Source organism: Apodemus sylvaticus, chromosome 19, assembly GCF_947179515.1.
Source record: "Apodemus sylvaticus chromosome 19, mApoSyl1.1, whole genome shotgun sequence".
NCBI classification, from domain to species: domain Eukaryota; kingdom Metazoa; phylum Chordata; class Mammalia; order Rodentia; family Muridae; genus Apodemus; species Apodemus sylvaticus.
The window spans coordinates 29,561,337-29,700,651 of record NC_067490.1 but is presented as its reverse complement, the minus strand read 5'-3'; the positions used below and the strand labels follow the sequence as shown (position 1 = coordinate 29,700,651).

General features: G+C 39.6%; 3 protein-coding genes and 1 non-coding gene across 4 annotated transcripts; 3 read left to right on the top strand and 1 right to left on the bottom strand.

Moving 5' to 3' along the window:
• Positions 1–23,113: 23,113 nt before the first annotated feature.
• LOC127669714 (60S ribosomal protein L27-like) lies at positions 23,114–23,518 on the top strand. The gene has a single exon (XM_052163901.1). The coding sequence runs from the start codon at positions 23,134–23,136 to the stop codon at positions 23,467–23,469; it is 336 nt and encodes a 111-aa protein (XP_052019861.1). The 5' UTR covers positions 23,114–23,133; the 3' UTR covers positions 23,470–23,518.
• Positions 23,519–42,493: 18,975 nt separating this feature from the next.
• Positions 42,494–46,165, top strand: Fabp7 (fatty acid binding protein 7). The gene is made up of 4 exons (XM_052163678.1): positions 42,494–42,698; positions 43,138–43,310; positions 43,887–43,988; positions 45,874–46,165. Exons 1-4 carry the CDS (start codon positions 42,626–42,628, stop codon positions 45,922–45,924), a joined length of 399 nt encoding a protein of 132 aa, XP_052019638.1. The 5' UTR covers positions 42,494–42,625; the 3' UTR covers positions 45,925–46,165.
• Positions 46,166–52,535: 6,370 nt separating this feature from the next.
• On the top strand, positions 52,536–83,819 carry Smpdl3a (sphingomyelin phosphodiesterase acid like 3A). The gene is made up of 8 exons (XM_052163659.1): positions 52,536–52,737; positions 62,227–62,440; positions 64,095–64,239; positions 67,101–67,197; positions 76,496–76,665; positions 77,031–77,211; positions 80,813–80,937; positions 83,201–83,819. Exons 1-8 carry the CDS (start codon positions 52,635–52,637, stop codon positions 83,501–83,503), a joined length of 1,338 nt encoding a protein of 445 aa, XP_052019619.1. The 5' UTR covers positions 52,536–52,634; the 3' UTR covers positions 83,504–83,819.
• On the bottom strand, positions 61,345–61,446 carry LOC127670319 (U6 spliceosomal RNA). Its single transcript, XR_007974532.1, has one exon. It is a non-coding gene; the product is annotated as a U6 spliceosomal RNA (small nuclear RNA).
• Positions 83,820–139,315: the final 55,496 nt, after the last annotated feature.

Below are 139,315 nucleotides of genomic sequence, written 5' to 3'. Positions count from 1 at the left end.
AGCACCTCCGGGTGAAAGTATGGGAAAAGATATTCCAAACAAATGAACAAAAGAATCAACCTGGTGTACCCATTTTAATCTCTGAAAAAAAAATCATACCAAAATCAAGGGTATGAATAGTATGAAATAATAATGAAAGAGATAAAGAACATTACATACTCCTCAAAGGAAAAAATCCTCCAAGATGATTTTACAATTCTAAACATTTATGCACCAAAAACAAGAACACAATTTTTTCAATTAATCTATTTATTCACTTTACATCCCCATATCAGCCCCCTTCTTCCCAGTTGCTCCTTCACACAGTTCCCCCGATTCTACCCTCTCCTTCTCCTCTGAGGCCCCACCCCCTGGCTATCACTCCACTCTGGCACCTCAAGTTACTGCAAGACTAAACATATCCTCTTCCGCTGAGGCCAGACATGGCAACTCAGTTATGGGAACAGGATCTGCAGGCAGGCAGGCAGGCAGGCAGGCAGGCAGGCAGGCAGACAACAGATTCAGGAACATTCTCCATACAGTTGCTGGGGGACCCTCATGAAGACCAAGCTGTACATCTGCTACATATATGCACAAGACCACGGTCAAGCTATGCTCCCTCTTTAGTTGGCGGTTCAGTCTCTGGGAGCCACCAAGCATACAGGTTAGTTGACACTGTTGCTCTTCCTGTGGAGTCCCTATCCTCTTCAGGTCTCTTAATCATTGACTCAACTCTTCCACAAGACTCCCTGAGCTCCTTCATCAATCTCAATTTGAGCTAGTTATTAATGGGTCATTCCCTCCATCTTTGCTCCATCTTTGTCCCTGCGCATCTTCTGGGCAAGACACATTTTGAACAGAGGTTTTGTGGGTGGGTTGTTGTCCCTATCCTTCCACTGGGAGTCCAGTCCTATAGGAGGTGGCTACTTTATGCCCCTCATCTTCCATCATTAGAAGAGTCAGCTAGAGTTACCTCCATAGACTTCCTGGGACCTCCCTCCATCCCAGGACTCTGCCATGTCCTAGAGATACACCTTACTCCCCCACCCAGCCCCAGATTTCTGTTCTTTTCCCCCTGGTATCCCTATACCTGATCCCCCTTCTACCCAGATCCCTCCCTCTACCCACCTCTGATAACTACTTTTTCCTGCCTCTGAGAAGGATGTAGCGCAAGGGGAACACTCCTCCATTGCAAGTAAAAGTTCAAACTTGTACTACTTTGGAAATCAATTTGGTAGTTTCTCCAAAAAGTGGAAATAGTTCTACCTCAAGACCCAGCTATACCACTCCTGGGCATATAAACCAAAGATGCTCCACCATCCCACAAGGACACTTGCTTAATTATATTCATAGTAGCTTTATTCATAATAGCTAGAAACTAGAAACAACCCAGATTTCCCTCAACTGAAGAATGTAAAAAGAAAATGCGGTACATTTATTTAATGGAATACTACTCAGCTATTAAAAACAAGGATATCATGAATTTGCAGGCAAATTTATGGAAATGTAAAATATTATCCTGAGTGAGGTAATCCAGTTCCCAAAGGACATGAATGGTACATGGACATGAAGTGTACTCACTTATAAGTGTATATTAGCCATAAAGTGCAAAATAACCACCCTTCAATCCACAGACCCAGAAGAGCCAATTAACAAGGAGGGCCCAAGGGAGGATGCTTGACTCTTTCTTAGAAGAGCACACAAGTTTTTAAAAGAAACACTACTATTGCTAAAGTCACATACTAACACACAGTAAGAGTGGTGGCATCAATGTCCCATTCTTGCCAATTAACAGGTCACCCAGACAAAAACTAAACAGATATGCTTGAGCTAAATGGCATCATAAAGTAGTTGGTCAAAGGAGTCCCATGCCTGACCCTGCCACATAGGGCATCAGATAAGAGGGGACATAGACAGAAGAAAGCACTATCCCTAACCCAGAAGCTATGTCCAGTTGATAACCATTCACAAAGGAAAAGTTAGTTTTCTCCAATGAAGCCTCAATAGATATTCTAACTACATTAAAAGACAGCTCCCATGCCCAGCAGTAGATGACCAATACAATGTGAACTCAATGAGATTTTTCAAATGATTTCATCTCACAGTGCTTTGTCTGGGCATTAATTTTTTAACCTTAAGATTTTTTCCTTATATATTCTGGTTTTCAGCTCTGTTTTTATGTTTTTTCCGTATGTTTAATGTGTATAATCTCTGTGTCTGTATGTATTTCTTGTACCTTTTCATTAACCATTTGCTTTTTATTTCTTCAGTTTGACTTGCTCTATTTTGATTTGTTTTATTTTGTCTTTTTTCATTTTATTACTGTTATTTAGATGCCTGTCTGTATTCTAAATGAGAGAGAAAGGGTAGCGAAGAGGAAACTGTAACCAGAATATGCTATTAAAAAATACTGAGTTGAACAATGATGATATAATACTGAAAATAATTTTAGAAATCCTAATAAAATTGGAAGATAAAATCTATGGTGTGTTTTATGTGATGCCCCCTCCCTCAGCTTGTACTCAAAGACCAGAATTTAGGGGAGTTTGTGACCTTCCCTTTTTGCAACTATTACCTGAGGGAATTGGTCTAGATCATCTATTAAAATGTTCTGACAAAATTATTTCCCGATTTAAGGGTTTTTTTTTTTCTATTTAAGCATCCTTTACCTAAAAAACAAAGAGATTTCTTTTTTGAATGGGGAAAATATTTTAATTACATAAACAATAGTAAAACAAAATTATAAAAATTCAAACATTCAAATCCTAAAAGAAGTGACTAACAAGGATATACAAATGTTTGAAAAATAATAAACTTTAAAAGAACTGGCAAGAAAGCTCAGGAGCTAAAAGCACTTGCCACTCACAGCTGAATTATGTCAGTAATTCATAATTATGTTCCTGACATAATTCAGCTGACTTGTGTTACTGCTCTGGAATTTATCCCTGTGAAAACCTGGTGTGCATCTGTAATCCCAACAATCTGAGGGAAAGACAGGAGGGAGAGATGGCAGTAGGTGCTGGCGCTCATAGGCCAGCAAGACCATGCAGTGCAGAACCAAAAGAGTCTGCCTCAGAACAAGGTAGAGAGAAACAACTGAGTCATGACCTATACAAAACATCATGGCACATGCAGAGACAACTACACTTACATCCTACACACACATACATAAACAAAGTTAAAAAGTTAAAGCAGAATACAATCCTCTCCTTTTAAAAAAAAATTTCTGCTTACCAAGATGAAGGATATGGTTTAGTGGTGGTACAAGCCACAAGTTAAAGAGGAAGACAAACCTGATTGAAATGGTCATGTAACACACACACACACACACACACACACACACACACTGTGAGGCAAATTTATATTCCTTACCACAAACTGGAAATATAAATAGCTCCCAACTCAAAGAGTGATTAATAGTGACTTGGCTGGAGTATTAATGTGCTTAGCATAGTAACTGATAATATTTTATTCAAATAAATCATTGTTATTCAAGTACATAGAAATGTAAAATAATACAGATATTTTAATTAAAAAATAAGTAACACTAATGCCATACTTAATAGCCTTTGACAGACATTGAGTAGGTTTTGTTTGTTGGCTCAATACAGGAGTGAACTTAGAAATTTCAGTTTGTGGCTAAAATATATTGTATACTCCTAGATATTTCTTCAACAAAGGCTAATCAGTTCTAAGCTGTTTTGACTCAGTATGCCATTCCATGAGATAAACTGTGCATGTACACACACACACACACACACACACACGAACAAAAGTCTAAAATAATAAAAAAAAAACCTCATAAATAGTAAAGGAGACATTTCATCTGTTTTTTAATAAAATCTAGATTTAGTTTGAAATAACTAACATGGAATTCTATTCATCAAAATTAAATTCACTTCAGATGCATTTTCTGCTGGTATGTTGATTATTTAAAACAATTTGTAGTAAACATTTGTACAATTCTCAAGTGCCTGCCTCAGAAACAACAAAAAGTTAATACATGGTTTTAACTCAATCAACAATTTGATTTGTAAATGCACTGGTAATACTACTTATATAAAATAAGTGAATAATTTAACCACATTTTTTAACTGCTTTATGTAATGTAATGTTTTCATTAACACAGTCCTGTTAAAATGAAAATAACTCTTTTGGTTAAAATAATAGAATTTCTGGCCTGGGTGGGGGCACATTCCAATTGACCTAAGTTTATTACTTTGGCTCAGGGGCCACTCCTAGATAGGAAGTCTTACTTTAAGTCATGCTAAAAAGACAGGTGGAATATCTACCCATTTAATGATACATTTTCTCCACAGAATTCTTGCTCCTCGTACGGTAGCATTCATGGTAACATCTACACGGCTTGTAAGTCAGGCTGACAAATAAAAAAAACCTTTGATTTTCAATTTGTCCAGTTTGCAAGATGTGCTGGGATAAAGGTGGCACAGAAATGGTGGCAGTGGCTAACAAATGACTGGTCCCCCCTTGAGACCCAGGTCATGAGAGTAAGCCCATGGGTGACACAGCCTGGAGGGCCAGGAACCAGACACTGGATAGCCTAGCAGCCTAGGATAAAACCAAAGATGACTGGCAACAAGGAAACAACAACAAATCGATGAAATGATCCCTAATGATACTCTGCTATGCTTGTAGACTGAGCCTAGCATAATCTTCATCAGACAGGTCTCATCCAGCAACTGATGGAAACACAGCAGGGACCCACAGCCGACACTTAGGTGGAGTTTGGGAATCCTGCTGAAGCTCTTCAGCCTGCTTTTCTGCATTATTTAGAAACATGCAGCTTTGTTTTGTTCTATTTTCTAAGTAATTTTCTTCTCTTTCCTTAATCTTCTCCCCGTCTTCATCTCTTCATCTTGACTCCAGTCTCTCCTCTCCTCCTAGTCTCTCCCCTCTTTCTCTCCTCTTTCCCAGATCTACTCCTCTTTTTTCTTCAGAAATGGGCAGGCCTCCCAGGGATATCAACCCAACACGGCACATCAAGTTGTAATAAGTCTAGGCATGGGCTGGAGAGATGGCTCAATCATTAGGAACACTGGCTGCTCTTCCAGAGGTCCTGAGTTCAAATCCCAGCAACTGCATGGTGGCTCACAACTATCTATAAAAGGGATCTGATGCCCTCTTCTGGTGTGTCTGAAGACAGCCACAGTGTACTCACATGCATGAAATAAATACAAATCTTAAAAAAAAAAAAAAAAAAGTCTAGGCACCTCCTCTCCTTTCTCTTTCCTCTTATATTAAGGCTGGAAGACGCACCTCAGCAGGAGGACAGGATCTTAAAAGCACAAAAAATAAAACAAACAAAAAACTCAGAGATGGCATCTCCATACTGTTAGGAGCACAAGATCAAGCAACACAACTGTAACACATATGCAGAGAGGGCCTAGGCCAAACTCATGCAGGTTCTGTGAGCTCCTCTGAGCCCTGGTCAGTTGATTCTGTGGGTTTTCACATAGTATTCTAGACCCCTCTGGCTTCTACAATCCTTTGTCCCACTCTTCAGTAGGATTCCCAAACTCCACCTAAGTGTCGGCTGTGGGTCCCTGCTGTGTTTCCATCAGTTGCTGGATGAGACCTGTCTGATGAAGATTATGCTGGGCTCCAGTCTACAAGTATAGCAGAGTATCATTAGGAATCATTTCATTGACTTTGTGTTGTTTCGTTGTTGCCAGTCATCTTTGGTTTTATCCTAGGCTGCTAGGCTATCCGGCATCTGGTTCCTGGTCCTTCAGGCTGTGTCACCCATGGGCTTACTCTCATGACATGGGTCTTAAGGGGGGACCAGTCATTTGTTAGCCACTCCACACAATTTCTGTGCCACCTTTATCCCAGCACATCTTGCAAACTGGACAAATGGAAAATCAAAGGTTTTGTGATTGGGTTGGTGTTCTAGTCCCTCCAGGAAGTCTTGCCTGGTTACAGAAGATGGTCTGTTTAGGCTCCTTATGCCCCATTCTTAAGAGTCTTAGTACGGTCACCCTTGTAGATTCCTGGAAGTTTCCATTACACTAGGTTTCTATCTTGCCCCTGAAATGTCCTCTCCCACCCTCAATTCCAGTAGTTTCTCTACATACTCTCCCCCACAACTCCCCTACCTGTTCCCATCCCAACAGCCCACAGTCCATCTTCTAATTCTATTCTCATTCCCCTTTCCAGAAATATCCACGTGTCCCCTTTAAAAGCCATCCTTGTTACTTAGCCTCTCTGGGTCTGTGGATTGTAGCATGATTATCTTTTACAGATAATACCTACTTATAAGTGTGTACAGAAACACACATTTGCATTTTTGGGTCTCGGTTACCTCACTCAGGATGATTTTTTTTTATAGTCTCATCCATTTGCGTGTAATATTTCACCAACTCCACATTTGACAGAGGGATACTATTCAAAACTTATAAGAAACTCAAGAAACTTAACATCAACAAACTGAACAATCCATTTAAACATGGAGTAGAGAGATAAACAGAATTATCAACAGAGCAATCTCAAACACCCAAGAAACACATATAGAGAAGTTCAATATGTAAATCAAAATGATTCTGAAATTCCATCTTACACCTGTCAGAATGACTAAGATCAAAACCACAAGTTACAGCTCATGTTGGTGAGGATGTGCAACAAGGGAATGTTCCTCCATTGCTGGTAGGAGTGCAAACTTGCGCAACAACTTTGGAAATCAACCAATTCTCATAAAATTGGGAACCAATCTATGTTATACCACTCCTGGGCATATAACCAAAGGATGCTCCAGTCTACCACAGTGTTCAACTATGTTCATAGCAGCTTTCCATAATAGCCAGAACTGAAAATAACTTATATGCCCCTGAGCAGAAGAATGGATAAAGAAACCATGGTACGTTTACACAATGGAGTATTACTCAGATGACAAGTCTGCTTTCTGAACACTCTGATCCTTTCCCTTGGGGTTCCTTACTCTTTAAAACATCTCTTCCTGCCATGTGGCTGCTTGTCTGCCGGTTGTCTGAACTTGAAGCCAGCTCAAATGGTATGCTTCCCCTCCACCCCACTTCCCCATACTCCTCTGTAAGGTAACTGTTAGGATTTACATCTTGCTTGCCCTGGAATTTTTCTACTCAGCTTTAGTAGTAGATATATCTATAAAATAGACTGTGGTAATGATGTCATTGTTGGGATCCAGAAATTGCCTCACAAACACCTGAACACCAATCTCAGTGTTCAGACAGATATGCCCCAGAATTGATCAGATTGGGGAACTGAACTGTGACCTTGAATTAAGTAGGGTTTTTAAGGCTAAAATCCACAAACACCTGTGCCCAGTTATTCTGCCAATCAGGATTTAGGGGTAGGGCACTTCCTTAGAAACATGTCTTTGTTATACATTTATTCTGTTGCCATTGGTTGAGGTATTCAACTGTGGTAGGGAACTTGCCCTACCTAATATTTATATCTTGATGGGACTTGTTTAACATTTATGTCTTAACTTGACAACCAGGATGTCAGTTACCCATATACATGTTTCTTTTTGACAAATAGGATGTCAGTTCCCAGGAATGTCTTGGGAACTTAAAATTTCCTGGACCTCTATTCAAAATAGAAGTCTTATTTTAAATAAATGGAGGTGTCTCTTTTATGTTGGAGTCCATACCAGAGGCAGCTTATAAAATCAAAGACTAAAAACTTATAATTAGGTGCAGGAAGATCTGCTGGGTGGTTGGTCCAGGCTTATTGTGGGTAAGTAGACAAAGTAGCTCTGCTGACTTCTATTGGGACTAGTTTCCAAGGCACTGAACATGACAGAAGATGTAATCAACCTGGGCATGGTACAATTTCCTAGTAACAGAAGAAATAACATATGTGAAACATTTCTGTACAGTATTAGTAATGAACAAAATGTCAGACTAGTCAGTTACATAGGCCTCAACATTTTATCTAGGCCTTAACATTTCATCTAGACCTTAATATTTTATGTATGCCTTAACAGTCATTGTGTATTTTTACCTCCCAACTTATTGGGTAATTTATGTTGAATATGTACAGCTTTCTTTACGTCAGTCATGCTTCAATAAAGTGGTGGTTAAGACCAAGTGAATTTTCTCAAATACCCCATTTTCTATTAATTTTTTGTGAAGGTTGTTGCCTTCTTATTTTTTGTCATAAAAAAAAAGTATTTCAGAGCTGGTTCTTTGAAAAAACCAGCAAGATAGATAAACCCTTAGCCAAACTAACCAGAGGTCACAGAGACAGTATCCAAATCAACAAAATCAGAAATGAAAAGGGAGACATAACAACAGATAACTGAGGAAATCCAAAAACTCATCAGATACTACTACAAAAGTCTATACTCAACAAAACTGGAAAATCTGGATGAAATGGACATCCTAGACAGATACTAGGTACCAAAGTTAAATCCAGATCAGATAAATGATCTAAACAGTCCCATAATCCCTAAAGAAATAGAAGCAGTCATTAATAGTTTCCCAACCAAAAAAGTCCAGGACCAAATGGGTTTAATGCAGAGTTCTATCAGACCTTCAAAGAAGACCTAACCCCAATACTCTCCAAACTATTTTACAAAAAAGAAACAGAAGGAGCACTACTCAACTCGTTCTATGAAGCCACAATTACCCTGATACTTAAACCACCCAAAGACACAACAAAGAAAGAGAACTTTAGACTAATTTCACTTATGAATATTGACATTAAAATACTCAATAAAATTCTTGCCAACAGAATCCAAGAACATATCAAAACAATCATCCACCACGATCAAATAGGCTTCTTCCCGGGGTACAGGAATGGTTCATATACGGAAATCCATCAATGTAATCCACTACATAAACAAACTCAAAGAAAAAAAAACACATGATTATTTCATTAGATGCTGAGAAAGCATTTGACAAAAATAAAAATCTAAGACCCCTTCATGATAAAAGTCTTGGAAAGATCAAGAATTCAAGGCTGTAAAAGCAATATACAGCAAACCAGTAGCCAACATCAAACTAAATGGAGAAAAACTTGAAGTAATCCCACTAAAATCAGGGACAAACTCAACTCACACTGCATTCAAGTAAAGGGAGAGAGGAAAGTATTGATGTGTTGTCTGACTGTAATTTCGAAGGTGACGCCATTGTCTGATGATGAGGATGACATCCGTAATGCTGTTCAGCTCTGGCTATATGTAGTCTCTATATCTGCCTTGGTTGTGTTCAAGTCAGTGTTCAGTTTAGCATTGTCAACAGGACTCACACTCTTTTGCTTTGCTTGTCTCAGCTGGGTTTGACCTTTCAAATTAGGACAAGCCTTGTGAGAGGGAGATGACTATCAACAAGGTTGACTATGTAACACCCTGTTTAAATTCTATGAGAGGTTATTTCCATCCCTAGCCACAAGAGTTCCAGAAAATCATGTCTGGGATGATTTGATATTTTTGCTTGAGATCTGTTCTTGTAGTGAATCATTTTGGATCATCGGAAGGTTAATTGGTGACTGACCTAGACTGGCTCTCCTTACTGCTCTAAGAACAAAGAGAAGGCTCATCTGAAACTAGAGTTTCCATAGGGAGAAAGTATAGGAGCTTCTTGACTTATGGGTCTTCTTCTAAAACTCACCAAAGTTAGAGTCAATTAAGAAGAGCAAGAAACCTGTTCTAGATTTAGTCATGAGATCTGAGATGCTCATGTAGCACCATCAGAAGTCTTTACTCTAGAGCAAAGGCTGCGCTGAAAGAAAAAGGAAACCAGGAGTTAGCTGATGAGTGCAAAATTGTGGAACTATTAGGTGAGAAGCAAAGTTTTTGACTGTATGTCTGGGCTGTTATGTTATTCTGACTCTTCCTGTCCTTTTTATTTTTATTTATTTGTTTATATTTTTTTTTTTGCTAAACATCTTGCTAATCTGATCATTACCTGATGGGTATGCATACCACCCACCTAAAAGTTCACCACAAGCAAACTTTTGCACGAGCTCAAGTTTCTCTGTGGATATTCAGACATAATAAACTCACAAATACTTTGAATTCTATTTCTGGAGCTCTTTCCCTGCTCCACATGATTTCAGCGATTTCTGCTGTCTCCTTTCTGCTTCGCCATCTGCAAAGTGATGGTTCTGTGGCCTGTGTCACAAAGAATGTGACTTAAATGCATAAGCATGTGTAAACGGAATAGAGTCTGGACCGTGGAATACGCTTTAGTAGATTGGATCCTCCCACTCTCCTTGGCTCTCACTTACATGTGTATTCCAGCAGTGAAGAGGCACTATGGGGTGTATCTGGCCCCTGGCTTGCAAGGCCTGCGTATGAGGGCATTTACTCTGAGAGGCAGCCTCCCTTTAAAGGTTGCAGAGGAGTTAAGACCACATCCTGCAAGAGTTTTCTGGTTTCACTTTACCCTGAGCCATTTCTGCAGAGCCACAGTACCACAGGAGAGTACCATAGGAGAGAAAAATGCTTAATTAGCATTTTTCTGATTGCTAAGTATGGTGAACACTTTTAGTCATTTAGCCACATAGCCATTTTTTTCTCTCTTGAGAATTCTGTTCAGATCCCTAGCCTATTATTTTTGGTTACCTTCTTTCTTTCCTCCCTCCCTCTCTCCTTCACTTCCTCCCTCCCTCCCTCCCTTCCTTTCTTCCTTCCATCATTTCTTCCTTCCTTCCATCCTTCCTTCTTTCCTGCTGTCTTTCCTTCCTTCCTCTCTCTTTCTTTCGTATGTATGTATGTATGTATGTATGTATGTATGTATGTATGTATGTATATATGTATCTTCTATTGGATGCACATGCAAAGATTCTTTCCAACATTGTGGGCTTCCTCTTCACTCAGTAGATTGTGTTCTTTGTTGTGTAGAAGCTCCCTTCCATCCTAGGGACTCATAGACTATCAAAAACCTTAGTGATAGACAAGGGAAACCTCCCTGTGAGTTGTTGACCAGGAGACGAGAGACTCTCAAAACAATATAAGTTATTGAGACTACCTTTGGCCACTTCCCACAAATTATAGGTTGCTGAAAACACCACACACTTCAGACACAGGGTTTGGAGGAATTGAGCTAGAATTGACACAGAAGTCTCCTTTCTGAGGTTAACCCTTATAGTATGAGAAGGTTCTAGATACAAGCTGCCAAAGGAGAAACAGAACCAGTAGTCCTACCCAGCTGTAAAGACTCTAAATCCAAACCATTGGTGCAATGAGGCATCCTCAATTTGTAATTAGTAGACTTATATCTTATGGGCAAAAAAAGCTATCTAATTTGACCTAGATCTCCTCATCAGAAGGGAATTATATTTGCAGGGGTTGCAGTGCAGATGTGTCATTTAGGGTCGGGCACTCCATGGCCACTTATTCTCAGCATTTTGACCAATTGTGGATCTCTGTAGAAGCCACCATCTGTTGCAAAAAGCAGCTTTGTTGATGAGATATGCTATGTTTGTCAGTGCATATGAAGAAGAATATATAGAATACCCTTAGAAGCTAAGATGATTTGGGAAAATGTCAGGAATGGGTTCTCCTCTAAGATCTATCATCATATTTTTGAGTTTCATGAAAGAAAATTTCAGAGTCTATTATTTGGGTTGTATTGTACCTATCCTGCTAAAACCACCAACACATCACGTGTGACATGCACAAGCTGTCCCCGATGAGTGTGGTGATAACCTTCCTGTGTTGGATCCAACCTCCATTGATATTGCTGCAGTGTTTCTACTCCCTATGCCTGGATGGGTGGCAGGGATGTAGAAGGAGTTAGGGAAAACAGCATGTGCCTTCAGCAGATAAAACATTACCACTGTCATACTGGTAGAGAGAAATCAGGAACTGGGTGAAATGAGAGGGGTAGTCCTCGATAAAATAGAGTGGCAATTGATTATTTGCTGCTAAATAGACCACATTGGCTGCAAACAATTTCTGGGCATGGGCTGCTTAATTCGGACTTCTGATATAAGGTACAAGATCTGTTAGGTCCAGAAGGAATATTCTTGGCTCTTTCCACATGAACAAAGATGATAAGGTGTAAGACCTCTTTGTACATGTATTTGTTTGAGCTAATTATGAACATCACCTCGTGTTTTGCTTGCTTTAATAATAAAACTGAGACGTGCTTTGTTTGTACTACTCTTGAGTTCAAGTGCCTGGAGTCCTCTGGTACCTGAGTTGGGTCTTTGGGATATCCTTCAATCAGTGGAGATGATCTTTGATGGCCACAGGGCAGAAGGCAGGGGGAAGGAAACTGAAAGTGTTTTACTCTTTTTAAATGTGCTGGTCTTTTCAAGAGCACATTGTGCTTTTTCTACTTTAGTGCACTTGGTATGACTGGTTAATGTATTAACTCTGTGGTAATGTTTGACAAAATTATGTCAAACGTGACTTCTTCCAGACTATTCACTGCTGAACAACTATTCACTTTGCAGTCCCGATTCTGTTGCAGTCTTACCAGATGCTACTGTACTTGAATCCAACTGCAAAGTGCTATTTATGAAAAACAGACAGGCCACTAAATGGACTCAAGATATTGCCTGTGAATATGGGTGTGTAACAAATAAGTTTAGAAGAACAGGTTCTGAACTCAAGAGGGAGGAAGAGACATGACCTCAGTCCTAGGAGGAGAGGAAAGAGTAGAAATGACATAAATATGGTATTACATGTATAAAACTCTCAAAACATAAAAAGTTTAAATAAAAATATGACAGGGTCATAAGCTCAGGAAATTGTACTTCAGACATAACTACATATAATGAAAATGGCTACCTCTGTTGCAACACTCTAAAGAGTTGCTGCCTCAGCAGGAAGCTATGGAAAGTTTACTCCCACCTCTCAATCCACTTGGTGTCTAACCTCCTGCATGTTTCAGAGATCACCAGCTCAAAAGCTCTCTGTAGTCTCCATTCAGCTCCCTTCCTTCTCGCCCCATTCTGCGCCAGTCTGATGGCTTTGATTTCCCATGGATAAGAAATATAAAATATCCTTGCATCATCATTGCTTACAACCCTGGCCTTCCTAATAGAAGTTGGTGGAGTACAGGTGTTCAAAGTATGTCTTCTGGTTCTCTGTATGTCTATTGATATGTCCTCCCTTTTCATTTTTAGTTTTATCCATTTGGATCCTCTCTATATATCTTTTAGTGAATTTTATTAAGAGTTTGCCAATCTTATTGATTTCCTCAAAGTATCAAAATTTTTGTTGCATTGATTCTTTGTATTACTTTTTGTTTGTGTATATTTTGTAAATTCCAGCAATGAGTTTGATTATTTCTCGCCATCTACTCCCTTTGGGTGGAAGTTCTTTTTCTTCTAGAAGTTTCAGAGGTGCTATTGAGTTACTAGTATGAGATCTTTCCTAATTTTTCTTTTTCTTTTAAATGTAGGCACTTATTGCTGTGAGCTTAGGACTACCATCATTAGGTTGCATAAGTTTGAGCGTGTTGTCTATTCATTTTCATTCATAGAAAGTTTATAATTTCTTTCTTATTTTCTGTGTTAATCATTATTCATTCAGTAGTGAGTTTTTCAGTTTCTATGAGTATACTCTTCTGTTGTTGTTGCTACCCACCTTTAACCTGTGGTCAGATAGGATGAAGAGGATTTTTATACCTATTGAGACTTGCTTTGTTTCTAAGTATATGGTTAATTTTGGAGAAAGTCCCATGAACTGCTGAGAAGATGGTACATTCTTTTGCGTTTGGGTGAAATATTATATAAACAAATATCTGCTAGGTCTATTTGACTTATGATGTCATTTAGTTCCAACATCTCTGGGTTAAATTTTTGTCTGAGTCACCTGTCTATTGGTGAGAGTTGGGGATTAAAGTCACCCATTATCAGTATGTGAGACTCAATATGTGATTTTTAGCTGTAGTAGTGTTCCTTTTTACAAACTCAGGTGCCCTTGTATTTGGTGCGTAAATATTTAGAACTGCAATATCATCCTGGTGGATTTTTCCTTTGATGAGTATGTAATGTCTTTTTATATGTCTGCTGATTAGTTTTGATTTGAAGGATAGTTTGTCAGAAATTAACATGGCTTCCTGCTTTTATCCATTTGCTTTGAATATCTTTTTTCCATGTTTTTACCTTGAGGTGATATCTATCCTTGATGTTAAGGTGTGTTTCCTGGATGCAGCTGAAGGATGGATGCCTTTTTTTTTTTCATTCATTCTGCCACTGTCTTCTTTTTTTTTTTTCCTTCTGCATGTATTCTTTTTTTTTTATTCGATATAATTTATTTACATTTCAAATGATTTCCCCTTTTCTAGCGCCCCCCCACTCCCCGAAAGTCCTGTAAGCCCCCTTCTCTTCCCCTGTCCTCCCACCCACCCCTTCCCAGTTCCCCGTTCTGGTTTTGCCAAATACTGTTTCACTGAGTCTTTCCAGAACCAGGGACCACTCCTGCTTTCTTCTTGTATCTCATTTGATGTGTGGATTATGTTTTGGGTATTCCAGTTTTCTAGGTTAATAACCACTTATTAGTGAGTGCATACCATGATTCACCTTTTGAGTCTGGGTTACCTCACTTAGTATGATGTTCTCTAGCTCCATCCATTTGCCTAAGAATTTCATGAATTCATTGTTTCTAATGGCTGAATAGTACTCCATTGTGTAGATATACCACATTTTTTGCATCCACTCTTCTGTTGAGGGATACCTGGGTTCTCTCCAGCATCTGGCAATTATAAATAGGGCTGCTATGAACATAGTAGAGCATGTATCCTTATTACATGGTGGGGAATCCTCTGGGTATATGCCCAGGTGCCACTGTCTTCTTATTGAGGGATTGAGACCACTGATTCTGAGAGTTATCCACGAGTAGTATTTGTTAATTCCTGTTATTTTGTTGTTGTGTTGGTGTGTGAAATGTGTGCATCTGTGAGTCTGTGTGTGTGTTTGTGTGTGTGTGTGTGTTTCCTACTCTCTGATTTTCTGGTCTTTTACAGAAACTTTATGAATACACAACTAATTACAAGATTAGTTGTGTATTCATAGTTTTCCTTCCATCATCCTCTGAAAAGATCAATATGTAGATACTCGTTAAATTTAATCTCCACCTCTCGCCAATAGACAGGTAACTCAGACAAAAATTTAACACAGAAATATTGGAACTAAATGACGTCATAAGTCAAATAGACCTAGCAGATATTTGTTTATATAATAAATTCAGCATAGAATATCTTTATTCATATATTGTGATTGAAAGTTTTGGTGGGTGTAAGAGTGTGGGCTGGCATCTATGGTCTCTTAGATTTTGTAATTTTTTTAAAAAAAATTTTTAGACTCTTTTAGTTTTTAAAGTCTCCATTGAGAAGTCAGGTGTTATTCTAATAAGTATGTCTTTATATGTTACTTACTCCTTTCTCTTTCAGCCTTTAGTATTGTTTCTTCATTCTGTATATGTAGTATTTTAATAATTGCATGTCTTAATTAGGGTTTTATTGCTTCGAAGAGACACCATGACCATGGCAACTTTTATAAACGAAAATACTTAATTGAGACTGGCTTACAATTTTAGAGGTTTAGTTCATTATCATCAAGGTGGGAATATGGCAGTCAATAGACAAAAATGGTGCTGGAGAAGAAAGTGAGAGTTCTACATCTTGATCCAAAGGCAGCCAGGGTGAGACTGTCTTTTGCAGGCAGCCAGAAGCAGGCCCTCTTCTTCACTGGGTAGAGCCTGAGTCTAGGAGGCCTCAAAGCTCACCTACACAGTGACACACTTCCTCCAACAAGGCCACACCTCCTAAGAGTGCTGCTCCTCAGGGTCAAACATTCAAACACATGGATTTATGGGGGCCAAACCTATTCAAACCACTACACATAGTAAGTAAGGAGAATTTCTTTTCTGGTACAGGTTATTTGGTATTCTATAAGCTTCTTGAACCTTGATAGGCACCTCCTTTAGGTTAAGAAAATTTTCTTCTGTAATTTTGCTAAAAATATGTTTGTGCCTTGAACTTGGGTTTCTTCCATTTTGTCTATTCCTACTATTCCCTTGGCTTTTCAGAATGTTTCAGATTTCTTTAATATTTTGTGACTTGATATATATGTGCATGTATATATGTATTTACTATTTTCTTTGATTGAGGTATCCATTTTTTCTCATTTGTTTTGAATGCCTGAGATTCTTTCTTTTATCCTTGTATTCTGTTGATGAAGATTGCCTCTGAGATTCCCATTGGAGTTCCTAACTTTTTCATTTCCATATTGCCTTCAGTTTGTGTTTTCTTTATTTATTCTATTTGATTTTGTTGCTTTTATTGATTCATGTCTTGGATTGTTTTATTAATTTCTTTCCACAACATGTTTGTGGTTTTATATATTTCTTTAAGGGAGTTATTTGTTTCATCTTCAAGGACCTCTATCATATTCACAAAGGGGTATTTTAAGGTCCTTCAGCTTCAGCTAGATTGTATTTTTAAGGGCTCACTGTAGTAGGATTGCTGGGTTCCAGTGGAGACATATTGTCTTGGCTGTTATTGTTTGTGTCTTGGAATAATTGTAATTCAAATAATGATACCTGGTCTTTAATATTTGTCATATATATATATATATATATATATATATATATATATGTACTCATATGGAAGGCTCAAAGGGGTAAGTAGGGCTCCCTTCTGCTATGGTTCTTATAGTCACCCCCAACCTTTAAAAAATATACCCAGAGCTTTTTAAAAAATGGGCCTGGGTAGACAGCTGTCACTAAAGTGCTTTCATCCCAAGCACAAGAATCTTAGTTTGATCCTTGACATTCTTGTAAAAAAGCTGGGTCCTATAACATGTTCATGTCATTCCTCTGCCTAAATGGAGACAGACAGGCCCTTGGGACTTACAAAAAGCTTATGGGAACTATTTCAGATGAATCAGGAAGCCCCAGGTTTAAACATAACCACTGTTTCAAAAAATAAGGTAAAGAGTGCTTGAGTAAGATAGAAAAATATTGACTTTGATCCTTGGCTTCCAGTCACCACATACCTTCATGTGCAGTTGCTCACAGATAGACATGAAGACACGTGCAACAAAAAATAGATGCTAAATATATATTATTGGCATTTCCCTAAGTGTTACCGTTGCCTTGTTAAGGCAATTCACAAGACTGCTAGTAATAACATCCCCAAACTATGTAATCTTTAACAAATTGTACTTTCACATCTCATAGTTCAGGAGCTTTGTTGGCCAATTTCTTGCCTTATGTAGATTCCTGTGTATCTTCACAGTAAACTTGAAACATTCAGGGACTGACTAAGATCTGGTCTGTGTGTTTGTTGTTGTGTGTTTAGTGTGTTTGTTGTTGTTGTTTATCCTGTTGTATATCCTGTTTTAACCGAAGCTGCTGTTGATTATAGAGTTAGATATCAACCCACATGCCTGTTTTCTCTCATCTGTTATTACAAGATGGTGTACTTCTCTGACGGACGAGTTTGCCATAGACATATGTAACAGGGAAAGACAATGCAAAGCTTCCTCCATCTTGTATTCTTGTCAAGGCCACATCAAGTTTAACCAGAATTTGATCTCTTTGATGGAAAATTCCATGGTAACTACTCAACTCTATTCTGGGACTCAAAGGTCCTAGCTTATGTTAGCTTGTTTGTCCAGAACCCCCTACACCTAGTTGCTCTTCACTTCTGTTCAACTGCTGATTTTTGTGGAACTCCCTCAAGATTCCAGATCATAGTTTGTCTTCAAAAAACCCTGTGCACTAGACACTAGGAGTCATACCTAGGTACCCTAATACCTGGTCCTAGTTGACTGAAATAAAGATTGGCTATGAACTGTGTCTGAGCGGGCATCTCTAATGAACTACTCATAACACGAACTCCTGCCCCTGTGGACTATGACTGTCATCCTCAACCCCCAGTTACATAAGAACATGACTTGAGGAGTCAGCAAGATGGCAGAGCATGTCACGAAACCTGACAATCTGAGTTTAATCCTTGAACTCTATATGGTAGAGGAAGAAAACTGGTTCCCATGAGTTGTTCTCTATCCCCCACACATGACGCGGCATATGTCACATGATGCGGCATGCATGCCACCATCTCCAAATAACAAATCAGTGCAATTGTTCAAAAAAAAAAATCTTTTGTTTTCTTCAAACTTGCTCTCAAATAGGGAATACCTCAAATACTTTCTCCTTTAATGCTAGATACTCTGTCCAATGATGGTTGATAAAAAAATGTCATATTTCATTTGAAAATCAGATAAGTCTCTATCATTCTTCCTTCCACGGAATCTGCTAACTTCTCGGCTTTGGTGCTCACACACTCAGAGAATGTATCCCCTCCACCACTCTTCATGTGCCTTAAAATCTCACAGGTCTAGACTTTTGTAGTTCAAAAGTTCAGTCATTTTCACCTCAAAAGCTTCACTTCCTCAAGCTCTCCACCCTAAGCTGTGGAAATCATCAAGGCCCCCGGGGTGACTCTAACACAAGTAGTGGAGCTGTCTCTACGGAAGCAGTAATGGGGACCAGTCACTGACTTCCCCTAGAATATAATCATCAGCGCATGACTCTTTCTCAACTGGTGGTCCTGATGCAGCATTTCTGGCTTTCAGTTGTGCTGTTAGTAACAAAATACCCAAGATGTTGCAATTTTCAAAGGGCAGAATCTATTTTCTTGTCATCTAGAAGGCTTAAGAGTTCAAGGTCAAGATGTCAGCAAACTCCATGTTTGGTGTGTGTCTATTTTTAAGGCAGTGCCATCTGATTTATAACACTTCCACCCTTCTGACTTAACTCCCTCCAAAATACTTCATTTCTCTTCCTTTTTTAGCCTCTTTTTTCTTTTTCCTTTTTCATGTCTTATACAATACATTCCATCTGCAATCTCCCCTCCTTCCTTTCTTCCCATTTACCTTTCCCCCTAGATCTCCCTCAGATCCACCGTTCCCTTCAGAAAAGAGCAGGCCTCCCAGGGATATCAATCAAACACTGCATAAAAAGACACAAAAAGACTAAGCACATCCCTTACTTATATCAAGACTGAATGAGACAACACAGTAGGAGAAAAAGTGTCCCGAGAGTGAAGGAGTCAGAGACATCCCTTCTTCTACTCTTAAGGTCCAAAACCAAGCTAATAACTATAACATGTATACAGAGGACCTCGCACAGACGCAAGCAGGCTCTGGGATTGACACATCCATCTTTATGAGCCCCTATGAGCCCTGCTTAGTGGATTCTACGTGTTGTGTTCTCCCAGGAGTGCAGACTGCATTTCTTATTACCAGGCTTCATTTAAATTTGGAGGGTGATAGACCCCCACAAATCTCAGTAAGTTAGCCTGTAGAACATGCTAGCCTCACAGGCCCTCACAAGCAACACTCTTTTTTTTTTTTTTTAATGTCTCCAATTTATTATCTTTTCCACAGTACAAATTTCTCACAAACCATAAATTCTTTGCATTTATACAAAGTCTGTGAACAAGTGCCTGAATCCCACACCCCCGACTGCAGCTGAAGCATGAGAATGTTTTAAGTCCTCTGATCAAGTCCTACTCTTCCACTTGGGTAAGGAATCAAGAGCCTTCTGTCTTTACATTAGTTATATTTTATCATACAGCCCGCAGTGCAGTAAATCACAGTGAAAGCCCTGGGGAAAACAAAACAACATGGTCTTTACAGCAGGACTTGAAACTTTATAATAATAAATGTAGTTGAGGAAGCGTCCCATAATAAAAGTGTGGGTTTTCATTTCCAGAAATCAAGTCAATTAGAAACCCTAGTTTCTACTTAAAAACCCATTTTATCTAAAAGTGAAAACAGACCCCTATCCACAACTCTATACAGTTTTACTTGCAGAGATTTTTTTTCCAGTCTGGAAAACAATAGTGTAATCAGTTTTACTTCTTTAAAGTTATTTAGTCCGTGATGGAAACAGCTCTGTGGAAAGATAAGAAGATATTCTGGTAAACAGGAAAATTTTGCAAGCCCATGCTGGCTTACAGTCCATTAAAGCTTTTAAGTCTATAGCGGCTTCCAACAGAATGCTGTGTATACATCACTAACATCAACGCAGAAATAAATAGACAGAAGTACCTGTCAACTGCCTCGTCTCGCTGATGTCTCGGGCGGATCTGACCTGATGAGGCAACTGCAACTCTTATATAGTCAATCCTCTTATCTAGATGTTTGTCTTCACATTCTAATTAAATTCTCCCTTTCCTGAACAATGGTCTCCATTTTAGTCACCCACTTCATGAACTTCTGAGTAGGATGTAGTGGTATATTCCCTTATTATTCTTTCTCTCTTTTTCTCTCAGTGGTGGTGGTGGTGGTGGTGGTGGTGGTGATGGTGGTGGTAGTGGTGGTGGTAATGGTGGTGGTGGTGGTGGTGGTGGTGATGGTGGTGGTAGTGGTGATGGTGGTGGTGGTGGTGGTGGTGGTGATGGTGGTGGTAGTGGTGATGGTAGTGGTGGTGGTGGTGGTGGTGGTGATGGTGGCAGTGGCAGTGATGATGGTGGTGGTGATGGTGGTGGTGGTGGTGATGGTGGTGGTGGTGGTGATGGTGGTGGTGGTGGTGGTGGTGGTGGTAGTGGTGGTGGTAATGGTGATGGTGGTGGTGGTGGTGGTGGTGGTGGTGGTGGTGGCAGTGGCAGTGATGATGGTGGTGGTGATGGTGGTGGTGGCGGTGGCGGTGGCGGTGGCGGTGGCTGCGGTGGTGGCGGTGGTGGTGGTGGTGGTATGTTGCTCTTCTGTCCCTTACTGTCAGCCTAACAGTTTCCCATCATGGCTAGTCCTTAACAAGTTAAGATTCTACTCATTGGAAAGAGGAACACTCCTCCACTGCTGGTGGGGCTGTAAGATGGTACAACCACTTTGGAAATCAGTCTGGTGGGTTTCTCAGAAAACTGGACATGACACTTCCGGAGGACCCTGCTATACCTCTCCTGGGCATATACCCAAAGGATTCCCTGGCATGCAATAAAGACACATGCTCCATTATGTTCATAGCAGCCTTATTTATAATAGCCAGAAGCTGGAAAGAACCCAAGTGTCCCTCAATGGAGGAATGGATACAGAAAATGTGGTATATTTACACAATGGAATACTACTCAGCAGTTAAAAACAATGAATTCACGAAATTTTTAGGCTAACAGTTGGATCTGGAAAATATCATCCTAAGTGAGGTAATCCAATCACAAAAGAATACACATGGAATTCAATCTCTGATAAGTGGATATTAATTAGCCCAGAAACTCTGAATACCCAAGGTACAATTAGCATAACAAGGGACTCCCATGAAGACTTAAGGAGAGGGTCCTGCTCCTGGAAAGGCTTGATCCAGCATTGGAAGGGAATATCAGGACAGAGAAAAAGGAGAGAGGTGATTGGAGAATGGGTGGAGAGAAGAAGGTTTATGGGACATATGGGGAGGAGGGAACTGGGAAAGGGGAAATCATTTACAATGTAAACAAAGAATATAGAAAATAAAATATATATTTTTATTAAATATATATAAATATAATATAATAATTATATAATATATAATATATAATAAAATATATACATTTTATTAAATATTTATAAAATAAAATATATATATAAAGAACTTAATTTAGTATCATTTCAATGGGCAAAATAAGTCACATAACTCCATTTAGCATGAATGAAGTATGTAAGTATAAATACTTTATGTTTATGAGGAAAAATAAAATGTTGCTTACCACCATTCAAAACAAAAAGATTGTGCTCATTGCCCGGCTCCTGTGTTCCTTGTCTCCTAACCTCACCCTGCACCCAGAACATCTGTCCAACTGAGGACTTTCAGCTCCTTTAACCTTACAGTGACGTTAGTGTCTTTCTTTACTCAACAAACCGTATGCTATGATACCACACATTTAAAATATGGTTCCATGACTCCAAAATCCCCTATGTGGCTGCAGTTCCTTGGGCCTTCTTTATGATGAAACTCCTTGAAGGGCCTGTCAGGACATACAGTGTCCTATTTATTTCTCTTATACCTAGTCCTTCAGACTTTGCAAATCACTGTTATCAATGACATGCCTGACTTTTTTTAAATATTCAATCTGAATATTGATTTCATCTTCTGTTTCCAAATTTCCCATCAGCATCCAGGAGGTAGCCACCCTTGAATCCCTACTTCCAGGCTTCCGGCGTGTGGTACTATCCTTACTTTTGTTTCCCCCCTCTCCTTTTACGTTTGAGTTTTTGAGACACAGTCTCACTATGTAGTCTAGGCTGATGTCTAGCTCATTATCTTCCTGCTTCAGCCACCAAAGTGCCAGAACTACAGGCTTATGCAAACATCCAGATGCTTCAGATTTTTTGCTTCGATTGCTTTATATTCTGATTCCTTAGGATCAGCCTTTTCATTGTGTCTCTCTGAGTCCAGACTCACTCTCTGGATAGATGACAGAATATCAGTGGCTTTTAACATGAATTCTAGATTCTGCTTACTCTCGCTGCATATGTTAATCACACAGTTAGGATGTTCTCTCACATTTCTCTTATGAATTCCACACTTCTGTGCTCACAAGTCTACCCCATAAAGGCCTTAAATGTATAATAAATATCTCAAACTTATTTCCAACTTAAAAGTATTGATTACTACTTTCCCCCACCCTGTATTCGCTTAGGTTTTTATAAAATAATAATTGTGGAGCATTCTTTACTTCAACCAAAAGTCTCATACTCTTTCCTAAATCACCTTCCTCTCACAGGAGACAGGATCGGCATCCAGTAACCTGGAGAGAAGCAATGACTTCCAGCAGACAGGGGACTTGGGACTAGAGACTTTGATGCTAACAGTATGTTTGGTCTCCCTGTGCCCCAGCATCTGGCCTTTTTAAACAAAGCGTGTGTCTTTAGATGTTAAATGAAATGTCATGGGGAAGTGAACAAGGAGAAAGAAGTTCCTCATTTACTGGTCTCAAATCACTTAATAATCATAAACTCTACGTCATTTGTAGAAAAATGACAGGAACTTTTCTGCTGTTAGGTAGAAGTGGAAATAGTTAGCAATTGAGTTCAGCTACAGAAGTCATACTTTGTTTTGGTATGGACTGAGAAGTCACATCTATTATCTTTAAAATCTCTTCCCTTTGTGTGGTTTTTCAGTTTTGCGAGAAGTGCTTTATATGAATTCCATTGAGTCAGAAAATGACTTAAGCCTTCCTTCTTTCGGCTGGTTATCTGCCCCTTGCTGTCGAAATGGGCAAATTCATGAAATCCAGGAAAATGGTGCTGGTCTTGGCCAGATGCTATTCCGGATACAAAGCTGTCATTGTGAAGAACATTGACAATGGCACCTCAGACCGCCTTTACAGCCATGCCCTTGTGGCTGGAATTGACCGATATTCCAGAAAAGTGACAGCTGTCATGGGCAAGAAGAAGATCGCCAAGCGATCCAAGATCAAGTCCTTTGTGAAAGTTGACAACTACAACCACCTCATGCCCACAAGGCACTCTGTGAACATCCTCTTGGACAAGACTGTTGTCAACATGGATGTGTTCAGGGACCCAGCTTTCGGCCAAGGTCAAGTTTGAGGAGTGATACAAGACAGGGAAGAACAAATGGTTTTTCCAGAAGCTTCATTTTTAGATATATTTTTGCTTTCATCATCAAAAATTTAAAAAATATATACTAAAAAAAGAAAATGAAAATGACTTAATAGGCCTCAGATAATAGTATTTGTACAGTCATTAATATCTAATTTTATGTAGAACGGGCTAGAAATTGTCCTGTTACTACGCCCAGTGTATGAATTGATGTTAGCCCTGTGTTCATTGTGACATTCATCACTGAGTGTCCCCAAGACAGAATAGTCTATAGAAAGTGACACTTCCCCTCTTCTTCTATTTCAATTTACTGGACTTACTAGCTTGTGCCTCCATAAACAAAGGATCTAATTTTATATAAAATAAACATAATTAAGTCTGTTTTTGAAAACTCTATAGAGCTGAGCATGTAATCACAGCTATGTCATTATGGGAAACTTATTTTGAATGAGAATTGGAACTGTTAATTCATCTATCTAAGGTGAATTTCAATTAAAAACTAAAAGGAAGCTGAATATACCTCCTAAAATAAACCAATGGTAATAGTTTGTACAACTGAAAAACTAAAAATGAGTGCTCATGAGAGCTATTCTCTTAGTATTTGATTTTGTTGGCCATATTTTGAGTTACAAATTCAAACCACATAAGTGATTGTAACAACAGAAAAATGCTCAAGAAAGTTTATAATAGGGTTGGAGAGATGGCTCAACTTTAAGAACACTTATTGCTCTTACAAAGGACCCAAGTTCAGTTTGTAGCACCCACATGTCAGTTCAAAACCACCAGTAACTCTAGTTCAAGGAGACTCTATGCTGTATTCTGACCTTGGTGGGTACCAGGCATGCATGTGGTGCCTATACATACATATAGGTAAACATTTGTATCCACAAAATAAAAATAAATACTTTTAAAAGAAAGCTCATAAGACAGAATGTTTTGAAATGTGAACTTATGTTCATTGTTAATGAAAATAACCCTTCTACATTATAATGGGCCTTGAAACAGTGCCCTATTTATGAAGCCATCTACAATCAAGGCAATATATAAAAATTTATGGTTTGTGTTTGTCTATCTTTATATCATTCTGGGGATTTTTTTTGTTTTATAATGTCCATATTTACTTCACATTTCCTATTGTTCACACTACATTATATTAGCATGTGCATATGAGTTACAAGTGAATGAACATATCCATATTGTGTGGATAAAGATTTTAATACTGTGAAATATAAAATGTTATTGAGAGATCGCTGCTCAGCAAGACAGTAATTAGAAACACTACACTTAGTCCTTTCTTTTCAGCACTGAAGGTCAACCCTAGAACCCTAGGTTCATGCTTTAAAGCCAGCTTCATCTCCAGTCCTTTTAACTCTTTCCCACTGAGAAGCATTCTCAGGATCAGACTCCTTGCTGGGTTCTCTCCTAAAGCTTTTCCTTTGTTGCCATGCAAGGCTGTAGTTTACAGACTCAGACATGTCCCACACCCTCCCAGTCATCAATCTTCTCAGCCCTTGGGAAATACGTTGGTTATGTAGCACTTAATAGCACAGAGCCCAGGAGTTTTCTCCTGGCAGTTTTCCAAAACTGGTGACAGAACCATGAAAATGTTCCTGGTATTTGTCTGACACTTGCCCTCCCAAGATGTGTGCTAACTATGCAAATCAGTTTATTGGAAGAGCTCTGTCATTGCTCAAACTAGAAGTCTAGACATGCAAATCAATTCTAGGTAATTGCACTTTAAAGGTGACTTATAATAAAATCCTATGCATTCCCTTTATTTCTTCTATTTTTCGATGAGTTAACGTACTATATCAGGGATTTGTTGTGGCACTAATTTAAGCAACACTTAAAACTTACAAGAGCTGTTTATGTCAATAACACCCATTTTACAAAACAACTAAGGTATAGACAAGCAAGTTTATTAACTCAGTTTATTTTCATACATTAGCAAGTATACAAAGTTCATTTTTAAATGTTAAAAAGTACATGAGATAAAAGGGCATTCAATGGTTTGCAATCTTGTGAATCATGAAACTCTACTTTAGTCTACTCCTTCATGTGGAAATCTCAAATTTTATGGTATTTTAACCCTAACTCTAATAAAATATTTTATATCGTTTACTTATTGTATGGAGTTCATTTGATACAACTGCAGCCAGTTTGGTTTATAGCCTCTGAAAATGTCCGTGAGTTACTAGGTTGTAGTTAGCTTCAGTTGCTAACATACCATAGCTGGAAAAAAGGAACTTGAAACATGGAATTACCTCGATCAGATTGGCAGGTGGAAGCATTTTGATTGCTAACTGTTGCAGGAGGGCCCAGCCCACTGTGGGTGGTACCATTCCTAGGCAACCAGGCTGGGCTGTATAGCAAAGACAGCTGAACATAAGCTTGGAACAAGCCTTCAATCCATGTTCTTCTGTGGTGGTTTCTGGTTCAGTTCCTTCTTCAAGCTCAGTCGCTCGCTAATTTCTCTTTGTGATTAATTATTACCTGAGAGTAGGAGATGAAATAAACCTTTCCTCTCCAAGTTTCTTTAGGTTATTGTGTTTATCACAGCAACAGAAACCTAAATAGAACATTCTAGACTGGCTTCACCAGAAAACCAAATGAAAATAAAAATCATAAAAGTTATCTGTGATGCTTGATTGCAGGAGTGTGCTTGCTGGCCCTTTGATATTACCTTACAACAGATGAAGTCACTGTTGTTGCAGGCCATTAAATTCACCCCTTTTTCTCACCCAGATTGCATGAATCTAACTGTTCTTCTTGCTGCTTGGGTACGTACTTCACTTCACAAGTGCCCCCAAAACTGTACTGTGTGCAATCCTAGACCTATCTGTCTTTTATGTTGGTTTCAGGGCACCCAGGATAGGTGGGGGCAGAGGCATACTCATACAGTGAGACTGAGCAGTTCTGTAACACATAAAAAAATGTAGCTATTTAGAGAATACTATTAATAGTAGAATGTTTTGACAAAGGAGACGGACCAGAGAGTCCCCAAAGTGATCAAGATGAAGAATATTCTCTTCACTTCAAAACTTTCCCTCACAACGTTACAAAAAGAACACAGAATGAGACTTTAACTTTTCCAAGACAGCGACAGGGTGCTCACGTACATGCAATAAATAAATAAATCTTTAAAAACAAACAAACAATAAAAGACTTTAGCTCTTTTGTGTCCAGTAAAGGATCATTGTCCCAAAGTCAGTTGTGACTCCTAATAATCTAACCACTTGATCTTCCTTATACTTCTCATTTGCATGATATTATTTTTACTCTTTACTTGTAAGATGTGTGACATTATATTTAAAAAATTTTCTTATGGGCATTGTGGGCGGGGTGGCTAGGAACTTAAGGCTTTGTACATTCTATGCAAATTCTCTACCACTGAGTAATATCTTAGTCTTCATTGATTTGAGACTGGATTTCACTACGGAGTTCAAGTTGACCTCAAAGTCCTGGTGCATGGCTCCTAAGAGCTGAGATTATAGGCATGTGTCATGTCTAGCTAGCAATACATTTCGTTATGCTGACCTGTTATTCTTTGCTTATTATTTGTTCCATCCATCTGTTCTTTGCTCCCTTTGTTCCTGATTTTTATTGTTGTTGTTGTTGCTGCTGCTGCTGTTTTGGTTTTTTGTTTGTTTGTTTGTTTGTTGATTGGTTGGTTTTCAAGAAAGAGTTTCTCTGTGTAGTCCTGGCTATTCTGGAACTAGCTGTGTAGACCAGTTTGCCTTCAAACTCACAGAGATCTGCCTAGTGCTGCCTCTGCCTCTGGAGTGCTGGTATTGACAGCATGAACCACAACCACTCCGGCTCCTGCAACTTCTTTTGTTTAATTAGTAGTTCATTTTCTTGGCTTTTTTGTTTTCTAGTTACTCTTGACAACTTTAGCTGTATTTCCTTTCATTTTTGACTTTGAAAAATAAGATTGGAAACTATTTTATATTCATTATCCAATTAACTACTTGCATGCCGTTTGTTTTTTAAATAAGTTGTGCTTTTAGCAAAGAGCAAATGTCATACTTTTCTAACAGAATATAGATTTTTTCCATTTATAGGGTTTCCAGGGTAAAGTCAGGTTCATTTACCAGAAAAACTCAAACAGCAGTGCCAGCTATGCTTCCCTCTCCAAATTCTGTCCTTGAAAACATGAAAGGAATTTGTATCTCCGAGTGTTATTTCAGTAGAACTGTTTTTTATTTGCCTTGAATTAGAATCATGAAAACATCTAGCGATTGCTTCATGCGGGTTAGGTAATGTTTTCCTAAAAGCAAACAGTTAACATACACAAAGGTGAAAGATCTCTCATCTTGTCAATCAGGGTTTCCACGAAGTTAAATTGGAAAGCTGGCAAAGTAATGTAGACATACCAAAAAATGATAGGACATTCAAGAAGAACCAAAAAGATGGTCTGGGGGATATTGTCATTTCCAAACAATGGTGACAAGTGAGCCTGGTTAAATAATGTGTCTACAGATGCATTCTGTACTTTTAACCTGCTCAGTAAACTTTCAAAGTCAAAAAGAAAATCTTTTCATAAGAGGATTCTAATATAGGACATTCAGAGATTAGTATATTAATCTAAGTCCTGGATTGAACAGATCTAAGATTAACAACACAAGCCTCTGGGGTGTGAAGCTTTGTTTCATGTTGTGTTTACTGTGCTCATTTTTCCAGTCCTTGAAGAGAGTAATGGAGCTGAGAACAGAAACCTACGGGAAAATGCATAGGCTACTGAACAAAATCTCAACCTTTTGAGCAAGTTGGCTAAAATGTCCTTGTGGCAAACTAGAAGACTACATACAATAATGTGATAGTTTTAGAAAGTGTACAAATTTTAATTTAGTTGTGATCTATTAAACTTTTTTTTTTTGACCAAAAACTACTCAAAGGAAATCCTGAAGTGAGACGTTGCCCAGTTGTTTAAGATCTGTCCCTTTGAAAACACATGCATGTTTAGCTTCGATGTTGTTGGAAGTCCCAAGAGTGCAAAACAACACCAAACATAGTCTCTTTCCTGCTGAACTGAGTCTTCCCTGGACCCAGGATCCTTCATTTGAGAAGGTGTTCCTAAAGTTGTATTTTTCTTTTGAGGTAAAAATCATTACCTTAATATATTAGACATTGTTCAAAGTCTAGAGTTATACCTGAGAAGTTTGCAACATGATTTAATGACAACCTTGGGCTTATTTCAGGGAGCAACTGACTATCTCACAACAAAACTTTACTAAACCTTCAAGAGATATGATTTCACAGGAAAATGAGCAGCTGTCAAGTCCGATGCCCAGTGAAGTCCATTTCTGCAATAACTCACGCATGTTAAATATTACAAGGAAAAATGTCAATTAAATGAGTTTTCAAAGAAAAGCTCTACTTTGTAGTCTAAAAAAGAAATGTCAAAATATCTGTTGACTGGCTGTCTCTAACTTACTAGAAAAGAATAAGAATAACACTACTAGTTATACTAAAATTTAAGCATCATTTTCTCTGGTTAAATACTTTCCTTATTTTTATATTATTTAATTTGAATTTTATTTGATTCCAAACATTGCTAGGGCTGGAAAATTTGGTGTCTCTTTTTTTATCTGATATCTCAGATGATGTGGCATAGTGACCTATATTAGTAATACTTCTCATCAGCTACAGAAAAGGTCCTTGGAATTTACTTTATATCTTTATTCTAATTGATTTGACATATTTGTTGGTAACTTCAGTATCTAGGTTGCATGTGCCTTGTCTTGTTTGTTTGTGTGTTTATGTGTTTTCCTGAGGACTTTCTATACTCCTCGCTGTAATGGAACTCACTCTGTGAACGAGGCTGGCCTTGAACTCAGAGATCTGCCTTTCAAGTACTGGGATTAAAGATGTGCACCACTCCTGCCCATTGTACTTCTCTTATTTTTAATGTTTCTCGCTTCTGTTATACATAATGCTTCTGCATTTTAGGAAGTCTTCACAGGTAGAATTCTGGTCATTATTGTCTCTCTATTGGTCTAATTTCTTCCACTTAATTATTATTTCTAAATCCTTTGATCAGCTTACTTTTAAACTTAATCCTTTTCCGGCTGTTCATCTGACTCCTCTTATCACAGTCTGTTCTCTCCTGGAAGAGTCTCGCTTCTGTTTTACGGGAATCTTGTACATGTATAATATACTAATGACATTTGGTTTTTGTTCGTTTGTTTCAGGGAGTTTTTGTTTGTTTGTTTTTGCTTTAAGGAGGCATTTACTAGACTGTATGTTTTATTCTCTGACTTCAAGGTAATATAGTGTTTTATCATCAACACTGGTGGTGATATTGGTAATGGTTTATATTGTGGACTTGATTATTTGATTATTTATACATATAAACAGAACTAAGTACCTAGAGAAGGTCTGGATATAAATGTAGGAGGATTTTCCCTGTGTTACATGCTGCCCATATCGTAATTGACAGCTCCTTGTTCAAATGGTTAGAAAGTAGGCTTATAGACCCATAAAGAAATAATTGTGAAATTTTCTGCTATGCACTTTTGCCCCAGCCCCATGCCTAAGCCTCTGAAATATTTTTTTTAACCTATTAGGTATAGCTGTTACTTGTGCTTAAAGTTATTATAAAGCATTTGTTGAAGGTGATGAAACTTCCATGTTGACACCATCTTCCAGACACTGGCTTCTTTTATGTCTGGTGTGATGAAAGTGCAAGTTGGGACAGAACTCAATTTGAGATATCTAAGCAAGGGTGCTATGGGGTTCCTGGTTTATGCAATCTTATCCTATAACCAGGATGGAAGTAGTGAAATAGAACAAAGAGCTCCTGTATTATCTTAAGTCTGTAAAGTTCACACCATTTTAGATGATAACAACAACAAAGCCCATGGGATTTGTAACCATATCATTATAAAAATGACTAAAAAAAGTTGGAATTTAACATCAATACTTTATATAAAAAATATTACCCATGAGGCAGCTGAGAGCAACATAATAAATAAATAGGTAAACATCAGGATTCTTTTAAAAATAAAAAATGAGACAATAAGTCAAGATTTAGTAAATATAATTTGACTTTGAATTGAAACTTTTAGACAGTGCAATGACATAAGAAAATTAAAGTTGGAAAGAAAAAACTTAAAGTACGATTAGGTATGTATGTTACGTCTGTTTGTGAGATGGCTCCGTAGAAAAGTGTACCTGCCACCATCCCTGCTGATCTGAGTTGTATTTGCCAACGGGTTCCCAGCTTGGTGAGCTGCCACCACTGTGGAGTGAGCTTAGGTGATACAGCTGCCTTTGAGTAATTTTGATTCTGTAAGTAGCCTCTCTCTCATTTCGGTAAGTACCGCCAATAAAATCAATTGGCTCACCAAGTTAGACTTTGGTGGTATCTGTACTTTGATCTGTCTTGGATCCCCCCCATATGTTGAATCTCCATATATGTTGCACCCCTCCAGGAAAAATTTTGTCACCGACATTTGGCCTCTTCTTAAAATGAAGGAAATAAGTGCAATTCTACATCTGTCTGACATGATATAAAACAACACAAGGCAAGCCGTAACTTGAGTCTTACTCCAGGTAACAGAAGCATGAATCTGTAAGCTATACTTGAAAACTTACCTTGTAATTTAATGACATCATAGCCACAAACAGTATAAAGTATCTTGGGGTGACTCTTACCAAACATGTGAAAGATCTGTATGACAAGAACTTCAAGACTCTGAAGAAGGAAATGGAAGAAGACCTCAAAAAATGGGAAAACCTCCCATGCTCATGGATCGGTAGAATCAGTATAGTTAAAATGGCCATTTTGCCTAAAGCACTATACAGATTCAATGCAATACCCATCAAAATCCCAACTCAATTCTTCACAGAGTTAGAAAGAGCAATTATCAAATTCATCTGGAACAACAAAAAACCCAGGATAGCTAAAACTATTCTCAGCAACAAAAGAAAATCTGGGGGAATCAGTATCCCTGACCTCAAGCAATACTACAGAGCAATAGTGTTAAAAACTGCATGGTATTGGTACAGTGACAGGCAGGAGGATCAATGGAACAGGATTGAAGATCCAGAAATGAACCCACACACCTATGGCCACTTGATCCTCGACAAAGAGGCTGAAAACATCCAATGGAAAAAAGATAGCCTTTTCAACAAATGGTGCTGGTTCAACTGGAGGTCAGCATGCAGAAGAATGCGAATTGATCCACCCTTGTCTCCTTGTACTAAGCTCAAATCCAAATGGATCAAGGACCTCCACATAAAGCCAGACACTCTGAAGCTAATTGAAAAGAAATTGGGGAAGACCCTTGAGGACATCGGTACAGGGAGAAAGTTTCTGAACAGAACACCAATAGCGTATGCTCTAAGAGCAAGAATTGACAAATGGGACCTCATAAAATTACAAAGTTTCTGTAAGGCAAAGGACACCATCAAGAGGACAAATCGGCAACCAACAAATTGGGAAAAGATCTTCACCAATCCTACATCAGATAGAGGGCTAATATCCAATATATATAAAGAACTCAAGAAGTTAGACTCCAGAAAACCAAACAACCCTATTAAAAAATGGGGTACAGAGTTAAACAAAGAATTCTCACCTGAAGAACTTCGGATGGCGGAGAAACATCTTAAAAAATGCTCAACTTCATTAGTCATTAGGGAAATGCAAATCAAAACAACCCTAAGATTTCATCTTACACCAGTCAGAATGGCTAAGATTAAAAATTCAGGAGACAGCAGGTGTTGGAGAGGGTGTGGAGAAAGAGGAACACTCCTCCACTGCTGGTGGGGTTGCAAATTGGTACAACCACTCTGGAAATCAGTCTGGCGGTTCCTCCGAAAACTGGGTACCTTACTTCCAGAAGATCCTGCTATACCACTCCTGGGCATATACCCAGAGGATTCCCCACCATGTAATAAGGATACATGTTCTACTATGTTCATAGCAGCCCTATTTGTAATCGCCAGATGCTGGAAAGAACCCAGGTATCCCTCAACAGAAGAGTGGATGCAAAAAATGTGGTATATCTACACAATGGAGTACTATTCAGCCATTAGAAACAATGAATTCATGAAATTCTTAGGCAAATGGATGGAGCTAGAGAATATCATACTAAGTGAGATAACCCAGACTCAAAAGGTGAATCATGGTATGCACTCACTAATAAGTGGATATTAACCTAGAAAACTGGAATACCCAAAACATAATCCACACATCAAATGAGGTACAAGAAGAAAGGAGGAGTGGCCCCTGGTTCTGGAAAGACTCAGTGAAACAGTATTCAGCAAAACCAGAACGGGGAAGTGGGAAGGGGTGGGTGGGAGGACAGGGGAAGAGAAGGGGGTTTGCGGGACTTTCGGGGAGTGGGGGGGGCTAGAAAAGGGGAAATCATTTGAAATGTATATAAATTATATCGAATAAAAAAAAATTAAAAAAAAAAAAAAGATGTTGGCAAGGGCTCCCATCACAGGTGGAAAGGTTTTGCAAACAATGCCAACTAGTCACCTCCAATTTCCTCTTCTGTGTTATGCATTATACTGTCATAAAACCAATATACACTCACTAAGAAACTATCAGACTAAAATTGTCTGATAACGTATATCCAGTAGATTACATATATTGATTAATTATAGTTTAAGGAGTCTTCCTTCACTGTAGGTTCATTTCTAGGAACATATACAAAATTCATTCTCATATATTTTGCTTAGATGGTAGTGAACAGCTTTGATCCTAGCCCTCAGGGGAGAGGTGGGGTAGAGTTGGGGTGGTGTGAGGGGACAGGCTACCCTGTTCTACAAAGCAATTCTAGGGAAACCACGACTTTTACACAGAGAAACCTTGTCTCGAACAAACAAAACAAACAACAAAACAGAAAACTTAGGAACTTTGCAATTACCTAAATTATACAGTTTAATTATTTACAAATTACTTCCTGTATGATTACAATCACTACCAAAACCAACGTTTCTATTTATCTTGTGTAGCAGTGAATTAGATAACCTGCTTTAGGCTCCAGGTGGGGCGTGCACATTTGTTTCCTCTGCATCTGCAGGAAGACAGACAGACAGACACACACACACACACAAACACATACATACACACCAGCTAATTTTGCTAAGCCCTGACTAGCTCAAATGACTGAGCACTTCCAAACCTCCCCATGGCAAGCACACAGTCTTCTCCAGTATTCCTGAATTAACACCTTTTAAAATCTATATTTCATCTCTGCTATCCCAGATATAATCCGGGGAGTGGCCCCTAAGGCCACTTTCCTGGATTATTACATTCACGTGTGCCTTTAAGTCTGTTTTTTTTTCTCCTTCAGTATGGTAATTCTGTTCTTCTCCCACCCGGACCCTCGGCATATTTGGGGAGCCAAATTAAGACAAAGCAGTAGAACCAATTCCCAACAATCTTGTAGTTTTAAAAGGTTATTTTGTTGTTTGTCTTTTTGTACATTTTGAGGCCCTCTGCACAACTAGGGAGGCCTCCTGGGCTTTGAAGCTGTCCTTCTGTCCCCCGCTGAATGCTGTCATCAAAAGCATGTTCTACCGTGCCTAGTTTTATGTGGTTTTGAAGATCTAACTCAAAGCTTCTTATAGGGTAGATGCACAAGTTAGTGATGGCAGTGCTCCACGGTATGGTTACGGGAAGGTTTTATTGTAGATATTAGGGAGGGAACCTCCAGATGCATCTCGAAGAGTCCAGAGCAGAGAGAGAAATTAGTAGATGGAGCATGGCCAGAAGACTAGAACTGGAACAGGGCAGAGAGGCAAGGGAAGGAGGAGAATGAAACATAAAGCCAAGAGTGGGCAAAAGAGAGGACCAACACAGCACACAGGCAGAAGAGAGGACCAACACAACACACAGGCAAAATAGCAGGGGGTTGCAAGCTGGGGGGAGGGGAACTTCTAAGCAGAAGGAAGCTTGGGGGTGGGGTTGGCAGTGGGAGGATCTGGGAAGAGCCAGATGTGGTAGCATGGATCTCAATGTATAAGAGGTATTTGTGATGCTAAGAGAGCCTGGAGTCCAGCCTGGGCTTTGATATGGTAATAAACAGGCCAGACAGAGAGCTATTTGTTCCTTCTGCCAGTGAAACAGAAAATAGCTACTTTTGGTAGAGGGGAATGGGCTTCACAATTTTCTGAGGAATGCTGGCTTCTAACTGCCAAAATTTGGGGAAAGAGAATTTCCTTTGGACCTGACACCAAGAAGACACTCTACAAAACGAGAAATATCCCCAGTCTCTAAAAAGTTGTTTGCAAATGAAGAAAATATAAATTAATGACACAGTTTCAAAAGTATGGTGCTATGCTTTTTAATCAACTAACAGAAAAAATAATTAGACGTTTCAATAAGCTGTTTACAGTTTATAATGATGTTACTGCTCAAATTCTATTGATTCCTGCTCCAATAAATTATTTAGACAATAATATGTTGAAAAGGCTTAAAGTTTATCTGGAAAGTATTCATATACAGTTCTCATACAAGATTCTGGTGGTTTTTTTTTTTTTTTTTCTGTAAAATGAATATGGGAATATCTTATTTATCTGAAGGCCCAACTGGACCAGATCCTTTCTTGGAGTTGGATTTCTCAATGTCTTCAGAAATGTTCTCTTAAACTTAATAGAGATAATTAGATGTTGTGAAATGATGGAAATTTGTTTTAAGGTTAAGGCAAACTTACATTCAAATACAGTTTTGCACAATAACCTTACATAATCTTTATCTTTGGGATACTTATAGACTATGTGATTTCTTCCTTGCTAAATATTATAAGATGCTTTTTCCCAATAAAGGGTCATCTGCGGTATAAGTAATACAGCATTTCAGCAATCCTTGGTAGGCAAGAATACCATAATTTCATCTGTGTTGTAGGATTACTTGTACTTATGGAAACCAGAAATCAGATTTACTGAGATGATTCTTACAATGTGCAATGGAATGTGGCATCAAGCATTACATGAATTATGTATATGAATTATTGATTAGAGTGAAGCGTTCTCATTCCTGCATTTCCTGCATAGCAGTTAAAGCAGAATAATTACAGAAGAATTACACTTGTAGACAGAGCTTCCTGAATCTGCATACACATGATAATACTATAGAACACTTTTCCTGAAAGAAGATGATTTCTTTGGTAGTAAACTGAGTGTGTTCCCACAGCTTAGCTCAGCCTGAAATCTCTTCCCTCATCTCTTCAGAGTGTTCTGTTAGCATCTAATTCCCTATATTCATCTTGATCTATTAAAAACAGATCCAGTGTCTTCTTTAGTCTTCATTGTATCCTAAGTTAATACTTTCCTTTAACAAGCTAGCTATCTCCTAGTCATTGCTTAATGCTTACTTTGATATTTTATGTAGAAAGAAAACAAAAATCTTCAAAGCCTATAAGAACAACAATAACAAACAAAAGCCCCACTGATATACAAATGAAAATAACCCATAATAAGTAGACCTGAGACTACATTGAAAGAACATTCTCTATGTGTATCTGTTAGCATCAATCTTTCTGATTAGACAAGAAACAAGATGGTTCCACACTTGCATTAAAGTGCACATCATGCATTTGAACATTCTCCTACATCATTGTATAAGGGTTTTCTTCAAATGTTAAACAGGAACCTAAAACTTTAGTCTTAATGTCCACTTTCTTAGAACATAGAGACTGAATGAAGCTTTGCGAGGAATGCTCTGGGAGCTTGTGAGAAAGCACCAAGAAAGCAAGATCTTGCAATCTCTGATTCTCCATAGCATGGCTTGTTCTTGGAATGCGCTTTCAGCCCTTCCCAGGTGTAGTAAACAGGAGTGGGTTTACTTTAGATCACCCATCATCTATTATTATTAAAATGATATTTCCAAGCACAGGTTGTCCTTGCTTGGATAGACACCTCGGTAGGATGGACAGCCTTGCTAGGAATACAGCCTAAACTCATATGACCTTTGCTCATTTGGCCTTGCCAAATGCCTAGGAATATATATACTATATAAATGCCTAGGAATATATATATATATATATCTGTCTGTGTGTGTGTGTATATATATATATATATATGTATATATATATATATTTGTCTTATGCTCTGAATGAAACTATTGCACAAGACCTTAGTCTGCTGCGTTTTTAGGCCCCACTCACCCACGTTCACACTGTCAAGTGGTAACACATCTAAATGTTAATGTGATAGGAATAAAGAAGAAGATTTGGTATGTTACCTTGGAGACCATAGAGTTTGCAAAGAGAAAAAGGGTTGGATAAAGACTGATAAAGACTACATAGACAGCAATGTATCATCCTTTTAGAGTTCTTAGTTTCTTTGCGCTCATCCTTTTAGTGCCTGCGCACACACTGTGGATTTCATATTGGGGCAGACAATGAGCATGAACTATGTCCCAGAGTAAAACAGATGCATCAAGAACTTGTGTTCCTATGAGAAAGAGAGATACTAAACAATGAATTATAAATATATTTAACTGAATTATGACATGTAGAAAAGACATAAAATGATAAGATGGCCTAACTGCAAAGTTCTGGATTGGTCTCCTTTGAGGAAATAATATTTGAGCTAGAAGCTAACTGACAGCAGAAATCAATGAGGAATTGAGAAGAGAGCTGCTAGGTTTTGTTTTGTGTTGTGTTTCTTTTTCTGGCAGAGCTGTTGCACGAAGATAATCCAAGGATAGAAGGTCCTAAACCTGAAAGTTTTGATAAAAGAGAAACTATCTTTTGAGTCACTTTGTCTCTCTGGAAGGAATGTAAAGACTTACTTTGTAGTCAATGTTTAAGAAAATATGGTCCGTGAGTTGAATCTTGGGTATTCCCAACGTTTGGGCTAATATCCACTTGAGTGAATACATTCTGTGTTTGTCCCTTTGTGACTGAGTCGCCTCACTCAGGATGATATTCTCAAGTCCCATCCATTTGCCTGGAATTTCACGAATTCATTCATTTTAATGGCTGAGTAGTAACCCACTGGGTAAATGTACCACATTTTCTGTATCCATTCCTCTGTTGAGGGACATCTGGGTTGCTTCCAGCTTCTGGCTGTTATAAATAGGGCTGCTATTACATGTTGGAGCATCTTCTGGGTATAAGCCCAGGAGTGGTATACCTGAGGAGGTAGAACTATGCCTAGTTTTCTGAGGCAGCACCAGACTGATTTCCAGAGTGGTTGTACCAGCTTCCAATCCCACCAACAGTGGAGGAGTGTTCCTCTTTCCCACATCCTCGCCAGCAGCTGCTCTCCTCTGAGTTTTGGATTTTAGCCATTCTGACTGGTGTGAGGTGGAATCTCAGGATCATTTTGATTTTCATTTCCCTGATGACTAAGGATGTTGAACATTTCTTTAGATGTTTCTGAGCCCTTCAAGTTTCCTCAGTTGAGAATTCTCAGTTTAGCTCTGTTCCCCCATTTCTAATAGGATTATTTGGTTCTCTGGAGTCTACCTTCTTGAGTTCTTTGTATATACTGGATGTTAGCCTTCTACCGGATGTAGGATTGGTAAAGATCTTTTCCCAATTTGTTAGTTGCCATTTGGTCCTATTGACAGTGTGAAGACAAAGTGTGGATCAGAGACTGAAGGCAAGGCCATCCAGAAACTACCCCACCTCAGGTTCTATCCCATATGCAGCCACCAAACCCGGGCATTACTGTGGATGCCGGGAAGTGCTTGCTGATGGAAACCTGATATGGCTGTCTCCTGAAAGTCTCTGCCAGAGCCTGACAAATACAGAGGTTGGCTTGCAGCCAACCATGGAACTGAGCTCAAGAGTTCCTGATGGAGAAGGTACTGAAGGAGCTGAAGGGTTTGCAACCCCATGGAGAGAGCAACAGTGTCAACAGGCGAGATGCCCTCCCCCCTTCCCCCTCCCCTGATGCTCCCCGGGACTGGACCACCAACCAAAGAATATACATGGAGTGACCCATGTGGAGCTGGCCACATATATGGCAGAGCATGGCCTTGCTGGACATCAGTGGGAGGAGAGGCCCTCAGATCCTCAGGTATTCAATGCTCCAGTGTGTAGGGGAATGCCAGGGCAGTAAGATGGCAGTGGGTGGGTCGGGGAGCACCCTCATAGAGGTAGGGGAATGGGGAATTGGATATGGGGTTTCGGAAGGGGAGACCTGGAAAGGGAAAACTTTTGAAATGTAAATAAAGAAAACATCTAAGGGGATGGGGGGGGGGGAAATGCAGATTTTAAGCCTGTGTGTTCCCAATGAAGAAAAGGGTCAATGTCTTGTTTTGTTTGGCCTTGATATGTGTGTATAGAGGACAAAGAAGTCTCCCTGGATATAAAAGAGATTGGGTATATATAATAAAAGTAGAGTAAATAGAAAAAAAAAGAAGAAAATATGGGGAAGAGGCCACTTAAATCAAGTGAGGTAGAAAGCACAAAACAGCAGGAAGTAGAAAAGAGAAGAAAAGAGATGAACTGTTACCCTGGCCTCTTTAAACTGTGCCACATGGAGTTATATTTGCTTTCGGGTCCAAGCTAGGTATTTTCTTCATGTACCAAACCACAAACTTCTCATCACTAAGGGACAGTTGTCCCCGCCCCCCTACTGTCTTGGTACCTTCTCCATCAAATTTAACTATCAGACTCACATTAACCCTGGGCTTGTAGGTTCTGATCTTCCTTACTCTAAGCAACTCAGGCACTGAGCAGTGTTAGCTTCCTGGTTGTGGAGATGGTGCAGCAAAGTATAGGTAAGATAGACAGATAAGCTCATTTCAGGAAAGGGGTTGACGGAGAGGGTGTCTAGTCTTTTCTCTTTTGCCAGTTACAGGGGCACTGTGGGTGAACAGTACAATCAGCACAAGTCACATTTCATTTCAACTATGAAGAAGTCCCCTTAGGGTTTTGTATAATTTGGTGATGAAAAGAAATTCGAGCAAAGATCTTGAATGTTGATTGTCTCTCTTAGCATCTACTCCTGGGAATCCTGCAGGACATAACAGCCAGGATCTTGATTGATCTATTTTTATTCTTTTTTTAAAGTGGTGAAAATGTCTGGCCACTCTCTGATTTCTTAAAAGAGAACACCGTTAGAAAGCACCATACCGGAGATCCAGCCTTGTGTGGAGATGCACCAAGGTCTCTCAAAGCCCCTGCTACTTAAAATAAGTAGGTCTTTCTAATGGATTTCCTTATTTCCCCTTGGCTTGCTGACAATGGAGCCTTGTACACACTCTGCCACTGAGCGGTATCTCCCTAACGGCCATGGAAATGTTTAGAGGTCTCATTATCACTAGTTAACATGTACAGAAATTAGTTCTAGGAGAAGGGTCAATCAGTCAGTCTATCACCTTTCCTTCTTTATATTATGATGTTTGTAAATTATTATATCCTCAGCAGAGTCATCCATGACTCCAAGGTTTAGGGAATCCGGGGAAAAATATTAGTTGAATTTGCCTTAGCACAGCAAATAGAGTTTCTGCTCTAGAACTGTCTCAATAGAGAATCAGATATGCTCTTGTTTAAATCAATAAGTATTCTGTGTTTATTTTGTTCAGTATATATATCATATAGTGAGTAATTTGAATTTGCTCAGATGTGTTGGTTTAGGTAGTCACAAAATAGATTGGTTCTTCCAAAAATTCTTCTGTACATATCTACATAACAATATTTTCCTCTGTAAATCAATATGAAATTTATAAAATGCTTCCTATGAATGGAATTGTAAAATATATAGAATTATAATTCTATATAAAAGAACAATATGCATATATACTTTTAGTTAGAATAAACCCTTCCTGTCATATTTTTCATCCGAAAAACAGAGAGGATAAATGCATAAAGACAAATATTTCAGCACTCTAAGCTGACATGTTTAACATATGCCCTGCTTCCTTCAGATGTCAGGGGCAGGTCTGGCTTAGACGATGCTTTATGTTTCTGTCTTTAACTCGAGAACAAGGAGGGCTCAAACAAAGGTTTAAATAAGAAGTCAAGATCAGATTTAGAAATTTAAAACAGCTATACTGTGGTACCATTAACTAAACTCAATTTATACATTCTTAAGCTGTATAAGAGATAAAGTTTGACGTATTAGTGAAAATTTTTTAACCAAGAAAACAAAGAAAAATAAAAAGGAATTTTTTTATTTTTTTATTTTTCTTTTTGTTTTGTTTTTTGTTTTGTTTTGTTTTCGAGACAGGGTTTCTCTGTGTAGCCCTGGCTGTCCTGGAACTCACTCTGTAGACCAGACTGGCCTCGAACTCAGAAATCCCGCCTGCCTCTGCCTCCCAGAGTGCTGGGATTGCAGGCATGAGCCACCACAGCCCTGCTAGGATTTGTTTTTCTTTTTTCTTTTTTTTCTCAAAAGCACATATCCATCAAATAGCTTATTTTATACAAAGAATAGTTGTAGCACAGCAAAAAGGGAAAAAATACCCAACTTAAAAGTAGGAAAATATTTAAATAGTCACTGCATGAATGAGATACAAAATACAAAAAAAGCACATAAGAGCGTTCGTTCAGTGTCCTTAGTAGTGAGGGGAATGCAAATTTGTGTTTGAAAGATTGCTTGTTTCCAGGAGGTATTTTGAGAACAGTGTGGTAGCTGTGGTTAAAGAATCAGGCAAAGCCAGAAGTTACTTGCATTTAGGTGGATTCTGTGTTGGGGGTAGGGGTTGGGGGGATGACTGCTAAACACTGGGGAAGCAAAGGAACTGAGTCTTCACACCAAGTGAAGAGACTTGTGAGAGTCAGCCATTAGAAACAATTGGTAGGTTTGTGGTAGGTTTCACACGTTGTGGAACTCCTTACATATGTCGTGCAGACTTGAAGGGAAACATACATGGAGACAGTTCAGGTGTTTATGATAAGCAGGTTGTCCTGCCACCCAGCTAGCACAGCAATGAGCTAAAGTGTTCTGAGCCCCTGTCTTCCGCATGTGCCCTGAGCAGAGGCTCAAGCTGGCCTGGCAGAAGAGCAGGGGATGCCTTGTCAGACTCCTGGATCTCTTTCTCTCGATGAGCCCGGGAAAATGCCTTTTTATTGGATACATACATCTATAAAGCAGGGAGAATCTCACGGTGAAGAGGAAATTCACTGACCCCTCTAACTCCTCTAGTAGAACCTTCCAGCTATTCTGGCACACTTGTACACTGAGCTAGCACAAAACTATAGGCAAGCTCTGTAGGGATGTTTATAGGGACAGTCCCACCACCCTTCCAGTTCCTGCCCCCCTGCTTGTGCAAGCCTCATATTCAGGTAGATGTGACCTTAGGAAACAAAAATGTTCTTTAAGATCCTACTAACCGGTCCTGCTTTTCCACATCGATTCTGTGGCCCCCTCGAGGAAGAGAAGGAAAAGACTCTCCTCTCTGTTTCTCTAACTCATTAATGAATCTTAACTACACTTTTTAGGGTTCCTTTCCCATTCTGCCCTAGTGCTTACATTCTCAGAAAGAATGACAGGCAAACCCACCGTGTTTGCGATGAAGCTCCTCTGTCTTACTGATACTCTTGAGTAGGTGTCAAACAGAGTTCATCTAGGAAATACATTTTCACCGAGGCTCTATATCTTTTCCCAGTTTGGCATATTCTAGTCTGCATTTTGCTCGCCGTTTAAATGTAAGAGAAAACTAAAATACGCCCCTCAGACTCCTTTGTCTGAAAAATTCTGGCATTTCAGTGGGTTTTTCTTTAAGGAGGCCTTCATTTGTAACCAGCAGCATGCTCTACTTAAGGAAATCAATCTGAATACCCCATTATCCTTCTCTTTTCTTTCCTCCCAGTTTGAGACTGCAGTTACCATTTTCCCCCCTGCTGAACCTAAAGACCCCTATCTCTTCTCCTGGTTTCTGTTCCCAGGCCCCGCTGACTTCCTCTGGAGCGGTTTTTTTTTTCAGGCATCAGGATTGTGGTGTGTGAACTGGGAGGATCTTGACCTACTCCGCTAACCCAGTGGCCTGAGCAAATCACAAAGAGGATTGGAGTCATCTGCCCAGCCCCTCCCCCTCGCCCCGCAGCAGCCTACTGGAAAGAGACAAGTTAGCCATTCAAATGGTTGGCTTTTTGCCCGCTTCTTTCCCTAATAAGAAGGCAGGGGGCTTCTGCTGAGGTGCAAAGGGCTTTTGTGAATTACAGTGGTGGGTAAGACCCGAGTTCCTCCAGCTCCTACCTATTTTCAGCTGACTAGAAGGGCAAGGATGGTAGATGCTTTCTGTGCAACCTGGAAGCTGACAGACAGTCAGAATTTTGACGAGTACATGAAGGCTCTGGGTAGGTAAAAATGAGATGTACTGTTTTCTTTTTAACTCTGTATTTTGATCCTTAGAATCCCCCCCACCCCGTTTTTACTTACCAGGTTTCTGAGAGATAGGCTGAGTACATTGCGTTAATTATACTAGACTGTGCATAGCCCACTTACATAAATTCTTACTGTGGCGTTTTCCTGCCTTCTTGCCCAGGACCAAATAACGGGACCATTTGATAGTCTGAGGAAAATGTGAAGCTTCTGTAACTTTTGGAGAGGGAGCGAGGGGGGGTCCCTAATTGGGCTCACCTGGTCCATGGCTAGTGGATTAACCATTAATCAGGTCTGAATGGAATCTACACTTTAGAATCCAATTCTGGATTCTCAGAGTGGCGAGCAGAATTCTGTTTTATGAACTATTTTGGAAGTTGCTGTTAACTGCATCCGTTCCTGTTGCTGTTTCAGGAGTGGGCTTTGCCACTAGGCAGGTGGGAAACGTGACCAAACCAACGGTGATTATCAGTCAGGAAGGTGGCAAAGTGGTGATCCGGACTCAGTGCACCTTCAAGAACACAGAGATCAGTTTCCAGCTGGGCGAAGAGTTTGATGAAACCAGCATAGATGACAGGAACTGTAAGGTAAGAGGCAGCTCTCTCCGGTGGGGATGGGGAAGACCGGGAGAAGGGGAAGGAGCTTTCAGAATCCTGCTTCAGGGAGAAGGAGTCAGAGTTAACACTCTAGGGTTCACTAGCTGTATCTTAAACACTGAGTAATTTCCATAGCCAAACCTGCAGGATATTCTTCTTTTGTCGGACACTTTTCACAGTTTATAGCAACTTTTACCCAGAGAGTATCAGTGTTTATTTGAAAGAAAGATCACACCTGTCTTGTTCCTTCTCTCTGATCATCTCAGCTTGACCAACTAGTCTGTCTCACAACAAAGCTTTGCTTAAACAAGAAAAGTGACTAGTTCTGTGTTTTTTAATTTCCGATCTGTGCCATTTTGGCAACCGGCTGTATGCATGGGCAGCTGGATCATAAATGGCTGCATTTTAGAAAGCAGGGAGTCTTCAAAGTCACAGAGGATGAAGCGCTGCTAGAATATGAGCGATGTTCTCAGTCCTGGCCCTCTCAGGAGGGCTGGGCTGACGCTTGACTTCTGTGAGAAGGAGACTTCTGCCTGCTAACCTGTGTTCCTTGGTCATTGCTCCCAGTCTGTGGTTCGGTTGGATGGGAAGAAGCTCATTCACGTGCAGAAGTGGGATGGCAAAGAAACGAATTGTGTCAGAGAAATTAAGGAAGGCAAGATGGTGGTGGTAAGTCCGACGGAGGAGTCTGCACTGTCTGTCCCCTCTTCCCTCTGACTGCCTTTCTTTCTCACTCCCCTCTCGACTCCTCTTCCTTAGCTCCCCACTTGTGCTCTCCCCCACCCCCTTATTTCCATCTTAGCTACACTACACAAGCCTTTCCACGTCCCTTAACAAGATGTAAAACAGGAGCAATGAAAAACTCAGGACTAGTTGTTGCTTCAGATTGGCACCTGTAGAGTTTTAAACTTATACATCAATTTGCTCTAAAAGTATGTGTTAAGCACTGTGGTCATGTGATTGCTATGAATCTCCAGCCTTCAACTGGAACGTATATGTAAGCTATTCATTAGGAAAATATTTGAAGGTAACTGATAGGAAAACATTAAGCAACTGAATATCAGAGAAGTTGCTTATCAGAGACTGTACTTAAAGCATTTTAAACATCTTATATTTTAGATTATAAGAGCTCAGTGTGAATAATTTTAATGAGAGATGAAACTTTAATTTTTACTAGATCTGTTTGATGTTACTCCCTTACAACTGTTTTTACTTTTAGTGAGTCAGCTAAGTTTACAACAGATGTCCAGGGACAGTAGGCATGTAAATATCATAAGATAGAAAAATAATTTTATAAATAATTTTCCTCATGATAGTAGAAGTTACAACTTGATCCAGGCCTGTAGAGAGCATTTTAAAAAATAGAGATATTATTTAGATGATAGTGATATGAGCAAGTTTGTTTATTGCTCTTGGGGATGTCTGGGGTTCCTTTACAAACTCCTGCTAAGATTTTCTAGCTGCCTTTCTAGTGCCTTTCTCGCTGCTTGTATAGAACAGATTGCCCACTTTTTTAATATGACAGTCAAAACTATTATGAACTAAAATACACTTCACATGTAGAGTGTTGGAGAGCACAGATTTTTTTTTCTTGAATCATCCACAAAGAAAAGGGTTCATTTATAACAATAATCCTGAAGTTATTTTATATGAGTAGCCTTGATTCCTTTCTTGTTTATACGAAGCTAGAACAAGCTCATCTTCAGAAATCCTGACTGTGACCAGGAAAACACTGAGTTCTGAAATGAAGATTACAGCAAAGGCATACTGAGTTCTGAGGAGCATACCAATGCTTGAACTTCTTGGGTACACACCTTAATACTTTCAGGTGATTTTGGAGTAATTCTTCACCTTCAGAGTAAGAGAACCAAAATTCAATGCCGCTGCCGCCTGATCACCTAGGTTATGTTCATATGAGCTAAACACGGCAGCCAAAGTAGAGAGGACACTGTATTGGCATGTCCTTGCTGATCCTAGAATAAGTCATTCCTGATACCATGAGCTCAAAGATGTGTATTTTCTAACGAATTCCATCAAGATTATGGATGGAACACTGTCATGAAAACCTATGAAAAAAGATCTAAGTCCGATTTTTTTTTCTTTTGTTTTTTTTTTTTGGATTTGGTTTTTTCAAGACAGGGTTTCTCTGTGTAGCCCTGGCTGTCCTGGAATTCACTCTGTAGACCAGGCTGGCCTCGAACTCAGAAATCTGCCTGCCTCTGCCTCCTAGAGTGCTGGGATTACAGGTGTGCGCCACCACCACCTGGCCCACCACCACCTGGCCAGAAAAGGAATTTTTAAAACATAGTTTCCAACTCAGTTTCTACTTCCTTTTCATTTTCATTAATTTGAATAATCTGAGCACGTTTTTCACTCATTGACCATGAGCATCCTTTTGTTTGGTTAGGAAACAAAGAATATAATGCAACACTTAATGCGCCTAAATGTCCTCATTCTTCGGCCTAATATTTAAGTTGTATAAGTGACAGTGTTTGAAAATTCAGTTGTGACTGGCCCTAGGTAAAAAGATTTAATCGTCTGTGGACTATTTCAGACTCTGACCTTTGGGGATGTCGTTGCTGTTCGCTGTTATGAAAAGGCATAGAGGAGATGATGGCACTTTGGACACCTTGGTTTCCTGGAGTCCTGGAGACAGCTACTGAAGCACTGGTCACTAATTATAAGTTTGTCTTTGGTGTGGAGGCAGAAAATTATAATTTAAGACGCGTTAGTCCAAGCGACTCATGGGATTTTGATATGCAAATTTACTGTTTTACAATTTTTTTATATACAATTTTACAATACTTTTTATAGAGATGGGAATATACCTTATGATTTCCTTTGGAATGCAAACCAAATTAGAATAAAAAAAAATACACACTTAAAAAAGCTGGTTGTCATTTTTTAATGCCATCAATCTATCTTGAAACTGTCTACTAGAGAGTTTTCCATACAGCAGCTTTTCTTATAGCATAAAGTAAGGCTGGAAAAAGTCTTGTATCTTGTATAAAATACTCACTCATAAGCTAACTGGGAGACCCAGAATAATATGGAGATGCCACAGTTTTGAGACTACGATGAAGAACCTGGAATTAATAAGTTCATCTGGTCAGGACCTAAGGAAGTTGGTTATAGTGAATAAGACTACAAAAATGATCTTGCACTATTAAAAACAATATAAAGAGGGGAAAAAAGGCTTCAACATGTGACAAAAGATAAATATATTTCAGTGCCATGGAACCACTGTGCCAGTTATCAAAGTTTTATAGCAAAGACAATTAGCACAAAGAAGTAGATTTTATCCTCCACTCTTAGCACAAATCTACAAACACTTCACTACACTGAACCTTACTAAGTCAAGAGTGGTAAAATGAAGTATAGACAGAGAATCCTTGAAAGTGTTCCAATTCCACTTTTTTTCTGGGGGGTGGGTAGAACAGGTAATTAGAACAGAGCTGACAAAACTATATTTTATGACTGGTTTGCATTTGCTATGTACACACCACACACAGAGACATGACTGAAATTTATTGCTTGTAAAATGCTCTTGAGTCATTTTCTCAGCCTATGACTTAAAGCGAGGCAGGGAATGGTATTTTTTATCTACTGGTGGAGTAAGCCAAGGATCAAAGTTGTATGTCTAAGTTCTTGTGACTGGGAAATAATGCTGAGAGCGGCAAACTTCAGCATTTCTTTTAACGTCCTCTTGGAAATCAGCATTTCAGCTCAGTTTTATTCCAAAAGAAAACTGCAACCATGTGATTTCGTTGAGTTTTTATAAGTCAATTCAAGGTCAAAATATAAAATGGGAGGAAATGTCCTTTCATTTATGTAGTTCACCACAACCGTACCATTACCTGGTTGCTATTGGGCAGGCTCAATATTCCTTACCCATAATACTTGGGAAGAAAAGTATATTAGATTTTAGGATACACATAATAAGATATCTTAGAAACATGATCCAAACCCAAAATTGCCTTATGTTTCACAAGTACCTTTCTCACATACTTTTGTAAATTAATTTTGTAAAATAATTCAATGCACTTGCATTTGGATGTGCTAAAATAATTCAATGCACTTGCACTAGAATCTGCCATGTTAACATCGGGAGTGGAATTTCCCCTTGGTGTCATGACAATTTAGGATTTTGGAGCATTTTGAATTTCTGATTTCTATACTAGAGATAGATATTCAATGTGCACTTTAAAAGGTTTTATAATTGTGTGTGTGTGTGTGTGTGTGTGTGTGTGTGTGTGTGTGCGCGCGTGTGAATGTCTGGAGATGTCAGAAGAAGGTGTTAGGTTATCTGCAGCTGGAGTTATAGGTAATTGTGAGGAACCAGAGTTGGTGGTGTGCGGAACCAAACTTTGGTCCTCTGGAGGAAAATAAGTGTTCCTAGGCATTGAACTGCCTCTTTAGCCACTCACTATGCACTTTAACATATAACAAAGAAATAGAAAACTAGGCATTTGGATGTACAATTATTAGTGTCTAAGTAAGATTATCTAGTGAAGGTTTCTGGGCCTGGAGGATCTACTCTCTTTAAAATTACAAAGCAGAACTTTGATAATGTGTTCATTCCATGTCTCTAACAGCCACTATCTTTCCTGCTGGCAAGAAAGAGTTCCTGACTCTTGCTTTGAAAGCATTGACTCTGACCTGTGAATAGGTGAAAACACAGCCTGTTCGTATGAATTTCCAAACATTAAAGAATGGAAATGTGTGTGGGTGGGAGTAGGAAATAACATCTCAGTGGTATAAGAGATCACGGGCTGCACTGGCAGGTCTCGTGTGTATTTATAGACACATTAATAGATACTTCTACTTCTTAAAATTTTAAAGGTAGTTAGGTCTCATTTTTCTTCAAACCTGTCTTAGTTAGGGTTTTACTGCTGTGAACAGACACCATGACCAAGGCAACTCTTAGAAGGACAACATTTAATTGGGGCTGGCTTACAGGTTCAGAGATTCAGTCCATTATCATCAAGGTGGGAACGTGGCAGCATCCAGGCAGGCATGGTGCAGGAGGAGCTAAAAGTTCTACTTCTTCATCTGAAGGCTGCTAGAAGAATAGGGAACATGCCCTCATTCAGGCAGCTAGGATGAGGGTCTTAAGCCCACACCCACAGTAATATACTTACTCCAACAAGGCCATACCTCCTAATAGTGCCACTCCCTGGACTAAGCATATACAAATCATCACAAAACCAAATTCTATTTCACTTTTTTGTTGTTGTTGTTTTGGTTTTTTGGGTTTGGTTTTTTCAAGACAGGGTTTCTCTGTATAGCCCTGGATGTCTATTTCACTTAATAGTCTGCAGATATTATAACTTTCAGCTCACTCCCCTGTCACATTGTTAAAGAAAAGGGGATATTTCCCAAGACCAAGGGCAAATTGACAAAGAGATTGAGGAAACGACACTTTTGAAATTCAAAGTTCTCAAATTTATAAACTAACCTAAAAGTTGTATAAAATCCACTCCTAGACCATTGGTTAGCATTAAATGTCAACTTAGCATTGCTTGAGGAGTCTAATTGAGAGATTGCCCAAGTCAGATTGACTGACAGACATGTATGTGGTGGGGTCTTGGTTGTTAGTTGATAAAGGAAGACACAGCCCAGTATGGGTGACCCCATTCCCTGGGCCTGTGGACTTGAGCTCTATAAGAAAGCTTGCTAAGAATGAATGTGTGCAAGAGCCTATATCACTCTTGATGTTTCTGCTTCGAGCTCCATCTTGAGCAGACTCCATTCTTGACCCGACTTCTCTTAATGATGGACTACAATCTAAAAAAGAAAACTTTACTTCCATAATGGTTTTAATATTAATAGGCCCCATAAGTTCATAATGCTTACAGAGTGGCACTATTTGAAAGGATTAGGAGGTATGGTCTTGTTGGATGAAGTGTGTCACTGCAGGTGGATTTGGGGTTTTAGATGCCCAAGCCAAGTCTACCCGCTCTCTCGGCTCGTGTTGCTGGCAGATCCAGATGTAGAATTCTCAGTTACTTCTTTGGTAGCATATGTACATGTATGCTTGGTGAGAATGGACTACATTTCTGAAACCATAAGCAAGCACTGATGAAATGTTTTCTTTTTTATGTGTTGCTGTGGCCTTGATGTCTATTCACAACAATAAAATACAGACTAAGAAACCTTCCCTGAACACTTTTGGTTTCGTGTTTCATTACAACAGAGATGAAACCACTGACAGTCAGTCATCAGAATTTATTATTTATTTATTTATTTATTTATTGGCCTTTATCTTGATTTTCCCTGGTGCAGATAAACACAAATACAATGGGGCCTGGAGGCCTACAGGTGTAGGCGTACACTGCAGGTATATCAGACACCGAAGCCTTGAGTTTCTTAATGAGTAGAAAGGAGGCTGGCTGTAGTTTCCATCACTCACTTAAAACATTATCAATTTGGGTTCTCCAGCGTTTCAAAGGTTGCACAATGTGTGCACTGCATTTTGTGTCCTAACTCAAGTTATTTTACAACCAATTTACTTCCAATAATACATCTTAGAAGTTGAAAAATAATACTTGACAGGGCAAGACACTACAGAGGTTCCTCCATCTTGTATTTTTACCGAGGCCATTTCAGGTTTAAGTAGAATTTGACCTCTTTAATGGAGAATCTGGTGGGAATTTACCCAACTCCATAGTAGGACCCAAGGCCAAGATGCTCCAACTTACTGTGGCTTCTGTTAAACTGCTTGCTTGTGCGAACCAACCTCTGCTAGTGCAAAGTGGGATCTCAGGATATGGTTTTTCTCTTTAAAAGAGTTGCTCTCAATAAGCTTAAGTCTGGAGCACTTGAACATAGTTCCAGCCAGCTGGAATAAAGGCTTGCAATCGGTTCTCAATTGTGTCTGAATGATCATCTTTGGTTGGCTCACCATAATAATGAGCAAAATTGGTATTCTGATTATTAGTTCCCCCCCCCTTTTTTTTTAAATGTTTAAATGTCTTCCTGATAAACTGCTCTCCATCTCAAGCTCAGCCCCATTTTCAGCTTCACCTTCCCTGAACTCTTCAGACTGTAGACTGAGAAATTGCAGAAGTGGTGTGTCTGTTGTGGGCAAGCATGCGCGGCTCTTGAACTGCTTTGCATCACCACAATGATGTAGCAAAACTTGGAGGAGTCCACCAGCATCTGAAAGGAAACTTAGTGTCTATTAAAAAAAAAACAAAAAACTTTTCATAAGATATAATCATTAAAGTATGCAGATATAAAACAAGGTTTTCCTCCCATCTGATGGAAAATAAATATACTTGTAAAATATAGTGGTAAAATTACCTGAGGAAAGTACAAAAATAATGTATCCTAAACCAAATATGTATGATCCTAGGCTAAGAACACAGATTCTGTAAGACCCCAAAAACTGAGGGTGCCCCAGCACCCCACACCCCGGAAGGCGACACCCAAATCACTCGCGAGAAACGGTCTCGATGCAATAGCATGAGGATTTCTTTATTTCCAGAATTCTGGGTTCCATAGCCGTGCACCATGCAGGGTTAGAGGACTATGGACCCCAAGGCCGAATTGCGACAGCTTTTATAAGTTTACAACAGAGCCCGCAAAATGGGAGCCAATCGCGACAGCTTTTATAAGTTTAAGACAGAGCCCGCGAATCACAAACCAATCATTTCTTAGCATGGAGAGCCCGCGAAATGCGAGCCAATTGATTTGTACCACTCCATAGTTTTTCGGCCAATCAGTTTAAATTATCGGAGCTCGCTCAGTGGACCAATTAGTTTTCTATAATGTCTACAGCTGCGTGAACTCCTGCTTAGGGGTAATGGCATAAGTTTACAGAAGATAAGCTTAGCCCATTTCCAGTTACCCAATGGGGCCAGGATCACCTATTCAAGGCCTTTCTGCTAGGTCTAAACAAAGGGTGGGCTCTGGAATGTGACCTTTTACCTAGTTTCTAACAAAGCGAGATAGCATTTTAAACTCCTGATTTCTTGGGGTCATTAGAGTTAGGCTGTATTTTCTATCCTTTCAATTCCAGTTTCTCTAAATGATTGTTTCAACATGGAATAGGTTATAGAAACTTATAATTGCAGAACAAAGAAAGTAATAAATCAACAAATACATTTACCAGTTATGTTCCTGTTAGAAAGAATGTGAATTTAAGCAGGCAAAAATATAAGGTTTTGATGTAGTATTCTTAACTTTAAGGTTGGAAGAATTAAAAGACCAAGTAAGCTTAGTGATAGAGATATTCTCTTAATCATGTAAATGGTATGCAAAATACACAAATTAAGGCATTGAGTATTAAAGAGGCCACATTAGGATACATCCTAAGACAATGTGGCTCTCCACCTAAAAACACCCATCTTCCCTTAATAAATACCTTGAACTCAGAGAAAGCATAGTATTTTTGCAGAATCATTTTTTAAATTAGAGTCAATCTTTTATTTCACTTTCATTTGATTTTCTAGCAGGATCTTTTAACACTGCACAGGTTCCTCAAGATAGTACAGTTTACATCTTTTATGAGGTCAGCATCTCTCAAAGGTTTGCTCTTCTCCAAAGAAACCCCACGCCTTATAAATTAAAATTATTGGCTTTTTTTTTTTTTAAGAGAGCAGATTCTCATAAACGCCAAGAGATAGGACAAAGAATACATATCAAACACAGTTTGTGGACTCTGGCTTCTTTGTCAATATAGTTTACAAAACTTCCTCTTGGGTACAAAATCAACAGTCTCTATTTGTATTTACCAGGTGTGTTGCATGAGGACGTGCCTTAACTCAGCTGTGGAAAGGAAAAAGTTCAGCCTGGTGAATCTGGGACATAGTTTGCCAACTCCACCTACCCATCGATTTGGAGTACTGTGAAGCCACACACGGCCAGCCCGACTTATCAAAGGTGGCCTGAGGCTTGGGAGTTTACATTTCTGTGTGAATCCCACCCAGGTAGTACAGACACTGAGGAAATCCAAACCCATCCTCATACTCAAATGTCTTAACCACACTTCAGGGTTCCCCTGCCCTTTCAAGTACCTCTGCTGAATGGCCCTGTCAGGTAAGCGCTCCTGGGGTTCAGGGAAGAAAACAGGCAAGGAATTGGATCAAGAGCATTCTTTTCCACCGACCTAAGAAATAAGGAAGCATATTAAAATAAGAGAAGGTCAGAAGAACTCGTGCTCCGGGGAATCTGATATTACACTATTACACGTGATCTGCTGGGCGTCAACACAAGGAAAGACTCTGTCCTCCTCCCCACCCCCAGGGCCTGCGGGTCCCAGCGGCGCCCTAGCTCGAGTCTAGCCTCCTGGGGCAGTGGCCTCCGCTCGCCATGGCGTTGCCGGGCAACTTCCTCAGCTGCCTCCTGGTTGCCTGGCTCTGCGGCCGGGGGCTCGGAGTGCCGCTGGAGCCCGTGGATCGCGCCCCAGCTGTGGGTGAGTGGACCGATCGCAACTGCACGGGACTGTGGAGGGGGTCGGCAAAGTCGCGACCGGGCACCCAGGACGCAGCCACGCTGGTCACTGTGGCCCAAAGCCAGACAGCAAGGTCACTGGGTCTGAGCCCTGGTGGGGGCGCCCCGTGGGCGCCTGTACGGAGCCGCCTGCTGGGCGTTTGTTTACATCCCGGGTCTGGGTTGTTTAGTTCCTAGGGGACGAAAGTCTGAAGCTGTTGGCTGGTGGGACAAGCAGCTCAGAATTGGCTGTGGTTTCTCCCCGAGTCACTTAGTCTGTCCAGAGCAGAGGAGGACCTACGGGGTCCCCACATCTGGGTGTAGTTTCAGTCCTATTCCGAGCGTCCTGTTCTGTTCTGCTTAGTGACGTCGGAGCCTTTTTCTGCCTCTTCAGGTCTCCGAGGCGTCTGGTCTCTTACACGCGAAACATAAAACCTGTGAGCGTTTCGTATTCCTTGGTGCACTTGGGTCCTGGCGTTGTGATCGCTTCTGTTTAACACTTAGCCGGGTGCCTATTATTCTGTTTCTGTAATCATGGCCTGCCCCTCCCTACCCCCTCAATCCTCTTTGCCCCAGAAGTAGCAGCTTCCAAACTTGGGGTAAAAAAAAATCAATCGGTATGTTAAGCCCCACTCCAAAATTACTGGATCCAGACTGTTAATCTCTTTCAAGTAAGAAAATCCCTCTCCAGACTAAATGTTTAGTGAGACTGTAGGATGCCTTCTGGGTTTTAAAATGTAAGGTGACTGACTCTCCCCTCTCTCATCTCCCTAGCTTCATTTAAAAATAATTGTTCTAGTTGGGGCATTCTGTTTTGATTTGGGGAGATAGCTGTCCTTTAGACTTCCAGCTGTGCTCAGAACTGAAACTCTTCTGCTGTCTGTCCCGTCTCCATGCCTGCCTCTGATCTGTAAAGGACTTCACTGGATGGGGTCCACGGAATCCCTTCTCTTTGCCTGAGTGAAGTGCGCCTAACTTAGGTGTCAAGCTTTTACAAGCCACACCTGTATGTCTGGTTTGTCAACTCTGGCAAATAACACCCGTAACAGAAATTGCCCCCAGAAGATGTATGCATGTGACTGCCTTGTTTTTTCATATTGCTAGAAATGTGCTATTTAGATTTGGGACTGCTCAGGATTTTGATCTGGAAAAAATGTCTCAGGTTGTATCACAGTAAAATCACCTTTGGCTTTAATGAATTAATTGCTGAAAGAGTTCATGCAACTTTTGCCCGGGATCATGTACATTTTCTTCAGATATCTTCCTGTTTTGGTAGGGAGAGGGAGAGAGACTAACACTTGTGTTGTCTCTGGTTTCACATTGCACGGATTATTTTGCATGTTTCCACTTGACATGAAGGCCTCTCTCCTTCTGGCCGCTTTGCACGTCCCTCCGCAACTACTACCCAGCCTAGTCTCTGCTTGTTCCATTGCTGTGTTTAAATTCCCAGTCCTAGTTTCCCCCTATGCCGAGCCAATGTGGCCAGAGGACAACGACTCTGGTGGTGTTTACCTGGGTGTATTTGGCTTCATTTTTAAAAGAGTTAGTAGGCTGTCACCTGCTGGTGTACCTAGCATATAGCAACTGACATTATAAACAGATACACCAACAACTACTTAAACAACTACATACAGTTGTTAGTATAATTGTGGTTCACTGGGTTTGCTGGGACAAATTATTAAACATTGTTTGAAATTTTTTTTCGGAAAAACTTGAGTATCACTTTAAATAATTTGAGCACTTATGTAGACTGTGGAACACGCATCTTGAGAAGTCTTTGTAAACTTTATCTGGAGAATAAGAAAGCAATTTTGGTAAAGAACTTTGGGCTTTGAACCTGAAAGTTTGCATTTGAGTATGCTGTTGACTGAGTCACGGGCCCTATTGGCGGCCTTACGGACACACACACACATACACACATATACACACACACACACACACACACAATTTATGTACAATTTTATTGGAGTTAGGATGTAAAACCTCCAGAGGTTCTGACTCATTTAAAACCATCCTTTAGAACCTATTTACCCTCTCATTTGTCTATCCAGCAATGTGGTGTGGTGGAAATAGCGCCTTGGAATCTGGAGAAACTGGTTCTAGCTCAGCTTTCATTGTCTGGTCCTGTGATCCGGAGGGAATCCTGAAATTTGCCTTTGCCTAAATGCCATTAATCATAAAATTAAAGAATCTTTGTTAAGGGCACACTCCGTCAGACTTATTCCTGTTCCTAGAGTTCTGTGACCCAGGTACTGAATTATGCCAGAGTGATATGCTCTAAATCCACTTCGAGTTTTGGATTATGAAAATGTAATCCCTTCATGATCTCATTTGACTTAATCCTCAATCGACCTTACGGGTAGATGTTATTATCTACTTTGGTACAAGGCAGCTTATTTGACTAAGTCTGTAAGAGGCATTGTACAGTGATTAAAGGCAACATGGGTTCTGAAGTATGATCCCTGAACCAGTGTCAGCCCTGTTCTTATGACACATGACTTGGGTTTGATCTGTGTATACTCAGGCTTCCTGTATGTTTTGCTTGATGATAATGAGGAAAAGCTTATAAAATAGTACTAAACATGTCATAAGTACTGGATGAAATTGAACGGTTGCATGCAAATGAGAAAGTCCAATGTCAGGCTGCAGGTTTTATAAATTAATGATAGTAAAACTAGCATCACATAGCTTGTTCAGTGTCACGTGCTTTCTGAGGCCTTAAAGGATCTTTTAAAAGCAACTTAAAGGCTCCCTTGAGTACTTTGTTTCCCCTTTTTAGAAGGACTGAAGCATCCACACTTTGGCCTTCCTTCTTCTTGAGCTTCATATGGTTTGTGAACTGTATCTTGGATATTCCAAACTTTTGGGCTAATATCCACTAATCAATGAGTGCATACCATGTGTGTTCTTTTGTAACTGGGTTAACTCACTCAGGATGATATTTTCTAGTTCCATCCATTTGCCTAATAATTTCATGAATTCGTTGTTTTTAATAGCTGAATAGTACTCCATTTTGTATATATACCACAGTTTCTGTGTCCATTCCTCTGTTGAAGGACATCTGGGTTCTTTCCAGCTTCTGGCTATTTTAAAGAAGGATGCTATGAACATAGTGGAGCATGTGTCCTTGTTGGAGCAATGACTGATGGAAAGGCCATCTAGAGACTGCCCCACCTGGGGATCCATCCCATATACAGACACCAAACCCAAACACTATTGCAGATGCCAAGGAGTGCTTACTGACAGGAGCCTGATATAGCTGTCTCCTGAGAGGCTCTACCAGAGTCTGACAAATACAGAGGCAGATGCTCTCAGCAAACCGTTGGACTGAGCATGGGGATCCCAATGGAGAAGATAGAGAAAGGACTGAAGGAGCTGAAGGGATTTGTAACCCAAAGAAAGAACAACAATATCAATCAACCAGACCCCCAGAGCTCCCAGGAACTAAATCACCAACCGAAGAGCACATATGGAAGGAACCATGGCTCCAGTCATATATGTATCAGAGGATGGCCTTGTCAGACATCAATGGGAGGAGAGGCTCTTGGTCCTGGGAAAGCTTGATGCCCAAATGTAGGAGAATACCAGGACAGGAGGCAGGAGTGGGTGGGTGGGTGGGTGAGCACCTTCATAGAAGCAGGGGAAGGGAGGATGGGATAGGGAGTTTCCAGAGGGGAAGTCGAGAAAGGGGAATAACACTTGAAATGTAAATAAATTATATGTATGTATGTGTGTGTATATATATGGCTACCATTACTTTTCCCATCTGACATATGAAACAAGCCAAGATCACACAGACTAATTTCTGGGTGTTAATCACTTATGTTGGAAGCAGGCTGTCCGATTCTGTCAACAATCTGTGTGACAGTCAACACACAATATAAGCCCTCGTTGACACAAAACCAAGATACAGACAGTATACCCCTCGGGCAGGCAACCTGCTTGATAATTCCGATCTAACTGCTTTTTCTGCTTTGAGTGCTAGATAGAGTGGATCTGAACTCAAGCTAAAGTACAGAGCATTTTCTGCTTTACTCTTCCCTGATATTTTCAAATAGTGCTTAAGTACTGAGTAGTTGACCACATAGACAATTTTACGTCAATTTTCTTCCGGATTTCATGTCTTCTATGTTTTTTTTTATGTCAACCCTTGTTATAAAATTATGCTGGCGCTGGCAAGAAATGACCACCAAAATGAAAACTCATCTTTGCTACTTAGCAAGTTCACTGTAGTTTTCATTCAATTTCTGAGGCTATAATCAAATGGTTGCCCCATTATTGCTGATGAGAGACCAAATCTTTTAGGTTCAGATTCCATCTTAGAGGATCTGACCTAAGGCTAAACTCAACTAACAAGCCGGCACCCAATACCAGTTTCCAGGCTATCCCCCAACAAGACTCGTGTTTAACACCAGTTTTCAGGCTACCCCCCAACAAAACCCCTGTCTAGTACTGTTTTCCAGGTTATTCCCCAACAAATCTACACCTCCAGGTTATAAGCCTGCCCTGACACTTCACTTCCTAACAACCACCAATCAGGAAAAAAGTCAAAATTAAATTTGTGGTTTAGCTCCCAACACTAGCCAATTATGTTAAAAGCAAGAATAGACTCCCCCAATCAGATGTCTACCAGGCTAGATTCCACTTTTTTTTTTTTTTTTTTTTTTTGTCTCCATAAATACTTGCCTGAAACTAAGCTCAGGACTCCACCTTTCTGCTGTGTTGGGGTTGGTGGGGAGTCCAAGCTCAAGTGTGAATAAAGAGACCCTAATGGGATTCGTCAGAACCAGCTCCTTGGCGGTCTTTTGGGGTTCATGAACATTTCCTGGCACCACATCTGGGAAGTCTGAACAGGAACTTAAAACAGTTAGTCAGCATTCACAGTCTAGAGCAGAGATAGAATAAAGAATGCATACTTTTTGGTTTTCAGTCCTTTCTACACGTACACAGGCCAGGATCATGTGTCTGCGGACTAGTGCCCTCCACTGTGATGTCCACATCAAGACTTGAAAGTTTCTCATAGGCATGCTCCAAAGCAACCCGATGTAGAGAAGCCCTCATTGAGATGCCTTGCCCAGTGGAGTCTAGATTGTGTCAAGTTCACAACCAATACGTCGTTGTGACTGTTTTCAAAGACCCCCCCCCATGGTGTTTAATTATTATCACCTTTGCATAGATTTGAAAAGTTTGCATTCCATTTCTTTCACTGTGCTTCTTCTGATATGTTTCAGGTGTATATTAGAATCAGAGTGAGTTCAAAACTCTTAAACATGGTTTGGCAGCACGTATGGAAGGCTATTCTGAAGAACACTTAAAGAGAACAAACAGGAAAATGCATAAAATATACTTACTAAATAAGTACAGTAATTAAATCAGGATAAAGGAAATGTTTCCTTATTTTGATTCCAAAATTTAGTTCTGTAGTCCTAAAGGTTTCCAAACTTTCAGAAAAGTAAGAAAAACAGACACACAAAACAATAACAAAAATACATGACTATGGAAGCTAGGGTCGAATCTCAGCATTAAGGAAGTTAATTATATATGAGAAAGCTGCACTGATATTGAGTTTATATGTAGATTATATATGGAAACTTGAGAGCTCTCAAACATATGGGCTCTCTTACATGAAGATCATATAAGCTGCAAATACTCACCAACTTTTCTACTTGACCTGGTTTATTGGTCACCTTTGGTTGCTGTGATAAAACACCATGACGAGTCTTTCTAGAAGAAAGAGTTTATCTATTTTTATTTGCCCTTATAGTCCCGGAAGGATAGGAGGGTGTGGCACGGGGTGCTCAGTGATCACACTTTCAACCACAAATGCAAAGCAGAAACAGGATGAGGCTAAGCTCTTTCAAAACCCTCCCCTACTATGACACAGTTCTTGCACTAAGGCTCCACCTCCTGAAGGTTCCTTGATTTCTCCACCAACTGGGACTAAATATTCAAATACCTGAGCCTATGAGGGACATTTTTCATTCAAAACATACCTAGCATTAGTTTCTCTACTATAAATTCAAAATGAGGAGTTCAACTTCATATATACATATATATAGTATGAATAACAATTAATATAATTAGATTATATATTATGTATTAATTTACATATATTGCAAAATATATTAACTTATATAATATAATATAACTATGTAAGATATGAGTGTAAATTATAATTGATATAATTAAATTATTATATAATATATAAATATATAAATATAATTAATTAATGATAGTAACAAAAATATGAATATAAGTGAAATAAAATATTAATATATAAAATAAATATATGGACACATATTTTAATAATAAATTTCTTTTTTATATATATTTATTTACATTTCAACTGATTTCCCCTTTTCTGGACCCCCACTCCCCGAAAGTCCCATCAGTCCCCTTCCCTCCCCCTGTTTTCCCACCCAACCCTTCCTACTTCCCTGTTCTGATTTTGTTCTATACTGCTTCACTGAGTCTTTCCAGAACAAGGGGCCACTCCTCATTTCTTCTTGTACGCATTTGATGCGTGGATTATGTTTTGGGTATTCCAGTTTTCTAGGTTAATATCCACTTATCAGTGAGTGCATACCATGATTCATCTTTTGAGTCTGGGTTACCTCACTTAGTATGATGTTCTCCAGCTCCATCCATTTGCCTAAGAATTTCATGAATTCATTGTTTCTAATGGCTGAATAGTACTCCATTGTGTATATATACCACATTTTTTGCATCCACTCTTCTGTTGAAGAATACCTGGGTTCTTTCCAACTTCTGACAATTATAAATAGGGCTGCTATGAACATAGTGGAACATGTATCCTTATTACATGCTGGGGAATATTTTGGGTATATGCCCAGGAGTGGTATAGCAGGATCTTCTGGAAGTGAGGTGCCCAGTTTTCAGAGGAACCGCCAGATTGATTTCCAGAGTGGTTGTACCAATTTGCAACCCCACCAGCAATGGAGGAGTGTTCCTCTTTCTCCACATCCTCTCCAACACCTGCTGTCTCCTGAATTTTTAATCTTAGCCATTCTGACTGGTGTAAGGTGAAATCTCAGGGTTGTTTTGATTTGCATTTCCCTAATGACTAATGAAGTTGAGCATTTTTAAGATGTTTCTCCGCCATCCGAAGTTCTTCAGGTGAGAATTCTTTGTTTAATTCTGTACCCCATTTTTTAATAGGGTTGTTTGGTTTTCTGGAGTCTAACTTCTTGAGTTCTTTATATATATTGGATATTAGCCCTCTATCTGATGTAGGATTGGTGAAGATCTTTTCCCAATTTGTTGGTTGCCGATTTGTCCTCTTGATGGTGTCCTTTGCCTTACAGAAACTTTGTAATTTTATGAGGTCCCATTTGTCAATTCTTGTTCTTAGAGCATATGCTATTGGTGTTCTGTTCAGAAACTTTCTCCCTGTACCGATGTCCTCAAGGGTCTTCCCCAGTTTCTTTTCTATTAGCTTCAGAGTGTCTGGCTTTATGTGGAGGTCCTTGATCCATTTGGATTTGAGCTTAGTACAAGGAGACAAGGATGGATCAATTCGCATTCTTCTGCATGCTGACCTCCAGTTGAACCAGCACCATTTGTTGAAAAGGCTATCTTTTTTCCATTGGATGTTTTCAGCCTCTTTGTCGAGGATCAAGTGGCCATAGGTGTGTGGGTTCATTTCTGGATCTTCAATCCTGTTCCATTGATCTGCCTGCCTGTCACTGTACCAATACCATGCAGTTTTTAACACTATTGCTCTGTAGTATTGCTTGAGGTCAGGGATACTGATTCCCCCAGACTTTCTTTTGTTGCTGAGAATAGTTTTAGCTATCCTGGGTTTTTTGTTATTCCAGATGAATTTGAGAATTGCTCTTTCTAACTCTGTGAAGAATTGAGTTGGGATTTTGATGGGTATTGCATTGAATCTGTAGATTGCTTTTGGCAAAATGGCCATTTTAACTATATTGATTCTACCGATCCATGAGCATGGGAGGTTTTCCCATTTTTTGAGGTCTTCTTCCATTTCCTTCTTCAGGGTCTTGAAGTTCTTGTCATACAGATCTTTCACATGTTTGGTAAGAGTCACCCCAAGATACTTTATACTGTTTGTGGCTATTGTGAAGGGGGTCATTTCCCTAATTTCTTTCTCAGCCTGCTTATCCTTTGAGTATAGGAAGGCCACTGATTTGCTTGAGTTGATTTTATAACCTGCCACTTTGCTGAAGTTGTTTATCAGCTGTAGGAGTTCTCTAGTGGAGTTTTTTGGGTCACTTAGGTAGACTATCATGTCATCTGCAAATAATGATAGTTTGACTTCTTCCTTTCCAATTTGTATCCCTTTGACCTCCTTATGTTGTCGAATTGCCCGAGCTAGTACCTCAAGTACAATATTGAAAAGATAAGGAGAAAGGGGGCAGCCCTGTCTAGTCCCTGATTTCAGTGGGATTGCTTCAAGTTTCTCTCCATTTAGTTTGATGCTGGCTACCAGTTTGCTGTATATTGCTTTAACAATGTTTAGGTATGGGCCTTGAATTCCTGTTCTTTCCAAGACTTTAAGCATGAAAGGATGCTGAATTTTGTCAAATGCTTTTTCAGTATCCAATAAAAAAATATGGAATGCTTCACGAATTTGCGTGTCATCCTTGCGCAGGGGCCATGCTAATCTTCTAATGATAGTAATAAAAATATGAATATAAGTGAAATAAAATATTTATATATAAAATAAATATATGGACACATATTTTAATAATAAAGTTCTTAATACCATACTATCATAAAACACTCACTATGAAAGATAAAATTTGATCTAATAATTATTTCAACGCAGTAATATTTCTTAATATGATTTCCAAGTAGAATTGCTGTCAAAAAAATTGGCTTTTCCCTGAGCCCAATAGGAAGATTCTCTTTGAAGAACTGCTTCCCACAATATTAACAATGAGTACAGAGACAGTCATAGCTCTGTTTAGTTAGCTTTTAGGAATATATCAGCAATCCTATGTCTGTCACAGGAACATTAAGGATTTATGCTCTTTTTTTCTTTTAACACTGAGGGAAAGCATATACAAGTTAACTGAGATAAATATTTCCTTATTCTGCCCTCTACTTATTTGTTCTTGGTAAAGTAGATAATATTTCTAAGTCTTTCTTTTTCTACAAGAGTAAGCAAGTAATTTGTGAAATCTCAAGTTAGGCAAGAAGACATGATATTGAGACATAATTCTCAGCCCGGTGGCCCCAAACCTCTCTCGCTGCGCAGTCTAAAATTTACTACAGTCTAGGTGGAGCAGTCATATTCACCCTGGGCTCATTGTTTTCACATATCTAAGTTGTGTGTTCTTCTGCTATTTAAAGTTACTTCATCTCACAGGAGGGAGTTACACTTAACTTCACGGTGTAAGGAACACTGAGATTGTGCCGGGAGCAGGTAGGTATCTTGGCCCTACTCTAAACACAAATTTATAAGTATTTCTTCTCTAACCAACAGGGCAGTTTTGGCACGTGACTGACTTACATCTAGACCCTACTTACCACATTACAGATGACCGTACCAAGGTGTGTGCTTCATCTAAAGGTGCAAATGCCTCCAATCCTGGCCCTTTCGGAGATGTCCTGTGTGACTCTCCATATCAACTTATTTTGTCAGCCTTTGATTTTATTAAGAATTCAGGACAAGAAGCATCTTTCATGATATGGACAGGGTAAGTACATACATAAATTCTTAATTATACATTATTGACCTATAGTGTGATAGTCTTCATGTGTGCACCAAGTTTCATTGTGAATTATATGTGTTAAAATGTGCGTGATCTTCTTCACCAGTGGAAGCCCCCTTACGCATGAGTATCTATGAGTATCGTCGCTTGAGTCAGTGAGCTAAAAAGGAAAAGAGGGGACATGAAATCGGGGGTGACAGAGAGGTGGGTATGAATCTAGTTGAAGTTAGTGGGGAGAATGGGAAGGGAGGATAATCAAAGTAACATGCATATGTGAGGCTGTCAGAATTAATAATATGTTATATAACACTACGAGGTCACATTAGTCAACACTATTAGTGATAAAAACAAGTTTAGAAATCCTGTGAGGCTTTTTTTTTTGGTCGTATAAACATTGTAAATATGTTTATGATAACTAAAGAGATGACTCCATAAATAACACACTTGGATCAGTATCTTGTAATCTTAGCTAATACGACAATAATTTTTGATTAAATCAGTAAGAACAAAATATAACGATGGATGTTAACCTATGGTGACCATTTTGTGAAGTTTCATTCTATAGATAACTAACTAGGTTCATCCATCAGAATACTGTAGGAAGAACTAGATTTCTAGATCCTGAAATAAAGACTATGGCTTATCCTTATAAGGTGTTTACTTTGTGTGTAGAGTACTGTTTTAATTCATTTCTATTCTGGAACCTATTAATCTTTATATCTCTATATTAAATTATATATAATTATATTGTATTATGTATTACATAAATATATATAATTTACATCTAATTAATTTTTTTGTTTGGTTGGTTTTGTTTTTGTTTGTTTGTTTGTTTTTTGAGACAGGGTTTCTCTGTGTAGCCCTGGCTGTCCTGGAACTTATTCTATAGAGCAGCCTGGCCTCCAACTCAGAAATCTGCCTGCCTCTGCCTCCCAAGTGCTGGGATTAAAGGCGTGCACCACCACTGCCCAGCTCTAATTAATATTATTAATACTAAATAACTTTATACTAATCTTTAGATCTCTAGATCATTATTTCTACATTAGAGGCAAGGAAATGAATCACCATGATTCTAAACAACTTGCCTATGTATATATAGTTATTTGTTGGTAAAACTAATATTTGAATCTATTAGATTGATGATCCTTATAAATCTTCAGCCAGGCAGTGAAATAGACAGGGATTTCTTATACTACTCCCTGCCCAGCCCCATCGTTATAGAATTATTGTAGAGAAGTAGTTTATCACAGAGGCAGGCGGATTTCTGAGTTTGAGGCCAGCCTGGTCTACAGAATGAGTTCCAGGACAGCCAGGGCTACACAGAGAAACCCTGTCTCCAAAAAAGAAAAAAAAAAAAAAAAAAAAAAAGAGAGAGAGAGAGAGAAGTAGTTTATCTCATTCCACTGCACCCTCTTTTGAGGTTGTTTTTTGCTACAAAGGTCTAGCTGATCTTGAAATACTTAAAGAGTCCCGTGCTTCTGTCTACTGAACTACTGGGTCTGTGATCAAACTATCGCCACTGGCTACTCTTTGGCTCTAATTTTAACTTGTTATTCTAAAGTGGACATCTATAGTGATAACTACAGCAAGTTATGCATCGATCTAGGGATTTAGCTCTTCACATTTCTGTCTCTTTCAGGGATAGCCCACCTCATGTTCCAGTCCCTGAGCTCTCCACAGGCACTGTTATAGAGGTGATCACTAACATGACAATGACTGTTCAGAACCTGTTTCCCAATCTCCAGGTTTTCCCTGCACTGGGCAATCATGACTACTGGCCACAGGTAATACTGACCTCAGGTTCCAGAAGTGCTGAGATGATTTCACTCTTAGTAGTGTCAAAGTCATGACAGTGGTAGGTAGCATATAAGGAAGCACTCCTGTGATAACCGTCGCGGAAGGCTTTAGGTGATTTCAGAAGATTTTAAAACAAAATTTATAAAGTTTTTAGCCAATAAAGCATTTTAGAAGCAAATCACATAGTTTGTAAATTATTAATTCCATTTTTTTCTCTTATAAGCTTCTTCAGTTTTCCCAACCTATTTTCTTTTTTTATTTTTCATTTCCATGATAGGCTTAGGGAAGGCAAAGTGAATATTGACATTTTCCAGAACCGGTTAGACATATCATCACCTTCTGATTTAAGATAGATTTTTATTTAAGGACACAATTAGAAAGACTGTTAAAACAACCAAAGGGCAGGTCTATATTCCAATTCAGATCTGATTATCTGATTCAGATGTGAGACAAGGCAAAAATTATTTCCAGAATATTCAGTGCTGATGTGACCTGGCTCTCTAGCCACTCACAGAAGCCATGTTAAGATATCTGTGTTCTCAGTCATGGTACAAGGTTCTATTATAGCTGTGTAAACTCAATTTCTACAGAAATTTGTTCATGAGAAATTATAGTTCTATCCTCCCCCAATCAGAGATCTTGCTTAGTCTTGGGTAATTCACATATCTTTTGTGTATAGGTCACTCATTTATAAACAAGAGAGACGGTATTTGCCTTGCAAAGTTCTTGTGCAAATTAGTGATAATATATGAAGATTATATTTTCTGGCATCTCAGAAGCCCTCATAATGTGGTTATTATCTTATCCCCCAGATGAATTCTCTCTGGATTTCCTTGAGGCTTCATTTTATTTCATCTTCATCTTTCAAGTCAAATCTTAAAGCAAGTCAAAGATATAAATACTCACTTCTATAAATTGCCCTATCTGTAGGTAAATTTAATTTCATAAATACAAATTACATCTTTTCCCTATTTCTAGCTTATGGGTTTAAACTTACTGGAGATTGATTCTAGGATCTCCCACATCCTGAACCCTGGTCTCCCACAAACAAAGCATGTTCTGTCCTGTTGAACTTGATTTCCAGTCCCTTCCTTGTGTGTGTGTGTGTGTGTGTGTGTGTGTGTATGTGTTTGTGTATGTGTGTGTGTGTCTGTGTGTTTTTCTATTATTTATTTTTCTTTCTACCTCTGCCACGATTAAAGACTTACACTACCATGCTCTTCTGATATTAGCATGTTTTTGACTGTTTCATACATGAGTACTGTATATCATTTCCATCCTTTCTTCCATGCCCAACTACTCTTGTACCCCTAGCACACTTTAACCTCACAGTTTTAGATATACCAAATATCACATAAAGTTTCAGAGCAGATTTTTCTGAGGACTGCTATCTAGGCCACAATTTTAGAGAGCACTCGTATAAAATGTGTGTACAATTTCTCCATTAAAAGCCTTTAAACCTGCACCGTTACTCTGTAAACATGCACAGAGATGTACAACCACCTCAGCTAGTCATCAGAAGCATATAATATATCCAGGAATCCTTTCCCATTACTGTTCAAGCGGCGTGGACCAGGGTTTCTAGATCCTTCTACATGGGTATGACAGGTGCTACCAACCTCATGGGTTATGTCCCTTCCAATTATAGCTCATTTCTCAGTGATAGTCAGGTCTCAGCTAAGGATTGAAAGACTGACAGATGCATAGCCGACTGGATGTTACAGTGGTAGTGGATAGATACGGGGAACAGAGGGACTCTAATTGACAACTTTTTGGATGGCTTACCTTACTAATCTGGTGCTCAAAGTCCCTATATTTAATGTTAGAAAATTCAGAGTGATTGTAAATATAAAAATGACACTTTATGATAAAATGGTAAGGAGATACTTTAGGACAAATTTTATGTATTATATATATATATACATATATATATATATTAAATGATTCTCTCCCTCCCTCTCTCTCTCTCTCTCTCTCTCTCTCTCTCTGTGTGTGTGTGTGTGTGTGTGTGTGTGTGTGTGTGTGTGTGTGTGTGTGTCAATATGGATGGCCAAAGAGGTCAGGGACATCAGATCCTTTGGGATTGGAGTTACAATCACTTTTAAACCACTCAGCATGGCTTCTGGAAATCAACGTCTAGCCTCTGAAATACATATTCTTAATTGCTGAGCCAACTTCTTCAGTTCCTATATTTTTATATATTTCATTATTTAAAATTCACAATATGCTGCTGCAACTCAGGCTGCCACAGACTTGTGTAAGTCAAAAGCAAGCAGGCATACATCTGAATCTTGAAGGAACTGTGCAGCTTAATAATAGCATTCTCAGTGGCTTTATTAAAATATTAAGTTGCTGAATTTTCTCCAGTCTTACTGCACGCTACCCCAGTCGTGCCTGCTCAGGCTCTAACTTGCCTTCATTGTCTTAGAAATACAATTCTTTACCTCATCGTCCACCTAACCACTGCTCAGGCCCTGAGCATGAGCTATTGTCTGCACACAGCACACACCTCTGTACTGATGTATTTATGTCCCATCATTCATTTTGCTTTAAGGTCAACTTGAAATTGTTGCTCATTTCGTACTTTAAATACTGCCTTCCTTCCTTTCATGACAAGTTCTTGTTTTGTGCTCCCAGGACCTCTATGGGAGCATTTGGCAACAAGTCCTAAAGTTAGCCTATCACCTTTTGTCTGCCTTTTCCCCCAGCTAGGATATGAATTCATTAAATACTAAATTTACCCTTGTGCCTACAGAGGATTAACATAGTCAGCACTCAAGCAATATTTGTATTAATGAATCCAAATGCCTTTAGAATTTCAATTGAGGATTATCTTCTTTGTGGCCAGGACCAACTGCCAATAGTCACCAGTAAGGTCTACAGTGCTGTAGCTGACCTCTGGAAACCCTGGCTGGACGAAGAAGCTATTAGCACTTTAAAGAAAGGTTCGTGAGACACTTTTGCTCCCCTTTTTATTGTTTGTTTCAACTTAAATCATCTACATTTCTTTGAGTCTTCCAGTTCTAGATACTTTCGGTACCCACTTTGTATGAATGAAAGAGAATCACAATGTGGCCTTAGGACACACATGAACCTGTTTATCCTGTTTATCCTTTGTTTTCCTGTTCCATTCTCAACCAAGATGTTCTACATGGAGTAAAGGCTGAATTTTTGAATATGAATATAAATAAAAGTGTATGGTTTTGATTGGAAAATGAATTGAGAAGAAAGTATAGATACTTTTAACCCCAAAAGCTCAGTTATGAAGGCACAGCTGGTGATGTGAGAATGACTAAGGTTTTCATGTGTGCCTTGAAGATGTTTTGAAGAGTGATGTATAGGGTGCACACAAGTCCTTGACTGGGTGGAGTCTTCCTTCCCCTGAGAAGATCTTCTGAGAAGATGATGTGGGAAGCTGCAGAGTGAAGCCACGTGGAGGGGACCGATGTTAATGATGATGGCAGGAATGTGGAATATCATACGCGGGAAGATGCAAATACCCCAGCCTGGGGGAAGCCATGTGACATGCAACCAGGAAGGCCGTAGGGCTGCTCCGCTGGAGCTGATATCCCACTGCCCTGATATCCCACTGCCCGTACAGTAGATGTCTGATGTAGAGTTAGGATTTAGTATTTATCCTGCTGGGTGTGCATCTTGCTTTTGTCTGAACCTCCCTTGTTACCTGCCCACTCCTCTCTTTTGGACTAGTAATGTATGCTTAGTAAGCATTCGTCACTGTGATAAAATACTTAAGGGAGAAACAACTTAAGGGAGGAAAATTCATTCAAAGGGTTTCTGTTTTCAAAGGTCCACTGATTCATGGTCTTCTCGCCACAATGCTTTAGGTTCCTGTTGAAGCCAAGACATCATAGCAGAAGTGCAAAAAATGATTACTAATACTATGTTTATATTAGTTAATGATGGAAATTAGTATGGCAGCAGTTATTCCTTAACTAGTTCCCCAAACAATCACAGAGACCTTTTACTATTTCAACGCTTAGGCCTTTGCTAAGCAGACTCTCAACTAGTTCATCTTAAGTTAACCTGGCCCCTATCCCCGCCTGACGTGGTTAGCTATACCTTCCAGGCTTGTACTCATATAGTCATCACCTTTACTGTCTCCTGGAGAAATAATTCTTCCTCTTTCTTCTTCCCAGAATTCCTTTACCGCCCAATCACAGGATTTAGCCTTTCATTGGCCAATAAACATGAGCAGCAAGATTTGCACAGCAATAGCTTGTGTTTGTGAGGATCTACTTGCCTTGAAGCAACCAGCTCTTGAGAGATATAGTATATTTTTTATTAGATATATTCTTTATTTACATTTCAAATGTTGTCCCCTTTCCTGGCCTGGCCCCAAACCCGCTAGCCCCTCCCTCCTCCCCCTGCTCACCAATCCACCCATTCCTACTTCCCTGTCCTAGTATTCCGCTATTCTGAGGTATCGAGCCTTCTCAGGACCAAGAGCCTCTCCTCCTTTTGATGTCTAGCAAGGCCATCCTCTACTACATATGCAGCTGGAGCCATGGGTACTCTTTGGTTGGTAGTTTATTCCCTGTGAGCTCTGAGGGCATTGGTTGGTTCATATTGTTGTTCCTCCTATGGTACTGCAAACCCCTTCAGCTCCTGGGGTTGTTTCTCTAGCTCCCCCATTGGGGACCTTGTGCTCAGTCCAATGGTTGGCTGAGAGAGTCCCCCTCTGTATTTGTCATGCACTGGCAGAGCCTCTCAGAAGACAGCTATATCAGGGTCCTATCAACCAGCACTTGTTGGTATCCACAATAGTGTCTGGGTTTGGAAACTGTATGTGGGATAGATCCCCAGGTAAGGATCTGGATGGGCTTTCCTTCAGTCTCAGATCCATACTTTGTGTCTGTATCTCCTCCTGTGGGTATTTTGTTCCCCCTTCTAAGGAGGTCTGAAGTATCCACATGTTGGTCTTCCTTCTTCTTGTGCTTCATGTAGTCTGTGAATTGTATCTTGGGTATTCTGAGCTTCTGGGCTAATATCCACTTATCAGTGAGTGCATGCCATGTGTATTCTTTTTGTGATTGAGTTACCTCACTCAGTATATTTTCTAGTTCCATCCATTTGCCTAAGAATTTCATGAATTCGTTGTTTTTAATAGCTGAGTAGTATTCCATTGTGAAAATGTACCACATTTTCTTTATCCATTCCTCTGTTGAGGGACATCTGGGTTGTTTCCAGCCTCTGGCTATTATACATAAAGCTGCTATGAACATAGTGGAGCATGTGTCCTTATTACATGTTGGAGAACCGGCTGGGTATATGCTTAGGTGTGGTATAGCTGGGTCCTCTGCCCAAAAATTGGTCTATGCCCAATTTTCTGAGGAACTGCCAAACTGATTTCCAGAGCGTTTGTACCAATTTGCAATCCCACCAGCAGTGGAGGAATGTTTTTCTTTTTCCACATCCTTGCCAGCACCTGCTGTCACCTGAGTTTTTGATCTTAGCCATTCTTACTGGTGTGAGGTGGAAACTTAGGGTTGTTTGATTTGCATTTCCCTGATGACTAAGGATGTTGAACATTTTTTAGGTGCTTCTCAGCCATTCGATATTCCTTAGTTGAGAATTCTTTGTTTAACTCTGTACCCCATTTTTTACTAGGGTTGTTTGTTTCTCTGAGTCTAACATATTGAGTTTTTGTATATACTGAATATTAGTTCTCTATAGGATGTAGGGTTGGTAAAGATCTTTTCCCAATTTGTTTGCTGTCCTTTTGTCCTTTTGACAGTGCCCTTTGACTTACAGAAGCTTTGTAATTTTATGAGGTCCCATTTGTCAATTTTTGATCTTAGAGCATAAGCTATTGGTGTTCTGTTGAGGAACTTTTCCCCTGTGGCCATGTGCTCCAGGCTCTTCCCCACTTTCTTTTCTTTTAGTTTCAGTGTATCTGGTTTTATTTGGAGGTCCTTGATCCACTTGGACTTGAGCTTTGTACAAGGAAATAAGAATGGATTGATTTGTCTTCTTCTGCATGTTAATTGCCAATTAAACCAGCACCATTTGTTGAAAATGCTACCTTTTTTCCACTGGATGGTTTTAGCTCCTTTGTCAAAGATCAAGTGGTGGTAGGTATGTGGGTGCATTTCTAGGTCTTCGATTCTATTCCATTGATCTACCTGCCTGTCACTATACCAATACCATGTAATTTTTTCACTATTGCTCTGTAGTACAGCTTGAGGTCTGGGATGCTGATTGCCGCAGAAGTCCTTTTATTGTTGAAAATAGTTTTTGCTATCCTGAGTTTTTTGTTATTCCAGATGAATTTGAGAATTGCACTTTCTAACTCTATGAAGAATTGAGTTGGAATCTTGATGGGGATTGCCTTGGATCTATAGATTGCTTTCAGCAAGATAGTCATTGTTGCTATATTAATCCTGTCAATCCATGAGCATGGGAGATCTTTCCATCTTCTGAGATCTTCTTTGTTTTCTTTCTTCAGAGACTTGAAGTTTTTGTCATACAGATCTTTCATTTGTTTAATTAGAATCACACCAAGGTATTTTATATTATATTTTTGGCTATTGTGAAGGGAGTTGTTTCTCTAATTTCTTTTTCAGTCTTTTTATCCTTTGAGTACAGGAAGGCCATTGATTTGGTTGAGTTCATTTTTGTATCCATCATGCTGATGTTGTTTATCAGGTTTTGGAATTCTCTGGTAGAATTTTTGGGGTCACTTAAGTATACTATCATATCATCTGCCAATAGTAACATTTTGGCTTCTTCCTTTCCAATTTGTATCCATTTGACCTCTTTTTGTTGTCTAATTGCTCTGGCTAGGACTTCCAAAATATTATATTGAATATGTAGAGAGAGAGAGTGGACAGTCTTGTCTGGTCCCTGATTTTAGTGTGATTGCTTCAAGTTTCTCTCCATTTAGTTTGATGTTGGATACTGGTTTGCTGTATATTGCTTTTGCTATGTTTGGGTATGCCCTTTGATTTCCTGTTCTTTCCAACACTTTCATCATGAAGTGGTGCTGTATTTTTTCAAATGATTTCTCAGCATCTAATAAATGATCATGTGGTTTTTTTCTTTGAGTTTGTTTATATAGTGGATTAAATTGAGGGATTTTCTTATATTGAACCATCCCTGCATCCCTGAGATGAAGCCTACTTGATCATGATGGATGATCTTTTTGATGTGTCCTTGGATTCGGTTTGTGAGAATTTTATTGATTATTTTTTACATCAATATTAATAAGGGAAATTGATATGAAGTTCTCTTTGTAGGGTCTTTGTCTGGTTTAAGTGTCAGAGTAATTGTGGCTTCATAGAACGTATTAGGTAGTGTTCCTTCCATTTCTATTTTGTGGAATAGTTTGGAAAGTAGTGGTTATAGGTCTTTTTGAAGGTCTGATAGAATTCTGCACTAAACCCATTTGGTCCTGGGCTTTCCTTTATTGGGAAACTATTGATGACAGCTTCTATTTCATTATGGGTTATGGGACTGTTTATATAACCATCCTGATTTAACTTTGGTACCTGGTATTTGTCTAGGAAATTGTCCATTTCATCCAGTTTTTCCAGTTTTGTTGAGTAAAGACATTTTTAGTAGGATCTGATGATTTTTTGGATTTCCTCAGTTTCTGTTGTTATGTCTCCCTTTTCATTTCTGATTTTGTTGATTTGGATATTGTCTCTGTTCCCCCTGGTTAGTCTGGATAAGGGCTTGTCTATCTTGTTGATTTTTTTTCAAAGAACAGCTCCTAGAATGCTTGATTCTTTGTACAGTTTTTGTTGTTTTTGTTTCTGCTTGGCTGATTTCACACCTGAGTCTGATGATTTCCTGCCTTCTACTCCTCTTGGGTGTATCAGCTTATTTCTATTCTAGAGCTTTCAGGCATGCTATTAAGCTGCTAGTTTATGCTCTCTCCAGTTTCATTTTGAAGGCACTCAGAGCTATGAGTTTTCCTTTTAGCACTGCTTTCATGCATCCCATAGGTTTGGGTATGTTGTAGCTTCATTTTCATTAAATTCTAAAAAGTCTTTAATTTCTTTCTTTATTTCTTCCTTGACCAAGTTATCATTGAGTAGACTGTTGCTCAGCTTCCTTGTGTATGTGGGCTTTCTTTTGTTTCTGTTGCTATTGAAGATCAGCCTTAATCCCTAGTGATCTTATTGGAGGCATGGGATTATTTCAATGTTCTTATATCTGTTGAGACCTGTTTTGTGACTGATTATATGGTCAGTTTTGGAGAAGGTACCATGTAGTGCTGAGAAGGGGGTATATTCTTTTGATTTATGATGAAATGTTCTATAGATATCTGTTAAATCCATTTGGTCCATAACTTTTGTCAGTTTCACTGTATCTCTGTTTATTTTGTGTTTCCCTGATCTGTCCATTAGTGAGAGTGGGGTGTTGAAGTCCCCCACAATTATTGTGTGAGGTTCAATGCATGCTTTGAGCTTTAGTAAAGTTTCTTTTATGAACATGGGTGCCCTTACATTTGGAGCATAGATGTTCAGACTTGAGAGTTCTTGGATGATTTTTCCTTTGAAGAGTATGAAGTGTCCTTCCTTATCTTTCTTGATGACTTTTGGTTGAAAGTGAATTATATCTGATATTAGAATGGCTAATATCCACCTTGTTTCCTGTGACCATTTGCTTGGAAAATTGTTTTCCAGCCCTTTAGTCAGTTTTAAAGTCAGCCCTTTAAGTAGTTTTTATCTTTGATACTGAGGTGTGTTTCCTGTATGCAGCAAAATGCTCTGTCCTATTTATGTATCCTATTCGTTAGTCTATGTCTTTTTAATATGGAATTAAGTCCATTGATGTTATGAGATATTAAGGAATAGAGATTGTTGCTTCCTGTTATATTTGATGTTATTTTTATGTTTCTGTGGTTATCTTCTTTGGGTTGTTGAAAGATTACTTTCTTGCTTTTTCTAGGGTGTAATTTCCCTCCTTGTGTCGTCGTTTTCCATCTATTATCCTTTATAGGGCTGGATTTCTGAAGAGATATTGAGTAAATTTGGTTTTGTCATACAATATCTTGGTTTCTCGATCTATGGTAACTGAGAATTTTGCTGGGTATAGTAGTATGGGCTGGCATTTGTGTTCTGTTAGGGTCTGTATGAGATCTGCCCAGGATCTTCTAGCTTTCATAGTCTCTGGTAAGAAGTATGGTGTATTTCTGATAGATCTGCCTTTATATGTTGCTTGACCTTTTTCCATTACAGCTTTTAATAATCTTTCTTTATTTAGTGCATTTGGCATTTTTGACTATTATATGATGGGAGGAATTTCTTTTCTGGTGCAATCTATTTGGAGTTCTGTAGGCTTCTTGTATGTTCATGGGCATCTCTTTCTTTACATTAGGGAAGTTTTCTTCTATAGTTTTGTTGAAGATATTTACTGGCCCTTTAAGTTGGGAATCTTTACTCTCTTCTATACCTATTATCCTTAGGTTTGGTCTGTTCATTGTGTCCTGTATTTCTTGGATGTTTTGGGTTAGGAGCTTTTTGCATTTTGCATTTTCTTTGACTGTTGTGCCAATGTCTTCTATGGTATTTTCTGCACCTGAGATTCTCTCTATCTCTTGTATTCTGTTGTTGATTCTTGCATATATGACTCCTGATTTCTTTCCTAGGTTTCCCATGTCCAGACTTCTCTCCCTTTGTGGTTTCTTTATTGTTTCTACTTCCAGTTTTAGATCCTGGATGGTTTTGTTCAATTCCTTCACCTGTTTGGTCATGTTTGCCTGTAAATCTTTAAGGTTGTGTGTGTGTGTGTGTGTGTGTGTGTGTTTCCCCTTTAAGAGCTTCTACCTGTTTACCTGTGTTCTCCTGAATTTCTTTAAGGTAGTTATTTGTGTCCTTCTTGAAGCCCTCTATCAGCATAATGAGAGAATTTTAAAGCAGTCTCCTGCTTTTCTGGTGTGTTGGAGTAACCAGGGCTCGCTGTGGTGGTAGAATTGGGTTCTGATGATGCCAAGTGTCATTGGTTTCTGGGTTTGTGTGTGTGTGTGTGTGTGTGTGTTCTTGTGCTTGCTTTTCCCCATTTGGTCATCTCTAGTGTTTGCTGGTCTTGCTGTCTTTGACTGTCACTCTTCTGATTTGCAAGCCTGTGTGTCAGTACTCCTGGGAGACCAGTTCTCTCCTTGAGGAATTTAGGTATGGAGAGCAGTGCTACAGTGTCAGCTCTGTGCTTGCAGGTATGTAGGCACTCCTGGGAGACCAGCTCTCTCCTGGCAGCATTTGTATATGTAGGTCTGTGGTCCAGGATCAGCTCTGGGCACAGACAGAAATCGGAAGCCTCCAGTCCCAGGCTACTCCTGGGTTCCTATGTCCTGAGTGTTCTGGGTGTGTGCCTCTGAGCAGCACTCACATGCCTGTCCACACTCCCGGGAGGCTATCTGTCTCCCTGTGCCACCTGGGTATGGAGCCCTGTGGCTGATGATCTGGGATACCGTATCATTTAGCATTTGAATACATAGCAGCATCAGACCAACCCACTACACAGAGCAGTTTGTTAGAGACTAGGTCCTTATCTCCTGTCAACTATAGAAGGGGGTGGGGAGTTGAAAGAGAACTAGAGAGGAAAGGACTAAGGAAGAGAGAAAGGGAAAAGAGAGCAAGGAAGACCATAAGGAATCAGTGTGAGCAGGCACAAGACACTCTATTTGAAGATATTCCTCCTGTAGTCTACAAGTCCCTACCTCCAAAGGCTTAGCTGACTTATCAATGGCTACATGTTTATGCCCCCTTATGGTTTAGAAACCTCTGAATATGGGCATCATCTGAGATCAGTGCTTCAACATATAAAGGTCTTTGGAAACATTTCAAGTCTAAACTAAGGCAGAATATCTTACTTGTGCCTTGTATGTCGTAAATATGTAACTTTAAAACATGATTTTTCCCTTCTTAGGAGATAGACACAGGTGGATCTCTAGGGCTCTGTGGTCAGTTAGCCTGGGTTGGGAGTCCCTGTCATCAGATATACAGCATCTGATGAATTTCACTGGAGAGGTTGGCTTCTGACCTCTACATGCACGTGCACGTGTACACACACACACACACACACACTACTATTACTGTGGGGGAAAGTATAATGTGCTATGACTATAGGGTAAAAAATGGAAGTTATAGAGGCTATGATCAAACATGATATAAAGCATGGGAATAGATGCTTAGTGAGTAGGCACAGAACAAAAAGGCACAAGACTAGAGTGGCTCACTCTAAGTCAGACGAATATGTGATTTTTCTGGGTATCTCTAGCAGGATCCTCTGTATCTTCATTCTTTAGATTTTTATATTTCATTGTATCTCTCATCTTAAATCCTATTATTTAAAGCTCCGGCCTATTAAGTAGTTTTTAAGATTAAAATATAATTTTATCATTTCTTCATTTCCTTTCCTCCGTCCAAGTCTTTCATGTATGTCTCCCCTATTGCTCTTTCAATGCACAGACTCTTCTTTGTTGTTATTTATGTCAATGAATGGGTGGATGATGGATTCATGGGTGGATGAATGGATGGATGGGTGGGTAATAGATGAACAGATGAATGGATGGAGATATAGTTTTCTAAACACATAAATAGTCTGTATAATGCTACTCGTATGCACATGTTTTTAGGGCTGAGCATTTGGTATTGGATAACCAATTGATGTGCTTTTGTCCTGGACAAAACTATTTCTCCTCTTCTCATTATGCCTTAATTTCCTGTAGTTCTTTGTCTAAGGTTGATGAAGGCTGTGAGCTTTACCCCTCCCATGCTAACATGCCTATTTATGTTGTCCTTCTTCAGTCATATTTAGGTAACCATGTTGGTGAGACTTTATGTGTATAGCTTTCCTGATATTTCTTGGAGACACAATCTTACAAAGTCCCTGATCCCCTGGCTCTTACGATCCTTCTCCATTTCCCAGAATTATCCCTGAGTCTTAGGTGCAGGGGTACTGCTGTAGATCTTACAGTTGTGGGAGAGTTCCACAGCTCTGTAGTTTGATCAGTTGTAGTTTTGTTTAATATACATTATTTTTTTAAAAATTCAGTTCCATTGCCCACTGCCCAAATATTCATATTGGATGCAACTCTTCTTACTTCATAACCTTACATATTGGTCCTGACATTCAGTCAGGTTAATGTTAACTTGGATTCTTACCCAAGCAATGAGAACACCAGGCTACACTGTTAACTTTTAAGAATTCACTTTCCCAAGTGTCTGCATATGTTTATGTTCATGTTCCTAATGTGTTTTGCATTTGTTTTTACAGGTGGTTTTTATTCACAGAAAGTTGCAAACAATCCAGACTTGAGGATCATTAGCCTAAACACAAACTTGTACTATGGGCCAAATATCATGACCCTGAACAAGACAGACCCAGCAAATCAGTTTGAATGGCTGGAAAATACACTCAACAGCTCTCTGAAGAATAAGGAGAAGGTAGATCCTATAGAACAGAGTTCACAGTGGACTATCAGAAGGCTAAATTTGTATACTCAGCTTGGGGAAGAATCAGAAATTAACAAAAGTTATAAAAATTAAAGGATTTTTAAGAAAGTTGACTAGAGTCAATATTCTTCTGTCATCTAAGTGTTCAGCATAAATGAGCCATATGTCAAGATGGTGACCTTGATAGCTGCATAGTCAAAGCTCTTTCTTTTTTTTTTCTCAGAAAAAGGAAAGTAGATTTGTTTGCTTTCTGAATTTTAGTTTATGTATGTTTACTCAGCAGTATCCAGCTTTAATTTAGTAATGATAAATGTGCAAACAAGTTACCCTGTGTCTCCTTGTATCTCCTTTTTCAGGTATACATCATAGCGCATGTTCCAGTGGGCTATCTCCCTTATGCAACTCACACCCCGGCGATGAGGGAGTACTATAATGAGAAACTGGTTGATATTTTCAGAAGATACAGCTCCGTCATTGCAGGACAGTTCTATGGCCACACCCACAGAGACAGCCTTATGGTTCTTTCAGATAAAAAAGGTAATGAATGTGGCCTGTATGCAGATCTCAGTCCCTGTCTCTGGAGCCCTAAAATTGCATTCTTGAAGCAGACACATGTTAGATATGTATATATTTTTATTTTTAATTTTTGTTTTGAAACAATCTTACTGTGTAGCTCTGGCTGTTCTGGAACTCACTATTATAACTTTATATTATAACTATATTATATAAATATAGCTATATTCTTTATTATATTCAGTATATAAAAATTTTATTTTTATATTATATTATATGTAAGTATATAATATTTAAATATTCTAATAATATATGATGTAAAGCACATTTTATATTATATACTATTATAACATAAATACTACATATTTATAGATAATATAATTTTAATATTTATTAACTAACAAAACATTATATTACAACATAAATATATATTTATAATATTACTAAATATAAATATATTTATATGTTTATATATTATTGGTATATTCACTCAACTCAAGCAAATCAGTGGCCTTCCTATACTCAAAGGATAAGCAGGCTGAGAAAGAAATTAGGGAAATGACCCCCTTCACAATAGCCACAAACAGTATAAAGTATCTTGGGGTGACTCTTACCAAACATGTGAAAGATCTGTATGACAAGAACTTCAAGACTCTGAAGAAGGAAATGGAAGAAGACCTCAAAAAATGGGAAAACCTCCCATGCTCATGGATCGGTAGAATCAATATAGTTAAAATGGCCATTTTGCCAAAAGCAATATACAGATTCAATGCAATACCCATCAAAATCCCAACTCAATTCTTCACAGAGTTAGAAAGAGCAATTATCAAATTCATCTGGAACAACAAAAAACCCAGGATAGCTAAAACTATTCTCAGCAACAAAAGAAAATCTGGGGGAATCAGTATCCCTGACCTCAAGCAATACTACAGAGCAATAGTGTTAAAAACTGCATGGTATTGGTACAGTGACAGGCAGGAGGATCAATGGAACAGGATTGAAGATCCAGAAATGAACCCACACACCTATGGCCACTTGATCCTCGACAAAGAGGCTGAAAACATCCAATGGAAAAAAGATAGCCTTTTCAACAAATGGTGCTGGTTCAACTGGAGGTCAGCATGCAGAAGAATGCGAATTGATCCATCCTTGTCTCCTTGTACTAAGCTCAAATCCAAATAGATCAAGGACCTCCACATAAAGCCAGACACTCTGAAGCTAATAGAAAAGAAACTGGGGAAGACCCTTGAGGACATCGGTACAGGGAGAAAGTTTCTGAACAGAACACCAATAGCGTATGCTCTAAGAGCAAGAATTGACAAATGGGACCTCATAAAATTACAAAGTTTCTGTAAGGCAAAGGACACCATCAAGAGGACAAATTGGCAACCAACACATTGGGAAAAGATCTTCACCAATCCTACATCAGATAGAGGGCTAATATCCAATATATATAAAGAACTCAAGAAGTTAGACTCCAGAAAACCAAACAACCCTATTAAAAAATGGGGTACAGAGTTAAACAAAGAATTCTCACCTGAAGAACTTCAGATGGCAGAGAAGCATCTTAAAAAATGCTCAACTTCATTAGTCATTAGGGAAATGCAAATCAAAACAACCCTGAGATTTCATCTTACACCAGTCAGAATGGCTAAGATTAAAAATTCAGGAGACAGCGGGTGTTGGAGAGGGTGTGGAGAAAAAGGAACACTCCTCCACTGCTGGTGGGGTTGCAAATTGGTACAACCACTCTGGAAATCAGTCTGGCGGTTCCTCCGAAAACTGGGCACCTCACTTCCAGAAGATCCTGCTATACCACTCCTGGGCATATACCCAGAGGATTCCTCACCATGTAATAAGGATACATGCTCTACTATGTTCATAGCAGCCCTATTTCTAATTGCCAGATGCTGGAAAGAACCCAGGTATCCCTCAACAGAAGAGTGGATGCAAAAAATGTGGTATATCTACACAATGGAGTACTATTCAGCCATTAGAAACAATGAATTCATGAAATTCTTAGGCAAATGGATGGACCTAGAGAACATCATACTAAGTGAGGTAACCCAGACTCAAAAGGTGAATCATGGTATGCACTCACTAATAAGTGGATATTAACCTAGAAAACTGGAATACCCAAAACATAATCCACACATCAAATGAGATACAAGAAGAAAGGAGGAGTGGCCCCTGGTTCTGGAAAGACTCAGTGAAGCAGTATTCGACAAAACCAGAACGGGGAAGTGGGAAGGGGTGGGTGGGAGGACAGGGGAAGAGAAGGGGGCTTACGGGACTTTCGGGGAGTGGGGGGCTAGAAAAGGGGAAATCATTTAAAATGTAAATAAATTATATCGAATAAAAAAAATTAAAAAATAATTTTATTTTTATATTATATTATATGTAAGTATATAATATTTAAATATTCTAATAATATATGATATAAAGCACATTTTATATTATATACTATAACATAAATACTACATATTTATAGATAATATAATTTTAATATTTATTAACTAACAAAACATTATATTACAACATAAATATATATTTATAATATTACTAAATATAAATATATATGTTTATATATTATTGGTATATTTATATATAGTAATAATATATAGTATAGAGTTATATAGTATATTTATGTATTAAATATACTTAAAATATATATTTAAAGTTATAATGTATAGATATTATATATAAATATATTATAACTATATTATAGATGTAACAAATTATAACTATAATAACTACACTATTGTGTTCACCAAGCTGGCATCAGATTGGCATGTATTTGCCTCTATTCCCAGTTAAATTATTATATAAAGATTGAAAGATTGCTTTGAATATGATTAAAAAACAGATCAGGTTTGATTTTACTTCTGTGTGTGTGTATGTGTATGTGTGTGTGTGTGTGTGTGTGTGTGTGTGTGTGTCTGTGTGTCTGTAAGTTATAATAAACTTGCTTTTTTGTGAAAAAAATTTAAAGCTGAGACTATCATCAACAAATCTTGGTTCTTTCATCATGTGCGTCTATCAGAATCTTACTGCACTCATTTCCTTCGATCCAGTGATTCTTTTTCAAGATCTTCCTGTATCTCTTTATTACCATCCGTCCACTCTACCATTTCTTTTTCACCGCTATCATCTATTTGTCTATCAGTTAGTCATCTTTCTGTCAGTCTTCTGTCATCTGTCTGGTTCAATGAGCTATCTCTCTTTCATTTATTGATTATGTATCTATCATCTATCATCATGCATCTATCTAATCTATCTATAACCTATCTGTCATCTATTCGACATCTACCTATCTAAAGTGTTGAAAAGTTGACTTTCAAATACCAAGTCAGTAATTTCTCTGTATAACTCTGTAGTCATTGTTAGGATTTATGGATAATTTATATAAAACTAATAACATTAATCTGCATAACAGAATCAGTAACAGATCTTTGATTTTGGTATTGAATACCCTTATTTTCTCAAAAGTAACATAATTGCTTTGAGGCATGATTGATCAGTGATTATAATATTTGCCTATTGATCTCTTAACCTAAGCTATTTATATTTTTAAGTTTAAATTGAATGTTATAGTATATACCTGATTGTTATTGTTGTTGTTTAGGGAATCCAATAAATGCTGCGTTTGTGGCACCTGCTGTCACACCAGTGAAAGGAGTTTTACAAAAAGAGACCAACAATCCTGGTGTCCGCCTATTTCAGTACAAGCCTGGTGATTACACATTGCTGGTAAGTTGGAGCAGTTTCAGTTGATCCTACATCTGCATATACATGTCTTCAAAGTTTTCATTCATTTAGTAGAATGTTTCTCAGAAATCCATGAGAGACACACTTGATGCTAATAAAGTGTCCTTCTTTAAAAGTAGATATCTGTTGTCATCCCGATGGGCACATAGGTCAAGTTTGTTTGTGAAATGTTACTGTCTCTTTAAGGGCTTCCTGACCTTTTGTATTTGTTGGTTTTAAGACTGGGTCTCATGTAGTGCAGGCTGGCCTAAAACTTGCTGTATTCTTGAGACTTCTGATTCTCTTGCATTTCCCTACCAGGTGCTGGGATCACAAGCGCACATTCCTATACCCAGGTTTATAGGATTCTGGGGACTGAGCTCAGGACTTTGTGTATGTGAGACAGGCAAGCAGGCACTTTAACAATGGGCATAGAGACCAAGTCCTGATCTTGCCATGTTTTCAAAGCTTTCACTGGATGTAGCCTTCTTTGTGGACTTTGATACATACATTGTCCTTCCTAAGTCATAGTAACTATTCTTCTTCCAATTTAATTATTTGGGAACATATAGGCCCCAGAACTATGCTCTGTCTCCAGCTGTTACCAAACTGCCCTGTGTTTTAATTTGTTCTTCTTTAAAATGGGAATTAAAATATGACTTCAGGGGCTCAGGAGATGGCTCAGTGGATAATGTGCTTGCTGTATAAGGACCTAATTTCTGAAACCCAGTAGCCACATAAACTGCCAGGTATGGCTGTGCACATCTGATTCCCTAGGGCAGTGGCATTGAAATAAGAGGATCCTAAGAGCTTGGTATCACCCAGTCTAGCTGGAAGTGGAGTTTCCAGGTTTGGTGAAGAGACCCTGTCTCAGAAGAAGCAAGGGAGAGAGCAGTGGAGGGAGCTATCCAGTGTTGACTGCTGGCATCCACAGCACTTGAACCTATGCATACATGGTAACAGACAGAATTTGTACACACATACATTATACATGCCTATGTGTGCCACATGGACACAAGTGTGACCGAATCATGAGTTCTCAAGATGCTTCCATGAAAAACAAAATTGATATAAAGCATTTAGAATAATGCTTAGCTCGTATTAAGTGCTCAATACAAGTTAAGGTTTGTTTTTTGGTTTGGTTTGGTTTATTTTTGGAAAAACTCAAATTGAACAGTTGCTTTTGTCTAAAAAATTCTCTGGTGCACATTTGTGGCTCTATACATTAGAACAATTTGATCTCAAAGGGCTGCCCACTTAGACTGTAGACACTTCAATTGGGTAGCTGCTCCTTTCAACAGATATAGTTTGAAGATATTTTATTTTGCTTAATGTAGCTATTGATTTAATTGTGTTTCTAATTTATTTTTTGTAAGACATCTCTGTTATTCTTCTGAATGCCAAGAAAAGGAGACGGGATAATTGGACTTTATCCATAAAAATGAAATTAAATGTCTACAAAGGCTATGAATAAACTAGTTCAAATGAATTGTTTTATAGCTGCTATCATTGCCTGGTTAGGGACTTGAACTCCACACGTCTACATGTACACCCTCATATATGTCTGTATAGATATACGTGGGGGGTGCTCTGTATGTGATAGTATTTATTGACATAGAAAGATGCCCCTCCTGTGATACCAACTAAAGATAAGCAAAACTACAGAGCAGTTTAACATGAGTCCATTTATTTTAAAAAGTCCAAAAAGGTAAACAGGAACAAACATTCTGATATCTATTTCCAGTTCATATATAAATTAAGGATAGATAGATAGACAGACAGATAAATATAGATAGATATCATATATTCACACACACACACACACCTGTAAACAAATATTTAACAACTGGTTCTCTGGAGAAAGCAGTTCCTATATTTGCACTGTTTTCTGGTTTCAAGATAGAAAGTGCACGTATTAGTATCACCATCTCAAGTTACCAAACTGACATCAACTGATTTGCAGCCTATGTGAGAATCTTAGCATTCCAGAACTAGGCTCAGCTGCCTCCAGCACTCAGCTGGTTTCTATCAGCTGTTACTGGTTGTCTCAACCTGTGGGAATGCAAGATACTTTGTTTTGTACATTTCTCTGTGGATTGGCATGATGTGATACAGGTTTTGGAAATTGTGGTTTTCTTTTGAAGCGATCTTAATGGCACTTTACATTCAGAATGTCGCAGAAAGCTTAATAAAACCTCTTTGTATGGTGCCGCAGCCTCTGTGTTGAAAAGTGAACTAACTAGGTCTGTTACTGTCTTTAATACAGGACATGTTGCAGTATTACTTGAACTTGACAGAAGCCAATCTAAAAGGAGAATCCAACTGGACGTTGGAGTACATCTTGACTCAGGCCTATGGTGTTGCAGATCTGCAGCCAAAGAGTTTACATGGACTAGCTCAGCAATTTGCTACCATAGATAGCAAGCAGTTCCTGAAATACTACCATTATTTTTTTGTGAGTTATGACAGCAGTGCAACTTGTGATCAGCAATGTAAGATCTTACAGATCTGCTCAATTATGAATCTTGATAGTATTTCCTATGATGATTGCCTTAAACGGCATTTATAAAGCACAGTCACGATTAATCCAGTTGTGTTTGTAGAAAAAAAATCACATCATGGTGCTCCTGCTATCAGCCTGTGAAGTACTGAGAGCATTGGAAGATTTCCTTCTGTGCATTTTTACTTGCGAGGCTCGGATGCTGACACCAGTAACATTCGAAATTAATAAATTAATTCCACACATTGAATACATTTAAACTGTTTATTAGCAGAGTGATATTTGGACATAAATATCTTGTCTTCCAATTGTATGTAATTATAGCTAACTTATACCCTTGCAAAACTTGTCATCTATGCAATAAAGCAGGTGAATTCTCTGTGGATGTCATGAAGTTCTGTTTGCTTTTGTTGTTTTTGTTGTTGCTGTTTTGTTTTGTTCTTTTGAGAAAGGATCTCACACTATACCACAGGTTGCACAGGATCTCATTATAGTCATGAACAACTATGCCTACTGATACTTTTAATGTTTTCTTTACTGTTGGTATGATAATTTTCAGCTGGGTTTTTTTTTCTTTTGAGATAAGAGTTTCTCAGTGTAGTATTGGCCATCCTGGAACTCACACTGTAGACCAGCTGGCTGGCTTGGGACTCATTGAAATCCTCCAGCCTCTGCCTCTTAAGTACTGGGATTAAAGGCATGAGCTGCCACTGTTCGGCTGATTTTCAACCTTTTAATTCCCTTTTGATAAAGTCCTTGGTGTATAAAATCTGAGGTGTGCTAATAGAACTGCTAATTCCATCAAAAAAAAAAAAACCCAAAATTATGATTTGGGGAGGAACAGCCTCCTGTTCTTCAAGAACTGAGTCATGGTGAGTCACTGCATGGCTCGGTTCTTAATGCCAAGTTGAAGTCATGATTCTTTAGTACTTGGTAATTTGATTTTAGAGATATACTTAAAGATAACTCTCAGAAGTACATACTAAAAGATACACTTAAGATTCACAGAGTATCATTATGTAAAAAATGATATAAAAGCCAAACCTATAAACCACAAATATACCTCACACCATCATTTTTACTAGGCAAATAGAAGTCTAGTTGTGAAAGATGTGTTGGTTGTTTTTTTATGTGGAGAATGATTTAAGGGAAAGGTGCAGAGACATTGGGAGGATGAAAGCACTCTAGCTGATTGGAGCCTGTTCCTGGGCTGTGGTAGTAACAACCCAATGTGCTGGTTTGAATGAGTTTGCATAGCCCTTACCCACCCCTCCCATGGTTTCACATGTTTGGATCCTTGGCTTCTAGGGATTGGTACTCTTGGGGTGTGTGGCCTGGTTAGAGTAGGTGTGGCCTTGATGGAGGCTGTGTGTCACTGTAGGGGTGGGCTTTGAGGTCTCCTAGTGCTCAAGCTCCACCCGGTGTAGAAGAGAATCCCCTCTTAGCTGCTCTCAGAAAACAGTTTCATACTGACTGCCTTTGGACCGAGATGTAGAACACCAGATTCTGTAGCACTATGTCTGCCTGCACACAGTCATGCTTCTCACCGTTAAGATAATGAACCTCTGAAACTGTAAGTCAGCCCCAATTAAATATTTGCCTTTATAAAAGAGTTGCGTTGGTCATGGTGTCTCCTTACAGCAATGGAGACCTTCTAACTAAGACATCCAGTTCTTGGTATATATTGTAAGTCCATTCATTGATAGCCCATATGCAAACGACAAGAGTTCTGGCTGGAGCTCCAATAGATGGTCATATGAGAAGGGAGTTGGGCTAACAGGAAGAAGGAAAGACTGATCGAGGATAAGATAGAGCAGCAATTAAGAGCACTATTGTGTGTGACAGCAAGCTTAGAGTATCCAAGAATCCCTCTAATTCATTAAACATGCATCCCCACATATGGGTTCTTAAACGAGTCTGTCTTCCCACAGGCGCATGTATTGAACACTTGGTCCCCAATTGGTGTAGGTATTTGGGAAGGTTTAGCAATGTTGCATTTTTGGAGGAAGTACATCACTGGAGGTGGCTTTGAGCATTCCAACAACTCACATCACTTCTAATGCCCCTTCTCTCTGTTATGCTTGTGGTTCAAGATATGAGCTCTCAGCTTCTCCTCCAGCTGCCATGACTGCCAGTTCTCTGTGATGGTGATGAATGGACTCTTACCCCTTGAGAACTACAAACCCAAATGAACCATTTCTTCTATAAGGTGCCTTGGTCGTGGTATTTTATCAGAGCAATAAAACCTAAGACAACAGAACTGTGTTTAAATGTAGTGTATTAAAGCTTTTTTTTAAAAAAAATAATTTTGACTAGTAAGAAAGAAGCCAAGCCATCTGTCTCATTCAAATTTTGAGAATAAGATTATTTCTCCAAGAATTTAAATTTGTTAGTAACTTAAAACATGTATTGTCTACCAGAACAGTTCTTTCTGAATCCAGTTTAGAAAAACCACTGTAGGGCATTAAAATAAGGAGAAAATAAATAGTGTGGTTTTGTTTTAATTATTGATGAACCATCCATTCATTTGTTACAAGTGGATTTCTTTTTTTTGGTTTTTCGAGACAGGGTTTCTCTGTGTAGCCCTGGCTGTCCTGGAACTCACTCTGTAGACCAGGCTGGCCTCAAACTCAGAAATCCACCTGCCTCTGCCTCCCAAGTGCTGGGATTAAAGCCACCACTGCCCGGCTAAAAGTGGATTTCTTAAAATAGGATCTCCTACTTAAATGTATTTCCAATGAAGCAATTACGTGTTGTCCAAGCACATGTCAGTAAACCATGTCACGGAACACAGAGGAAGCTAATGAACAGAGTTTTTTCATACTATAAGTTTCATTTTCTCAGGCAAACCTATAGATTCCACCTTAAAATTATATTCATTAAATGAACTGTGGCTTGGCATCTTTACTTATGAATGGAATGGGGTGTTTTTATGATATCTATTTGTTCTTGGAAAAATTTAACTCTATATCAAACTTTATATTTTATTATAAGAATTCAGGTCTCCCGTATTTTAATCTATACATGATGCATTCCCTTTTGAAGTCTTTATTTCATGATTTTTAACAACTGGTGATTTCAGAAAAATGCTTATGGATGCACATGACATTTGTCTTGTAGCTCTGGGGACCACACCCTGTACTGATAGGGCTGGTTGATTTGGTAGCAGTTCTCTGATGCATTGGAGCATCTGTCATTACTACCCAGATTCTAATTTGAATGGATTGTTTTTTTTTTCACTTTCTAAACACAAATACAATTAATTACCCATATCCTCACCTTTACTTACTTTTTCCCTAAGTCTTCAAAACTACTTGATTTCTTTCGTCCTCTCCTAAACTGTTTCTAACAACATCATAAATTGTCTCTGTTGTCAAAATTTCCCAAACTTTCCCGTCAGTGTTAATTGCCCCTCCCTGAGGCATCCATGGCATCCTCTTTACTCGGCTTTGTTAGTAGCATTCACCATCTCTCTCGTCTTTCCTTTCCTTCTATCACTTTCCTTCTATTAGTCAATTCGTCAGTTTGTTTCCCTCAAGTCCTTATCCTTCTTGTGAAGCAGAGTAGACCGTGGAGTTGAAAGGGAGATCAGATTTTGAAAACCACAGAATCCAGAGCACTGGAAGAGATGAATAAAAACACATGAAGCTCATGCTTGAGATAGCTGAGCTAGACATTTTAACCGGGGGGCAGGAGTCTGGGCAGTAAAAGTGGACCCGCCAGCTCTCCCACATCCTTGAGCACTCGACAAATGGTGGTTTAGTCTTCCCAGCTGCTATAATAAAATACACAGACTTGATGTTGTCTAAAACACAAATTGGTTTCCTTACAACTCTGGAGGTTGGTGGTCCAAGAGCTATGACCCTACAAGATGGATTTAGGGTATCTGACAAGGAAACTCCATCTTTTTATCTCTCACATAGTATAGTCTTTTGATCAGTGTGTGTGGTAGGGGAAGGGAAGCAGGCAGAAACAGAAACAGAAAATTAAGTCTTGTTTCATTCTCTTATAAGGGCAGTAAGGAGAAAGGGCCCATGCTTAAAAACTTCAAGTGGCTCAGATTTGTTCAGGAGAACAGACTGTTGGGGTTGGCCTGGTGCTGTTACATATTCAAATACAAAGCAGGGGACAAGAGTTTGGGCAGTAAAGGTGGACCCACATCCTTGAGGCTCCATTGTTTTTCCCTACATCTTTGCTTCTAGTACAGCTAACAGCTAACGTTAATAGACTGAGTCATAAAGAAGAAGAGTTTACAGCAAGGCTTCATGTGCGTCAGGAAAGATACTCTAGACCACCATATATATACACATATATGTGTATATATAAAGAACTAATATGAAAGAACCAAGAAAGACTGTAGCTAGATGCCAGGGGCTGTGGCAGAGGTAACTGTCTGCCTGGTAAAACCATAAGCTCATCTTGTAAACGTGAGATAAAATAGAGTTTAGTACAAGTAACAGTTCTTGAGACACCCGAAAGGCCAGAGGGTAGTTAACACCAGTCAAATGTGTAACAGCTAACAGTCAAAGACAGTAACTAATAAGGATGGAATCAGAGATTTACATACATAGGGAGGGCTTTGCCATCCAACAGGTAGGCAGCATATAAACAGTGCCTGATCATCTTTCTGGATGGGCCAGGGAGATGCGGAGGCTGTAGGACTTCCGTTGAATCAGTCCTTGAGAGTCCAAAGAATGAACTAATGTCAATAGAAGTTATCTCCACCTTTGTCTGGTTACTGCCCCTGTTTTGTAAAACTCCTAAACAAAGAAAATTCTGTGTTCTTTTGTTTTTCTCCCTTGAAATCACCTCTCTCTCTCTCCCATTTCTCTTTAATTTCTCATTTTTTCTCAGTTTTTGCTGTGATAATACTTGATAGTAGTGAAACCTGACTCTGTTGTGATTGCGCCAATGGAATTCTAATTCTTTCCTTATAACTGATATAAGATACAAGCTAGGAGCTATGGTCTCAGGATGATCTTTATTGAACCTGAGTATCTGAAATCTTAGATCCTTGGTTCATATACGCTGGGCTTTGAAATGTCTGGTTCTACTAAAATTCCCTGCATCAGAATCAGGTCCCACCCTTTAACCTTGTTAACTTTTATTTTATTTCATTTTTATTTATTTATTTATTTATTTATTTATTTATTTGAGACAGGATCTTGCTGTGTAGCCCTGGCTGTCCTGGAACTTGCTAGGTAGAACCTGGTGATGTAGTCTAGCACTTACAAAGTTCTGTCTACCTCTGTCACCCAAGTACTTGGATGAAAGACATGAGTTTTCATATTAGGTGTAACTGTCATTGTAAAAAAACAAAAACAAAACAAAAAACAAACAAAAAAAACCTGTCTCTTTTTCGGGGAGCTGCAAATATTACCCACATATCCATGTGTTGCAGGAAATGTTAAAAATGACTGGCAGACTTTCCATGCTATTGCCGGCAACTCTCTGTCCCAGTGCTGTCCCACGGGCTACTCACTGCCTGCCAACTCTCCAGTGGGACTGGAGCTCCGGAGTTCCCTTCACTGCCACACCAGCCCCAAGCAATGACCATCACCCAGTGGTCAGCCACCAAAACTCTCTGCCCCAGCATGGCCCCACCGACTCTGTCTCCAGCTAGCCCCGCCACCTCACCACCCGCAATGACTGATCACTGTGTTCCCAGCTCTGGTTTGCTTGTCTCTAGAGTCTCTACTTCCTTCTCTGCCATAAACCCCTTCTACATTTCAGTAACTCAATAAAACAAAACTCTAGAAGCTTATAATTAACAAGTCAGATTTATATATCAATAGACTCTCAGTTTAGAGGATGCCAATACAATAATTTCTGAACCAATTGATAATGATAATAGCTGCTCCCTCCCCCCCAATTAAACAAATTATATCAATTATTCTAACCTTTGTCATAACTACCTATGGTTATTTAAATCCATGCTGGTTCAGGTTTTTCCTCCTGTACGACTGCCTCCAACGACCGCCTCCATCTTGGCTCTTTTCTCTCTTCTGAGATGCTCTCATTTCTACAACTCTCAGCTCCATCTCCCTTTACCCTGTCCAATCACAGGTCTCCTGCTGCACTAATATTTTAGTGTGATTGGACAGGGAAAATCATGTCACATCCATGAGCCAGACAAAAAGACTGTAGGAGCCAAAGGATGGGGAGGACTGCTGAACGACTTTGTCTTCTGGATGTGGCATGTCTGATGCACTCATGATATCACTGATATTGTGGTCAGGGCATAAGGCCTGTGCAATATTAAGCCCATCAACATTATATCTGATCTACAAGCACAAAGCAGAGAAAAAGCTAACTGGGAATGAGCTGGAGTTTTGAAACTTCAAAGGGCACCCACAGTGATATAACTCCACCAGTAAGATCACACATTCTCCAATAAAGCCACAACTCTAACCTTTCCCAAATAGTCCCACCAACTGGGAACAGTGCATTTAAATATCTGAGCCTATTGGAGCCATTTTCATTCAAAACACCACGCAGACAATCGAGTTCCCCATGCTCATGTAGGCAACCCTTCTTTAGCTCAGTGGTTCTCAGTCACACAGAAAAGACATGAAAGTAACAATGGAATTTATTAGAAGAAGAATTTCAACAGAAAAGGGACCAGAAGTGAGACAGGAGAAGAGGAAATGAAAATAAAAATAAACAATTCATGTACATGTATAAAACTATGAATGTACAAAAAATATAATAACTTTAAAGACTATCTTCAAATATAGGTACATTGGAGGGTAAAACTCTGACATGTAAACATTATTTTAATAGTATTGTACTGGCTAGTTTTGTGTGTCAACTTGACCCAGGTTGGAGTTATCACAGAGAAAGGAGCTTCAGTTGGGGAAGTGCCTCCATGAGATCCAGCTGTAGGGCATTTTCTCATTTAGTGATCAAGGGGGAGGGCCCCTTGTGGGTGCTGCCATCCCTGAGCTGGTGGTCCTGGGTTCTATAAGAGAGCAGGCTGAGCAAGCCAGGGGTAGCAATCCAGTAAGAAGCATCCCCCCATGGCCTCTGCATCAGCTCCTGCTTCCTGACCTGCTTGAGTTCCAGTCCTGACTTCCTTTAGTGATGAACAGCAATGTGGAAGTGTAAGCTGAATAAACCCTTTCCTCCTCAACTTGCTTCTTGGTTGTGATGTTTGTGCAGGAATAGAAACCCTGACTAAGACAAATTGGTACCAGCATAGTAGGGTATTCCTGTGACAACCTGACCATGTTTTGGGGAGGATGTGGAAGGACTTTGGAACTTTGGACTAGAAGATCCAGTTGGTGTTCAAAGCTCTGTGGGATGTTGTGTAGGAGCCTGGAAGATAATGTTGAGAACAGTGCAAATAATGGAGGCCTGGCTTGTGAAATTTCAGAGGGAAGATTAAAGACTCTTATCAGGGCCATTGCTATTTTGATTGTGAAGAGTCTATGGTTTTGGTTAGCTGGGGTTGAAGAATCAGCTGTGATTAACAAGACACCAGAACTAAAGTGAAACCTTTGTATTACTGGGACTATTGATGCTGGTTAGCTGGAGCTAAGAAATTAGCAGTGATTAAGAAGAGACCAACATCATAGAGGTGAGATCTTCTGGGAAGTGCTTTCTGAGAGAACAGAAGCTGTGTTCCAGAGATAGTCAAGGTTGTACCTTGTGCTGTAGTTGGACTTGGTAATGTGTAAGAGTTACCCAGGTACTACTGGTTTTGAAGTCATGAGGGGGTCATGAAGAGCAACTGAGGCTTGTCACTATGAGAGGCTGAGGAAGACCATTGGTGAAGGTGCAGCCTCAGTTGCAATTGATGGCCCTGGACTTGAAGGGGTCATGCAAAAGAGTTGAGGCTTGGCACCATGAAGAGAGCCTGTGAGAGGCTATTGGTGAAGCCTAGTTACAGCAGAGGACAGCAGTGTTTTGGAAATGCCAGTACCATGAGACAACCACCAAGAACAGCAGTAGCAGTGGAGTACAGATATCTAGAGCCTAGAAGACAAGGTGTGTGCTACAAAGGGCAGAGCTGGAGAGGTGACCCAAGCCCTTGGAAGAACCCAGAAGATCATGAGTTGGATCCCAGACTTTGGACAGTTGGAGTTTGATTTTGATTTTGATTGTGACTGTGCCCTGATATTTTTCCCTCTTGAAGGAAGAAAGTATTTTAGTAGAGTCCACAGTTAAGAGACTTTGAATTTTTAAAGACTTTGACTTTTAAAAGATATTGGATATTTTCAAGGGATTGAACTTTTAATATGTAACAGACTGTGGGACTTTTAAGTTATTTAGGTCTTGGAGATTAATAAGAAAGTAAGGGTTGAGGCTTAATAATGATGTGTTTGTGTGTCAAGTTGACAAGGGATCAATTGTACTGGCTGGTTTTATGTGTCAACTTGATCCAGGCTGGAGTTATCACAAAGAAAGGAGCTTCAGTTGGGGAAATGCCTCCATGAGATCCAACTGTGGGGCATTTTCTCAATTCATGATCAAGGTGGGAGGCCCCTGTGGGTGGTACCATCTCTGGGCTGGTAGTCTTGAGTTCTATAAGAGAGCAGGTTGAGCAAGCCAGGGGAATCAAGCCAGTAAGGAACATCTCTCCATGGCCTCTGCATCAGTTCCTGCTTCCTGACCTGCTTGAGTTCCAGTCCTGACTTCCTTTAGTGATGAACTGCAATGTGGAAGTGTAAGCTCAATAAACCCTTTCCTCCCCAACTTGCTTCCTGGTCATGATGTTTGTGCAGGAATAGAAACCCTGACTAAGCCATAAACTTAATTCCTAGAGATGTTAATTTCAATTGTTTGCTAATGTCTTAATTTCTTTATCAGTGAGTTGCAAAATTGACATTTTCAGATGGAAATGTTCAGTTGAAGCAATTCTTTGGAACTTATTTACACTAGAGTATAATGAATTGATGAATAAGCAATCCTAGTGGTTGTGTGCACTCAGTTCAATTTAAGTATGGGAAAGAGACCTGAGAAAAGAGATGAGATACTGAGAAATAAGGAAGAGAGGTATTCATTGGCAAAGCATGGTGACTCATGTATATAATCCAAGCACAGAAGAAGCTAGGATAGATGATTATCATAAACTTGAACCAGCCCTGGGATTTGTGGTAATCTCTAGGCCAGCTTAGAAAACAAAGAGCCAGGCTGGAGAGATGGCTCAGCGGTTAGGAGCACTGACTGTTCTTCTAGAGGTCCTGAGTTCAATTCCCAGCAACCACACAGTAGCTCACAACCATCTGTCATGGGATCCAATGCCCTCTTCTGGTGTGGCTGAAGACAGCTATGGTGTACTCACATGCATTAAGTAAATAAATCTTTTTTAAAAAACATAAAGAATTATTTTAGAAAAAAGAAAACAAAGAGCCAAAAGAATGAAGAGACAGGTATGAACTGAGGATTTAGCTCAGTAGTAAAGTATTTTTCTGTCTAGCATAGTAGAGCCTTTGACTCTGAGTTGAACACACACACACACACACACACACCATCACGAGGCAATGAGACAGATAATAAATAGCCTTTCTACTCGGGCTTTTGGGGACTGCTGCATCTTTACCTTTTTAGCTATAGTTAACCATCCATCTGTGATTCAGTCTGTGTCACTTAAATAAGGGCTGTAATATCACTCATCTCTAATGTTGTAGATATTAAATAATATCGTTAACTATACATCCTCATTTATGGATATAGTAATCATCATGAAAAGATACCAATTTTAGTGACCAAGTTGACTTCATTGCAAGAATGTACAGTTGTTTCAACAGATGCAAATCAATAAATGGAATTTAACACACGCATAAACTTGAGCACAGGTGTGACATCATCACCTTAGCAGATACCTGTGCCTTCCTCCTCCAGCTTTTGAGCTGGGCTTTCCAGCTTCTGCTCTGATCATCAGTTCTCAGCCTGTGAAATTCCTGGCCTTTGTTCTTTATAGAACAATACAGCCCTCTGCTCTCACCTGGAAGCCATGGGCAGCCCCAGGGTAGCCTCACCTAGAAGCATTCCAGATCTGCTAGACTTGAAGTGCTCTGATCTCAGCAGGCGACCTGCTGAGAATGGAGTCAGCAAGTTCTCCGAGTTCACCTCAAAGTCTGGGAGAAGGGGTTTTCCCAAGCTATATATTGACTAACATTTATTAAAGTTTCAATCATGATGGGGAAAACGTCGTCTTGACTCTATTCTCTTTTCGCAGCTTCCCCATCCATCCCTCAGTTTCTCTTCCAGGAACCAGTTTGCAATAGCAACAGAAACAACAGAAACCAAAATAGCCTGTGATGAATTTCAAGAGTGTTCATGATAGAAGGCTGGACCACACCAGGACGAGAAGGAGCCTCAACATAATGGCCAAACTCCAGTCCACACCATAGTAAGTGCGGAAGTAAGTGTGGAAACACTGAGAACATTTCTTCTGAAACCTAGGAGACCACCCCAAACTCTACATATACATGATTCAAAGTAGACCAAGAGATATGAATGCAAAGCAAAACTGTTAGAGGTTGGGGAGGTGCAGTACCTTAAGACATGGTCTTAGCCAATAGCACAGCAAATAATCACAGGAATTGACACGTGAGCTTCTGCACAGCTAAAGAAAAAGGTACCAAAGTGAAAGACAGTCTACAGCATAGTAAAATAAGCTAACACATACCAGGCAAGGAGTTAATACCAAGTATTGCAAACTGCAACACTTAAACAGGAGTAAACTAAAATATCATTCCATAAGTAGGTGAACAAGCTGATCATTCAGTTCGCAAAAGAAGAAACACAGCAGCCAATGCATATTTTAAAAGGTGTTCACCATCATTAGCCATCAGGGAAGTATAATTAAAACTTCTTTGAGACTGCATCTCACTCCAGTTAGAATTGCTATCATCAACAAATATGACCAGAAATGCCTGTAAAGATTTTAAAGACAAGGAACCTTCATTCACTGTTAGTGGGAGTGTGTTGTTGGCTACTATGGAAGCCAGTGTTAATGTTTCTTCAAAAACTAAAAACAGAAGTAGATCTAATACTCTTAGGTATATAGCCAAAGGATTCTAAGTCAATATGCCTCAGAGATACTAAGTAATTTTTGTTTGTGACTATACTGTTCATATTAGGAAGTAAAATCCGTCTATATGTCTGTCCATCAATAGCTGAATAAAGAAAATGCAGTACATAAACACAATGGAATTTTATTCAGACTTAAAAAAATGATGAAACCATGATTGGTGTGGGAAAATGGTTGCAATTGGAGATTATGTTTTAAGTTAAATAAACCACCTCAGAAAAGCCAAGACTACATTTTTATCTTATATGTGGACACTAAATTTAACTCTGTGTGTGTTGAAAATAGAGAAGGACCTATGAGAAAGGAGAAAGAAATATTAAGAATGAGAAGGAAACACTGAATATGGAAATGCATGTGACATAAACGCACCAGGGGGACCTTGGGGGAGGAAATGGACCAGCCATGGGGGTAGGAGGTTGAGGTGATTGATGTACCACAGGAGAGGGCCAAATAAGGACAAAGTACATTGACATATTTTATAGTGGTATTGAATGAGAACCTTCCCCCAAAGGCTCAGGTGATTGAACATTTGGTCCCAGGAAGTGGAGCAAAGGGACTATTGAAGGGGTTCAGGAGGCATGACCTTAATGGAGGACACTAGTCATGGGCTTTGAGAAATAAAGCCTGATATGACTGTCTCCTGAGAGGCTCTGCCAGAGCCTGACAAATGCAGGGGCAGAGGCTCACAACCAACCATTGGACTGAGCACAGAGTCCCTGATGAAGGACTTGGAGAAGAGACTGAAGGACCTGAGGGGTTTGCAGTCCCATGGGTGGGGGAGGAATAGTGTCAGCCGGCCAGACCCGCCCCCCCCAGCTCCCTGGGACTGGACCACCAACTAAAGAGTACACATGGAGGGACCCATGGATCTGGTGGCATATGTTGGACATTAGTGGAAGAATCGGCCCTTGGGCCTGAGGGGATTTGATGCCCCAGTGTAGAGAACTGCTAGGGTTGGAAGGCAGGGAGTATGTGGGTGGGTAGAGGGAGCACCTTCATAAAGGGGGTGGGGCGGAGGATGGGATAGGGGTTTTCCAGAGGGTAGACTTGGAAAGGGGATAACATTTGAAATGTAAATAAAGAAAATATTCAATAAAAGAAAAAAATCAGAAAGAGAGAGAGAGAGAGAGAGACAGAGAGAGAGAGAGAAAGAGAGAGAGAGAGAGAGAGAGAGACAGAGAGAGAGAGAGACTCATACTGTTTTTTACTAGTTCTCTCAATTTCCTGTTTGCAGCTCAAACTGTGAACTCCCAGCTGCTTCTGCCACCATGCCTTCGGCCTGCTGTCATGATTCACTAATGACCTCCTCCTCCTCCACCTCCTTCTCTTCCTCCTCGTCCTCCTCCTCCTCCTCCACCTCCTCCTCTTCTTCCTCCTCCTCTTCCTCCTCCTCCTCCTCCTCCTCTTCCTTCTCTTCTTCCTCCTCCTCCTCTTCCTTCTCCTCTGCTCCTCTTCTTTTCCACCTTCTCCTCCTCTTCCTCCTCCTCTTCCTCTTCCTTCTCCTCTGCTCCTCTTCTTCTTTTCCACCTTCTCCTCCTCTTCCTCCTTCTGTTCTTCAATCATTAAAACCACCTTTAGTTTCTTGGTTTACTGTGTTATTCACTAATGCTTTTGAAGGGAAAATTTATACTTTGCTTCTTGATCAATGTTCCAGTTGGACCCTTGGCATCCAGCTTACTACATCAATAACAGCAGCAGTAAAATAGCGGTCTGTTCAAAATCCAATGCTCAGTTTCAGTTCACCAGTTAAAAATGTCCACTGCCTTCAAAATCATCCAAATGGGCAAATCTAATTTAAAGTAAATTACTTTTTGACCTATATACACTGAGTCGATGAGAATTTGTAGTTAACGGTAGATGCGACATGACAGTCTGTTGTCAACCAGATTGATAGAATGATATTACTAATCAGGATTGGGGTACTAGCCGAGAGCAAAGGAGCTGTCATAATGGAATCTTACCCATCTGGAACCATAATTTCAAACAAACTCTTCTTTTTCTATGAGTTGCCACGTTCATGCTGTTTAATCACAGTCACAGAAAAATAACTGATATATGTGTGTGTGTGTGTATCTGTGTGTGTGTGTGTGTGTGTGTGTGTGAAACTTTCATAATGAAACCTATCATTGCTTACTTTAAAATGCATTAATGTTTGCAGTGAGCAAAACAGGCAAGTTATAAAGATTGTTTGACATATCGTGAAGTGACTGAAATGTGGAGACTGAAAAGACACAAAACCTCATACCTCGCTGTTCACACTGGTAATCATCTAGCTTAGGTCCCAATAAACCCATAGCCACTCTCTTTTGGTGCAGTCTCTCCACAAAAGCCCGTTGGTTCTTTTCAAGTTCTAGATCCTGTGCTTTAAGCTCATGGTCCAGCAATAAGCAAAGCAGACATAATTTTCTGTCCTGGTGGAGCTAACCTGAATGGGCCTGTTTATATGGCTATTCTCAAACATCTCCCTCCCCCTCCCCCTCCCCCTCCCCCTCCTCCTCCCCTTCTCCCTCCCCTTCCCCTCCCCTGTCCCTCTCCCTCTCCCTCTTCCTCTCCCTCTCCCTTTCCCTCTCCCTCTCCCTCTCCCTCTCCTCCTCCCTCTCCCTCTCCCTCTCGCTACCCTCCCTTTCTGTGTGTGTACAACTTAGAGGAAACACTGGCATTTTTGCGAAGTTATATATAATGAAGTCTGATGTAATAGTTAATGTATTTTTCCATTCATTTCAATAGATTTAATTTCATTTCCTGTGGACTAGTTAATGAACATTATGACTGTCATGCCAAAGACAAATTACCACAAATATTGCTAGCTATATCACAAAGAAGTCCACTTAGGTGTTGGATACTTGGGAAGAATGATTAAAAGTTACAGAAATGATTGCTGTTTTTTGAGACCATGCAATTATATAAACATGGAGGTGGCTATCACAACACAGAAGAAAACCCCATTTTCTGATCAGTCTCTTGGGAAGATTTCATTGTTCACCGAACATCATGGAAGAACCTGTCTGGTTCTTACAAAGTTCCCCTTATGGATATGCCTTGGAAGCATTTATTCTCACGTCACCATGGCCACAGCAGAACTGTGCCTTGAACAATGTTAGGCACAGCATTTGCTACAGGGCTCATTCTTTTCTTTCCTGGTAAGCTCTCAAATTGCTGCCAAGGTGTGTCAAAGCACCCTGGCAACAAACAGAAGCTTCTCTTCTCCGATGAATCACTGCCTGACAGTCTCTCTAGAACATTTAGCTAAGATTTTGTGGATTCAAACTATGCTTTGTGTGGGAAGAGTTGGTAGCAGTTATGTTAGAGTATTTGTATTTACAAATCACTTCAAAATCAAATACATGAGTTTAAAAATCCAGAGCAGCAATTGTTGATAATTTATATTGCAATGCATATACATTATGTACTAGAAAAAGCCCAAATCTTTAAGTTGAAGTCTTGATGACTTAAGAGCAAAAGAAAAACTTTTGTTGGAAAGCACATTTAAGATCTGATTTGTCTTTTTCATTCAAGGGTGATAGGCCACCAAGTAGTAAATTAGAGGTTAAATTAAAAGTAAAAAAACAGGGGCTGGCAAGATGGCTCAGTGGTTAAGAGCACCCACTGCCTTTCTGGAGGTCCTGAGTTCAAATCCCAGCGACCCACATGGTGGCTCACAACCATCTGTAATGAGATCTGACACCCTCTTCTGGTGTGTCTGAAGACAGCTACAGTTGTACTTACAATAACAATAAATCTTTAAAAAAAAAAAAAAACTAGTGTGCTGAAATTACCTTCATGTTTAACAACTCTTTTATGGAAAAGCATAATCGTCAATCCTACTGTATGTATGGGAGTTCAAAGGTAATTGAAATAGAAAACAAAGGGGAACATTCATCTGTAAGTAAAGAAATTAAAAAATTATAGAAGAAAAGTTTTATTGATTTAAGTGTCAATTTTGCTTGCGCCTTTTGAACGTTTGAGTTCTTGCTTTTTTAAATCACTGAGGATTTTGTTTTACTTTATTAAGACTTTTATTATTTTTACTTACATATGTATTCACATCTCTGTGTGTGTGCTCACAAGTTCTTGTGCCCAGAGATGTGGAAAAGTGTGCTGCATACCCTGGAGCTAGAGTTATAGGTGACTGTGAGGTTCCAGATGTGGATGCTGGCAACTGAATGCTGGTCTTCTGCAAGAGGAGGAAGCACATTTAACCACGGAGCCGTGTTCCTGGCCCTTTAATTGGACATTTTAACACACTTTCAGGATTTTTTTTTTTTAATTCTAGTGATGACTTATTTTAGAAATATGGTATCCACGTGAGCCTGAAAAATGTTTTTCCTTTAGTTATATACATATATGTACATATATTCATACATATACACAAATATCCATCCATATCCATCCACATACATATACATGCACATACATATACATATAAATACATATATACATGTTAGTTGTATATAATATTTCTGGTGGACTTTTTGAAAGTCAGGTTCAGGTAAAGCACACCAGGCAACCTGGCTCTGGGTTGCACAAAGAGTAAGAAAGAATTTCCTTAGTTGTAAGAACTTTGTACAGAATGGCGAGAAGATTGGCATAAATGTCACAAAGTATGTAGAGCAATGACTGACATGTAGTAAGTACTACAGAAAACTAGAAAATAAAACAAAAATATATATATCTAATCATTTTTACCTGCCTGGTTGTTTTGGAATTACTGAGTCAATTTTTCCTGTGTTATTTTGTGGTAGAAATACCTGCCCTTACATACTTGGATGCTAAATTTCAATCTAGAAAGTTGCTGTCAAAGTATACCACACACATGCATATATTGTTTAACTGAAAAAACATTTTTTCTTAAAATATATTGAAATCATGCTTTTCCCTTTCCCCAACTCCTCCTAAATCCTCCTCACATCTTCATCATTCACCAGACAGACAGGCAGACAGGCAGACAGGCAGACAGGCAGACAGGCAGACAGGCAGACAGGCAGACAGACGGACAGATGGACAAACGGGCGGACAAACGGGCAGGCAGGCAGACAGACACACACAGACACACAGACACAGACACACACACACACACAGACACAGACACACACACACACACACACACACACACGCACGCACACACACGCACGCACACACACACATACACACCAAACGCAGAAGGCAAACTATACAATCAAATGATCAATAAAAGGAAAAAATGCCCAAACAAAGCAGTTTAAGACCACAAGTCTACAAAAATACCATTGAATTCATTTTGCATTGACCATCTACTGCTTGGCATGTAGTGTATTAATATATTTAGGGAGACTCCACTGGAGAAGATATTTCCTTGGCAAGCAGCTCCTAGTTGAAAATAGTTTCTTGATTAGTGGTGGGAACCTGTGTTCATTTTCTCCTTCCAGTGCTGGGATCCTTACTGGCTTGGTCCATGTATAGATATTTTAGAATACCTTTTAGCAAGCAAACACAGAAAACAATAAAAATTAAATAAGTATTTTTGCAGACCTTATATTCTCAAGTCCACAGTGGTGCAACTAGCAGCCCCCAAAGTAAGAGTTCTGCCTCAGATAAGTACTAAAGATCTAAAAACAGGAAAATTTGGGCTTTTTTGCCTTTTAAAAATTCCCTCTTTCTCTGTCTCTGTCTCTCTGTCTCTGTCTCTGTTCCTCTCTCTCTTTCTGCTCCTCTCTGTCTTACTTTGTCTCTTTTTTCCTCTGCCTCTGTGGGGTGTGTGTGTGTGTGTGTGTGTGTGTGTGTGAACTTGAGTACCTGCATACCACACCGTGCAGGTGGAGGTCAGAAGACAAACTTGGATATCAAAACTTTCTGTCAGAGATAATGCCTTTCTGTTTACTGCTGTATACATCAGGCTAACTGGCCTGAAAGCTTTCAGGAATTCTCCTGTCTCAACTCCCATATTTACATAGGTATGTACTGGGACTGCAAATGAAGAAGACTACAGTTCTAACTTTCCATGATCTCCAGGCATCCAAACTCAAGTTCTCACATGTGAGTGGCAAACACTTTGCTTATGAGTTATCTCTCCAGTCCTTTTAGATCCTTTAAATGCTCAGATATTTGGAATGGGGCATTAAAGTTGTGAAATTCATGGACTGGCCAATAATTCAGTGATTAAAGGAAATGTTTTGCAGTTGAATTTGAGAGAAAGAAAGCAAAATCTTGCCAGGAAAAACATAAAAGTTTTAAGTACTTCCAGCTGCAGCTATTTGTTTTACATTTATACATTATCACACCACAAGAGACATCACTCTGGGTATTCCATAGTTCCTTACTTGCAGCATGAGTTCAAGTTTGAGAGTGCTCTGGAGTTCCTTGGACCCTTATATAAATGGTCATGATTTTTATTATGGCTATTGCCTTAATTTTTCCTTTAGTTTGAAATATAGGAGACCATTTTAATAACTGTATGTAAAGATACACATTTTTGTGACATTATGATATGACTCGGTAGAATGCTGCTCATATCCCTCAACAGCTTTCCAAGAAGGGCTGAGCATGTAGGCCAGTGATAAGAGAGGGCCACTTTAGGAAGCATAAAACTATGAACACCTAGAGAGTTTACATCTAGAGGTGGAAGAGGTCGAGATACACTTTAAAGATACCATCCCTAATGCTAACACTTTTGGCTTTTGGGTGCATCTTCTATTTTGCTCATGAATGTTAAGAAGAATTTGTATCTGCTATCTCAGAAAACAATAAATGAATACATGAACATTTTAGCATGTACAAACATGTTTTGTATGCAGTCCACATATGTACATTTGTGTGCATGGGCGCACAGGCGAATGTGTGTGTGTGTGTGTGTATGTGTGTGTGTGTGTGTGTGTGTGTACGTGTACTTGTGTGAAGGTGGAAGTCATTGAACAACCCAGAGAGTCTTCCTTCATCTCTGTTCACCTTGGGATTTGGGACAGGGACACTCATTGGCCTGGAGCTCATTGAGTAGGGAATTTTGACCAGCAAGTTCAAAGAATCATCCTGTGTCCACTTTCCTAGCTCTGGGATTACAAGCACACACTACCACACCTGAGTTTTGTTTTCTTTGAATGGGTTCTGGGAAACAAACTCAGGTCCTTTTGTTTGTACACCAAGTATTTTTACCAACCAAGCTATCACTTTATCATCCAGCAAATATTTTTTCAATGGTATCATTGAGAGCTTTTCCTACTGCGTGCTACTCCAGAGCCATTGCTCTACCCATAGAACACCATGTCTCAAGCCAAGGATGCTAATTAACCAAGAGTAATGGCTTCCTGATTAGAACCCACATTCCCTTGGGTTGGCTAGCATTTGTCCCCCATCATGTCCACTTGTGAAATTTCCATCTCAATAAGGCTACTCTGATACTTGAGCTGCCATTTCTTTCTTTTGTTTTGATGTCTGAGATCCAAAAACTTCCAACCATGTGCAGTTGTTTTGGGGTTCATCTTGCCTGTAAGTATAACTTTTCTTATAAGAACTCTAGAGTCTTATAAGTATTTCTTGACCAGAAATACTGCCTAGTTATTTTCTAGGGATATATCCTGTAGACAAATACGAACACTCAGGCTATATACAGGGGTATCTGTAACCTCCACTGCAGCAAGGTGACAGTCCATGGGAGACAAGGCAGTTGGAGTAAAAATAGTGAGTGTTGGTTCAAATTCTGGAGTCAGACTCCAAGTAGTTTATTTTAGGGATATTTAAGAATTGGAGAAAACTTTCTGGTGATAATTAACTTAATCCAATGTGCACAATAAAGCATACATAGATCTTTTGAAGGATCAACGTAACCTAAGTAAAGATTGGATGTGATTACATATGAACTCTTTGTAAAGTACACGCAACGCCCACCATAAATATGAGTTCTATGGACTGACTGAGAAAAACAAGCGTGTGGTATGGGTCAAGAGGTGAAGTGTCTTGCTATACAGATAGTCCAAAGTTCACCAGGCTATAATGCAGGTTTACCAACAGCTTTCTGGAAAGGAAACAGGTTACATATTTCTTCACTTAAAGAAACAATCCTGCTGTGCTAACATTCAATAGTTATATGAAATAAGTTTCATCAAACTAAAACTATTGAGAGAAAGTCTTTATTTGTTTTGGAGATAGAATTTCATAATGTATTCCAGGATAGTCTTAATGTCACCATCTCCCTGCCTTGGCTGTCTAAGGGCTGAGTTCATTGGTGTGGATCACTTAGCCAGGAACTAGGAAGTCATTTCTAAATGCGCAGTATATAACATTAGCTCAAGGTGTCTCTAGAGATTACAAATGACTTGAAAAAAGCAAAATTTGTTACACTGTAGCAGAGAAACCTCCTTATGTGAGAGTTCATAGTAAATGCTGCTATCAGTGGTGCCAGCCCAGGCCTCCTTATGTGATGGGCAAAGGATGCACACTTCCTGTCTAAAGCACATGCTATAAACACAGCTAAGGACACAGCTCACACTCACGTTAAGGAACACTTTACAGTTGGCCTGCAGTCTTCAAAAAGGTCAAGGTCATGTTAAGAAAGACACGAGGAAGTGCAAGTCGAATGAGAAAGAAAACTGACTTGCAAAGGCAATCCCAGCATGAAATAATTTCCATAAAGAATATTTTTGATATGACTGATACATTTATTTATTGTTTAATGTGTGTGTACATTATCCTCAATTGATTCTCCACCTTAGTTTCTGACACAGAGTCTTTCGTGGAAACTGGAGTTCATCATCTAGGACAGACTGGCTGGCCAGCAAGTTGTAGGAATCCTTCTGCTTCCACTTCCCTGTCTCTTTAAGACATACTCTGATGCACATACATATAAATTCAACCATTTATCACACACACATGCACCCACACATGCACCCACACACACATGTACATGCAAACTTGCAAACTAAAAAAATTACACAAAATGAAAATGGACAAATGTTATTAAAATTTTCAACAGTTGTTTCATTCTCTGGTCTGTGGCTTGGTCATTTTATTTACATTTCTTTCCTATGACCAGCATTCTTTGAAATGCTCTCATCTTTGCTTTCAGTGAATGGAGATATTCTGTAGATGCTTTAGATGGCTGGTGAAATTTCACATAGAACACAACTGGATTCAAGTTCTTGTTAGTTCTTTTCCCCTCTTGCTACCGTCCCTATTGGAGCAGATCCTGGGTTGCACACAGCATGAAGCCCTCTGCCTTTGTGCAGTCTCTATTCTTACTGTGAGATTTCCGCCGTGTTTGCAGCAAGGATGCCTGAACCATGGAAACCTCTTGTATGTAACCCAGTGAAAAACAGAAACTAGGCAGATCATTCTTTCTTAGGACTGGGAGTGAGGTCATCTGCTTTCTTTACCAACCGTCTTGGAGTCGATAAGAATTAGTCTCTGTATGGTATGTGCAGTGCAGACATTGGTTCTGCAGGAATCACTCTGCTCACTTCCCCACAGCCCTTCCTTTTCTCTCTGAGCCTTTACAATGGAAAACCATGCATAGCAAGGACTCCTTTCCCTTTCAACATCTCTCAAATGCATTTCAGTTCCTGACTTGAAATGATCTAGAAGAAAAGATACCTCCCTCAACATTTCAATTCAGTGATGAGTACTTAGAATTAGCATGACTTTGAAATACACTTTCCTTACAGCTCATCTTTCCTTCCTCTTAGTCTTTCATTTTGTTGACATGAGGTCTCATGTTGCCCACACCGCCCCCTAATGGTGAATGCCCTTCTTGATCCTCCTGTTTCTACCACTTGAACTACATTGTACTCAGTTTATAAAAGATTGTGGATCTAATCTATGGCGTAACGTTAGGAGGTACAGGGTCCCTGTGCTCACAGATAAGAAGGAGGGGAACCAAGAAGTCCAAATACACAGGGTTATCCCCTCAAAGGGAGAGGTACCTGATCTGATCTCTGCCTAGAAAGCCAGCAGACATCCATTCTAATCTGGTGACCTTTATACTATCTGTGTCGCCAAAACCACAGTGCATCCTTCTCTAGACCATTATTGTAGCCTTATGAATACCTAGAATTCATCCTTACACAGGTCCTTTACAAAGATTTTTGACATAGTCATAAGCTTTATTGTGCATACAGGACTGAGGTGATTCCAACCAGGAAAATGTTCACCAAATTGTGCTGTGCTTAAATTTGTCTGAAATAAACTAGTTGGGGGTTAGACTCCTGAAGTTTGATCCATCTCTGGCTACTTAATCGTGTTGTGTTGAACCAAATGATCTTGGACCATTACTCTGCTGGCTGTGGTAGTTGTAGAAACTGCCACATTCATGTGTGTTTGTTGAGCACTCTACCAGCTGAGCCACATCTTACTGTTGAAGCCTGGAGGAGAAAGAACTATAAGACTTTCTTTGAAACAAAAGAAATTCTGGGGGAATCAGGATCCCTGACCTCAAGCAATACTACAGAGCAATAGTGTTAAAAATTGCATGGTATTGGTACAGTGACAGGCAGGCAGATCAATGGAACAGGATTGAAGATCCAGAAATGAACCCACACACCTATGGCCACTTGATCCTTGACAAAGGGGCTAAAAACATCCAATGAAAAAAAGATAGCCTTTTCAACAAATGGTGCTGGTTCAACTGGAGGTCAGCATGCAGAAGAATGCGAATTGATCCATCCTTGTCTCCTTGTACTAAGCTCAAATCCAAATGGATCAAGGACCTCCACATAAAGCCAGACACTCTGAAGCTAATAGAAAAGAAACTGGGGAATACCGTTGAGGACATCGGTACAGGGAGAAAGTTTCTGAACAGAACACCAATAGTGTATGCTCTAAGATCAAAGTTTCTGTAAGGCAAAGGACACCATCAAAAGGACAAATCGGCAACCAACAAATTGGGAAAAGATCTTCACCAATCCTACATCAGATAGAGGGCTAATATCCAATATATATAAAGAACTCAAGAAGTTAGACTCCAGAAAACCAAACAACCCTATTAAAAAATGGGGTACAGAGTTAAAGAATTCTCACCTGAAGAACTTCGGATGGTGGAGAAACATCTTAAAAAATGCTCAACTTCATTAGTCATTAGGGAAATGCAAATCAAAACAACCCTGAGATTTCACCTTACACCAGTCAGAATGGCTAAGATTAAAAATTCAGGAGACAGCAGGTGTTGGCGAGGATGTGGAGAAAGAGGAACACTCCTCCATTGCTGGTGGGGTTGCAAATTGGTACAACCACTCTGGAAATCAGTCTGATGGTTCCTCCGAAAACTGGGCACCTCACTTCCAGAAGATCCTGCTATACCACTCCTGGGCATATACCCAAAATATTCCCCAGCATGTAATAAGGATACATGTTCTACTATGTTCATAGCAGCCCTATTTATAATTGCCAGAAGTTGGAAAGAACTCAGGTATCCCTCAACAGAAGAGTGGATGCAAAAAATGTGGTATATATACACAATGGAGTACTATTCAGCCATTAGAAACAATGAATTCATGAAATTCTTAGGCAAATGGATGGAGCTAGAGAACATCATACTAAGTGAGGTAACCCAGACTCAAAAGATGAATCATGGTATGCACTCACTAATAAGTGGATATTAACCTAGAAAACTGGACTACCCAAAACATAATCTACACATCAAATGAGGTACAAGAAGAATGGAGGAGTGGCCCCTGGTTCTGGAAAGACTCAGTGAAGCAGTATTCGGCAAAACCAGAACAGGGAAGTGGGAAGGGGTGGGTGGGAAAACAGGGGGAGGGAAGGGGACTGATGGGACTTTCGGGGAGTGGGGGTCCAGAAAAGGGGAAATCATTTGAAATGTAAATAAATATATCAATAAATTGAAAAAAACTATCAAATTAAAAAAATAAATAAAGCATATATCTAATAAAAAAGAAAAAAAAAGACTGTCTTTGATGATGAGGTTGTTATGTTACATACCATCTTAGGCAAAATTAACCGCAGAGAATGTTTTCAACATTCTCTGCAGTTCTAAACCTGATTAAAGCTAGTAGAGTGTAATAAAATAGAGTGTCCACTCAGCACTGCTCTAGACAGTGCTTATGTAAAAAGAGTGACTTGGGATTCTCAACTTCTCCTAGTACTTTTTACTCCTATGAAGTCATTATGATCAAAAGAGACACCCTCTTTACCAACAGGAGATGATGATGATGATGATGATGATGATAATGATGATTGCGCTGTTTTTGATTGAAGAACTTTTTCTAAAAGATATTTATTTACTATATGTAAGTATACTGTAGCTGTCTTCAGACACCAGAATAGGGTGTCAGATCTCTTTACAGGTGGTTGTGAGCCACCATGTGGATGCTGGGATTTGAACTCATGACCTTTGGAAGAGCAGTCGGTGCTCTTACCTGCTGAGCCATCTCTCCAACCCCAATTGAAGAACTTTAAAGCAGACTTAATTAGGCCTAGTGTGCCTTTTTTTCTTACTATCACAGCTACTTTGGCTGCATTTCTTTTTGTAACATCCTGAATTTATAACGATACACTGGTTTGCCACTACAATATTTAGGGAAAGAAAGGCTCAGACATTGGGCTTTGTTGAAAACAAAGGAGTTCTTTGAGGTGGGGGAAAATCACTTGAAACTCTCCCTCATGAAGCTTGTAGCAAGAGTTTATGAGGGCTGGAGCTGTCCTCAGTCCTGCACCTATACAGTATGAAGGCAGACCTGGCTTCTGACTCCAGAGACAAAAACAGTGACCAAGAATCCAGTTGTGTGCACTGCTGTCTACTCTGACCACACAAAATCCATACCCAGCACCCTTTCATTTCTTACTAAAGTAAGTGCTGGCATTCAGACTTTAATTTCCCTTCCCTGGCTTTAATTCTGAACTCCGCCTCTGACCTCTCTCGACCAGGGCACGTTAGCTTTTTCACGTTATTAGTGAGTGGGTGAGCAACAAAGAAGAAAGTTTTTAGAAAAACTGACTTATGGAAGGCAAGCAGAAAGTGTTTGTGATGACTTCCTGGTCTTCTTGCTCTTCAGCAAAATGATCCAGGGCTGGGTCGACCTGGCACAGGCCACAGCGCCCTCTAGTGTGCTCAGAAACACTGTTCAGGAATGTTAACTTTGGAATATGTAACATTGTGTTTGTTTGCCTAAATTTAAGGAAAGGGCCTCATAGAACACCCAAATTTTTATCCTGTGTCTAGAATTATGTGATGACAGCATTTGATTCTTGAAGGTAGTGTGGATTCATGCCCAGAGAAAGATGAGGAAGATTTTTCTGGGTGTGCGCTTTCTCCTGTTTTTACAAAACGTGACAATCTTCTCAACCATTCAGTATCATTTCACGTTTTGCTGTCCTCACTGGCTGTGGTGGTCTGATTAGGAACGGCTCCCATAGACCCAGATGTTTGAATGCTTGGCCCATAGGGAGTGGCACTATTAAGGGGTATGGCCTTGTTGGAGGAAGTTTATCAGGGTTTGAATTCTCCTTTGCTCAAGCTATGCCCAGTGTGGCTCACAGTAGCTTCTGTTGCCTGTTGATCAAGATAGAGAACTCTCAGCCCCTCCAGCACCATGTCTGCTGACATGCTGCTCTGCTTCCTGTCATGGTAATAATGGACTAAACCTTCAAAACTCATGGCCAGTCCCAATTAAATATTTTCCTTTGTAAAAGTTGCATGACCATGGTGTCTCTTCATAGCAAAAAAAAAAAAAATTCTAAGACACTGGGTAAAAAAAAAAACTGTATTACATACAAACTATAAAAAAGAAAGAAAGAATAGAAAAGTTAAATTTGAAAACCTAAATACTAGTCAGGTAGTCTTGGCACATGCTCGTAATCCCAGCACTTGGGAGGCAGAAAAGAGCAGACCTCTGAGTTTGGGGTTTGCTTGGTCCACAGGTCGAGTTCCAGGACAGCTAGGGCTACAAAGAGAAAGCATGTTTCAAAAAAATTTTTAAAAAAGTAAAAATAAAGGAGAGAAAAGAACTTCATGTCTGGAAGCCAAATTCTACAAAAAAAAAAATACATCTACTTTTATTTTTAAACCAATATAGTGACTATTAAAAATACTTTCAGTGATAGAACGCTGTGGGGCTTTGCAATCAGCTTGGAAGGAATTCAAGGGATAGATTAGCGTTTCTAAAATATTATCCTTTTTACTCATCTACTCCTTCTATGAACAATGGTTTTCAGAATCGGCACCTAAGGAAAAGGAGAGGAGATAAGAAACCCTTCTCATTTCAGCTTACTCTCTCAATAGGCTGTATTTATAGTATGTGGGATTAATTGAAACAAACCCCAGGGTGCTCTCATGTCCTTAAGAGATGGCACAACAATCACTTAAGTAGACCTTACCCTGTCTTCAGAAACATTGTAGTTCTTACTGCCTAAAAAAACAAAGTTTGTTGCTGAGCTGGAAACGCTCACCCTTGATGTGCTAGCATCTCTCTCAGTGATTTGCTTCTGAAAACCGTTATAGGTTTTCTTTCCTTTGCCCCATCAGTTCTTCAGCTGGATGTTCCATGATCACCTACAGGAAGGAGCCACATGAACACGACATTGGGCACAATAGGTTAGGTTCCGCGAAACTGCTGCTATTCTTAATATGAATCTCAGCCCCACATCATCGGTTCTAATAGAGCAGCTGTAAATCAGGGTTTCTGGTGTATGTGTGTGTGTGTGTATGTGTGTGTGTGTGTGTGTGTGTGTGTGTGTGTTATACCCACATGTGTGTATGTAGATGCAGTGGATGTCAATGTGGAGATACAAGGTTAACACTGGTAAACTTCTATCACCCTCCACCTTAGTCTTAGAGAGAGGGTCTCTCATTGAGCCTGAGAGCATACATTGACTGGAATGACAAGGTGGTAGACCCTGTGGAATCTGCCTGTCTCTGGCCACCTGCTCTGGTGTACAGACACAGACTTCCCATTCTGGTGTTTATGCATAGGTGCTGAGATTCAGAATTCAGATCTTTGTATAAGAACCCAAGAAAAGAAGTTAAAATGAGAAAAATGCTTCCTGCATAAGCACGAAGCAGTTCTTACACCGCTACCTCCCTTCCAACCCTAATTTCTTCCAGCCTCTCAACACTAGGTAGGAGATGAAGAAGGTTATATTGGAAAGAGGAAGTAGACTTCTATAGGTTATTTCATACTAATTAGGGTCATCAACTTCTTTGGGGCAAATCCAGTCTTTGTAATCAGAATATATGGTAGTCCAGAAAACCAGCAGGAAACCAGCAGCAAAACAGCAATCCAGCAATCTAGCAGTCCAGCAATCCAGCAGTCTAGTAGTCCAGCAATCCAACCCAGCAATCTGGTAATCCAGCAATAGCAAACACAACAGCAATGGAAGCATCAGCAGTGAGAAGCAGCAGTCACCCAGGCCCTCTTGGGGGCGTCAAATTTATACCCTCTCCAGAGTCCCCAGAATAAAACAATCATGCCCTCGACCCCCAAGCATGTCTCTGTGGTCACACATTAACAGCTACTGTGGGAGTAAAAGGAAGGTGTTAACAAAGCACCATTTGAAAGAGGGTTTTGAATTGAATCAGGAAACATAACCATGGGAGATTTATTTAGCATTTAGCTGCTGCCAAAGAATACTGATTATGTCTACCCCTGAATCACAGGCACTGACACTATCCCCAGAGGCTCAAAATACTCATCACTGATAACTCAAGGTTATCAGACTCTTGTTTTATGGACATTTCCTTCCTTGTTACATAATCAATTCTTTTTTTTTTTTGAAAAGAGTTATTTATTGTTATATCTAAGTACACTGTAGCTGTCCTCAGATGTACCAGAAAAGGGCATCAGATCTCATTATGGATGACTGTGAGCTACCATGTGATTCCTAGGATTTGAACTCAGGACCTTCAGAAGAGCAGTCAGTACTTTTAACTACTGAACCATCTCTCCAGCCCCACATAATCGATTCTTTATCTTCTGTTAGCCATATTAGTTTTGATCTACCTCAACACTTAACATCTCACAAAATCCCTCGCTGTCTTCTTGCCTTCTTCTGAATACTCATTCACAGATAGTTGAACCCTTTCCTCCCAAATTGAAATGTCTAGTCTAGTCTCTTAAATAACATTGTTGTCATTTTCCCAACTTCAGATTCACTGACCATAGCTCAGGATCAAGGGATGTAAAGTATATACAGAGTGTGGAACCTAAACAAATGTATGATTTATATCTTTTACATGACAGATCAAGTGACATGGAGTTCACCATTGTTCAGATTAGAATCCATTTAAATTTTGTAATTTTTTTCTTGGCTTTTAATTTTTTGGATTTTCTGAAATATTTGGAATTTTTCATTTTGTATATTCACTGGGAAGTTTACCTTCATGCATGAGAAGGAACGACTAGATCATAAAGACATACAACTCAGTAACAACCAGATGGTTAAAAATGTATAGGATAAGATGTGGGGAGAAGCAACAATGCCCCTTAAAATGCACCGTGCTTCCAGAATGTGCTCACCATGGTTCTCTGAACATCATCTTCTCCTGTGAATATGGAGAGTTTATATCAGGACTATCAGTAATGTCTCTATATATTAAAGAATTTACTGGAATGACCTTACAGTCTGCAGTCCAAATAATCCAACAATGGGCAGCTGTGAATGGGAAGTCCAAGAATCTAGTAGTTGCTCAGTTCCACAAGGCTGGGTGTTTCAGCTGGTCTTTTGTATATGCTGGAATCCTGAAGATGTAAGTTGCAACAGATGTGCTGGCAAGTAAGTGCAAGCAGGCAAAGAAGGAAGCCTTGGGGTGAATGAAAGTCCTGAAGCTTCTAATCATCTGATCAGCTTCCTTTCTTCAAGAGTTGCCAAATGTCACCACACTGACATAACCTCAGCTATATCTGAAAGAAACTTATTGTAACAAAAGATGTCCTTTTCACATTTGTGATTTCATACTACTGTGGAGATTTCATGATCTTTAGTTTCACAACAGGAACTAGAATAAAGACCAAATAGATATTCTTTATTATGAATTAGAAATCACAATTTCCCACCCCATACTTCCAAATTTACTTTGAGAGTTAACTTGCCTATGAAATTTGAGTATAAGGGATACACTTCGTTAGGTCCTGCACCTTCTCACTTGCTCTCTGATACATCTACCAGCTTGCAATGAACAGAGAAGAATAGGGAGAATTTCTATGCTGGAGACATATTGCAAACTGACCCCTGGAAAGATTAGGCTAGGCAAAGTTGACTTCCTTTCAACTCACTGACGCATAAGTTAGAGTAATGAATTTACTTTACTCTAGTAAATCGTGTTATATCAACATAAATTAGTGACCCATATAATATCTAATAAATAACATATTTCTATTATTTTAATTACTTGCTTATTATTAAAAATTGTCATTAAGACATGTCACAATTTTGGATTCTTAGAATATTAATGTCGCTGTGGTAGTTTAAATGAGAAATGTCTCTCAGAGTGCACAGATATGAATGCCTATTCCTCAGCAGACAGTACTGTTTAAAGAAGTAATAAGGAGATGTGGCCTTGTGGGAGGAAGTGCATCAATCACTGTGGGTGAGAGGTGAAAGGTTATAACCTCTCCCTTCTAGACTTTTTTTTCTGACTATGTTTGAAGATTTGCTCTTTCAGCTTCCGCTGCCATGTCTCCCCTTCCATTATGGACTCTTTCTCTGAAATGGAAAGGCAAAGTAATCTTTCTTTCTTAAGTTACTTTGAGTCATAGTATGTTATCACAGCAATTGAATAACCAAGATACTCACAGACCATAAGAATAAATTATGTACCTGTTTTTGTTGAAGATAAGTTTGGGTGATAATATTTACCCCTGCACTATGCTTGAGTTAAAATGGAATAAACTCATAAATTTAGGAAGTGAAAATGAAGAAACATCCAGACTTATTACAAAGGAGCAATAAGGCTGGATTGATTGCTTAGATGCTACAGTGCTTTTCTCACAAGCAAGATGACTTGAATTTGGATTCCTAGCACCCATATAAAAAGTAGGTAAGATAATGTGTATTTATAGTTCCAGCTCTGGAGAGGTAGAGACTGGTGGGTTCCTGGACCTTGCTGGTAACTTAGAAGTCTCACCAAAATGATAAGCTCCAGGTTCAGTGAGAGGTGCTGTCTCAAAAAATAAAGTGGAAAGTGGTATCTGATGAGGCTCTTGGACAAACACACACACACACATACACACACACACACACAAACACACACCCATGTATATATATCCATGAACATGTTTATACACAAAAGAGATGACATATGTTACTGTTAGTTGGCTTTTTATTGCTGTAACAAATAAATGAAACTATCAACTTATAAAAAGAGGAAGTCACCTTTAGTTCACATTTTATAGGTTCTAATCCATGGGTTAGCCCAGTAGGTTTTGGGCCAGTAGAAAGGGAGTATATATGAATAGAAGTGCATACTAGAGCAAACTGTTCTCATGATGCCTGAGAAGTGAAACAGAGAGTTCCAATAATCTTTTTTTGAGGTCATATTTCCAATAACATATAGGCCTTCCATCAAGCTCTGCCTCCTAATGTTTTGCTACCCACCTACCAATTGCACTGAGCTAGAAACCAAGATCGTGGGCCTTCAGTAATCATCCAACCATTCTATACAAATGGCATTCCAAAAATCAATAATGGTATCAATTCATTATGGTCTTCACAGTTCCATTAAAAATGTAGAAGCACTAAGGTATCTATCATTTCACCCATCTCTATCTCTCTCTCTACCTCTATTATATCTTTATATATATATATATATATGCATATATATATGTATATATATATAATTTATCTCTATATCTATATCTACACTCACCTGTACCTATTTTGTAAATCAAATGGGACTATAATGCTTTGATTTTCAGAATTCTGTTCAGCAATCTCCATGTGAGGTGGATGCTTCTGTGTTTGAAGCTGGTATCCACAAGTGAATATAAAATTAGAAATACTAGAAAATTATGGATTCCTAAAACATGAGTTTAGGCAAGTCAGTTATTGCTGTCCCTTTAACCACTTTGGCTGGAACACAGACACAATCTTAGTACACCTACTTAAGCCCAAACAATGAAAGCAACATTAGTTTGTAGAAGGAAGCACCCCTGTTTGAAAGTGGTGTCAAACTGAGAGCCAAAATGATGAATGATAGTTTTGACAGGATAGGATATGTTCATCTCTCATGAGAACAGACAGAAAAGAGGCTACTTAAGAGAGATGAGTACAAAGGAGAGAAGGCAGTTTTACTAAGACAGATATACAGAGATAGGTTGAAGAGGGAGAACAAGCCAGGCATAGGTAGAAAAAGCTTGAGAATGAGAAGGAGCCAGAAGATTAGAACATATTGCCAGAGTTAGTTTGGGGCTAACCAGAACAAAAGGCCAGAGGCTGGAAGAGAAGCCAGATTGAATCAGTTAGCTTGGAGAGGAGTTTGAGCCAGAAGAGGTGAGTTGACCAGCTATCCAGAGTTCAGAAAAAAGCTAGAAGGAGTGAGGTTATTCAGCAGTAAGTCTCATAAGCTGAAACATTCTAGGCCTAGATAAGATTGTATGGAGTCTAGAAACTTCCAGGACTAGGCCTAGGTTAGAAGATGGAGGCAGTAAGCCTCTGAGATGACAATTGCATCAGGTATGTAAAAGATGCTTTTATAGTTGATATGGTTTAGGACATGCTACCCTCAATACTATCACATATGAGAACACAACAGAAGCATGAGATCATGTTCACATATTCCCTCACACATATACTTCCCTCACACAAAGCCTTACTCCAAACACCCCTCTCTATACTGAGAGAGTAGGAGGACGATACAGATTGTGGATGCCCCAAAGGAACCCTTGATATGTGTTTTCCAATTACCATCATTATATTGTGTTCTTTTGTCCAATCATTTTTATGCAAATTTCTTAATACCTATTATAAGAATTTCACAGCTTTTTTTTGTTTGAGTGTTTAATTTTTAACGTCCCTTGTCATGAAAAACATTTTGAAGAAGTGTGAATGTTTTTCTCTCATTAATGCATTTTCTGTTAAACTTAATGGTAAGGCAGGAAAGAAATCTTTTCTTTTACTACAGGTTCTGCTGCCATTTTGGCTGTCTTTGTGAGATGACTAATCTTGGTTATCAACTTGATTGCCTTGGGAAAAGAGAACCTCAACTGAGGAATTGATTCCATTAGATTGGGCTGTGGGTGTGTCTTCGGGTTTTTGTTGTTGTTTGTTTGTTTGGGAGCCTGCTTTTGTGTTTTGTTTTTGTTTGTTTTTTAACTAGTTGATGTAGAAGGACCCAGCCCCCATTACTGTCCATTACCATCCCCAGGCAGTGAGGCCTGGTCTGTTTAAGAAAAAAAACAGCTGAATGTGAGTCTCAGAGCAGGCTAATAAGTGATATCACTCCTTTGGTTTTGTTTCTTTATTGCCTTGGGTTCCTGCCTTGACTTCCCTCAATGATAAACTATAATCTATAAAACAAATTACTTTTGATCACAGAGTTTGTTACAGCAATAGAAATAAAACTGGAAAAGTATATCATAGGCCAGTAATGACTTATTGACTCCAAAAGGTTCCCTGAAGGAATCCTGGACTTTTGACAAAAGTCAAGAGAGAGCAAAGGTTGTTCTTTGTTGTTTAATTGGTTGATTTTTTTTTTAAATATCAGTTGTCCAAATTTCAGACTGTGGGGTCTAGTCATTCAAACGTGTTACGTTTTCAAAATATTGATTATGAGATGTCCCTCAATGGAGGAATGGATACAGAAAATGTGGTATGTTTACACAATGGAATACTACTCAGCAATTAAAAACAATGAATTCATGAAATTTTTAGGCAAATGGTTGGATCTGGAAAATATCATCCTAAGTGAGGTAACCCAATCACAAAAGAATACGTATGGAATGCAATTTCTGATAAGTGGATATTAATTAGCCCAGAAGCTCTGAATACCCAAGGCACAATTAGCATAACAAATGACTCCCATGAAGAAGTAAGGAGAGGGTCCTGATCCTGGAAAGGATTGATCTAGCATTGGAGGGGAATATAAGGACAGAGAAAAAGGATGGAGGTGTTTGGAGAATTGGTGAAAAGAAGAAGGTTTATGGGACATATGGGGAGGGGGGAACTGGGAAAGGGGAATTCATTTGGAATGCAAACAAAGAATATAGAAAATAAAAATATATAATAAAAAAAGAAAAAGAAAAGAAAATACTTATATACACACACCCATTTCTTTCATGACAAAGTAAAATTTTAAGGTTTTTTAAAATTAAATTTTGTCAGTTTTATGTTCAGTCTTATCCAAGGCTCTAAGACAATGCAGAAAAATCTTTTCTATCCTATCATATTGAGTGTATGCCAGAATTCATGTTGTTGCAGTTAGTCAAATTTAGGAGAGTCACTTTCTGTGTCAACCTAATGTATGGGAGGGCATAGGAACACAATGGTAATCATAATAGTTGGGCTCCAATAACAAAAGACTTCTTCACAAGGGAGCAGCAGGACACATTTACTTAATTGAAAATTTCAGAAGCCTTTATAAATAAAGACCCAGGGAATGCTGCTTGCTTTCATGCTTAATCACAGTAAAACATGGGCAAAAGAGAAGAAATGTGATTGAACAGAGAGGGGCATGGCATAGGGTAAGACTGAAATGGAAACCAGGACTATCTGCTTAGACGATTCTTAACCACTCTGCACAGTATTGTCTATCTGGTGAGCATGGACATGAGACGGAGTGTAGTAGAGGGGACAAGGAGAGGGGTTGAGTCTACATTCCATGGCTAACTTTGGAGGAAAGAACACGAGCTCCTGTTGATCACCTGAGTAAATGGAATTTTGCTTTTTATGATTCACTATGGAGAACAAAGAGGGGAACCCTATAGTTTAGATAAAAGTTGCACATCTTCACAAAGGTTCATATATTGAGGCCTGCCCCCACCCTCCTTACTGAAGCTTCTGCCCCAAGCAGAGAATTATTTAATCTCCTAAATCCAGAATACATAACAATGTACAGATTTCTAGTGACAAGTACCTCTTCCTCGAATAATTGTAGATTTAGAATTGAGACATTGGCTTTGTTGTTCCTTTCTACATAGTGTGGGGGAAGTACCTTCAAAGTTCATTTTCTATTGCTTTAACAAAATATCCAAGATTGGGCAATTCATAAAGATAGGGTCCTGTTTTGTTTTGTTTTGTATTTTGGTTCATTAGTCTCAAACTTGAAGGGCAAGGGTAAGTAGTCTTACCTGAATGGCTGATACTCCGTGTATTGGCTACTTTTGTTTGTCAACTGGATACAAGCTAGAGTCATCAGAGAGGAAGGAGCTTCAGATGAGGAAATGCTTCCATGAGATCCAGCTGTAAGGCATTTTCTTAATTAGTGATCAGTGGGGAATACTTAGTCCATTGTGAGTAGTGTCATCCCTGGGCATGGGTGCTCTAGGCTCTATAAGAGCAAGATGTGCAAGCCATGTGAAGCAAGCCAGTAAGCAGCACCCTCCATGGCCACTGCATCAACTCCTGCCTCCAGGATCCTGCCCCATTTGAATTCCTGTCCTGACTTCCTGATAACCCGAAATGAAGACTTGTGAACCAAATAAATCTTTCCTCCCCAACTTGCTTTTTGGTAATAATGTAGCAGCCAAAACCCTAATTAAGACAAGTTAGCATTAGCATAACGGGTTGGTGTTGGGTTGTGATTGGGATTGGGGTAGAGGTAGGGTTTGGGGTTGAAATGCTTATGGGCACAGGGAAATGGGACTGGGAGTGGCAACCCAGCTGATATGTAGCAAAGAGGATCTGCTGGCTGGGAGCACGGAGAGGCTCGCTAATATGATACAATAACCAGAAGAACCCTGTAAGATGTATTGCTTGGCTGACAGAGGCAGTAGAAAGTGTGGGTCCTAGATCTGAGGCTAAAGATATCATTTTAAAAGAACTGGATTTTGAGAATGATACGCCTAATTGCCAGTCCCTCCTGAGGCCAATCAGAAGGTGAGGAGCTGTTTCTGAATTTAGTAAAGCAAATGATGAGATTACTCCTCCATATGTTGCAGTGTCCTTACAAGGGCAGGTCACCAAGCTATTTAACATTGTAATAACTATAACTGACAAGGTATGCATTTCCTTTAAATCAATCCCTGTAAAACTGCTCCAAAAAATCATCTAATAAAATCCAACATGTGTTTCTCATCTTTAAGTAAAATTTTGGAGCGTCTTGTACCTTTTTCTCCTCTGTTATTCGACTGAGAACACTGCAGTTCATTTCTGGATGGTCCTGCCTTTTTTTTTTTTATTCGATATAATTTATTTACATTTCAAATGATTTCCCCTTTTCTAGCCCCCGACTCCCCGAAAGTCCCGTAAGTCCCCTTCTCTTCCCCTGTCCTCCCACCCACCCCTTCCCACTTCCCCGTTCTGGTTTTGCCAAAAACTGCTTCACTGAGTCTTTCCAGAACCAGGGGCCACTCATCCTTTCTTCTTGTACCTCATTTGATGTGTGGATTATGTTTTGGGTATTCCAGTTTTCTAAGTTAATAACCACTTATTAGTGAGTGCATACCATGATTCACCTTTTGAGTCTGGGTTACCTCACTTAGTATGATGTTCTCTAGCTCCATCCATTTGCCTAAGAATTTCATGAATTCATTGTTTCTAATGGCTGAATTCATTGTTTCTAATGGTATATCTACACAATGGTACTCCATTGTGTAGATATACCACATTTTTTGCATCCACTCTTCTGTTGAGGGATACCTGGGTTCTTTCCAGCATCTGGCAATTATAAATAGGGCTGCTATGAACATAGTAGAGCATGTATCCTTATTACATGGTGGGGAATCCTCTGGGTATATGCTCAGGAGTGGTATAGCAGGATCTTCTGAAATTGAGGTGCCCAGTTTTCGGAGGAACCGCCAGACTGATTTCCAGAGTGGTTGTACCAATTTGCAACCCCACCAGCAGTGGAGGAGTGTTCCTCTTTCTCCACACCCTCTCCAACACCTGCTGTCTCCTGAATTTTTAATCTTAGCCATTCTGACTGGTGTAAGATGAAATCTTAGGGTTGTTTTGATTTGCATTTCCCTAATGATTAATGAAGTTGAGCATTTTTTAAGATGCTTCTCCGCCATCCGAATTTCTTCAGCTGAGAATTCCTTGTTTAACTCTGTACCCCATTTTTTAATAGGGTTGTTCGGTTTTCTGGAGTCTAACTTTTTGAGTTCTTTATATATATTGGATATTAGCCCTCTATCTGATGTAGGATTTGTGAAGATCTTTTCCCAATTTGTTGGTTGCCGATTTGTCCTCTTGATGGTGTCCTTTGCCTTACAGAAACTTTGTAATTTTATGAGGTCCCATTTGTCAATTCTTGCTCTTAGAGCATACGCTATTGGTGTTCTGTTCAGAAACTTTCTCCCTGTACCGATGCCCTCAAGGGTCTTCCCCAGTTTCTTTTCTATTAGCTTCAGAGTGTCTGGCTTTATGTGGAGGTCCTTGATCCATTTGGATTTGAGCTTAGTACAAGGAGACAAGGATGGATCAATTCGCATTCTTCTGCATGCTGACCTCCAGTTGAACCAGCACCATTTGTTGAAAAGGCTATCTTTTTTCCAATGGATGTTTTCAGCCTCTTTGTCGAGGATCAAGTGGCCATAGGTGTGTGGGTTCATTTCTGGATCTTCAATCCTGTTCCATTGATCCTCCTGCCCGTCACTGTACCAATACCATGCAGTTTTTAACACTATTGCTCTGTAGTATTGCTTGAGGTCAGGGATACTGATTCCCCCAGATTTTCTTTTGTTGCTGAGAATAGTTTTAGCTATCCTGGGTTTTTTGTTGTTCCAGATGAATTTGAGAATTGCTCTTTCTAACTCTGTGAAGAATTGAGTTGGGATTTTGATGGGTATTGCATTGAATCTGTAGATTGCTTTTGGCAAAATGGCCATTTTAACTATATTGATTCTACCGATCCATGAGCATGGGAGGTTTTCCCATTTTTTGAGGTCTTCTTCCATTTCCTTCTTCTGAGTCTTGAAGTTCTTGCCATACAGATCTTTCACATGTTTGGTAAGAGTCACCCCAAGATACTTTATACTGTTTGTGGCTATTGTGAAGGGGGTCATTTCCCTAATTTCTTTCTCAGCCTGCTTATCCTTTGAGTATAGGAAGGCCACTGATTTGCTTGAGCTGATTTTATAACCTGCCACTTTGCTGAAGTTGTTTATCAGCTGTAGGAGCTCTCTAGTGGAGTTTTTTGGGTCACTTAGGTAGACTATCATGTCGTCTGCAAATAATGGTAGTTTGACTTCTTCCTTTCCAATTTGTATCCATTTGACCTCCTTATGTTGTCGAATTGCCCAAGCTAGTACCTCAAGTACAATATTGAAAAGATAAGGAGAAAGGGGGCAGCCTTGTCTGGTCCTGATTTCAGTGGGATTGCTTCAAGTTTCTCTCCATTTAGTTTGATGCTGGCTACCGGTTTGCTGTATATTGCTTTAACAATGTTTAGGTATGGGCCTTGAATTCCTGTTCTCTCCAAGACTTTAAGCATGAAAGGATGCTGAATTTTGTCAAATGCTTTTTCAGCATCCAATGAAATGACCATGTGGTTTTGTTCTTTGAGTTTGTTTATGTAGTGGATTGTATTGATGGATTTCCGTATATTGAACAAACCCTGCATTCCCGGGATAAAGCCTACTTGATCATGGTGGATGATCGTTTTGATGTGTTCTTGGATTCAGTTGGCAAGAATTTTATTGAGTATTTTTGCATCGATGTTCATAAGGGAAATTGGTCTGAAGTTCTCTTTCTTTGTTGGATCTTTGTGTGGCTTTGGTATCAGCGTAATTGTGGCTTCGTAGAAGGAATTGGGTAGTGTTCCTTCTGTTTCTATTTTGTGGAATAGTTTGAGGAGTATTGGTGTTAACTCTTCTTTGAAGGTCTGATAGAATTCTGCACTGAAACCATCTGGTCCTGTGCTTTTTTTGGTTGGAAGACTTTCTATGACTCCTTCTATTTCTTTAGGCATTATGGGACTGTTTAGATGGTCTAGTTGGTCCTGATTTAATTTTGGTATTTGGTATCTGTCAAGGAAATTGTCCATTTCCTCCAGATTCTCCATTTGTGTTGAGTACAGTCTCTTGTAGTAGGATCTGATGATTTTTTTGTATTTCCTCAGTTTCCGTTGTTATATCTCCCTTTTCATTTCTAAGTTTGTTAATTTGGATACTTTCTCTGTGCTCTTTGGTCAGTCTGGCTAAGGGTTTATCTATCTTGTTGATTTTCTCAAAGAACCAGCTCCTGGTTTTGTTGATTTTTTGCATGGTTCTCTTTGTTTCTATTTGATTGATTTCGGCCCTGAGTTTGATGATTTCCTGCCTTCTACTCCTCCTGGGTGAATTAGCTTCTTTTTGTTCCAGGGCTTTCAGGTGTGTCATTAAGCTGGTAATGTATGCTCTCTCCATTTTCTTTTTGGAGGCACTCAGGGCTATGAGTTTTCCTCTTAGCACTGCTTTCATTGTGTCCCATAGATTTGGGTATGTTGTGTTTTCATTTTCATTGTGTTCTAAAAAGTCTTTAATTTCTTTCTTTATTTCTTCCTTGACCAAGGTATCATTGAGTAGAGTATTGTTCAGTTTCCACGTGTATGTGGGTTTTCTGTTGTTTCTGTTGCTATTGAAGACCACTTTTACTCCATAGTGATCAGATAGGAGGCATGGGATTAGTTTGATCTTATATTTGTTGAGGTCTGTCTTGTGACCAATTATATGGTCGATTTTGGAGAAGGTACCATGAGGTGCTGAGAAAAAGGTATATTCTTTTGTTTTAGGATAGAATGTTCTATATATATATGTTAAATCTAATTGGTCCAAAGCTTCAATTAGTTTCATTGTGTCCCTGTTTAGTTTCTGTTTTCCTGATCGGTCCATTGAGGAAAGTGCAGTGTTGAAGTCACCCACAATTATTGTGTTAGGTGCAATGTGTGCTTTGAGCTTTAATAAAGTTTCTTTTACGAAAGAGGGTGCCCTTGCATTTGGAGCATAGATGTTCAGGATTGAGAGTTCTTCTTGTTGTATTTTTCCTTTGACCAGCAAGAAGTGTCCCTCAGAGTCTCTTTTGATGACTTTGGGCTGAAAGTCAATTTTATCTGATATTAAAATGGCTACTCCAGCTTGTTTCCTGAGACCATTTGCTTGTAAAATTGTCTTCCAGCCTTTTACTCTAAGGTAGTGTTTGTCTTTGACCCTGAGGTGTGTTTCCTGTAAGCAGCAAAATGTAGGGTCCTGTTTACGTATCCAGTCAGTTAGTCTGTGTCTTTTTATTGGGGCATTAAGTCCATTGATGTTAAGAGATATTAAGGAATAGTGATTGTTACTTCCTATCATTTTTGACATTATTTTTTAAATTTGATTGCTTAACTTCTTTTGGGTTTGATGAAAGGTTACTATCTTGCTTTTTCCAGGGTGAAGTTTCCCTCCTTGTATTGGTGTTTTCCTCCTATTATCCTTTGTAGGGCTGGGTTTGTGGATAGATATTGGGTAAACTTAGTTTTGTCATGAAATATCTTAGTTTCTCCATCTATGGTGATTGAGAGTTTTGCTGGATATAGTAGCTTTGGTTGGCATTTGTGTTCTCTTAGAGTCTGCATGAGATCTGCCCAGGACCTTCTAACCTTCATAGTCTCAGGTGAAAAGTCTGCTGTGATTCTGATAGGTCTTCCTTTATATGTTACTTGGCCTTTTTCTCTTACTGCCTTTAATATTCTTTCTTTGTTTAGAACATTTGGTGTTTTGATTATTATGTGACGGGAAGTATTTCTGTTCTGGTCCAGTCTGTTTGGAGTTCTGTAGGCTTCTTGTATATTCATGGGCATCTCTCTCTTTAGGTTAGGGAAGTTTTCTTCCATAATTTTATTGAAGATATTTGCTGGCCCTTTAAGTTGTAAATCTTCACTCTCATCTATGCCTATAATCCTTAGGTTTGGTATTCTCATTGTGTCCTGGATTTCCTGGATATTTTGGGTTACAAGCTTTTTTGCATTTTGCATTTTCTTTAACTGTTGAGTCCATGGTTCCTATGGAATCTTCAGCATCTGAGATTCTTTCTTCTATCTCTTGTATTCTGTTGTTGATATTTGCATCTCTGTCCCCTGATTTCTTCCCAAGGCTTTCTATCTCCAAAGTTGTCTCCCTTTGAGTTTTCTTAGTTGTTTCTACTTCTGATTTTAGATCCTGGATGGTTTTGCTTAGCTCCTTCACTTGCTTGTTTTTGCTTTCCTGTAATTCTTTAAGAGATTTTTGTGTTTCCTCTTTCATGACCTCAGCCTGTTGACCAAAGTTTTCCTGTATTTCTTTAAGTTTTTTTTTGTGTTTCCTCATTGTTGGCTTTTGTATTCTCCTGTATTTCTTTCAATGATTTTTGTGTTTCCCTTGCAAGGGCTTCTAACTTTTGATCCATTTTCTCCTGAATTTCTTTAAGTATGTCCTTCATGTGTTCCTGTACCAGCATCATGACCAGTGATTTTAAATCCAAATCTTGTTTTGCTGGTGTGTTGGGGTATCCAGGACATGCTGGTAGAGGAGAATTGGGTTCAGATGTTGCCATATTGCCTTGATTTCTGTTAGTGACGTTCCTGCGTTTGCCTTTTGCCATCTAGTTCTCACTGGTGTTACTTGGACTTGTCAGTGCTGGACTCACCAGTGCAAGCTGCCCCTTCCCAGGTGGCCTCTGGTGCACAGCTTACCCCCTGCACTGCCTGTAGACAGGGTGCTGCTGCCCAGGCTGTTCAGATCCCGAAGCAGGCACCCGAAGGCTCCCGCTGGGGCCCGCTGGATTCACTGGAGCACACTGACTTCTCCCAGCTGGCCGCCCGGACCTGGTGATGTGGTGCTGCTGCCCAGGCTGATCTGGATCCGGAAGCGGAGAGAGTTGAGCTGAGGGCTCCAGCCTGAGGCCTTGCCCCAGATTGTGACTGTGATGGAGCCCATGTGCACCCCCAGGGAGCGCCAACGGTGTATGCTGCCAGGACCTCCCCTGTGTTCTGATCACTCCGCTGGGCAGCCAATCCCCCAACCGGGCTGGTGCACACAAGGTTAGCCTTGCTGCCCAGGCCCTGAGTCCAGGCAAAAGCCTGGGAGGCCAAGGTCAGAGCAAAGTTCCCCTAGGGCTATGACTGTTAATTGGGTCCGCCAGGTGACCAGGATGGCGGGCGTGTGCGCCCACGCTCCCCGAAAGCGCCGGGAGAGTCTGCTGTGCTAACAACCTCCTGGGCGGGTTGACTCACAGATGGCCCGCCAAGCCGCCCACATCTTGGGGTCAGTCCAGGGCCTGTCGGGGCCTAGACCCCCGCTTTGTTAGCCTCAGACTATGCCTGTTACAGCTCTGCCCGCCAGAGCTCTCTGTTGTCCTGCAGGCAAAATGGCGGCGCGCGCAGGCCCCGGGCAAAAAACCTCCTGGCTGGGTTGGCGCCCCGATGCTCCCCCCACCCCCCGAACAGCCAAGGGCTCAGACCCCCACAGTGTTGGCCTCGGATTATGTTTGTGTACCTCAGACTGTCCGATGTCACTGGATTTCGAAATCAAGATGGAGAGGCCGAGTTCTGAAGTGGCTTCCGTGCAGTGAAAAGCGCCGCAAAACCGCAGCTGTTTGCAGCCCAGTTGGTCAGTGAAGGTCAGTGGTCGTGGGCACAGGGCCTAACTGGACCCTGTGTCGCCTTGGTTCCACTGCTGATGGCCCTTCAGTTGGACCAGCCACTGCTGTACTGCCGCCGCCGCCGCCGCCGGTCCTGCCTTTGTTTGGAGACCAGCTGGCTGAGTTCACTAAGATCTCAGGTGACAGAGCAGATCTAGCTATCCTGTGTCCTGTTTAGATGCGGGCCCTGGGGGGACACGGGGAAGCGAGCATGGGAAGGCTCTGTTGGTCAGAGATGCCCGGATCAGCCCTCTATGTCTGTGGGAAGGCTTTAGAAGGTTAATTGCTGTCTCTTGCAGTGTAGAATCTCACCTGTGGAATCGCACCCCAGGATCTTTGGTCCTTCTTTAGGCTCAGGAAACCCCAACCCTGTTGTGGCTTGGGGAGGGAGCTTCTCAGTAGAACTCTGTTAACCCCTTAGACCCAGTCAGCATTTAATTTATGCATTGCTTCAGCATTAGAATGCAGCCTTAGCTGCTTTTTGTTTTGCTTGCTTGTTTGTTTGTTTTTGGTGGGAGGGAGAGACATTGGTGTTGCAGTAATTTTTAACCCAAATAAACTTGAATAATAACACACACACAATTAACTTATATTTATAAGCTCTATACCTAGATTGGACAGCTCTATCACTGTACCAACTTATTCCCCAGCTATGAGACCCTTGCTCCTTACAGTTTCTCCTGGCCACAGGGTTATGCTCCATCTTTTCTTCCTCCTCCTCTGTCTCTCCTCTCCTCTCTTCTTCTCTCTCTTCTTACCTTCCCCAACTCTCCAAGACCTTCTATCCCACCTTTTCCGTCCACTGCCCAATCACAGGCTTTGAAAATGGGCAAAACACTTTAGAACCTGTGTGCCTGATCGGATGCTCAATGGAAGGAAGTCCCTCTTGAGGCAAGCAGAATTAACATCAAAACTCAAATAGCAACAGGGCAACCCACAGCAGTAAGCCTGGAGTTGGGGCTGCTGTAGAGGTAGCAGCAGTATAATGGGTAGGATAAGTTTATAGGTAGAGGTAGGGGTAAGGGGAAGGTTAAGGGTAAGATTAAGTGTAAATAAATTAAGAGTAAGACTAAAGGCAATGATAAAGATACTTTTTTTTAAGGGTAAGGATAAGGGTTATGTTAGGATTAGGATTACGGATAGGTTTAGGCTTAGTATGAGGTAAGAGTTAGGGTTAGGATTATAGTAATGGGGAGGGGAAGGGAAAGGAGAGAGAAAGAAAAAGAAGTATAAGGTTAAGGATCGAAGTAATGGTGGAGATGTGTTGAGAAGTAGGGTTAGGTGTAGGAAAAGGGAAAGGTTCAGGGTAGGTGTAGGTTTAGGATTACATTTAAGTTTAGGGGTAGGGGTAGGAGTAGGCGTTAAACAGGTTTTGATTAGGGGTGGGAGTAGGGTTAAACAGGTTTTGATTAGGGGTGGGAGTAGGGTAATGGTTAGGGTATTTTTAGATAGAGATATATGGGTAGATGTTCAGTATGGGTAGGTTTAGGTGTAAGGTTAGGGGTAGGGGAAGAGTTTGGTATAAGTATAGCATTAAGATTTATTAAAGGGGTAGTTGTATGGGTAGTAGATAGGTAGTTGTATGGGTAGGTTTATGAGTTGGGGTTAGGTTTGGTGTGGAGGTAGGTGTGGGGTTGGGATTTGGGTTTGGGTTTGGGGATGGGATTGGTATACAGGTAGGGGTAGTTGTACCCCTATGGTTAGCTGTAGGCTCTGTATTGGCAAAGGATTAAGTGTAATCATAAGAGTAAGGGTAAGGATAAGTATGAGACGAAGGGTTAGGGGTAGAGTTATAGTTAGATTTAACATAAGGGTAATAGTAAGGTTAGGTTACTTAATAGGATTAAGGTTAAAGCTAGCATTAAGATTTATTAAAGGCATGTGTAAGTGTTAGGGTAAAGGTAAGTATAAGAATTAGGGTTAAGGTTAGATTTCTATTAGGGTTAGGTTTGTATTAATATTTTTAAGAAGTTCTGGCATAAGGTTGTTTCCAGTCTCAATGATTCATGCTCCCAAGTGAAAGACATGCATTCAGGCTTTATGTTTAACACACCTTATGTAGCACAATAGCGAGGTAACTGTGTTGTTAGAACTGATCGCCTACCAATAACTGTGAGTTATTGTCTACATCCCAACTTGACTGCTCCTGACACAATTGAGCAGCCCTCGGGGATGCACTCTCCTGGACACTTCACTTGGGGGCTTGGCCTCTCTGCCCTGCACACTACTTAGGCATGATGTCTTTCCTTCTTCTCCTCTCCCTCATGAGCCAGGCCCGGGAGCCCTAAATCTTGCCTCTCTTCTACCCAGCCATTGGGTGTTGGCATCTTTATTTATGAATCAGAATTAACTGGGAAGTTCCCATAAGATAGGTGCAGATCCTCTTTTAAAAAATAATTTGGTGGATCCCATTAGCATTGGAAAACAAGCAGCTACATGTCCCTCTTTCTGTCCAATTATGAAGGTTCTTTACTCTCAGATATACATTAAGAACAATTATAACAATTCTGTATATTGTAAGGTATGATATATACTTATAACATCCAACCCATCACATTTAACAACTTAGATAAAATATTCTATCATCTATCCTAACTTAAAGAGTTTATAATTCTGTACCTCAATTATGTTTGATTTTAACTTGCATTACCATTTGAAAACCATCCTTTCAAATCAGGAATATCTTCCTTAATATTAAACATCTTAAATTCAATTGTGAGACTATAATTAGTCTTAAACCCCATCATAGATATGAGAAGAGTTAAATATTGTCTGAAAATGTAGGGAGCACAAAGACAACACTTCCAAAGCTTACACAACTTGTAGAGATAGCTGACTGCATGGAGAGTCCCCAGTATTCCTTGTACCATTGAAGCATCTGTCTTCAGCCTTCTGGGTCACAGCAATTTGACAGACCTTAAGTGAACAGGAATTATGAAGGACTAGATTACCCTGTACTGGAAGAACTTAGCAGGCAACTGTCCAACATCTGTCTGTTTTTTCTGGACAGTATGAAATTGGGGCATTTCTTACACAATGGCTTGAATATCACAATTAAAGCAACTCCACCTAGAGATAATGATACTCAATATCTTCTTGGAGGTAGGATGGGGGTACTTTCAAGAGCAGACATTTCTCCTAGTCAACAGGTATATTAATAATGAAATTATTTTTAAAAGTTATATTGTGTGGATCTCTGACATTTTTGAAGACCATCTATGTATGTAGGGAACCACTGGAGTCAGACATGTCTTTCTCAGGCCTGAGTGGAGTCAAAGTGAGGGCATTCGTCACGGGAAGTGGTCTGGTCAGTCTGGAACTGGGTTGCTGCTGACTGTACCCTGAGCTCTTGATGAGACACAGTGTGCTGATGTCTATTTTAGATTACATTCTCTCTGTGAAGGTCAGGTTGTTTATCTTTGCTGGTTGTTTACCACATCCTGTTTTATTCTTTGCTGCGATATATGCTTTACTATGTGAACCTGCATTAATCAGGTTGACTTGATCAGAATCCTGTCTTGTCTCTATTTCTTGTGTCCTTTGCCCGTAGGTCCTCCCTCCACCCCTCAGGAACCTCTTCGAGAATCTGCCGGTGGGTTCATGTGTATACATAGTATAACTGAATTGTTAAACATTGATTTCTCTTAGCTATTTATTATTTGAATAATCTTGAAAACATTTTATTGCAATTAAATCAAATTCTAATATGACCATGAGTTTATTATCTGAACATTAACTTGCATTATTTAATCATTACAAACAGTTTGTAACAGCATCTATTAGAAGGATAAGAGATGGGTCTAAGCTTTATATTCTTAAATGAGGCCCATAGGCAAAAATGCATATCTAAGAGCAAAAAAATCAATATAAAGATTTTTGTCAATATACAAATATTTATGTCAATGAACATGTCAAACGTGTATAAATATATAAATTCTGTACCAATATAAAAATATAATTTCAATTCTGCATCAAAATATAAAGATTTCTATCAGTGGAAGATTATGGCTATAAAATGTTTAAGAGTAAATTTAGTAATCCATCTCTATATATCTAATTTCTTATAATATAATTCAATCTCCTGTTTTCTTTTCAACCACTTCTCTTTATCTAAGAAAGAAAGGATAGAGAAGTGGAAAGCAAACATAGAATTCCCTAAGTTTAAGGTCTCTATTTAGTTTTCTCCCTGTCCAAAATCATGACCTGATTCCTAATTATCCCTTGAATGACAATCTATAATTTATAAAATATAGATAACCAAACACCTCAAACCCAAGGGATAGTGATGATGACTCTCCATAACTTCTTCCTGTACAATTGGGTGAATAATTCCTTTCGGGGGGGGGAAGAAAATAGGAAAGACTGGAACCATCTGAGAGGCTGGATGAAGTGAGGTCATTTGGAATCAACAGACATTCCTGAAGCTGCTCTCAGAGCAAGTCTGTGGGAACAGCATCAGTTGAGGCAGGGAGCCCCTGGGTGAATCTTGTCAGAGCTGCATCTTGGTGTTTTATTCTGTAATATAGGAATCTTACAACCAGATTTTTAGTTCTGTAAAGATATTTATATGGATTATGAAAGGTGGACATATCAGTTAATGATGAATTTGTTTGCTTTGAGCAGGTGAAAAACAATTCTCTTTTTATATGTCAGCTAGATCAATAGTCATATTGTAATAAATTTTCATCCGTGCCATGTGAAGGATGGCATGATTAATTTTAAGGATTCTGTAACCAATATGATTTGGTGGCTAATTTTAAATGAAGTTTTGGCTAGAGACATTTTTATTTCTAAGCCAATCTGAGGGTTGTTCACATGTGGAGTGGTTAGCAATTTATGTTACTTGTTCTATTTGGCCTTCTTACATTTTTCTTTCCTGTCTTTAGCTAACATCTTTAGGGTGACTTTGCCTGTCATATGTGATCCATATTACTTTGAAAGGAGTCCGAAGCCTTTTCTCCTTTCTTGTTAACATAAATATAGGGCCTCTCTCCAAAAATAGCACGCCTTTTGTCTGGCAATCTGAAGTCAATTGATTCAATTTAGCAGCCTCTTATTTCTTAGGGACAGATTTACTTACTATGACATCTCTCCCAGAGGATTAGTAATGTCATTAATACCACCAAACTTATAACCACTTTCATTTTGATATTTAAAACAACTCAAAACAATTAAACAATTTTAAACAATTATTATTATTTGTTAAGATAGGGTTTCTCTCTGTCTCCATGCCTTTGTTTCCTACATTTGAGATCAAAGGCTTGGCTTTCTCTATTCTCTCATGTATACTTAAAAACATGTAAACAATGATCATCATTTCCCCCTTCTCTCCTTAAAACAGTTAAAGGAGTTTTACTTTATGTCTTTCTTTCATGGAGATTAATATCTCTTTAAAACCATTTAAAACTTTTATTACTTAAAAATATTTAAAGCAATTCCCACTGTTTCTTCCTTCTAACTAAAGGCTAAGGTTAGGGTAAAGGTAAAAGAAAAGGTAGCATTAGGGGTTGAGCTTGGAGTTAGGTTTGGGGTTGGAATTTTTGTTGGGTTTGGGGTTGGTGTCGAGGTAGGGTTAGGCTTAGGGATGGGGTAGTGATAGGATTAGGGGGTAATGATAAGGTTAGGAGTTCCTGTAAATCAATGTGAGTGTAAGTAGGTAATGATAATCATAAGGGCAAGTGTTATGGATATTTTCCCCAAAACTTAATGTGTTTTCATGAGTTCAAACTACACTTAGTAATCTCTATAGTGAATGTGGCATGGCTTTACTAGTAGGACAATGTTCTAATATTTCCAATTATTGTACTTCTAAGCTAACCACATGTGCTTTAATAGGAAACTTAAGGTGTTTTTCAGGGTTAGGGTTAGAGTTAGGGTTAGTTTATGTTTAGGGTTAGGTTACATTTAGGGTTTGAGTTAGGATTAGGGTAAGTTAGTGTTGGTGTTAGCAATAAGGTTATGGTTTGAGTAAGTATAACTGTGAGGTTTAGGGCTAGGGTTAGAGTTTGGGGTTAAGGCTAGGGCTAAAGTTAGGGTTAGACTTTGGGCAAGGGTAAGGATAAGATTAAGAATTATGGTAAGTGTTACTGTTTATGGTTAGGAAATGTGCTAGCTTAAGGTTAAGGGTTAGTTTTATGGTTAGTGTAAAGGTAAAGTTAAGGTAGGATTTGGATTGGGGATTTGTGTTTGTTTGGAGTAAAGATAGGGGTAGGGGTAATGTTAAGATGTAAGGGTAAGGATAAGTGTAAACATAAGGGTAAGTCTAGGTGTAATGTGAGGGATAGGGTAGGGATAGGGTTAATGGTAGAGGTAGGCACAGTGTTAGGGATTGTCATTGGGTAGGCATAGGGATAGTGATACAGTTTGGATTTGGGATACTAGTAGTAGTAGGTGTAGTGCTAGGTGTGAAGATTGCTTGTTTGGGTAGGTTCAGGGTTTGGGGTAGGAGTAAGGTTATAGGTATTGCTAAAGGAATAGCTAGGGGCAAGGCTAAGACTAAGTATGAGATTGAGGTTAAGGGTAATTATAGCCATAGGAGTAGGGTAAAAGTGTGAATGTGTATGGGGGTAGTACCAGGCTACAATTAGGGTTAGTGTTAGGGAGAGGCTAAGGAAAAAGAGGTAGAGGTGAGGTTTAGCATCAGGGTTGGAGTTCAGTTTGTAGTTGGAAAGGGGTAGGGGTACATGTAGGTCTAGGGGTAGGGATAAAGGTAAGGTGAGTATAATGGTATGAATAGTTGTAAGGACAAGGGTACGGTTACAGGTAATGTCGGGGTTAGGGTTGTAGTAGAGGTAGAGGCAGGGGTTAAGGTAGTGTAAGAGTAAGTTTAAGTGTAAGGCTAAGAGGAAGGTAAGGGTAAGGGTAAGAGGAAGGATAAGGGTAAGGATAAGTTTAAAGCTTACAGTTAGTGTTACTGTTAAGGTAACTGTAAGAATAAGGGAGGAGTTGTGGTTCAATTTCAGAGTTAGGGCTACATTTAGGATTAGAGTTAGGGTTAGACTAAGGGTGAGTTTAAGGTTAACTATTAGGTTTAGGTTTATGCTCAGGTTTAAGGTTAGTGCTAGCAGTAGAGTTAAGTGTTAGGTTTAGATTAGACTTACTGTTAGGGCTGGGTTATGGTAAGGTTAAGTTTAAGGGTTATGGTTAGAGTTAGGATTAGGTTTAGGGTTATATTTAGGGTTAGTTTAACCATAAATTTATGATTAAAGTTTTGGTTTCAGATTGATTAGATTTAGGGTTATGGTTAGTGTAAGCCTAAGGATAAGACTTAGAGTTTTCTTTGTGTTAGAGTTAAGGTTAAGTGAATGGTAATAGTATAGGTAGGGGTAAGGTTTAAGGGTAGGTATAAGGGTTTGGGGTTGAGTTTAGTTTGGGGTATGTGTACGGGTAGTGTCAGAGTTTAATTTAGAGATAGGCATAGTGGTATGGGTAGGTTTGAGTAGGGGTATGAATGTGTTGGGGGAAGGGTAAGGATGAGGTAAGAGGTAATGGTGAGCATAAGAGTAAGAGTAAGTGTAAGGGTAATTTCAGGAGTAAGCATAGAGGTAGGGGTAGGTTCAGTGGTAGGCTTAGGGGTACTGACTGGTTTAAGGTAGTGATAGAATTGGTGGTAGGGATTGGTGCTAGGTAAGGGATAGGATTAGAGGTAAGGTAGCTTTGAGGTTAAGGTTAAGGGTAACATGTAAGATCAGGGCTAATGTTGTGGTTAGAGTTGGGGATTGGAGTAAGAAAATGAGGGTTAAGTCAGAGTTAGAGTTATGGTTATGGTTGGGATAAGTGTAAGAGTAATGCTAAGGGTAGAGGTAAGCGTTGGGATTTGTGTTTGGTTGGAGTAAAGATAGGGGTAGGGGTAATTCTCCTGGGCTGGTTCCACGCCCTGTTAGCAGCTTTCCTTGGCAGATATCCCATGGCTTTGGTATTTTTAACCTGTTGGTGTTGCCAAGTCAATTTCAGCTTCAAAGCCTCTTGTTCCAAAGTCTGAGATCCACGGGTGATCTTCTGGGCTCCTTTGATGGGCTTGGCTCACATCTCTAACTCCGCCCTCTGTAGGCTTTGACTGACTCCACTCCCTGTTACTGCTGCTGCTGCTGCTGTCCTTGGTGATCATCCCATGGCACTGGCAACTCCAATATTCTAAGGTTTTCCACTGCAACTAGGCTTCACCAATAGCCTCTCATAGGCTCTCTTCTTGGGGTCAAGCCTCGAATCCTTTCCATGACCCCTTCAGTCCTGGACAGTCAACTGCAACTGAGGCTGTACCTTTACCAATGTCTTTCCATGGCTTCTCACAGTGCCAAGCCTCAGCTGCTCTCATGACTCCTTCATGTCTTAAAATCCAGTACAGCCTGGATGACTCTGACACATTACTAAGAACAGCTGCAGCATGAGGTACAACCTTGGCTGTTTCTGGAACACAGCTTCTTCGTGCTGTCAGAAAATACTTTCCAGAAGATTTCACCTCAATGATTCTTTTCTTTTCTTTTCTTTTCTTTTCTTTTCTTTTCTTTTCTTTTCTTTTCTTTTCTTTTCTTTTCTTTTCTTTTCTTGTCTTTTCTTTTCTTTTCTCTTTTCTTTTTTCTTTTCTTTTCTTTTCTTCTCTTTCCTTTCCTTTCCTTTTCTCCTGTTTTCTTTTTCTTTTATTGGATATTTTCTTTACTTATCTCTATGAGGTTGCTCCCCCATCCACCTACGCACTCCTACCTTTACCCCTGGCATTCCCCTACACTGGGGCACCAGGCCCAAGGGCTGCTCCTCCCGCTGATGTCCAACAAGGCCATGCTCTGCCACATATGCAGCCGGAGCCATGGGTCCCTCCATGTGTACTCTGGTTGGTGGTCCAGTCCCTGGGAGCTCCATGAGGTCTGGCCAGATGACAATGATGCTCCTCCCCAACCATGGCATGCAAACTCCCTCAGCTCCTTCTCCAGCTCCTCCACTGGGGACCCTATGCTCAGTCCAATGATTGGCTGTGAGCATCTCTCTCTGTATTTGTCAGGCTCTGGCAGAGCCTCTCAGGAGACAGCCATATTAGGATCCTGTCAACATGTACTTCTTGGCATCCACAATAGTGTCTGGGTTTGGTGACTGTATATGGGGAAGATTCTCAGGAGGAGCAGTCTCTGCATGGCCTTTCCTTCAGTCTCTGCTCCATATTTTTTCTCTGTATTTTCTCCCATTAGTATTTTGTTGCCCCTTTTAAGAAGGACTGAAGCATCCACATTATTCATTCTTCTTGAGCTTCATGTGGTCTGTGAATTGTATCTTGGGTATTCCGAGCTTTTGGGTTAATATCCACTTAACATAACTTCATTTAGAACTCTACTAGTCTTCAAATGTCACTAGTTAATTGCTTCTAAGATAGAAAGCAAGAATTTACTACTTGGAGCACAGAAGATAAAATATTTACTGGGTTTATCTATAGAAAACTTCAATGCTAACTTAGTCATAAGAATTTTGTATTTTAACTTTCAATGAACCTGTAGAGCCACAGACAGGAAAATAATCTCTAGCTAGATAAGTACTTTTAGTCAAAACATATGTAAACACCTCTGCTGTAAATTTCTGGTTCAATTTATGATTTAAATTTGTGTTTGAACTTTTAGTGAACTTTTGTTAAAAAGGATATATGGAAAAACAATGTACTCTATTCACATAGGAAAAAGGCATGGAAATCTATGGACGATAACATTACATTACAGCAGAAGGAGAGAGTAAAATTGGGAGGAGGAGAGAACATGATTGGGGGAAAGAAGGAGTACAGCTAAGGGGTAGGGGTACAGCTAAAAGAAGGTGTAAGGGTAAGAGTTAGAGTAAAGGCAGGGGCAGGATTGGGGATAATATTTTGGTGTAGTGGTAGGCATGGGTGTGGAGGTATGGTTAAAGTTAGGTTTAGAGTAGTATTAAGGGTAGTGGATATTGCTTTTACTACGTTTAGGTACGGGCATTGAATTCCTGTTCTTTCCAAGACTTTTAGCATGAAAGGATGGTGAATTTTGTCAAATGCTTTCTCAGCATCTAATGAAACGACCACGTGGTAGGGGTAGGGACAGGGGTAGGAATAGGGTTAAGGGTAAGGTAAAGGGTAATGTTAAGTATAAAGGTAAAGTTGGGTTTTTGGTAGGTGAGGGGGTAGGGTTGGGGCTCAGGTTTGTTTTATGGGCAGAGTTAACAGTAAGGTTGTGTTAATGGTATGAAATGGTTGGGGTTGGGGACAGGGTTTGTGTAGGGGTAGGCATAGGTACAGGGTAAGGGTTATGTTAACGGTAAGGGTGAGTGTAAGCATAAGGTTATGTGTAAAGTTTAGGTTTCATGTTTAGGATATGATCACGGTGACAGTTATGGTTGTAGTTATGGTTATGGTAATGGTTATGGCTAAGGTTATGGTTATGGTTATGGTTAAGGTTAGAGTAAGGTGAAGGTAAGTGCAAGAGTAGGGGTAGGGGTAGAGTTTGATGGTGGGTTTGTGGATGTGCTTGTTATGGGGTAACATTAGGGGTAGAGGTAGAGGTTAAGGTTGGGGTAGGTTTAAGATAGTAGTTGTGTTTGGAGTAAGGGTAGGAGTCTGTGTATGGGGGTAGAGTCAGTGTAGATGTAGTAATAAGGTTAGGGTAAGAAGTATGTATAAGAATACAGATAAGTCACTTCCAGAAGACCCTGCTATACCACTCCTGGGCATATACCCAAAAGATTCCCCAGCATGTAATAAGGATACATGTTCCACTATGTTCATAGCAGCCCTATTTATAATTGCCAGATGCTGGAAAGAACCCAGGTATCCCTCAACAGAAGAGTGGATGCAAAAAATGTGGTATATATACACAATGGAGTACTATTCAGCCATTAGAAACAATGAATTCATGAAATTCTTAGGCAAATGGATGGAGCTAGAGAATATCATACTAAGTGAGGTAACCCAGACTCAAAAGGTGAATCATGGTATGCACTCACTAATAAGTGGATATTAGCCTAGAAAACTGGAATACCCAAAACATAATCCACACATCACATGAGGTACAAGAACAACGGAGGAGTGGCCCCTTGTCCTGGAAAGACTCAGTGAAGCAGTATAGGGCAAAACCAGAATGGGGAAGTGGGAAGGGGTGGGTGTGAGGACAGGGGGAGAGAAGGGGGCTTATGGGACTTTTGGGGAGTGGGGGACTAGAAAAGGGGAAACCATTGGAAATGTAAATAAAAAATATATCGAATAAAAAATTAAAAAAAAAGAATACAGGTAAAAGTAGAAGTAAGGGTAATAGCAGGGATGGTAGTAGTGGTCAGTGTAGGAGTAGATTTACATTTAGGGTTAGGGGTAGGGGTAGGGGAATTGGTAGGCGTAGTTTTAAAGGTATGAGTAGGGATAGGTGCAGGGTTTGGGTTAAGATTACAGGTAGTGGTTCAATTTGGGGTTTGGAAAGTTGTAGGAATAGAAATAGGTACAGGGAAAGTATAAGAATAAAGGTAAGATTAAGGGTGAGGGTAAAGATTAGGGTTATGCTTATGGTAATGGTAAGGGTAAGCTTAGGATTAAGGTTAGAGTTAGAGTTAATATTAGGCTTAGATTAAGGATAAGGGATGCACAGTACTCTGGGAGGCAGAGGCAGGCAGATTTCTGAGTTCAAGGCCAGCCTGGTCTACCAAGTGAGTTCCAGGACAGCCAGGGCTACACAGAGAAACCCTGTCTCGAAAAAAACCAAATCCAAAAAACCAAAAAAAGAAAAAAAAAAAAGGGGGGGGATGCTGTTGTGATTGGGCTTGGAGTTGGTGTAGGTTTGAGTGGTGGTTGTGGTAGAGGTAGGAATAGGGATAGAGGAGTGGGTAAGAATAAGGACAAGGGTAAGAGTAAAAGGAAGGTTAACTGTAAGAGAACTACTGTAAGAGTAATAGTAGGGATAGTGATATGTGTTGCATTAGGAGTAGGGGTAAGAGTGAGGATGGACTAGGGATAGGGTTGGGTTATGGTTAGAGCAATGGTACTAGTAGGCTAATGGTACTAGTAGGAGTTGGGCTTGGAGTATGGGTTGGAAATGAGGTATGGGTAACAGCAGGGTAAGGGTAGGGTTGGGGGTAGAGTAAGAATAGATATGTAGGGGCAAGCATCCATCTCCATATTTGTCTGGCTTTGGCAGAGCCTTTCAGGAGACAACCATTTCAGGCTTTCTTGTCAGCAAGTACTTCCCAGCATCCACCATAATGTCTGGGTTTGGTTCCTCCTTCTCCACATCCTCACCAGCATCTACTGTCCCCTGAGTATTTGATCTTAGCCATTCTGACTGCTATGAGGTAGAATCTCAGGGTTGTTTGGATTTGCATTTCCCTGTTGACTAAGGATGTTGAACATTTCTTTAGGTGCTTCTCGGCCATTCCATATTCCTCGGTTGAGAATTCTCTGTTTAGCTCTGTTCCCCATTTATAAATAGGGTTATTTGGTTCTCTGGAGTCTAACTTCTTGAGTTCTTTGTATATATTGGATGTTAGCCCTCTTTCAGACATGGGATTGCTATAGATCTTTTCCCAATCTGATGGTTGTCAATTCTGTCCTATTGACAAGTGTCCTTTGCCTTACAGAAGCATTGCAATTTTATGAGGTCCCAATTGTCAATTCGTGATCTTAGAGCATAATCCATTAGTGTTCTGTGCCTTTCCCCTGTGCCCATGTGTTCAAGGCTTTCCCCCACTTTCTCTTCTACTAGATACACTTTATCTGGTTTTATGTGGAGGTCCTTGATCCACGTGGGCTTGAGCATTGTACAAGGAGATAAGAATGGATCGATTTTCATTCTACTACATACTGACTACCAGTTGAACCAGCACCATTTGTTGAAAATGCTGTCTGTTTTCACTGGGTGGTTTTAGCTCCTTTGTCAAAGATCAAGAGACCACAGATGTGTGGATTCATTTCTGGGTCTTCAATTTTATTCCATTGATCTACCTTCCTGTCACTGTACCAAAACCATACAGTTTTTATGACTATTGCTCTACAGTACAGCTTGATGTCGGGGATGGTGATTCCCCCAGAAGTTCTTTTATTGTTCAGAATAGTTTTTGTTATCTTGGGTTTTTGTTATTCCAAATGAATTTTCAAATTGCTCTTTCTAACTCTATGAAGAATTGAGTTGGAATTTTGATGGGGATTCCATTGAATCTATAGATTGCTTTTGGCAAGATGGTCATTTTTACTATATTAGTCCTACCAATCCACTAGCATGGGAGATCTTTCTAGAGGTCTTTGTTGATTTTTCTTTCAGAGACTTGAAGTTCTTGTCATACAGATCTTTCACTTGATTGGTCAGAGTCACAGCAAGATACTTTATACTATTTGTGACTATTGTGAAGTATGTCTTTTCCCTAATTTCTTTCTAATCTTGTTTATCCTTTGAGTATATGAAGGCTATGGATTTGTTTGAGTTAATTTTATAACTGGCCACTTTGCTGAAGTTGTTTATCAGCTGTAGGAGTTCTCTGGTGGAATTGGGGTCACCTAAGTAGACTATCATATCATCTGCAAGTAGTAATAATTTGACTTCTTCCTTTCTAATTTGTATTCGTTTGAGCTCCTTATGTTGTGTAATTGCTTTTGCTAGGACGTCAAGTACTGTATTGGATAGGTAGGGAGAGAAAGCACAGCCTTTTCTAGACCCTGATTCTAGTAAGATTGCTTCAAGTTTCTCTCTATTTAGTTTGATGTTGGCTACTGGTTTGCTGTATATTGCTTTCACTATGTTTACGTATGGACCTTGAATTCCTGATCTTATCAAGATTTTTAACATGAAGGGATGCTGAATTTTGTCAAATACTTTTTCAGCAACTAATGAAATGACCATGTGGGTTTTTTCTTTGAATTTGTTTATGTAGTGGATTACATTGATATATTTCTGTATATTGAACCATCCCTGCATCCCTGCGCTGAACCCTACTTGAGCGTGGTGTGTTGTAGGATTTTTCCTGTCTAATCACATTAGGGCAACAGGAGGCCTGTGATAGGACAGGGAAAAGGGAGGAGGGTCTAACACTTGCAGAGAGGGGGAGCATGGCAGGAGGAAGAGGAGTAGCCATACGCCTCGAAGAAATCACAAGGAACAAGGTGTCTCATAGCCTGTGGATAAATTAGATTAGTCCTAGATCTGCTGAAGCTGTGTATATGGATCATCATTAAAATATCTGGATTGTGTATTCTTTATACAGGCTTATTAGGGTTGAAAATTCCAGCAACAAGTTGGCATACCTTATATCAAGATTAGAACTAAAATAATGTGAGATAAAAGTCTCCCTCCAACAAAAAAAAAACAAAAAACAAAAAAACAAAACAAAACAAAAAAAACCCAAAAAACTAGGGCTGACATCTAAAGCTGCATCAGGGTGGAGTGGGTCTAAGGGGTCTACAGACAGTTAAATGAGAGGCACCCTCCTCATGTCCCCAAGGAATCCACTGCATCCAGACACAGCACGCATAGGATGCCACTGGTGGCACAACACAGTTTGGGTCCCCAGAGCCTGAGAAAAGGACAAAGGACCCCGGCCATGGCTGCCTGATAATCACCCTTCACATCTGAGGATCAACAGCTGGAAAACAGCAACTAAAGTCCCAGAGCCTCCTCATAGTCTCAGCAGGATAGTCTAGGCATCTCGGCTCTGAGCAAGCCTTCCCATGTTTGTCTTCCTGTATCTCACACATCTAAAGAGTACACAGGACAGCCAGACCCACAATCCTGACTGCTTGAACTGCAGGCTGCCTGAGATCAGCACACCCACTGCAGGCTTCAGCACAGACAAAGTCAGAATGCTCAAAGTACAGAACCAATGGGTCTTTCTACAGCCAGCCCCTCCCTGCAAATCAAAGAATCAGAGAGGGCTGCAGTGTCCTAAATCGAGCACTAGAGGGAGACAAATGTACAAGAAGCAACAGATCAGGTGCTAAGAAATATACATTGAAGATGATGATGTGCTTAAAGTCTTGGAAAGAACAGGAATTCAAGTCCCATACCTAAACACAGTAAAACCAATATACAGCAAACAGGTAGCCAGCATCAAACTAAATGGAGAGAAACTTGAAGCAATCCCACTAAAATCAGGGACTAGACAGGGCTGCCCCCTTTCTCCTTATCTTCAATATTGTACTTGAGGTACTAGCTCGGGCAATTCGACAACATAAGGAGGTCAAAGGGATACAAATTGGAAAGGAAGAAATAAAACTATCATTA

Excerpts from the sequence above, each read along its gene's own strand:
- LOC127669714 (XM_052163901.1), top strand. The coding sequence starts at position 23,134 with ATGGGCAAATTCATGAAATCCAGGAAAATGGTGCTGGTCTTGGCCAGA.
- Fabp7 (XM_052163678.1), top strand. The coding sequence starts at position 42,626 with ATGGTAGATGCTTTCTGTGCAACCTGGAAGCTGACAGACAGTCAGAAT. Across the intron at positions 42,699-43,137 it reads CGAGTACATGAAGGCTCTGG|GAGTGGGCTTTGCCACTAGG; the intron begins GTAGGTAAAAAT and ends TTGCTGTTTCAG. Across the intron at positions 43,311-43,886 it reads TAGATGACAGGAACTGTAAG|TCTGTGGTTCGGTTGGATGG; the intron begins GTAAGAGGCAGC and ends CATTGCTCCCAG.
- Smpdl3a (XM_052163659.1), top strand. The coding sequence starts at position 52,635 with ATGGCGTTGCCGGGCAACTTCCTCAGCTGCCTCCTGGTTGCCTGGCTC. Across the intron at positions 62,441-64,094 it reads TCTTTCATGATATGGACAGG|GGATAGCCCACCTCATGTTC; the intron begins GTAAGTACATAC and ends TGTCTCTTTCAG. Across the intron at positions 67,198-76,495 it reads TATTAGCACTTTAAAGAAAG|GTGGTTTTTATTCACAGAAA; the intron begins GTTCGTGAGACA and ends TTGTTTTTACAG.